The sequence below is a fragment of the Aquarana catesbeiana genome, linkage group LG11 (genome assembly GCF_042186555.1).
Source record: "Aquarana catesbeiana isolate 2022-GZ linkage group LG11, ASM4218655v1, whole genome shotgun sequence".
Lineage (NCBI taxonomy): Eukaryota > Metazoa > Chordata > Amphibia > Anura > Ranidae > Aquarana > Aquarana catesbeiana.
Window position 1 is genome coordinate 25,045,992 of NC_133334.1, and position 144,179 is coordinate 25,190,170.

The window sequence follows — 144,179 nt, forward strand, 5'->3', positions numbered from 1 at the left end:
TTTTCTTTTCTTCCCTTCCTTTCTCTTCTCTTTCTGTTTGTCTATCCTTCTCCCCCCCCCCACCCCCTCGCTCTTTTTCAATCTTTCAAACCAGATCCCACCCATTCTCTTTCTCTCCTCTCCTCTCTCTCTCTCATTCTCTCTCTCATTCTCTCTCTCTCTCTCTCTCTCTCATTCTCGCTCTCTCCCTCTCCTCTCCTCTCCTCTTTCTCTCTCTCTCCCTCACTCTCTCTCTCTCTCACTCTCTCACTCTCTCACTCTCTCTCTCACTCTCTCTCTAGTTTACGCTTTCTTTCTCTCTTCCCTTCTCTCTCCCTCTCCTTCTCTTTTTCCTTCTTCCCTTTTCTTCTCTCTTTCTTTCTTTTTATCCTCTTTCTGCCCCCTCGCCCTACCCTTCTTCCCTTCCCTCCCTTCCCTTTCCCTCCCTTCCTTTCCCTTCTCTTTTACTCTGTCTATCTTTCTCCTCTCTCTTTCTCAGTCTCTTTCACACCATCTCCCACCCTTTCTGCCCCCTTCTCCTTTCCTTTTCTCTCTCACCTTCACCTTTCTTCGCTCTTTCTTTCTCTCTCTCTCTCTATCCTTTTTCCCCCTTCCCTTCTCTTCTCTTCACTTCTCTTCCTTTCTCTTCCCTTTTCTCACTCTCGCTCTCTCCTTTCCTTCTCCCTCTTTCCTTCTACCCTTTTCATCTTTTTCTTCCTATCTCTCTTTCTAACCCCTCCTTCCCTTCCCTTTTCTTCCCTTCCTTTCTCTTCTCTTTTGCTCTGTCTATCTTTCTCTCCCTCTCTTTCTCAATTTCTTTCACACCATCTCCCAACCTTTCAATTTCCCTCTTATTTTTTTATGCTCAAAGTTTTATACTGTAGTAATTAGAAAGACACCCTTGCATTTATAAGTAAATAGTTTTAATTAAATTTGAGGATAACCTCCATTTGATGAACCCAAATAGACAACTGGATAAACCTCGGTTCAGCATAGTTTTTTTTTTAACCTGAATTCCAGCAACTGGTTAAAAAAAAAAAAAAAAAAGCCCACATGGCTAGAGATAGTACAGGTTCAGTGTAGAGAACCCTTCCATATGGGTTGTCCATTGTGTGCCCATGGTATCCTATGTAAGGTTATAAATATATACAGTACATACATTTATATCCTTATTTACAGTATAGTTAATTCTTAAATGTTAACTTGTCAAGATCTCTTCATAATGGTGGTCCTCAATACTCCTTATACATGTTGTATTATTATTATTATGCACACTTATGTTATATGTTTATTTGATGGCATTATTTGCAATGGACAAATATATCCCCTGAAGAAGCCCAATGGGGGGAAACATGTCGGGACTCTGCCAACCATGTCAAATAGGAACTATATGAGATGACTTTCCAAATGTTTTTATATTGACCAATTATGTATATCATTTTTTTCTTTTTCTTTTTTTTGTTATATACTTTTTTTAATCATGTTTACAAATAAATAACGGATTTTAATACAATTGTGTATATTATATATTAGCACCTTTAAAAATTCTTGCATTTTCCTTATACAAGTAGTTGTTTTTATACTCTCAGTACTCGAATCTCAGTGTATACTTTCAGTGAAAGAAGCAGCTCCAATTCTTGTTTAAAAGTTGTCCTGTTTTCTGCTTTTTCAGTTTCCTCTTCTTTCTTTTGGCTCTTTCATTATTATCTCCGTTTTCCAGACAGCTAGGGATTTTTTACGTCACTGGTTTCCACCCATTGTTGTCCTGTATGAGGAACACGGAGACTTTATGAATCGATGCCCTCCTTCCCAGGTTTCATTGTTGAAGTGTGGAACGACAGACGTTCACACATAGTTCATCCACCCACCAGAGAGGATTACAGGATCAGCCAGCTGAAAACTATAAACCAAACATGGATTCTCACCTTGGTTTTACGTTCATACTCTTGTCGCTCTTCCTAAGGATAAACCTAAACTTCAGTTCTATAGATATAAAAGGTATGTAATATGTAACTTCATTTTTTTGTTCATATATTTTGGAAATGAAGAGTGGCCCCACGTTCTACTCACAGACAAAGACAGATGGTTTTCTACTAACAAACCTTGAAGATGGAAAAATAATGTTGTTTAAAAAAAATACCAGCTACTGGAAATTGGAATTCATGAGTTATGTAAGAAGATGCCATGGGTATCTTTTCTAAAATCTGAAATTCTGAAATTCTCAACCAAAAATTGGGGAATAGAAATTAAATGGATGTTTAGCCCACCATGTGTGGTTTAAAGGAAAAACAGCAAATGCTACTTATTCTTCACCAAGAGTTCGGTGTCCAATGGAGTATCTGACCTGACTATCACAAATTGTAAAAAATGTAAAATTGCTGTTATTGAAATTGTTGATGAAGTCCAGTGGAGGGTCATGTTGAAGTTGTTGTGTCCTATGTATAAAGTATAATAGATTTGCATTATCATCATGTCCAGTGGTTGGTCATGTTGGGGGTGTAGTGTTCTATGTATAGAATGTAATAGATTTGTATGATGGTCATGTCCAGTGGTGGGTCATGTTGGGGGTGTAGTGTTCTTTGTATAGAGTGTAATAGAATTGTATATTGATCATGTCTAGTGGTGGGTCATGTTGGAGGTGTAGTGTTCTTTGTATAGAGTGTAATAGAATTGTATTATGATCATGTCCAGTGGAGGGTCATGTTGGAGTTGTAGTGTTCTATGTATAGAGTATAATAGAATTGTATTATGATCATGTCCAGTGGTTGGTCATGTTGGGGGTGTAGTGTTCTATGTATAGAGTGTAATAGAATTGTATTATGATCATGTCCAGTGATGGGTCATGTTGGAGGTGTAGTGTTCTATGTATAGAGTATAATAGAATTGTATTATGATCATGTCCAGTGGTCGGTCATGTTGGAGGTGTAGTGTTTTATGTATAGGGGGTAATAGAATTGTATTATCACCATGTCCAGTGGTGGGTCATGTTGGAGGTGTAGTGCACTTTGTATAGAGTGTATAAGGATTGTTTTATGAACATGTCCAGTGGTGGGTCATGTTGAGGGTGTAGTGTTCTATGTATAGAGTATAATAGAATTGTATTATGATCATGTCCAGTGGTAGATCATGTTGGGGGTGTAGTGTTCTATGTATAGAATGAAATAGAATTGTATTATGGTCATGTCCAGCTGGTGGTCATGTTGGAGGGTCAGGTTACTTTTCAAGGGTTTAATTTTTTGTGTTTTTTGTAGACTGAAATATCATCTTCCATATTAGTATAGTCTTCTATATTAGAATGTAAATTATATATTTCCCAGCAATCATTTTGAAATGAAAGGTTGCTATGTCAGATTATACAGCTCAGAGTTATTATCTTTAAATCACACATTTGAGAAGTTCATGTGAGCAGACATCATGTTTTAATACTTTAGAAGATCTGCTAAGGCTGGGTTCACACCATTGGATGAGGGTTCTCCGCATCCAATTTGCAATAGCAGGAGATTTTGACCGGCTCTCTATGGAGCCGATTCACATATCTCTGCAGCAGGTCCAGTGCGTTTTGTATCTTTTGGTCCGTTTCAGGCCCACAATTCAGGCTGAAATCGGACCTGAAACAGTTAACCAGCATGCACCGGACCCCTGCTGTAAACCGAATGCGGCTCATATGGGAACTCAGCCTAAAAGAATTTAGTGTTTCCATTTTGGTGTGTATGGACTACATGCACATTTCCATTACATAACCACCTTTTTGATATTTACTGTGCTTTTCCTGTTACTGCTAGGCTTTATGATTAGACATTTAACACCTTTTATGATACATACAGAGATTGATTTACTAAAACTGGAGAGTGCAAAATCTGGTGCAGCTGGGCATGGTAGCCAATCAGCTTCTAACTTCAGTTTGTTCAATCTTTTTTTTTTTTTTTTTTTTTTTTTAAATCAGGAAAATGTTTATTGTATTAAACAGGTAAGATAGCAGTCCAAAACAATGCAGTACGATAAAGGTTGCATCCGCTTACATAGCCAAAGGCAGTAATTACAAAGACATTTTCAAACATATACCAGCACAATACAACCATGACTCCGTCCCACCAAAAGTGCAGTCACAAAGAGACATCTAATGGAAGTAAACTTAAGACCTTTATGTTCTATTTGGGCACAGAAACAATCTCTGATATACAAGTTCCCGTGGGCTGAGACCAGGGGTGTCCAACCACAGGCCGTCCAACCACAGGCCCCACAACCACAGGTGTCCAACCACAGGCCCCACAACCACAGGTGTCCAACCACAGGCCCCACCACAACAGGTGTCCAACCACAGGAACCACAACCACAGGTGTCCAACCACAGGCCCCACAACCACAGGTGTCCAACCACAGGCCCCACAACCACAGGTGTCCAACCACAGGCCCCACAATCACAGGTGTCCAACCACAGGCCCCACAATCACAGGTGTCCAACCACAGGCCCCACAACCACAGGTGTCCAACCACAGGCCCCACAACCACAGGTGTCCAACCACAGGCCCCACCACCACAGGTGTCCAACCACAGGAACCACAACCACAGGTGTCCAACCACAGGCCCCACAACCACAGGTGTCCAACCACAGGCCCCACAACCACAGGTGTCCAACCACAGGCCCCACAACGACAGGTATCCAACCACAGGCCCCACAACGACAGGTGTCCAACCACAGGCCCCACAACGACAGGTGTCCAACCACAGGCCCCACAACGACAGGAGTCCAACCACAGGCCCCACAACGACAGGAGTCCAACCACAGGCCCCACAACGACAGGAGTCCAACCACAGGCCCCACAACGACAGGAGTCCAACCACAGGCCCCACAACGACAGGAGTCCAACCACAGGCCCCACAACGACAGGAGTCCAACCACAGGCCCCACAACGACAGGAGTCCAACCACAGGCCCCACAACGACAGGAGTCCAACCACAGGCCCCACAACGACAGGAGTCCAACCACAGGCCCCACAACGACAGGAGTCCAACCACAGGCCCCACAACGACAGGTGTCCAACCACAGGCCCCACAACGCTTCAAATTTGCCCGGGCAACCACGTTGTGTAAAAATATGTTTTTCTAGGAGTAAAATGTTGCCTACAGAGCACACCCATTAGTTATGTGTAGGGGGATCCGGGAACTTACACGTTACTAGGATTAACCTACGGGTATGGAAGAGAGTTTGTTCAATCTGTAGTTAAAAAACTAACAAAAAAAAACTGGAAGCTGATTGGTTTCTATGCACAACTGCACCAGATTTTGCACTTTCCAGTTTTATTAAATCAACCCCATAGTATACATATAGTAGTGCAATACCTGCCTGAAATTTTCTTGCCTAAGGCTAAAACCTTTGTTGCCTCTGACAGATCCAGGCCCATCAATGACTCTGCAGTTTTTGTCAGAGTAAATATTTTCTCAGTCCCTTAATGACCTGCGGGAGCCTGCTTGTCTTTGGTGTGTTTCCTGTTAAAGGTAGTTACTCCCTCCGTGGCCTGACCCTATAGGAAAAGCAAGTTGGAGCCGATGGCTACCAGCCAATAGCATGCCTTGCAGTGCAATCTGGGTCCTCTGTACTTAGACAGCTGTCCCTGGTCCTGAAAATGCTTCCCTAGACATGTTTATATGGTATCTTGAAATCTTGAAATGTCTTCACCTAGCACATCAGACCAAGGATACTAAAATATCCTACTTTCTTATGCACGGCACATTCAATTCTTATTCTTTAAGAATTCAGGGTATGGCATTTTTACATTGGATTACATTGGATCAGCTTGCACCAATGTAACTATGTATATATCATACCTGTGGGACCCCTCTTGGAAGCTGAAAATCTGTAGTAGACATCACTACTCCAGCGATCTCCTCCGGCTTCCGGGTCCTGTGCTGAGTGGCTGCCCTGCTACATTCTGAACACAGGAGGTCGGCCCCATGGAACAGGCGCCGTTTAGAGATTGCTTTGCATTTCCTCAATGAATGCAAAGCATTCTCTGATTGGACAAGGCTGAGTTGCGGGGTGGTGAGGTCATGATCTCCACGTTGTCCACTGAGAAAATGCACCTGTGCCCAGCAGGCAACCTCCTGTGTTCAGAATGCAGAAGGGCAGCTGCTTGGCACGGGAACCCGGAGCAAGTGGAGATCACTGAAGTAGCTTTGTCTACTACTGTAATTTCCAGCGGAGCTCCAGGCTCCTTCATAAAAAAATAAAAGTCAGCAGCTACAAATGCTGTAGCTGCTGACTTTTAATATTAGGACACTTACCTCTGCACAAATTCAGCGGTGTCTTCATCTCAACCATTTTTTTCCAGTTGTCTGCATTCCCGCCTCCATCGCCACTAAGGGAAACCAGCAGTGAAGCCTTGCAGCTTCACAGCGGGTTCCATACTGTGCATGCGTGAAGCATGCTGTGCTTTGTGAATGGCCTGGTGGCGGGGGAAGGAGGAGGGGGGCCAAAATTCCTGCTGACTTCACTGCAGCGAGCTCAGCCGGAAGTGGGAGCGGGTACCTGTCAAAACCAGGTACCCACTCCCCCGTCCCCTGCCCCCCAAAAGGTGCTAAATGCAACAGAAGCGGGGGGGGTGGAGGCAAATAAGCGGAGCTTCCCCCTTTGGGCTCCTACGGATATAGTATGTGCATAGTTACATTGGTCCAAGCTATGTAAAAAATATGCCAAGTCCACAGCCACCCCCTCTGTCCAAGATTGTGCTCACCTCCTCATAAAAAGAAATCAGATTTGTCTGACATCTTCTGTCTTTCATGAATCCATGCTGTCTGTTACTTAGAATATTTCTTTACCAGCAAGAACCCATCTATGTGGTCTTTTATTAAACTCTCCAGTACCTTCCTGACTATAGAAGTTAAACTAACAGGTCTATAGTTACTTGGTAAAGACTTTGATCTCTTTTTAGATATAGGCACCACATTGGCCCTACGCCAATCCAGAGGTACCATTCCTGTAATTAATGAGTCCCTAAAAATTCGAAACAACGGCTTTGAAATGACAGAGCTCAATTCTCTTAGGATCCGTGGGTGGATGCCATCTGGACAAGGTGCTTTATCCACCTTTATTCTGTCTAAATATTTGTGGACCATATCACTTTTGAGCTGAGGTGGTCTTAAAGAGGAACTTCACCCTATCTATCCAAAATGAAATTTAAAATCACTAACACAGTGTTGTGTTCATGGACAACCCCTTTCTCTGCTCCTGTGCTGTCACTTTGCAGCAAGATGACAGCAGCCTAGCAGCCTGCCCCATACAGCAAATGTTTCAGTTATGAATGAACACAGTAAGTGATCAGTACCGTTCACTCATTGTGTTTATTCAGGAAAGGAAGGGCCTAGTAAATATGACATTCCTGGACCCTTCTCCCGCTCTCAATTTTGAAGGATCCTATTGTGTGCTTGCAGCTACCAGCAGGAAGGAGAGGAGGGAAGCATAATTTAATACATCTTGATGACAGTGCACCACCACATAGATATGCGCTTACCAGAGGCAAGCTATAAGAGAGCCTGCGGCTAATACCCAGCCAGGGCCTTTTCCACAAGGAAGTTTATGTCACACCACCAGCAGAGGTCCCCGAGACGACGTCTTTTGATGACGAAACGCACGTAGGGAGGTAGACATACTGACGTCATCGCGCTTCTCAGTGACAGGTGTTCGCTTGCTGGCCGGCCGTTTTTACATGTTTGTTTTTATCCTTCACAATGTAAGTGTACTACCTTTATTATATTAAATCTTATTGTGGTACAGTCTGCACTATGGAGTTCTCTCCCTTATTTTTTGGGTGATATCTTTATTAACCCATTGTGGCTGACGTTCAATCTTTGAGCCATTTGATCCAGGTTTCCCTCTGCTGGTGGTGTGACATCAACTTCCTTGTGGAAAAGGCCCTGGCTGGGTATTAGCCGCAGGCTCTCTTATAGCTTGCCTCTGGTAAGCGCATATCTATGTGGTGGTGCACTGTCGTCAAGAGGTGTTTTGGTCAGCACTCACATATGTGCCCTTTTGGATTGTGTCTTCAATATTCATCCTAGTCACATTCAACTGTTCATTTCAGACACATCGAGTTGTTTTGGACTTACTCAATAATTTTTTTCATATTAGCGCTGCTACATTGTTTTATTGTATTTGTTCTATGTGTATCTCATAGTTTTAGCAGCTGCTCTTTTATTATTCTTCTATGCACTTTAGCGCAGCATTTTTTCCTTTTTTCATAATTTAATACATATGTGCATTCATTGCGGGGGACATACCTCAGCATCCTTGATACTCCTATGCCGACCCAAGGAGCTTTCTACATGTTGGTACTTTGATGCTGAGGTATGTCCCACACAATGAGTGGGCATATATATTGAATTATGATTTATACTGTTACTTGTGTAAGTGTTATTCCCTGTACACACCATAGGATTTTCCCACAACAAAACCGTGGGTTTTTTTTTCCGAAGGATGTTGGCTCAAACTTGTCTTGCATACACAGGGGATCCCACAAATCTTGTCGGAAATTCCAAACGTCAAGAACGCGGTGACGTACTACACGTACTACAAGCCGAGAAAAATGAAGTTCAATAGCCAGTGCGGCTCTTCTGCTTGATTCTGAGCATGCGTGGACTTTTGTGCGTCGGACTTATGTACACACGCTCGGAATGTCCGACAACAAGTTTTGTTGTCGGAAAATTTGAGAACCTGCTCTCAAACATTTTGTTGATGGAAATTCCAACAACAAACGTTCTATGGAGCGTACACACGGTCGGACTTTCCGACAACAAGCTCACATCCAACGTTTGTTCTATCGTGTGTACAGGGCAGTACTGTCTCTCTAGATGACAGCAGTAATGTTTTCATGCGTCCTGATGAAGCTATCCTTGGCAAAACGCGTCGACACATGAGCACTGCTAACCAGCATTGAAACTTATAAAGCATGTCAACATGTAATGCTCTATGAACTTATACGGCTGATTCAGCCCATAAGTACAAATTTGTAACTGTTTTTTAACTACAAATATGCATACATGTTGTATGACTTTTTTCAGATATGGTGTACAATAAAATTTTATCATTTTACATTTGGTTCCTATACTCAGTGTTTGGCCTATATAGTCTAATTTTTCTCTTTTAATCATATAGGAAGAGGGAGGATGAGCAGTGTTAGTCAGCAGTTGTGGAACAAGCATTGTAAAAGGGCTGACGTATGCCTCCCATAAGCTGTGAAGACCTTCACTAGTGCAGGTTGCAGGTCCTGCCTTATTTGCATCCCCTTCTGCTGAAGCCCCCAAGTCGGCCACCTCTACGGCCTACCCCTCAGGCCAGCCCTGTCAGCCAGTCAGGGCTCAAAATGCTGAGCTCTGTGTTGTCAGTCTGCAGGAGGGGGAGAGCATAGAGGAGCATAGTCTGGGGGTGAAGAGGTGACACTGCTACCTTTACTGTAGTATAAAAGACGGCAATACACTTCTATCTAGGCAATGTGACAACGGTGTGTGAACCCCAAAAGTGGCTTAACAGAGTCAAAACAATCTTGACAAGCAAAACATTTTATATTGGTGTATTTTTTCTGTGTGTTTGCTTGGTTGGAGCATGAATAAATACCGCAAATTCCCTTTTCTTACTCTTGTTTGTACTTTGCAGACCTGCTGCCGTTAAAATGCAGAACAGCTGGAGTATTTCTCGTAGAGAAGAAGTTTAATTACACAATGGCAGAGACTGCATGTGAGATTCTTGGGTTACAACTCGCCAGCAGGGCCAACGTTCAGAAAGCTTGGAGCTTCGGCTTCGAGACGTGCAGGTAGGTGGGCAAAAGATGGTCGCCATCTGGGTTTCTTGCTGGACTTTTACCTGGGGAGATATTCCTGGTGATCAGTAGGTGAGGCCCATATAGCCATCACTAAAGGTGCTTTTTAACTGCCCCTAACCAGAAGCAGTACTGGCGCCTCTTCTGCTTTCCAAAAGGGAATTTGTGCATTCGTTTTAGAATATAATTCTATGATACAGTGGGGGAAAATAATTATTTGATCTCTGCAGATTTTGTAGATTTGCTCACTTACAAAGAAATGAAGGGTCTATAATTTTTATCATAGGTGTATTTTAAATGATAAAGACAGAATATCAACCAGAAAAAAACACACGATACAAATGTTATAAATTGAGTTGCAGTTCAGTGAGTAAAATAAGGTATTTGATCCCCTACCAACCAACAATAATTCTGGCTCCCACAGACTGGCTACAGTAGGTGCTCATGTGGTACACAGATCAGTCCTGTCAATTTAAGAAGGTGCTCCAAAGATAACTTGTTATGTGTATAAAAGACACCTGTCCACAGAATCACTTTCTTCCATTCAAACCTCACCATCATGGGCAAGAACAAAGAGCTGTCAAAGGACGTCAGGGAGAAGATTGTAGACCTGCACAAGACTGGAATGGGCTACAAGACCATCAGAAAGAAGCTTGGTGAGAAGGAGACAACTGTTGGAGCGATTATTCGCATATGGAAGAAAGACAAAATAACCATCAATCATTGCCCTCGGTCTGGAGCTCCATGCAAGCTTTCTCCTCATGGGGTAAGGATATTCATGAGAAAAGTGAGAAAAGGCACATGTACAGGCCCATCTAAAGTTTGCCGATGAAGATCTAAATGATTCGGAGAAGGATTGGGAGAAAGTGCTGTGGTCAAATGAGACCAAAATTGAGCTCTTTGGCATTAACTCGACTCGCTGTGTTTGGAGGAATAATAAATGCTGACTATGACCCTAAGAACACCATCCCTACAGTCAAGCACGGAGGTGGAAACATGATGCTTTGGGGCTGTTTCTCTGCTAAAGATACAAGCCGACTTTGCAGCATTGAGGAGCCAATGAACGGGGGGGAGTATTGTAAAATCTTGGATGAGAACCTTCTTCCCTCAGCCAGAACACTGAAGATGGGTCGTGGATGGGTCTTCCAGCATTACAATGACCCAAAGCATACCACCAAGGCAACAAAGGAGTGTCTCAAGAAGAGACACATTAAGGTCATGGAGCGGCCTAGCCAGTCTCCAGACCTTGATCCTATATAATTTATGGAGGGAGTTGAAATTTCAAGTTGTCAAGTGATGGCCAAGAAACCTTAAGGATTTAGAGAAGATCTGTAAAGAAGAGTGGACCAAAATCCCTCCTGAGATGTGTGCAAACCTGGTCACCGACTACAAGAAACGTCTGACCTCTGTGCTTTGCAACAAGGGTTTCTCCACCAAGTACTAAGTCATGTTTTGCTTGGGGATCAAATACTTATTTTACTCAATTTTTTACATAAGTTTTATGTGTTTTTTTTCTGGATGTTTGGTTGATATTCTGTCTCTATCATTTAAAATACACCTATGATAAAAATGATAGACCCTTCATTTCTTTGTAAATAGCCAAACTTACAAAATCAGCAAGGGATCAAATTTTTCATTTCTGCCTAAAAAAAATAAATGGATTTTACTAGATCACACCCCCACTCCTACTTGCTTAACCACTTGCCGACCACACCGTACGTATACGTAGTGGTTTACCAGGATTCAGAGCGGCCCGTCCATTAGAAGCGCATGTGCGCTGCCCCCCCTATCCATGCGTCCGGCTCCCATGCGGGACACCGAAAAAATGGATTTCAATGGGGGGCTGTTTTTTTGAAGCACGTGATTAGAGCCAGAGGCTCTAATAGGCTTCAATATAGGGTAGTCTCGGGACGCAGAGCACTGCGAACCGAGCCCACCCAGTTGTGTGATAATAGCGATTTAATATTTGCTATTTTCACACTGATTCTCCTTCCCGGCCAATCAGGAAGGGGGTCTGAGACCCGTTTCCTGATTGGCAGAAAGAAGCATCCTGACTGGCTGTGAGGAGGAGGGAGAAGACGGGAGCTGCCGTGATGCCCGTGGGGGAGAGAAGTGCTTTGTGCACTGGTGCGCAGTCATGTTGGAACAGGAAGGGGCCATCCCCAAACTGTTACCACAAAGTTGTGAGCATGAAATTGTCCAAAATGTCTTGGTATGCTGATGCCGTATAAGTTCCCTTCACTGGAACTAAGGGGCCAAGCCCAACCCCTGAAAAACATCCCCACACCATAATCCCCCCTCCATCAAATGATTTGGACCAGTGCACAAAGCAAGGTCCATAAAGACATGGATGAGCGAGTATGGGTTGGAGGAACTTGGCTGGCCTCAACCCAATAGAACACCTTTGGGATGAATTAGAGAGGAGACTGCGAGCCAGGCCTTCTCGTCCAACACAAATGCGCTTCTGGAAGAATGGTCAAACATTCCCATAGAGACACTCCTAAACCTTGTGGACAACCTTCCCAGAAGAGCTGAAGCTGTTATATCTGCAAAGGGCAGGCCAACTCAATATTGAACCCTACGGACTGGGATGCCATTAAAGTTCATGTGTGTGTAAAGGCAGGCGTCCCAATACTTATGGTAATATAGTGTATATGCACACCCTATACTTCGGATAACCAAATATCTGAATCAAGATGAATGAAAAATAACCATACAGGAGTAACTTTACATAAACTTTTGGTAAACATCATCGACTTTAAATATACTGTGACATCATCGCCTTTATATTTGTGATACAATGGCTATTCCTCTCCTCTACAGCTATGGGTGGGTGAAGGAGAAATTTGGAGTTATTTCACGAATTCAAAACAATGAAAAATGTGGAAGGAACCTAACCGGGGTTCTCACCTGGACTGTACCGCTGTCCCATAACTTCAGCTCCTATTGTTTCAACGCTTCTGGTGAGTATGCTTTTTTTTCTGAAAATGCTGGTTGTCTGGCTGTTTTTAGTTATCTGGCTTCAATACCTTGAGTCGCTGATCTCATACAAAGACAGCAAAACACAAGGCTGTACGGGCCCCCGGTGATTTCTAATGCCGTGTACACACAAGCGGACTTCTCGTCGGACTGAACCTCTGAAGGACTTTTCGACGGAGTTCCGATGAAACGGACTTGCTTACACATGAGCACACCAAAGTCCAATAGTTTCAAATGTGATGACGTACGACCGGACTAAAAAAGGAAGTTCAATAGCCAGTAGCCAATAGCTGCCCTTGCGTCGTTTTCGGTCTGTCGGACTAGCATACAGACTAACGTTTTTTTCAATAGGAATCGAGACCGTCGGAAAGATTTGAAACATGTTCTATTTCTTAAGGTCCGTCAGATTTTTTGACAGAAAAGGTCAGATGAAGCCCACACACGATCGGAATGTCCGACGGATTTGTTCAGTCGGACCTTTTCTGACGGAAAGTCCGGTCGTGTGTACGCGGCATAACAGCAGCTCTGGGTGTGCTGCAATTGCAAGGAACCATGCTGATAGGTGGAGAAACCAGTGTGACAGAGGTGAACTCATCAATGTGCTGCTTCTCCTTTCACTGTCCAGTCACAGTGTGGGGTGGGATTTATTAAAAAAAAAAAAAAAAAGAGTGGAACGTGGTATTTAGGTATAGGAGATAGATTGCAAGAATGTTGGCTCTTCTCGTCCCAGGTCAAATCCATATATTTCCTCTTTGCTCTACTTCCATTGGACTGACAGCTGTATTAGCCAATCAGAAGGTGGAGCAGCCTGGGGGAAGGCTGTAACCGCAACCTCTCTGTTTCCTGCTCCCATGCTGCTCCTATGCTGCTGGCTGTATATAGATTGAGTCTATACGTCTGGTGGACTTCCTAAAAAAAAATACCTTTGACACGTGTTGGTAAAACTGTACATATCATCACAGCTACTTTGTAGCTCCTGGTGCGTTTTTTTTTCGGGACAAATTGGGCTTTTATTTGGTAGTTAATATTTCTATATATCTCCTCCTAATTTTTTTTTCTATTAAAGGAAAACTGGCCCAAATTAGTAAAAAAAAAAAAAAAGGGCTTAGAAGGAAAATTAGGGAATAGGAAGCATGCTAGACTCCCCTCCCCCACCTCAAACCCCTTTTTTCCAAGGGAACAGTGGGCACAGGATGAGGTATTACCCTCAGACGATCACGGGGGGAAAAACAAGCCGAATTTTCCTCTGTGGAGGAAACAACGGTTGATGAACCTTCTGCAACCTCGCAATCTGACAGATTGATGGTACAAACTCTAATGCCGTGTACACACGACCGGACTTTTCGACCGAACTGGTCCGACGGAACGAATCCGTCGGACAATTCGATCGTGCGTGGGCTTCATCGGACCTTTTCTGTCGAAAAATCTGTCAGACTTTAGAAATAGAACATGTTTCAAATCTTTCTGATGGACTCGAGTCTGATCGAAAAAAGCTGTTTGTATGCTAGTCCGACGGAAAAAAAAAGGACGCAAGGGGCAGCTATTGGCTACTGGCTATGAACTTCCTTATTCTAGTGCGGTCGTACGTCATCACGTTCGAACTGATCGGACTTTGGTGTGATCGTGTGTAGACAAGTCGGTTTCGTTGGAACTACGTCGAAAAGTCCTAAGGGGGTTAGTCCAACGAAAAGTCCGGTCGTGTGTACACGGCATTACGAAGATGGTTCATTCCACTTTTTATGCTACTCCTAATCAGCTGAAAGTTCGGTCCTTTTCCTTGGGTTTTATAAAAACAAAAAAAAACCTTTACAGCCTTTTTCATGCATTTCTAGAAGGGCTTATTTATGCTGAATGGGATCATCCAGATAAGCATTTTCTCGCTCCAAAGAGTTTCTCAGTTCTCTATCATGGAGGAAAAATTCACAAAGGATGGAAAGTACCAGCAGTAGACGCTGCGATTTCCAGCATCAGTAAAGATGCACAAATGCTTAAGGATCCAACAGATAAGAAGTTGGAATTTTTTTTTAAATCCTCCTACCAAAGGCGCTATGTTTTGCCATAGTCTCCATTAAAAGACTCTATCCACCAAGCGTCCCGCCTCGCTCTTGTGCTAAAAGCACATGCGTAGGACCCTGTGGTTAAAAAGTTGGTCAGCCGAAGCATCTTGCAAAAATGCTTCTGACTAGTTTCCCTTTTCATTGGGGAAGATTTGGTCAAATCCATCCAAATGATTTCCAGCAGGAAAGGTACTCTTTTGTCCAAAAGAAGGTATAAACGTCCTTTTATTAAAACTGACTCCTTCCCCCTGCGCCAGGGGCAGCTGCCTCTAGGCAGTGGTGACGACCTCCACCGTCAGACTCTAAGAGGAGAAAACATTCAGCCCCTGTATGCATGATTGAAAATGCGTTTTTTTTTCCTCCGTCCTGCAGGGCCTAGAAGGAAAATTAGCGACTTTAATCGCATCCGCTATCCAAGTATAGGAAGCATGTTAGACCCCCCCTTAGACCCCTTATCAAGGGGACAGTGGGTAGAGGATGAGGGGTTACCGTCGGGTGATCAGGAAAGAAAGGCAAACCGATTACTCCTCTGCGGAAGAGAGAACTGGAGTTGAACCTTTTTTTCAGCCTCGCAATCTGAGAGATTGCTGGCACAAATCTCTTACAGAGATGGTTCGTGCTTTTTTCAAGCTACCTCCTAGTAGAGTCAGCTGATGGTCCTGTTTCTTCTTAGGTTCCTTAAAACCTTCACTGCCTTTTTCATGCATTTCCTGTACATGTACAGATCCACGCAGAAATTCAACAGATCCATTCTAGATCTAAAGAATCTAAATCAGTTCCTGAGGATCCGCTCCTTTCTATGGAGTCGATCAGGTCAGTAGTTTCTATCCTACAAGGAAGAAAACTTCTGGCGTCTATCGGCATCAGTGATGCATATCTGCATGTCCATATATTTCCCGCTCTCCAAAGGTTTCTGTGGTTTGAAGTAGAACAACAGCGTTTCAGTTTGTAGCCTTGCCCTTCAGGCCAGCTACAGCACTCCAGTGTTCACAAAAGTGCTAGCCCCACCTCTAGTCAGGTTAAGGGCACAAGGCATAAACAGTCTTGGCATACCTAGACGATCTATTGCTAATAGACCAATCGGTGTTTGGAGTAAGGTGTACTCATTACAACAACTCCATAAGAGAGTTGGTGCGGATGGTCAGGTCAAAAGGAGATCCCTCCATTCGCCTTTGCATGAGGTTGTCAGACAGGATGGTGGCTTCATTCGAAGCAGTCCCCTATGCTCCGTTCAATTCAAGACTCTTTCAAAACAGTATTCTATTTGCTTGGAACAAAAAAATCCAAGCTTTGGACTTGCCAATACGGCTGTCCCCAAGGGTGTCCCAAAGCCTCAATTGGTGGTTACTAAAGAATCTGCTAAAAGCTAAATCCTTCAGACCCACTTATCTGGAAAGTGGTAATGACAGAGAAGACAACTGTCCAAGGACAGTGTTCAAGAACCGAAAGAGCCTTGCCCATCAACATCCTAGAGATTCGGGCAGTGCGTCTGGCTCTGAAAGCCTGGACTTCCAGGTTAAGGGATTGTCCTGACAGGATCCAATCCATTAATGCCACGGCTGTGGCCTATAATAATCACCAAAGGGGGCACCAAGAATATCTTGGCGCAGAGAGAGGTGAACCATATTCTAACTTGGGCAGAAAGAAATATTCTGTGCCGGCAGTCTTCATTCCGGGAATAGCAAATTGGCATGCGGACTACTTAAGTCGCCAGCAGATTATTCCCAGGGGAATGGTTTCTTCTCCCTGACATATGTTCGGGCTGTTTGCCAAAGATGGGGGACTCCTGAAGTAGATCTTCTAGCATCCAGTTCAGCATAAAGTGAGTCAACTTTGTGTCCAGAACAAAGGATCCTTTCGCATGCAGAACAGATTCATTGGTGATACCGTGGGATCAGTTCTCACTGATCTATGCATTTCCCCCTATTCAATTGCTGCCTTGACTTTTTTGCAGGATCAGGCTGGAAAGAAAACCGGTAATTCTGGCAGCACCAGCATGGCCCAGAAGGTCATGGTATGCAGAAATCGTAAAGATGGCAGTGGAGGACCCATGGTCCCTTCCACTAAGGCCAGACCTGTTCTCAAAGGGGCCAATATTCATCCTACTTTACAAACGCTAAATTTAAGGGCCTGGCTATTGAAACCCACACTCTGAAAAAACTTGGGCTTTCCGGGTCAGTTATGTCTACTTTGATTAATGCAAGAAAACCAGCTTCCAGAACTATATATTAGAGAGTCTGGAGGGCTTATGTTTCCTGGTGTGAATCCAAGGGTTGGCACCCTCGGAGATCTATCATAGGCAGAATTCTTGCCTTTCTACAAATAGGCGTAGAGATGAAATTGGCCCTGAGTACTATTAAGGGCCAAGTCTCAGCCTTATCGATTTTATTTCAAAGACCGCTTGCTACGCATTCTTTAATCTGGGGGTTTTATGCAAGTGGTGATGCGGATTAATCCACCAGTTAAATCACCCTTCAGCCCTTGGGACTTGCATTTAGTTTTGTCAGTGTTACAAAAACAGCCATTTGAACCAATACAGCATATTCCCTTAGTCCTTCTGACAAGGAAGCTGGTATTTTTGGTTGCTATATGCTCAGCAAGGAGGGTTTCAGAATTGGCTGCTCTTTCTTGTAAAGAGCCATATTTGATTATTCATGAGGACAGAGTGGTGTTACGCCCTCGTCCAGACTTTTTGCCAAAAGTAGCTTCAGGTTTTCACCTGAACCAAGATATTGTTCTGCCATTGTTTTTTTCCAAAACCATGTTCCAGGGAAGAAAAGTCACTACATTGTCTTGATGTGGTGAGAGCAGTAAGAATCTATTTAAAGACAACTTCTCAGATTCTTAAGACTGATGTCTTATTTATTTTGCTAGTGCATCCTAAGAAAGGACAGGCAGCGTCGAAATCCACTGTAGCTAAGTGGATTCGGCAAGTTATAATTTAAACTTATAATTTAAGGGCTAAGATTCCCCTTTTCAAGGAAGGATGCACTCTACCAGGTCGGTTAGTGCTTCTTGGGCAGTGAGTCACCAGGCCTCCATGGCTCAGATCTATAATCCCGCAACTTGGTCTTCAGTACTTACATTCCCAAAAATGTTATCAGATGGAGGTAAGGAGGTATGAGGATATCACCTTTGGGCGCAGTGTGCTGCAGGCAGCAGTATAGGTCCTCAAGTCTGGGGGTACCCTGCGGGTGGTTTCTCCCTCCCCTCAAGTAGCATTGCTATGGGACATCCCATTAAGTAATTACTTAAGGCTCTGTGTCCCATGATGTACTATAAAGAAAATAGGATTTTTATTACAGCTTACCTGTAAAAATCCTTTTCTTGGAGTACATCATGGGACACAGAGGTCCCGCCCCTCTTTTGGGATTTAAGTATATTGCTTTGCTACAAAAACTGATGTGCTCCTGGAAGGAGGAGGGGTTATATAGGGAGTGAACTTCCTTGATTGGGTATACCAGTGTCAACACCTGAAGGTGGTCCATAACCCATTAAGTAATTACTTAAGGCTCTGTGTCCCGTGATGTACTCCAAGAAAAGGATTTTTACAGGTAAGCTGTAATAAAAATCCTATTTTAAGCTTTAACATTCCAAAAGACACCTGATGATCCTGCCATGAAGTCCTTGATTAGGCACCTCTTGTTATAGCATTCCATTTGTACTCCTAGTGGGGGGGGGGGCGTGTTGCTAGGGGGATTGTTTCAAGTTGTCAAGGCCATTTAAATAATCCATCCAGTGGGTTTGGAGGTTTAGGAGGCAGCGGTTGAAATCCGGGAGTGAGTGGTGTTGGATCCATGGGGACCGCACCTTCTCAAACAAGTCCTCTCCATCTTCCAATATTGCAGTAATTTTATCATTGATTCTCATCCGTGACACTCCTGTGGGTTTATGGTAGGCAATTTCAATGCTTTTGCTATAACTTGTTTAAAGAGAGGCCCGGAGTAGAACCCCAAGGCAATAAATGGAGGGCCGGCATGACAGGGGTTAAAGGGGCTTCAGGCACAGGGAGTTAATAGTAAGGGGCATTTCAGGGGCATTACTCAGGGCTGTTCAAAGTTGTATGGGGGCTGGGTGGAGCTTTGGGGGGAAGTGATTAGGGGATGGAACAAGGGGGTGGTCTCCAGCCGGAAGGAAGAAGAGTGTGGAACAACTTCCCACCCTCCCGCCCTACATCTGGTGGGTATTTTGAGTTATGTGAATTGAGTGTCCTAGGGAAGCCGGTTGTCACAATTGATGGGGTGCAAGGTCTTTTTAGGTCATATGGGCACAAAAAGGTATGGTGTAGGGACCCGTCTGAGGTACAACTCCCAGTTGGTGTATAGGTACCTGCGAGTTGTCTCTGAGTCGGTGGTTTTTGCGACTGGAGGCCTTAGAAGTGACTAGCAGGTACGGTTTGGTTTTATGCCTATTGGGACCTTGGGCTCCTTTCTTTAATAAACTGGATGTTATGTTTTGATATGTTATGATATGTTAATTATTGGATATTTATATTTTGGCTAATAAAAATGTCTGCTATGGCCAATTTACTCCAATTCTGCGTGGTGTGGTCATTAGATGGAAGGGTGGGGTTATTGGCATAGCAGATAACAAGCCATATTTAATAGCATAGTCATGGCAGATGAGTGTCATTAGCTTAAATTGATAGTATGTGGTGATCTAAGAAGAAACGCTTCCATAGGGTGTTTGATATAGCGTATTTAATATTTAATATGTGTTTGCCTATAGGCATGTTCCCATCACTGGACATGTCCACCATACTCACAAATACATTTTACTGGCTTGGTCATCAGCTGGCCTGGTCATTTGCAAATAGCAATTGATGGAGACCAACAAGGGAGAAGTTCTTGGAGTTGTAGTCTAGAAAGCTAGCATATATTGACCTGATTACATCCAATTGTCACTGCTTTCATTTCAGATCTGCGGATCAATTCCTGTAAACCAGAGCTCATGGTACCTCTACCCCCAAGCACTGTGGAGCCAACCACTGCACCCCCGCTACTGCCAACCACCCACCAACAGATCCCGGAACCACAAGAGAGATCAACAGCCTGGCCAATCTTACCAACCACATTAGAAGAGTCAACATGCTGTCCATTGCATACCACGCTGATAACAGCAAAAAGATTGCCACCAAAAGTGGCTCCGCCAGCTACAACACCAGAACAGGTTCCACCAGCTAGAACACCAAAACAGGTTCCATCAGCTACAACACCAAAACAGGTTCCACGAGCTACACCACCAAGGATGACAACTCAACCACCAACAGAAGAACCGACTAACTCATGGGAAAACCAAGCAGCACGACAGAGCGAAAAAATCGTATTTGGAAGTAAAGTCATTTTTTTTTTAGACATTTTCTTTTGTTACAAAATGTAGTTTTAATGTATTGCCCCCATGAACTGCTGATCTGTAGCGGCTGCATTTCCTGGAGACAAAAACAATGCTATTCTTTCATTGAAACAAAAATAATTGTATTGTTACATGAATGGCCAGTATAAGTGATCGCAGGGCAAAGCATCCAACTACAAGACAGTTATAGGCAGAGAGACATTGCTATAGGCTGGGTACACACCTATGCGACTGCGGTTTCAGTGCGGCAGTCTGTTGCGTTTCTGTTCACCGGTTCAGGTGCACATTTTTACCTGTAATTGAACCTGAAACAGACCCAAAAATACACAGGACCCTATTTAAAACCGCACCGCGGCCGCCATAACACATGTGTGAACTAGGGTTGCCACCTCATCCCTTTAAACCCGAACACATGTGAACTACACAGGTTCTGAGGCTAATTTTATGCAGACAAGGTACCAAATGAGTTTAATTACCACCTTAATCAGCCACAGAACCTGTGTAATTCATATGTGTTCGGTTTTAACCACTTCAGTACAGGGCACTTATACACCTTCCTGCCCAGACCAATGTTCAGCTTTTAGTGCTATCACATTTTGAATGACAATTGCGCGGTCATGTACCCAAACTAAATTTTTAGCATTTTTTCCCCCACAAATAGAGCTTTCTTTTGGTGGTATTTGATCACCTCTGCGATTTTAATTTTTAATTTTTTAATAAAAAAAGACCGAAAATTTTGAAAAAATACGTTTTTCTTAATTTCTGTTACAAATCCTTTGTAAATAAGTAGGTTTTCTCCTTCACTGACGGGCACTGATGAGGCAGTACTGATTTGCACTGATGAGGTGGCATTGATGATGAGGCACGTATATGCAGCACTGATAGGCGGCACTGATAGATGGCTCTGATGGGCACTCATATGTGGCACTGATGGGCACTCATAGCTGGCACTGATAGGTGGCACTGAAGGTCACTTATAGGCGACACTGATGTGCACTGATAGGCAGCACTGATCAGGAGGCACTGGCAGATATTACTGATGGGCACAGAGTGCCATCCCTAATGGGCACTGATTGGTATCCCTGGTGGGCCCTAGTTGGCTTACCTGGTGGTCATGGGTGGGCATCCCGTCTGCTCTGATAATCAATGCGCTGATTATCAGCACTGCCCCCCCCTCCCCCATCAGGAGAGAAGCCGATCGGCTGTCCTCTACTCGCGCCTGATCTCGTCACTCCTCCTGGGTGCACCTGAGCCCCAGCTCAGGGTCACCCCCCCTCAGACTGGGGAGCTCCCCGTGGGCCCCGACAGCCTCCACACACTCTCACTCCAGCTCTTCCACCCAACAACTCCTCCCCAGCTGGGCTGACCCCAGGTATTTAAGGAGGCCTGCCCCCTTCCAATCCAGATTGGGGATTGGTCAGGGCTCCCCAAACCACCCCAGGCAGCTCCTCCTCTCCTCTCCTCCTCTCTTTCCAGATCTTTCCAGCAAGCTCTAGAAAGAAGAGGGAAGTCTCAGTGATGCTGCCTGTAAGTCACCAGCTGCTATCCTGAGCCACTCCCAGCCCAGGATGAAAACAAACAGGCTAGGCCTGCCTAAATGTTCCTACTCTGCCAGAAAAACCCGCCCTAACTAGAGGGTGCTACATTTTTATGGCTGTAAACCCCTGAAATGAAAAATGAACAGAGCGTTTCCCTATATATTGTGTTCTAGCCTTGAGCCCAAAGCACCTAACATAATTTCTGACTCCTCTCTCATTCCTCTGCTATATGAGTAACTTCTAACAGTCAATGCAACATAAGACAATCCCAGGAGATGCCCCCTCCCCCCCTCCATCACACAGCAGGCGATTGACAGCCTCAGCTATGCATGTTTCCCTAGGAGACTATGTAGAACAATGGTCTCCAAACTGCGGCCCTTTGCCTTTCCTGGCCCTTGGCGCACTATTCATCCCACTGACATTAACAATGGGACATTATTCCGCCCACTGACACCAACGATGGGGCATTATTCCGCCCACTGACACCAACGATGGGGCATTATTCCGCCCACTGACACCAACGATGGGGCATTATTCTGCCCACTGACACCAACGATGGGGCATTATTCCGCCCACTGACACCAACGATGGGGCATTATTCCGCCCACTGACACCAACGATGGGGCATTATTCCGCCCACTGACACCAACGATGGGGCATTATTCCGCCCACTGACACCAACGATGGGGCATTATTCCGCCCACTGACACCAACGATGGGGCATTATTCCGCCCACTGACACCAACGATGGGGGGCTATTGCTTTGACTGACACCAACGATGGGGGGCTATTGCTCCGACTGACACCAATGATGAGGGACTTTTCCACCCACTGTCACCAATGATGGGGGACTATTTCTCCCACTGTCACCAATGATGGGGACTATTTCTCCCACTGTCACCAATGATGGGGACTATTTCTCCCACTGTCACCAATGGTGGGGGAATATTCCTCCCACTGACACCAATGATGGGGGACTATTTCACCCACTGTAACCAAAGATGGGACACTAGAATAATGGGGCTTTGTTACTGATGCCAGGACATTTTCTACTGGCCACAGTCCGTCCTTTTAACAGGAATTGTGTTGTGTTTGTGTGCACTAATAATGATTTTACTGAATTTTTAGCAAAAATATTTAATATTTTCGGGGGGGGGGGGGGACTGTACGTGGCCCCATGATTTCTAACAAGAGCCCTGCCTCCATCATAAAGAAATTACACACCCATTGTGTGCTTATAGATAAAACACTCACCAGACCAATAATATGACCTCTTTAGACAAAAGAAGGTCAATAGGCGCTTTTTCTATAAGATCCTTTGCAGCCCACACGAGGATAAGATGTCCGACAGACAACTTCTTCACTCTACCATACCACCATAGAAACCAAGAAAAAATGTAAAAAGAAGAAAAAGTGTAGTATTTTATTTGACATAGCACTGCTAAAAACCACGTACAAACTGCTTACATTAAAAAATTTCACAAACCGGCACGGAAACTTTTTGAATTTCCAGGATTTTTTTCCAAATATTTGGAAATTCAAAAAATTTGAAAATTCGAAATTTTGAAAATGAAAAATTTAGAAAATTTGAAAATTCGGAAATTAGAAAATCCGAAAATTCGGAATTCAAAAATTTGGAAATGTGAAAATCCGAAAAAATTCTAAAGAATGAAAATCCAAAAATTCTAAAGAATGAAAATCCAAAAATAATAAGAACAAAAATCCCAAAATTCGAAAATCTGAAATAATTTGGCTGTTACTGAACGTAACGAATACAAAATCTGAAAATTCCAAATAACTAAGACCCCTTTCACACCGGGCCGCCCATAGCGGCGGCGGTAAAATGCCGCGGCATTTTACCGTCGGATTAGCGGGGCATTTCGGCCGCTAGCGGGGCGCTTTTACCCCCCGCTAGCGGCCGAGAAAGGGTTAAAACCGCCCGCAATGCGCCACAATAGCGGCGTTTTGCCGGCGGTATCCCAGCGCTGCCCCATTGATTTCAATGGGGAGCAACAGTGGAGGAGCGGTAAACACACCGCTCCAAAGAAGCTGCTGGGAGGACCTTTTTCCCCGTCTTGCCAGCGCAGCGCTCCGGTGTGAAAGCCCTCGGGCTTTCACACTGCAGACAATGCTGCAGCTGTTTGAGGGCGGATTGCAGGTGCTATTTTTAACACTATAGCGCCTGCAAAATGCCCTCGGTGTGAAAGGGGTCTTACTAATAATAAATAACTATTAAATTATAGGTATTGGAATTTCCTTTCAAATTTGGCTGTTGGTGAATATGACAAATACGAATTTATCCGAAGTTACGAATGATCCGAAATAACGAATGCCGTATCTAAACGAATGGAATGTAACAAATTAATAATAATAACAATAGTAATAATAAAAAATATTTATTTATTTGTTCCGTTCCATTTGTTTAGAGACGGCATTCGTTATTTCACATAATTCGTAACTTCAGATAAATTCGTTATGTTCACCAACAGCCAAACTTAAAAGGAAATCCCAATACCTATAATGTAATAGTTATTATTAGTTAGTTATTTGGAATTTTCAGATTTTTGGATTTTATTTCCTATTTTCGGATTTTTTTTTTAATTTCTGGATTTTTTAATTTCTGGATTTTTTAATTTCTGGATTTTCAAATTTCCAAATTTTCGAATTTCCGAATTTTTGAATTTACTCATTTACAAATTTTCGAGTGTAAAAAATTTGCGAAAAAAATAAAAAAACGAATGAAGCGAAAACTAACAAATTATTTGGCAGTGCATGTCTACTGAAAAGGTTACATGATTTCTTTACACCAGCTTAGTGTTTTAAAAATATATTTAATGATTTTCTTTTACAAAATGCACCTCAAAACACAGAACTATAAACTTATTTATTCATTCATTCAAAATATTTCCTATGTAATAATTTCGTTTTCTTACACAGAATTGCCGACCGCACTGCTCATCCTGGCTCTAGTATTTTTCGTAGCCGCTGTGGTACTCGCCATCTGCTATATTAGGAAGTAAGTAATGCCAAATACTAACTAGTTTCTAAAACAAACAAACAAACAATATATATTGTAGCGAGGTGCCTGTGAAACACGTTAAAATGGCAGGAAAAGTTATTGATGGATTTATGTTCCTCCATGGAATCTTAGATTTGCAATCTAAGGAAATATCAGAAGTTTATTTTCGTTTGATGACAAGAACCCTTTTTCTCCTGTTTGTGAATATCCTGTAAATGAAATATGATGTTTTTCCTAAAGAAACTGTGAGTTTGTACCTAAATTGAGTCTGACCCCCTACAATATATATATATACACAGTGGTGTAGTGTGGGTTGTCAGCACCTGGGGCAAATCAAGTAATTTGTGCCCCCTAACCTGCAGACTTTTAGCACTCCCTTCCCTTCCTACAATAGTACTGACCAGCCTGATTCCTACACTGACCTACCTGACCACTACACTGACCTACCTGATTCCTGTACTGACCTACCTGACCACTAAACTGATTCCTACACTGACCACAACACTGACCTACCTGTCCACTACAATGTCTACAATGTCCACCACTACACACTACACTACCCTGACCACTACACTAACTTACCTGATTCCTATACTGACCTACCTGACCACTAAACTAACCTACATGATTCCTACACTGACCTACCTGACTACTAAACTAACCTACCTGACCACTAAACGAACCTACCTTATTCCTACACTGACCACTACAGTGACCTACCTGTCCACTACAATGACCACTACACTACACTACCCACTACACTAAACTGACCTCTACCCACTACACTACACTGACCACTACACTACACTGACCACTACACTAAACTGACCACTACGCTACACTACCCACTACACTAAGGATGAGCTCCGGCGGGTTCGCATGCTGCACATGCAGAGCCCGCCAGAAAGTCGGCACGGTGCAACACTAATCACAAGCAGTGAGACATTTTGCGATCTCTGCAGCCGCACATCGGGAAAATGTCTCACTGCCTGTGATTAGCGCAGCGCCGTACCGACTTCCTGGCGGTCTCTGCATGTGCAGCATGCAAACACGCCGGAGCTCATCCTTACACTACACTGACCACTACCCTACACTGACCACTACCCTACACTGACCACTACCCTACACTGACCACTACCCTACACTGACCACTACCCACTACACTGACCACTACCCACTACACTGACCACTACACACTACACTACACTGTACTGACCACTACACACTACACTGACCACTACATTACCCACTACACTACACTGACAACTACACTAACCACTACACTTCACTGACCACTACATGACACTACCCACTACACTGCACTACCCACTACACTGCACTGACCACTACACTGCACTGACCACTACCCACTACACTGCACTGCCCACTGCACTGACCACTACACTACACTGATCACTACCCACTACACTGTGCTGACCACTACACTGACCACTACACTGTACTGTGCTGCACTACACTGACCACTATACTGTGCTGACCACTACACTGACCACTACACTACACTGATAACTACCCTGCACTGACCACTACCAGGCCACATAAAGGCGGAGGTGGGACTCCAGGAGCAACCTTTGCGCATGTGCCACCCGACATTGCGGACAGGCCATCCCCGCCATTGCACATGACCCCATTCGCCCAATCACAGGGCGCCGGAGATTGAACATGGTGGCCGGAGTGCGGGGACACAGTATATCAGAATTCGGACAGAATGACACACACTGGCTTTGGATTTCGCCAGTGTTACACGCACATGAACTTTAAAGTGATTGTAAAGTCTTGTTTTGATTTGTTTTTTTAGTTAAAAATAAACATTTTATACTCACCTGCCCTGTGCAGTGGATTTGCACAGATCCTCCTCTTCTCAGGTCCCTCTTAGGCCCCTTTCACACTGGGGCGGTGGGGGCGTCGGCGGTAAAACGGCGCTATTTTTAGCGCCGCTTTACCGTCGTTCTTGCGGCGGTATTCGTCCACTAGTGCTGCGGTTTTAACCCCCGCTGGCGGCCGAAAAAGGGTTAAAACCGCTCGCATAGCGCCGCTACAGCGGCGGTATTGCCGCGCTGCCCTATTGATTTCAATGGGCAGGAGCGGTTTAGGAGCGGTGAATACACTGCTCCTTCACTGCTCCAAAGATGCTCTTTGCAGGCGTTTTTTTTCTCTCCTGCCAGCGCACCGCTTCAGTGTGAAAGCCCTCGGGCTTTCACACTGGAGAAACAGCAGCGGCAGTTTTAGGTCGGTTTGCAGGCGCGATTTTTAGCGCAATAACACCTGCAAACCGCCCCAGTGTGAAAGGGGCCTTAGACTCTTCTGGCCCCTCCCTCATGACGAGTGCCCCCCACAGCAAGCCGCTTGCTATGGGGGCACCCAAGCAGAGACACAGCTCCCTGTGTCCATTGAGACATGGAGCTGCAGCCAGGCCCCGCCCCCTTTCTCTCCTTATTTGCTGACTGACTTGGACAGCAGTGGGAGCCAATGGCGCCACGCTGCTGTCTCAGCCAATGAGGAGGGGAGTCCCAGGCTGCCAAGACAATCCTACAACATTACGGGATCTAGATGGGGCTTAGGTAAGTATTAGGGGGTCTGCTGCACACAGAAGGCTATTTATCTTAATGCATAGAATGTATTAAGGTAAAAAACCTTCTGCCTTTACAATCACGTTAAATGACATCCCAGTTTAAGTCCATAGGGTTCAATATTGGGTTGGCCCACCATTTGCAGCTATAACAGCTTCAACTCTTCTGGGAAGGCCGTCCACAAGGTTTAGGAGTGTGTCTATGGGAATGTTTGACCATTCTTCCAGAAGCAAATTTGTGAGGTCCGGCACTGATGTTGGACGAGAAGGCCTGGCTCGCAGTCTCCACTCTAATTCATCCCAAAGGTGTTCTATGGGGTTGAGGTGCAGGCCAGTCAAGTTCCTCCACCCCAAACTCGCTCATCCATAGACCTTGCTTTGTGCACTGGTGCGCAGTCATCTTGGAACAGGAAGGGGCCGTCCCCAAACTGTTCCCACAAAGTTGGGAGCATGAAATTGTCCAAAATGTCTTGGTATGCTGACGCCTTAAGAGTTTCCTTCACTGGAAATAAGGGGCCAAACCCAACCCCTGAAAAACAACCCCCCACCATAATCCCCCCTCCACCAAATGATTTGGACCAGTGCACAAGCAAGGTCCATAAAGACATGGATGAGCTGACCTACTGCAGCTTCTAATGCACATTGTGAGAAGCCCACAGTGTGCAGTGAATTCAGAGGAAGCCATTTCAGTCCAAGACAGGAGCCGATACAACTGTGCAAGACTGAAAGGGAAGGCCAGAGATCAGCATTAAAGGTTTGTTGGGTATTTTGCGCCACGTGCCGTAATGAACTTCAGAGGAAAGGTGGGAGGAAGAATTAAAAATTGAGAGAGCTAACAATACAGACATTGTAGAAAACAAATTTTTATTGTATGTCTTCTGCTGCAGGTACAAAACCAATGTCTTCTTCAGAAAGATAAAAGAGGAGAAGGAATCTGTGGAAACGAAAGTGTTCAAGGAAACCGCCACCGCCGAGAACACGAAAGAGGAAGAAGTATTCTCCAATGGGAGGGAGGAGAGGCCACCAACTTCCGAGGCCAACACAGGGGGCAGCATGGAGGCAGAGGTGTAGCCGGGGACACGGGGCTCAGAGATGAACTGCCAATGGAGGAACCCGACCCACCGGACAGCCAATGGACAAAACCAGACAGAGCCGTGGCCTTGGGAAATCTCCCAAAAAAGAGTAAAAGTCACAGCTGGAGACTTTTGGACTTTACCGATGTGCCCAATAAAAAGGGTAAAAAAAAAAAAAAATTAACTTTATGAGCAATGGGATTTGTCTTGCAAATGAAACAATCTCAGACGTCTCGTCACCTGCCTGCAGCTGTTCTCGAACCCCCTTAATCCAGACAGAGATCTGCTGCAGTCGGCCAGCTTGGCACGGGTTGCAATAATTCTTCATGCGAATCACTGTTTGTTCATTTTTACTTGCCTCATCGCTACAAAATTGGGTGTCTAAGAAATCTAAGAATCTTATTTATACAAATTAGCTTCTATTTTGACCACCTTGTTACTGCTGTAAGGAGAAAAAAAATGTCAGGTAGGCGGACGTATATTTCTGGAGCGCCGTCACTTTAGCTCCGGAAGGGTTCGTGACCAGGCCATTTTTTGCTATGCGGCCCTGCCCTACTTAAACTGGCAATTGCAGTCATGCAACACTGTACCCAAACGAAATGTATATCAATTTGTTTACACAAATAGAGATTTCTTTTGGTGGTATTTGATCACCACTGTTTTTTTTTTATTATATAAACAAAAACATTAAAAAAAAAAAAACAATATTTTTTACTTTCTGCTATAAAATATATGCAAAAAAAATCAAAAATCAAATCTCTTAATAAATTTTGGCCAAAATGTATTCTGCTATACTTTTTTTTTTTTTTACAGAAGAGTTTTTATTTATCTCCAAAAGGAGAGATAGTTTGCATAGAAATACAGTACAATTCTACAAAATATAATGTAACATTAAACAGTACATCATGTATTAAGTGCAACAAATTACAAAATATGTAACATAACACATAATACTCTTATACCAAATTGTAAAGAGATTCTACAACTTTAGAGGATGGTATTATTTTATTTACTTAGTGGTTTCAGATAATTTCTCATGTCTGGAAGGAATTATCTGCTATACAGCTTTGGTAAAAAAAATGAACAATAAGTGTGTATTGATTGGTTTGCGTAAAAGCTATAACATTTACAAACAATAAAATATATACTGGAATTTATTTTTTTTATAGTGGTAATGGTGATCAGCGACTTATAGCGGGATGGCGGGCAATCTAACATTAACTGACTCTTTGTGGGAACTAATTAACTGCCACTGACATCACCAGTGACATTATTACAGTTAGTGCTAAAATATGCACTGTCACTGTACTAATGACACTGTTTAATGTATCTAGTGCAATATTACAAGCTTCATTTTACAAGCTTCACCCCCTTAATGCCAGCACGTTTCTTCTTTTCCCAAAAAAAAGTGAGATCACCCTGGGTTGTTTGGGTGGGGGTGTTTTGTACTGCCCTGCCATTTGTATTTGCTATTTTTTATAATAGAAAGTTAGGGGAACAAAAAAAAATGTTTTTGGTCTTTTTTCTAGTCTTTTTTAAGCAAAAAAAAATCTCTAATATCACTTTGCCTCAAAAAGAAAGCTCTATCTGTCTCCAAAAGTTGTTATAAGATTAATTTGTGTACAGTGTTGCATAAAGGAATATTTGTCAGTCAAACTATCACAGCACTGAACAATGGCCTGGACAGGAAGCGTATATACAGGCTAGTACCGGAGTGGTTATAAGAGTTTTTTAGTGTAACACTGCAAAACTACAAGTCCCATGAGGCATTGCAAGGCTGACTGTTACAAGTATGACTCCCACAGGCTGAGGCATGATGGGACTTGTAGTTTCGCAACAGCTGGAGGGCTGCCAGTTTGAGACCCCCCTGATGTAGGGAGACACAACTGTTTTTCTTGCATGCCAGGGATGGCTCCATAGGATGCTGCAAGAGAAAGGATCCACCCTGAAACAGGAAGCCTGGGGCAATGACCATGACGCCAGCCTAAAACAGAACATATCACTTTACAGAGAGGAGGGCCCTTGAGATCCCGACCTTGAGAACCAAGGAACATTTGCTCCTCATTTCATCCAACAGTGGAAAAGCCAGTAATCAGATCTCCCTCTGAAAATACTAGTTGCCTGGCAGTCGTGCTCATCCTCGGATTTTTGGATTTTTTTTTTTTTTTTGAGTCGCTGAGCCAAGGCAAGCCTACAGAGAAGGAGAGGCAGAGTAAAGTCAGAGCCTCTGATATGCATGGCTTGTTTCCTGGTCGCTGAGAAAGCCGCTCAGGACAGCCAGGAAACCAAAGTGTTCAGTAATAGGAAATGTATTATGCCATCACAGCCTGGAATAAACGTCAGCAAACATGGGCGATGTGATATTTTGTAGGCGTTAAAAAAACAAGCGTACATTTAAATATTTGAAGCGCTGGCCCCCAATCTGAATCGCTAATGTATCCGACCATGGGGCCTTTGATAACTTTGATAGTTAACTTTTATTTTTGCTTTTTTTTTTTTTTTTTTTTTTTTTTACTTTATAGTAAAAATAGAATACAATTGTTTTTTAAATAAACGTTTTGTGCCTTTCCTGTTCAATTTTTTTTATATTTGTTTTGAAAAGATGCTTTATTGGTCAACATACAAATAGATGCACTGTGTAACTATCCATGCCCAGTGCCATCTTAAGAGCATTATAGGCCCCCGGGCAATACAGTGCACTGGGGCCCTGTCTACACAATCACGCATGATTGCCCATCAAATGCAGCTTTACTGTGCCCATGAATGCAGCCTCACTGTGCACTGTGCCCGTGAATGCAGCCTCACTGTGCCCATCAAATGCAGCCTCACTGTGCCCGTGAATGCAGCCTCACTGTGCCCGTGAATGCAGCCTCACTGTACCCACCATTGCAGCCTCATTGTGCCCGTGAATGCAGCCTCATTGTGCCCGTGAATGCAGCCTCACTGTGCCCTTGAATGAAGCCTCACTGTGCCCACCATTGCAGCTTCGCTGTGCCCACCATTGCACCCTCACTGTGCACCACCATTACAGCCTCACTGTGCCCGTGAATGCAGCTTCACTGTGCCCACCATTGCTGCCTCACTGTGCCCGTGAATGCAGCCTCACTGTGCCCACCATTACAGCTTCGCTGTGCCAACCATTGCACCCTCACTGTGCCCACCATTACAGCCTCACTGTGCCCATGAATGCAGTCTCACTGTGCCCACAATTGCACCCTCACTGTGCCCATGAAAGCAGCATCATGGTGCCAATTAATACAGACTCACCATCGCCTGGTAACACACACAGTGGGCATCTCCTCCTGTGTATCACGGAGCTGGCTGGGTCTGTGTCTGGCGGACGCGCTGTTACAAGGTCCCGCCCCCCTAGACCAGCTCGTGTGATAGGTGGAACACTGATACAATCTACTATTACACGAGCCGGTCTAGGGGGGCGGGACCTTGTTCCAGCGTGGCTGCCGGACACAGACCCAGCTAGCTCAGCGATACACAGGAGGAGAGAGGGAAAGAGCGGAGCGCTGCAGCCGCAACTCAAAGCGGCCCCAGGGCAGGCGGCCTACCGGTAAATTTCCTGGTAGGCCAGTCCGGCCCTGGCTGGGGTTGCTGGGCAGGTGGGGCCCCCCAGGCAAGTGGGGCCCCCGGGCAACTGCCCAGAGTGCCCATGCGAAAAGAAAAGTCTGTGCCCACTTCCTGTCTTTGATACATTGAGAGCCCAGCACCAGCCAAAACCCCCAGGGGTCTGTTTAAAAAAACATGAATTGCACAAATGTCACAGGCATTCGTCCAGGCGGCACAAACGTTTCCTTGTATGTTCTCTTATACTTTGCCTTCCTATGACCTTCAGCTCCATCTAGTGGCCAAAATGCAGCATATTTTTTTCTGAAATACCTCAATCAGAAAATATACCTCTGCTAGATGGAGATGACAATTATCAGAGAAATAATGAGTACAATCAAATGTTTTATAAATAGACCCCTTATGTCTGGGCAAAATAAAAAAACATATTCCGTACACCTGTGCAATACAGACACAGTTCCCCCGTATAAACAGAAAAGTCAATGCTACTACCCATACACCACATAGATAGCAGAGCTCGCAGGTGCTCGATCCACAGTCACTGGTTGAGTAGCGTAATGTAGAAAAAAATGATCCGCACTCTGGTTCTTGCTCTTAAAATGTCTTCATTTTATTGAATAGCCACAGTGAACAAACACAGATTAAGTCAGTTGACGTGTTTCAGCCTATAAGGCCTTAGTCAGGCCTTATGACTAAGGCCTTATAGGCTGAAATGCGTCAACTGACTTAATCTGCCCCTTGTAATATAAATAGACCCCTTATGTCTGGGCACAATAAAAAAAATATATTCAGTACACCTGTGCAATACAGGCACAGTTCTCCTGTATAAACAGAAAAGTCAGTGCTACTACCCATACACCACATGGATAGCAGAGCTCCCAGGTGCTCGATCCACAGTCGCTGGCTGAGTAGAGTAATGTAGAAAAAAATGATCCGCACTCCGGTTGTTGCTTTTAAAATTTCTTCATTTTATTGACTAGCCACAGTGAACAAACACAGATTAAGTCAGTTGACGTGTTTCAGCCTATAAGGCCTTAGTCATGCCTTATGACTAAGGCCTTATAGGCTGAAACGTGTCAACTGACTTAATCTATGTTTGTTCACTGTGGCTATTCAACAAAATTAAGAAATTTTAAGAGCAACAACCGGAGTGCGGATCATTTTTTTTCTACAGTTCTCCCTTGTTTTGTCTTTATAAAAATATTGCATGCATAAAAAAAGTACCTGTTGATCCTGCCAAAAATTCGGTGAGCTCCTAACTTCCTTTTTGAGATGACAACGCGTCTCTGCTGGACTGAAATGTCAAGCAGTGTTGTCATTGCTGCCCAGTTTCCCCCCTGCAGAACACCCACCACCTCCTATCTCCATAACATAAAAGGGAGGGGTTATATAGTACCGCTGTGGTGAACTGGGCAGGCCTGACAACACTTCTTGGGATTTCGGTGTAGCAGAGGAAGTGTTGTCAGCTCTCCCATACATACACTTTAGTTACACCACTGATAAAGGGTCCAGGTATGACTTTATTCCAGTAGAAGTCAGGGGGGCAATTAAAAGAGAAACCAAAGCATTTTCAAGGGTCCAAAACCTCCGCCTTTATCAGGCCTAGAAGTTTTTATTGCTGCCCCTATTGGAGAGATTTCCCCAAACTACCTGTTAGTAGAGGAAAGAATGAAAAACAGGACACAGAAAAACACATTTTTAGTAGAACTAGTTAGGCTTCCATTTTTTTTATGTCCCAGGGACAGGAAGTGAGCAGTAATCTCACCAATGAGGGGCACCGACAGAAGGAAAGTTTTGACAGATCTTGGCTTTTAATCACTCGAGAAGGAAAGGAAAGGGAGAGGAAGAAGGAAAAGGAGAAGGAAAGAAAAGAGGGCAGAGAAAGTAGAGAGGGAAGGGAAAGGAAAGGAGAATGGGAAGGGGAAGGAAAGGGGAAAGAAAAAAGGAAAGGAGAAAGGAAAAGAAAATGGAGAGGGAAAGGAAAGTGAAAAGGAGAAGGAAAGCAAAGAAAAGAGGGAAGGGAAAGTAAATGAGAAATGGACGGGAAAGGAAAGGAATGGTGATGGGAAAGGAAAGAGGGGAAAAGAAGGGGAAAGTAAAGGAGAAAGGGAAGGGAAACTAAGGGAAGGAAATAGAAAGGAAAGAAAAGGAGAAAGGAAAGGGCAAAGGGAAGGGAAAGGGGAAAGGAAGGGGAAGGAAAGGGGAAAGGAGAAAGGAAAAGGAAAAAAAAGGAAAGGAAAAAGGAGAGGGAAAGGAAAGTGAAAAGGAGAAGGAAAGCAAAGGAAAGAGGGAAGGAAAAGAAATGAAAATAGGAAAGGAAGGGGGAAGGGGGAAGGGGAAAGGAAAGGGAAAGGGAAGGGAAAGGAAATGAGAAAGGGAAGGGAAAGGAAACGAAGGGAACAGAAAGGAAAGGAAATAGGAAAGGGCAAAGGCAAAAGGAAAGTAGAAAAGAAAGAAGAAAAGGGAAAGGAGAAAGGGAAGGGATAAGGGGAAAGGAAAGGAGAAAGTGAAGAGAATGGAAAGGGGAAAGGAAAGAAAAGAGGGAAAGGAAAGGGGAAAGGAAAAAGGAAAGGGGAATAGGAAAGAAAAGGGGGAAAGGGGGGAAGGAAAGTCAGGGGGGCAATTGAAGGAGAATCCAAAGCATTTTGGGGGTTAAAAACCACCCCCTTTATCAAGCCTAGGTGTTTTTATTGATGTCTGAACCCCTATTGGAGAGATTTCCCCACACTTCCTGTCAATAGAGGAAAGAATGAAAAACAGGACACAGAAAAACACATTTTCCTAGAACTGGGTAGGCTGCCATTTTTTGTATGTCCCAGTGGCAGGAAGTGAGAGATAATCTCACCAATGGGGGGCACAGACAGAAGAAAGGGAATAGGAAAAGAAAAGGAATGCATCCCCTTAATAAAGCCTTTCAGCTTCTATTCCTGCTGTTGTGTTTCTCAGCCAAAGTCTGTATCATCCTCAGAGCTGAGCACTACTACTCTCATCGTGACACACGGAGACGGCACAGAAAAGAAGCTGCAATGTCCTCACGCTTCTTACAGCCGCCTATATGTCTGTAGCTACCATTGCTGGCCGAGGCAGAGGTATACAGGGGTGACCGGAGGAAATACTAGGAGCAGGCCACACCTGCAGAAAAAGAAGCGGGACATGTGGAAGGTCCTCGGGGGTGGGGCACTTGTCATTTTTCTTCCAGGACAGAGAACTCCAACCTCTGCTAAACTCTTCCTATCATTAGGGAATGTGCAGAGTGTTAGTGAGGAACAGACATCGTATAAAAGAAGAAATGGTGGGGAGCCTCATCATAATATGATAGATAGATAAGATAAATAGGGCAGCACAGTGGTGTAGTGGGTGGCACAGTGGTGTAGTGGGTAGCACTCTCGCCTAGCAGTAAGAAGGGTCGCTGGTTCGAATCCCAACCATGACACTACCTGCCTGGAGTTTGCATGTTCTCCCTGTGCCTGTGTGGGTTTCCTCCGGGTACTCCGGTTTCCTCCCACACTCCAAAGACATGCTGGTAGGTTAATTGGATCCTGTCTAAAATTGTCCCTAGTATATGAATGTGAGTTAGGGGACCTTAGATTGTGAGCTCCTTGAGGGTAGGGACTGATGTGAATGTACAATGTATATGTAAAGCGCCGCATAAATTGACGGCGCTATATATATGTACCTGAAATAAATTAAATAAATAAATAGATAGATAAGATCAATAGACAGATAGATAAGATAAGATAAATAGATAGATAAAATAAATAGATAAGATAGACAGATAAGACAAATAGATAGGATAAGATAAATAGATAAATAAGATAAATAGATAGATTAGATAAGATATGATAGATAAAAAGAAAAGAATGTCTCTGTGATATAGTAAGTTACACACCCAGCACTCTGTACTTCTCGTGCTCCGGTGACAGATGGGGTTATGGTGATCCTGTAGTCAGCGGGGACACGGACACGTCGGGGGTCACAGATGTTTGCTGACCTCACAGATTACATACAGAGGACTATGACTATGTACACAGCACTGACACCACAACCCATCCATAGCACCAGCATTTCTCTATACTGAGTATTTAAAGGAGCCTTCCACATTCACCAAGAGTGGGGGAGAAGTTGGTCTTGATCTGCTTTATGACATCATTATTCAAAGCTGCCATAGACTCAACACACAGACTTCCTATTCTACAGTGCAAAGGAAAAGTTCTCGGTAACATTCACCGTGGCTTTAATACAGCTGCCACCCCCCAATAATGTAAGGACAAAGAATAAGCCAATAGAATAATAGGGGGACACATGATGAGCCAATAGAATAATAGTGCTACACAGTGTGGTTAGCCGATAGGATAATAAGGGGACACAGAGTGAGACAATAGGTTAATAGTGTGACACATGATGAACCAATAGGATTATAAGGGGGGGTCACAGAGTGAGCCGATAGGATAATGGGACAAAAAATGCCCCAATAAAATAAAAGGGAGACACGTGATGAGCCAATAGGATAATAGGAGAGAAAGAGTAATGCTACCCATACACTATACGAAAAATCTGCCGAAATTCAGTCATTTGGCCAGTTCGTTCGTTTTTCGGCCAGTTTATGGGCACAAAATGGAAAATCATGGGGGCGTTTTTGAGGCGAAAAAACGAAGGACAGGTTTGAAAATTTTCTGCAGAACGAACGATAAATTGAAAGGTTAATGTGCTTCCCGTCCGAACTGTCTGCACTGGGTGTATGTAAAAAGAAACAAACATAAAATGAATTCAATTATGTCCACTGAGCGATTTATCGGTCATTACATGATGGCACTATCGTTTGCTCTCACGGCCGAATGTTCGTTTTTCGAAAATGGGTTCGGCCGATTTTTTTGTATAGTGTATGGCCAGCATAAGCCAATAGGATAATAGGAGAGAAAGCGTGAGCCAATAGGATAACAGGGGGACGCAGACCGAGCCAATGGGATAATAAGGAGAGAAAGAGTAAGCCAATAGGATAATAGTTGAACACAGAGTGAGTGAATAGGATAATAGTGTGACATGTGATGAGCAAATAGGATACTATGGGGGCACAGAGGCAAACAGATGATAGTGGTACACAGAGTGAGTAAATAGGATAACAGGGTACTATGAGTGAGCCAACAGAATAAAAGGGGGACACGCTCTTAGCCAATAGGGTAATGGGGGAACAGACTGAACCAATGGGATATCTGTGGGAGCTCGGTGCTGCCCCCAGCGGCGGCAATTGGCAAAAAAATAATCACATGAAAACCAGTAATGGGCAGTGGGGGCGAGAACTGCCCACATCAAACATGGCGGCCGAGTTGTTTACGTTCCGGGCAGGCGCCGCGCTGGGCGATGACGTTGCTCGTACAGTGACAGCGGAGAGTGTCCAACACTGCGGGATCTGTGTGTGTCTATGGAGACCCCTCTGAGTGTCATCACACGGCCTGCCAGAGGTAAGTACACAGAGAGGGGATGTACACACCTACCGGGGACTCCACACATAGAGACAGACGTAGTTAACTTCTACACACACACAGGTGTACATAGGGGGGGGGCAGAGGTAGGTACACAGGAGGCTGCAGAGGTAGGTATACAGGTGGAGGAGGGGGCAGAGGTAGGTATACAGGTGGAGGAGGGGGCAGAGGTAGGTATACAGGTGGAGGAGGGGGCAGAGGTAGGTATACAGGTGGAGGAGGGGGCAGAGGTAGGTATACAGGTGGAGGAGGGGGGTAGAGGTAGGTATACAGGTGGAGGAGGGGGGTAGAGGTAGGTGCACAGGTGGAGGAGGGGGGTAGAGGTAGGTGCACAGGTGGAGGAGGGGGTAGAGGTAGGTACACAGGTGGAGGAGGGGGGTAGAGGTAGGTATACAGGTGGAGGAGGGGGGTAGAGGTAGGTATACAGGTGGAGGAGGGGGTAGAGGTAGGTATACAGGTGGAGGAGGGGGGTAGAGGTAGGTATACAGGTGGAGGAGGGAGGTGAAGAAGGGGGGTAGAGGTAGGTATACAGGTGGAGGAGGGGGGTAGAGGTAGGTATACAGGTGGAGGAGGGGGTAGAGGTAGGTATACAGGTGGAGGAGGGGGTAGAGGTAGGTATACAGGTGGAGGAGGGAGGTGAAGAAGGGGGGTAGAGGTAGGTATACAGGTGGAGGAGGGGGGTAGAGGTAGGTATACAGGTGGAGGAGGGGGGTAGAGGTAGGTATACAGGTGGAGGAGGGGGGTAGAGGTAGGTATACAGGTGGAGGAGGGGGTAGAGGTAGGTATACAGGTGGAGGAGGGAGGTGAAGAAGGGGGGTAGAGGTAGGTATACAGGTGGAGGAGGGGATAGAGGTAGGTATACAGGTGGAGGAGGGAGGTGAAGAAGGGGGGTAGAGGTAGGTATACAGGTGGAGGAGGGGGGTAGAGGTAGGTATACAGGTGGAGGAGGGGGTAGAGGTAGGTATACAGGTGGAGGAGGGAGGTGAAGAAGGGGGGTAGAGGTAGGTATACAGGTGGAGGATGGAGGTAGAGGTAGGTATACAGGTGGAGGAGGGGGGTAGAGGTAGGTATACAGGTGGTGGAGGGGGGTAGAGGTAGGTATACAGGTGGAGGAGGGGGGGTAGAGGTAGGTATACAGGTGGTGGAGGAGGGGGTAGAGGTAGGTATACAGGTGGGGCAGAGGTAGGTACACATTTGGTGGGGGAGGGGGTAGAGGGAACATGTTTCGCCCCGCTCAATGGGAATTGGTCATAGTGGGTGATCGGGGTGAAACATGTTGGTTGGGGGTTGGTAAGCACCGCCTTTTTCTTTTATTTAATTTTTACACTTTTTTTTTTATTCTTATTTTTTTCACATGGCTTTAGTTTTGCTATATAAAGGACCAGAAGACCCCCCTGTGGTGGACTTTTGTCGGGTTGGGCAGTTATCAGACCTCTGATGTCTCTTCTGCCTTCCAATGTTTATAAACAGCTCTGCAGAGACAGAAATCCACCAATCCCTGTCCAGGAAATGGAAGGAAGTGTCTCTGCAGTCACATTGTATCCATTTGTTCTACTTGAGTGCTGACAGATTGTATGGAATTATATCAGGACTGTCATTATTATTATATCAGGACTGTCATTATTATTATAGAAGGACGGTCATTATTATAGGAAGACTGATCATTAAAAGTTATCGGTTTAGCGCTCTCTAGTGATCTCCCAACAACAAGGTCACCTCCCCGATCCCTATTATTACACCGTGTACAGCGAGGGGGAGGAGTCTCATCCTCTCTGCCGGTGTCCCCATCAGGGAAATCCCATCACCAGGACACAGAGCTGAGCTAAATCTGCTCAGATAACATTTGGGCCAGAGTTGGGCTTTAAAAATAATAATAAAAAAAATATATTCCCTTTTAAATAATTCACCTTAACCTCTTCAACACCGGGCACTGTGACCCCCTTCTTGCCCAGGCCAATTTCCAGCTTTCAGCGCTGTCACACTTTGAATGACAATGGTGCGGTCATACAACACTGTAACCATGTGACATTTTTATCATTTTTTTTTCTCACAAATAGAGCTTTCTTTTAGTGGTATTTAATCACTACTGTTTTTTTTTTTTTTTTTTTTTTTTTTTATAATTGAAAAAAGACCAAAATACGTTTTTACTTCCTTTCTGTAAAATTCTGCAAATCCTATAATTTTTCTTCATGAATTTAGGCCAAAATGTATTCTGCTCCATTTCTTTGCTAAAAATAACCCAAATCAGTGTTTATTATTTAGTCTGTAGGAATGTTATGGAGTCCACAAACTGTGGGATATATATATATATCTGAAAATCCATCAATCCCGATGTATCGACAACCGATCTTATTTCTTGAGGCCCCAAAAATGCCAGGACAGTACAAATACCCCCCCCCCCAATTACTTTTTTTTTTTTTTGGAAAGTAGACAGTCTGAGGTATTTAGTAAGAGGCACGTCGTTTTTTTTTTTTGTTTGTTTGTTTTTTGAAATTGTAGTTTTTTTTGTCCTTTTTTTTTTTTTTTTGGCAAATGAAATAAATAAAATTTAATAAAAAAAAATTCACAATTTAATTTTTTTACATATTGTCACCAGTGCAGTACAGCATCATATAACTGGTGTGGTGGTGATCAGAGACATTGACTGGTGACAGTACGGAAAAAAAATTTTTTCAATTTGGTTCAAGGTTTTTTTTTTTTTTATTACATTTTTTTTAAATTTATTTATTTTCAATTTTTTTTTTTTAACACGCTGTGACCAGAGCAATATAATGTTACCACAGTAACACTGCACTACTCTGGGGAAGAGATCAGGAATTTTTTTTTTACACATTGTAAAATTTCATTGCTATAAGCAATCATTTTACTGAATGAATCGATTAATTTACTTGGTTTTGTTGTGATTGGCTGTAATTGGCCCTGTCTGCATCACGTGATCACTGTGACCTATCACAGCTAGCAACACAATTCTACACAATGGAAATGGATGGCATGGATGGAAGCCATCCATTATTTACAACTGTCATGTGATCTGCTGTGATTGGTCACAGCGATCACATGGTAACGGCAGCGGGCCGGTACACTGATAAGTCATTGGCTGGTGACAGATCGCGCCTGCAGTGCGGCCCGTTCGTCATACAGCCATCATACTGCTATAGGCTGGGCAGGAACGGGTTAAATACACAGATATCATACATATACAGGGACTGTTTTACCTGACAAAGGATTTACATTTTTTTGTCCATCCAGTCCTGAGATTTACACAGCTCTGCCTCATAACACAGTCCTGTCTGGAGGAAGAAAAAATAGTAATCTGCTGCAGTTCAGTAACGCTTACAGGTCATGCCCCTCCCCCCCAGCGTGTGATTGGACAGAGAATAAAGAAGAAGCAGCAGCAGGCTGACAATGTTAATTTCTCTGTCACTCTGTTCTCTCATCCTATCAGCACGTTTCTTCTTAGCACATGGGTACTGACTGCACTTTCCTGGTTGGCGGGCATCCAGTGTTATCTAGTCCTTTCCTCCCCAGCCTGACTGTTCCTGTCTGGCCCACCCCTTTCATTCATACAGTTTTAATTCTTTAAATCATTTAAATCAGTGGTTTCCAAACTGTGGCCCTTGGCTTGCCTTTATCTGGCCCTTGGAGAACTGTTTCTTTCACTGATATGAGGTACTATTCCTCCACTGACACCAACAATGGGGCACTATTCCTCCACTGACACCAACAATGGGGCACTATTCCTCCACTGACACCAACAATGGGGTACTATTCCTCCACTGACACCAACAATGGGGCACTATTCCTCCACTGACACCAACAATGGGGCACTATTCCTCCACTGACACCAACAATGGGGTACTATTCCTCCACTGACACCAACAATGGGGCACTATTCCTCCACTGACACCAACAATGGGGCACTATTCCTCCACTGACACCAACAATGGGGTACTATTCCTCCACTGACACCAACAATGGGGTACTATTCCTCCACTGACACCAACAATGGGGTACTATTCCTCCACTGACACCAACAATGGGGTACTATTCCTCCACTGACACCAACAATGGGGCACTATTCCTCCACTGACACCAACAATGGGGCACTATTCCTCCACTGACACCAACAATGGGGTACTATTCCTCCACTGACACCAACAATGGGGTACTATTCCTCCACTGACACCAACAATGGGGTACTATTCCTCCACTGACACCAACAATGGGGTACTATTCCTCCACTGACACCAACAATGGGGCACTATCCCCCCCCCCCCCCCATTGCCCCCAATGATGTAATTTTTTTTTTTACTTCCACTAACCGCCAAGCCTATGGCATTGTTTTCTGCCACCAATGGGAATTTTCTACCCCCCACTGGTAACAATCCGGCCCCCCTAAACTTTGAAGGGCAGTAAAGTGGCCCTTTGTTTCAGAAGTTTGGAGACCCTGATTTAAATCATGGAGGTTCAGCATGTGGGCGTTACCCAGGGCAGCTTGGTTAGGAACGCCCACTTCTCCAGACTGACATGTAGTGTACAGCACCCTGCTGGCCCCTCCCACCAGCCATGATCTGCCTGAATTGCATAGAGAATCGCAGAAATCCATTGATGACATCACTGTGTCTAAAATAAGATTTGTCATGAAAACCGGTTTCATTTAATAATTTCACTAGTTGATTGAGGGGGCGGGGGGGGGGGGGGGGGGCACCAGGGAAGTCCAAAATATAAGCAGATTAAACTTCCTTTTCAATGTTTTGTTCTTTTCCAGGACCCCTCGTAAACGAGACCTGAATTGTGCGGAAAAGTATTTCAGCCTCGCCCCAGCGATGGGCCACCAGCTGTCCAGCCAGGGGGCGATCAACAAACTTCCCGAGAAGGTTGCCAAGCATGTGACCCTGGTGCGTGAGAGCGGCTTCCTGACGTACGAGGAGTTCCTGGGGCGAGTCGCTGAGCTCAACGATGTGTAAGAGAGCGCCATATATCCGTCATCGCCTGTGCTACATACATGAATCTGACACGGGGGCAACAGCCCCCCCCCCCTCCACCACTAGGAAAGCTTCCTACCTAGAATCGCTGTGTCAGCCGTTCCGTCATTTCATCACTTTTCCAGATCAGTCGGCCATCCTCTATAGCAGGGATAGGCAATTAGCGGACCTCCAGCTGTTGCAAAACTACAAATCCCATCATGCCTCTGCCTCTGGGTGTCATGCTTGTGGCTGTCAGAGTCTTGCTATGCCTCATGGGACTTGTAGTTCTGCAACAGCTGGAGGTCCGCTAATTGCATATCCCTGCTCTATAGCTTCCTGAGAAGTTCCAATGTCTGCCTAGCAACCATGGCAACAGTATACATGCTCGTGAACAATAATTATCCTCATTTTCATCCTATTTTTGACCACGTGACATATCACACCCCCTTTCCTGTCCAGACTATTTTCTGGTGCTGTAATACTTTGGCTGACAATTACTCTGTCATGCAACAAATTATTTTTATACAATTTGCTTGAGACATATGTATTTTTCTTTATCGTACATCACGGGACACAGAGCACCATAATAATGACTATGTGGGTTATACGCTTACTTTTAGGTGATTGTACACTGGCAACCAATAGTAAGACAGTTCCTCCCATATAACCCCTCCTACACAGGAAGTGCCTCAGTTTTTTCGCCAGTGTCTTGAAGGTGATGGTCATGGCTGTTGAAGCTCTTCAGTTTCTTCAAAGAAATGTCCCACTGAAGACGTTCTAATCGGATCCATTCGGATGGCTCACTAAGCTAAAGTGGATGGTACCCGAACCTCGGTTCAAGAACGAGGTGTTGCTTGTAATGTGTCCTTTAGGCTATGTTTCCACTAGTGCGACTTTTCATGCGACTTGGGACTGAAAAGTCGCATGACAAATTGTATCCCATGATTTCCAATGAGTACCGTTCATATCTGTGCGACTTCAAGTCGCAGCGACTTCAAAGTAGTCCCTGCACTACTTTGGTCCCACTTTGATGCGACTTGAGGTCCATAGATACAGGCATTGCTTCAAATCGCGGTAAAAAATCGCGGCAAAATCGCGCGACTTTGGGGACGCAATAGTGGAAACATAGCCTTATAGGCGCTGGACCCTTGGTAAAATTGGTATTCCTGGTCAATCTTGCCCAAGGAAACCATAAAGGGTTCTTTACAGGTCCAGGGGTGTGGACCCCAATATGGGGGACCCGGTCCCCGAAGGTCCTTAGAGGCGCTACCCGCCATCATGGGGGAAGATTGGGCCTGGCAAGAAAGGCCCTGCTGCTTCCTGCTGCTTGGGACGGTGAGTACTCCCTTTGGGGAGTACATCCTTATGTGGATTCCCCTTTTTCAGACTGCTAGTGTAAGCCTTGAGCCTGTGCCAGGATTACAGAGGCCAGTTTGGCACGCATTTTTAAAATTCTTGAGTGCGCATGCGCGTGCACACTGCGTGCGCGTCACCGGCGTGCGAGTGCGCCGCCGCTATCCGCGCCACAGGTGCGCCACGAGCGTCAGGACGGCGCATGCGGTAGGCGGGTCGCCGATCGCTGATGCACGCGCTCGCTCTCATGCTAGTACTTATAAGCATGGAGCTCCTGGCGTGCGCATGGAGGTAGCAGAGCGAATGGTGGGCACGTGAGACTGGCGGTCTTGGACACAGCGGTGACAGGTTTAAATCTAGTTGTAGTTTGTGGGGAGTACTCCTGTTTAGTTTCCTCCTGTGTAAGCAATGTCTTCCAAAAAACGAGGAACAGGGAACAAGGCAAGCACAGGGGTTAAAGTCCCTCCACAAAAGACAGGAGACCAACCCCATGGTGATGCAGCCTCAGTTTCTCCTGAAGGACCTGCGGCTTCTGACCTGGCTGAGCCATTGCACTTATCAGGCATAGTAGCCACTACTAATGTACCTGCCTCAGCTTATGTTACAAAGGATGATTTGGCATCTGCCTTAGCGGGTCTTGAAAGCAAAATAGCTGGCATGATTGTCTCTGTAACACAGGGGGGAAGGAAGCGTAATAGATCTCCCTCCCCCGTACCTGGGCCAAGTAGTCACTAGAGCCCCAGGGCTCTTATAGCCAGATGGGTCCAGGTAACCTGGATCCAGAATGGGCAGAGGATCCAGAGGAGGTGGTCATGAAGGACCAGGAGGTAGGAGAGGCTGAAGATTCCTTGGCTGAGGACTCTGACTCTGGGGAGCCAATTTCAGCCTCCCATTGCCAGAAATTGTTTATCCAATCTCTAATGGAGATGGTACGAATTGGGTTTAAGTTTCCCCCGGTTCAGGAGTCTGCACTCTCTTGTTCCACTCTGGAATCTTTGCGACATAAACAAATTTCCCAAGCCTTTCCCTTGCATCTGTTACTGGAGCAGGTGATTTATGCGGACTGGGAGCATCCTGACAGGATATACTTACCTCCCAAAAAAGTTTTCTATTTTATACCCTATGGAGGAGAAGTTTAGGAAGAAATGGAGCACACCTTTGGTAGACTCTGCCATATCTTCTGTGCATAAAAACGTAACCTGTCCAGTGGATAATGCCCAGGTTTTCAAGGATCCGGCTGATAAAAAGCTAGAGTCCTTATTGAAGGCCTCCTTCTCGGTTGCCAGTGCAGCAGTTCAACCTGCTATTGCAGCCATTGGGATATGTCAATCCCTAAAGGATCGCTTTAAGAGGATAGTAAAGAACATACCTGGCCTGGAGGAATCTGCTGAGGAACTATCAGAGATCCCTCATGCCTTGTGTTTTGTGGTAGACGCTTCAAAAGACTCTATCCAACAGATGTCTCGTTTTGCGTTACTATCAGTTCATATGCGCCGAGTATTGTGGCTAAAGAACTGGTCTGCTGAGACGCATTGTAAAAGGCTACTTGCTGCTTTTCCATTTCATGGAGAGCGCCTGTTTGGCGAAGATCTGGATAAATATATCCAAAAGATCTCAGGAGGTAAGAGCGCTCTGCTTCCTATTAAAAAGAAGGGGAAGCAGCCCTCTTATAAAATTCCTAATCCTCCAGGTCCTGGTGCCTCTTCCCCTAAGCGGTATCGACGGCCTCAGCCGTCTGGGTTTAAAAGACCACAGGGTCAGAAAAAACCCTGGTCCCAAAAGCCACCCAAGCCCAACTCCAAGTCTACCTTGTAAAGGGGCGCCCCCGCTCTCATGGGTGGGGGGCAGGCTTCAGCTGTTTGGGGGAGGCCTGGGAAGAACTAGTTCAAGACAGATGGGTCATTTCCACTGTAAAATACGGTTACAGAATGGAGGTCCCCCCGAACCGGTTTCTGTACTCAAGGGTCCCGGCGGATCCAGAGAAGAGAAAAGGCCTATTTCTAGCTTTACACCATCTGCTGACACAGGGAGTAATTGTAAAGGTTCCGCATGAGGAAAGATTCAAGGGGTTTTACTCAAACCTATTCACCGTGCCGAAACCAAATGGGGAAGTAAGTCCCATTCTGGACCTCAAGGCTCTCAACTTCTTTGTAGACGTCCGATCTTTCCGCATGGAGTTGGTTCGTTCAGTAATAAGGTCCCTGAGAAAGGGAGACTATTTGGCATCCATAGATATCAAGGATGCGTACCTTCATGTGCCGATCTTCGGTCCACACCAAAGGATCTTACGCTTCGCTGTAGAGGGCAGTCATTTCCAGTTTGTGGCACTGCCTTTCGGTCTAGCCACGGCCCCCAGGGTCTTCACTAAGGTTCTGGCCCCAGTATTGGCTTCCCTAAGATCTCAAGGAGTCTCCATAATAGGATACCTGGACGATCTACTTCTAAGGGAATGCTCTCACCCTACACTAGTTCTAAACGTGTCAAGTACAGTGCGGGTCTTACAACGCCTAGGTTGGGTACTAAATTTGGACAAGTCAGCTCTTTGTCCGACCCAAACCTTGGTGTATCTGGGTCTGGTCTTGGACACCGCCCAAGAAAAAGTGTTTCTTCCGCCCTTAAAGGTCGCCTCCATAGTGGAACTTGTACATAAGGTGAGAAAAGAACCAACACCTTCTGTTCGGCTGTGCATGAGGTTATTGGGCAAGATGGTGTCATCTTTCAGCGCAGTACCATATGCACAGTTCCACTCCAGAGTGTTCCAGAAAAGTATCCTGAAAGCCTGGGACAAGTCTGCTTGAACCTTGGATCAACCAATGGTTCTATCTCCACAGGTTCTATGGAACCTCTCTTGGTGGTTAAGAACCAGCAACTTAAAAAGTGGGAAGTCTTTCCCACCAGTAGCCTGGAGAGTGGTGACCACAGACGCCAGTCTTCTCGGCTGGGGAGCAGTCCTAGAGGAAGCGTCTGTCCAGGGAATATGGTCCCAGACAGAAAAGACTCTACCCATCAATCTACTGGAGATTCGGGCAGCCCGTCTGGCCCTGCGATTCTGGATGTCCAGATTGCGGGGTTTTCCGGTGAGAGTTCAGTACGACAGTTCCACAGTAGTGGCGTATATCAACCACGAGGGAGGTACCAGGAGTCGGGCAGCCCAAAGGAAAGTAAATCATATACTAACCTGGGCAGAAAAACATGTGCCGTTTCTGTCGGCAGTGTTTATCCCGGGGGTGGACATTTGGCAGGCGGATTTCCTGAGTCGCCAGAAATTGTTACCAGGGGAATGGTCCCTGCATCCTGAGGTTTTTCTACATATCTGCCAATACTGGGGGACCCCAGATGTGGATCTGCTGGCATCCAGATTCAATGCCAAGCTGGACAGGTTTGTGTCCAGGACCAAGGATCCGCTTGCTGTCGGGATAGACGCATTAGTGGTCCCTTGGGATCAGTATTCTCTGATATATGCCTTCCCTCCGATCCAAATTCTGCCGCACTTACTACGCAGAATACGGGAGGAACAGAAGCCGGTGATCTTAGTGGCCCCACTGTGGCCCAGGAGATCATGGTACTCTGAGATTGTGAAGTTGGCAGTAGGAGATCCGTTGGTTCTTCCTTGCCGCCCAGACCTGTTGTCTCAAGGGCCCATATTCCATCCTTCTTTATGGTTGCTGAATTTGATAGCCTGGCTATTGAGATCAGACTATTGAAAGACCGTGGTATTATGGGTTCAGTCTTGTCCACTTTGATAAACGCTAGAAAGTCAGTTTCTAGAGCTATCTATTATAGAGTCTGGAAGTCATACATTTCTTGGTGTGAGAAAAGGAAATGGAACCCTCGTAGGTATACGATTTGAAGGGTGCTCGCCTTTCTCCAAACAGGAGTAGACTTGCAGCTCGCTTTAGGGACAATCAAGGGACAGATTTCGGCCTTATCGTTTTTTTTCCAAAGACCAATTGCATCCCATTCTTTGGTGCGAACCTTTGTCAAGGGAGTAACACACCTGAGGCCACCGCTTAAACCACCTTGGGACCTAAATTTGGTACTATCAGCCTTACAGAGTCAGCCCTTTGAACCTATTAGGCATGTCCCTTTTGTCCTATTGACCAGGAAATTAGTTTTCCTAGTGGCTATAACATCGGCTAGAAGGGTGTCAGAATTGGCCGCCCTTTCGTGCAAAGAACCTTTTATGGTTCTTCATCAGGACAGAGTGGTCATGCGCCCTCATCTGGATTTTCTACCGAAGGTAAGTAGTTTCCAAATTTCATTTGATATAGGATATCATTTTACCTTCCTTTTTTCCAAACCCTAAAACTAGGGAGGAAAGGTCGCTTCACTCACTGGATGTGGCAAGAGCGATAAAGGTTTACTTGGAAATGTCAGCTCCCTTTCAGAAAACTGACTGTCTTTTTGTCTTGCCTGAGGGTCTTAAAAGAGGACAGCCGGTGTCTTGCCGAGAAAGTTCCCCCGGCGGATAAGGACCCCCCATGTACTGCGTAGGCGCAGCACGAACTACTATGAGCCGCCGAAGATAGCCGAAGCTGAAAATCTTCAATCAGCTGTACACGGCGCCTGTGCCCTAGGTCCAGGTTCAAGCCCCACCATCCAAGTGGACCTAGAGGGAGAATAAAAAAGAGCCGAGCGAAGCGAGGCCGTGCCCGAAGCGTGGCGAGCGAAGCGAGCCCTCGAGGGGCCCTCTTACAGGCGCCGTGTACAGCTTATTTCCAACTATTCGGCTTCGGCTATTTCCGCCGGCTCCGAGGGGGGTCCTTATCCGCCGAGGGGAACTTTCTCAGCAGAACACCGGCAACAAGTTCATCTATATCCAGGTGGATTCGCCAGACTATTGTCCAGGCGTATGAAATAAAGCGCAGGGTTCCACCCCGAGATTTAAGAGCACACTCCACTAGAGGGGTTAGTGCATCATGGGCAGTACGCCAGCAGGTGTCTATGGCTTAGGTTTGCAAAGCAGCCGTTTGGTCTTCAGTTCATACGTTCACCAGGTTTTACCAGATGGATGTGAGATCTCAAAATGAGACTGTTTTTGGCCACAGCGTGTTGCAGGCTGCTGTATAATCTCAGATCCATTGGGTCTAGGGATGATGTGTGTGTCCCGTCCCCCCCCCCCCTCAGATGCATTGCTTTAGGACAGGGGTCTCAAACTGGCGGCCTTCCAGCTGTTTGGAAACTACAAGTCCCATGAGGCATTGCAAGGCTGACAGTTACAAGCATGATTCCCACAGGCAGAGGCATGATGGGACTTGTAGTTTCGCAACAGCTGGAGGGCCGCCAGTTTGAGATCCCTGCTTTAGGACATCCCACATAGTCACTATTATGGTGCTCTGTGTCCCATGATGTACGATAAAGAAAAATGGATTTTTAAAAAAGCTTACCTGTAAAATCCTTTTCTTGGAGTACATCACGGGACACAGAGGTCCCTCCCCTCTTTTTCTGGGATCGTCATTGCTTGCTACAAAACTGAGGCACTTCCCGTGTAGGAGGGGTTATATGGGAGGAACCATCTTACTATTGGTTGCCAGTGTCCAATCACCTAAAGGTAAGCGTATAACCCACATAGTCATTATTATGGTGCTCTGTGTCCCGTGATGTACTCCAAGAAAAGGATTTTACAGGTAAGCTGTTCTAAAAATCCATTTTTTTTTACCCTTAATGACCAGGCCATTTTATGTGATACGGCACTGCATCGCTTTAACTAACAATTGGGCGGATGTGCGACGTTGTACCCAAACAAAATTGATGTCCTGCTTTTTTTCCCCCCCCCAGAAATAGAGCTTTCTTTTGGTGGTATTTGATCATCTCTGCGTGTGGGTTTTTTTTTTTTTTTTTTTTTTTTTTTTGCGCTATAAACAAAAAAAGGCTGACAATTTTGGAAAAAAAAACAACTATTTTTGACTTTTTGCTATAATAAATATCCCCCAAAAAATGTAAAAAAAACGAATTTCTTCATCTATTTAGGCTGATATATATTCTTCTACATATTTTTGGTAAAAAAAAAAAAAAAATCTCTAAGCGTATATTGATTGGTTTGTACAAAAGTTATAGCGTCTACAAAATAGGGGATAGATTTATGGCATTTTAATTATTATTTTTTTCTACTAGTAATGGTGGTGATTTTATATATGTGTGTGTGTATATATGTATGTATGTGTGTGTGTGTGTGTGTGTGTGTGTATATATATATATATATATATATATATATATATATATATATATATATATATATATATATGTATGTATGTATGTATGTATGTATGTATGTGTGTTCCCTGGGAGTGATTGCTAACTGTATGGGGGAAGGTGTGACTGGGAAAACACACAGATCCATCTTCCTGCATAGCAGAAAGACAAGATCTCTGTGATCTCCCCGGGGGCTGAACTTCCGAGTCATTCATAGCAGCTGAGATATATATATATATATATATATATATATATATATATATATATATATATATATATATATATATATATATATATATATATATATATATATATATATATAATTTGTATTCATTTTTTTAAACAAAGATGTAAAAAAAATGTATTATATAATAAATGTACATATTATAAATTTTTTTTTTTTTTTTTTTAAATCTTTGTTTATATAAAAATAAAATACTGTCCCCAGTCAGTGTCCCTGATCACCGCCACACCAGTTATGATTGCACTGGTGACCAGTATGTAAAAAAATAAATTATTTTTATTTAATTTCTTCATTTTCCAAAAAAAATTAAAATTTTAACCACTTGCCGACCGCCTAACGTAGATATACTTCGGCAGAATGGCACGGGCAGGCAGAATCACGTACCTGCACGTGATCTGCCTCCCGCGGGCGGGGGGTCCTATCGGATCCCCCCCGGTGCCAGCGGCGGTCGGCATTTGACTGGGAGCGTTGGGAGGCGAGGGGGAGACCATCCGATCGTGGCCCCCCCCCTCGCGATCGCTCCCAGCCAATCGGAATCCTCCCCTGCCTGTGTGTAGTTTCACACAGGCAGAGGATGTGATGTCATCTCTCCTCGGCTCGGCAGTTTCCGTTCCAGCGCCGAGGAGAGAAGACATGTAAGTGCACAACACTACACACAACACAGTAGAACATGCCAGGCATACTTTACACCCCCGATCCCCCCCCGATCGCCCCCCGATCCCCCCCCCTGTCACAAACTGACACCAAGCAGTATTTTTTTTTTTTTTTCTGATTACTGCATGGTGTCAGTTTGTGACAGTTACAGTGTTAGGGCAGTGAGTGGTAGCCCCCTTTAGGTCTAGGGTACCCCCCTAATAAAGTTTTAACCCCTTGATCACCCCCTGTCACCAGTGTCACTAAGCGATCATTTTTCTGATCGCTGTATTAGTGTCGCTGGTGACGCTAGTTAGGGAGGTAAATATTTAGGTTCGCCGTCAGCGTTTTATAGCGTCAGGGACCCCCATATACTATCTAATAAATGTTTTAACCCCTTGATTGCCCCCTAGTCAACCCTTTCACCACTGATCACCGTATAACCGTTACGGGTGACGCTGGTTAGTTCGTTTATTTTTTATAGTGTCAGGGCACCCGCCGTTTATTACCGAATAAAGTTTTAGCCCCCTGATCGCCCGGCGGTGATATGCGTCGCCCCAGGCAGCGTCAGATTAGCGCCAGTACCGCTAACACCCACGCACGCAGCATACGCCTCCCTTAGTGGTATAGTATCTGATCGGATCAATATCTGATCCGATCAGATCTATACTAGCGTCCCCAGCAGTTTAGGGTTCCCAAAAACGCAGTGTTAGCGGGATCAGCCCAGATACCTGCTAGCATCTGCGTTTTTCCCCTCTGCCCGGCCCAGCCCACCCAAGTGCAGTATCGATCGATCACTGTCACTTACAAAACACTAAACGCATAACTGCAGCGTTCGCAGAGTCAGGCCTGATCCCTGCGATCGCTAACAGTTTTCTTGGTAGCGTTTTGGTGAACTGGCAAGCACCAGCCCCAGGCAGCGTCAGGTTAGCGCCAGTACCGCTAACACCCACGCACGCACCGTACACCTCCCTTAGTGGTATAGTATCTGAACGGATCAATATCTGATCCGATCAGATCTATACTAGCGTCCCCAGCAGTTTAGGGTTCCCACAAACGCAGTGTTAGCGGGATCAGCCCAGATACCTGCTAGCACCTGCGTTTTGCCCCTCCACCCGGCCCAGCCCAGCCCAGCCCACCCAAGTGCAGTATCGATCGATCACTGACACTTACAAAACACTAAACGCATAACTGCAGCGTTCGCAGAGTCAGGCCTGATCCCTGCGATCGCTAACAGTTTTTTTGGTAGCGTTTTGGTGAACTGGCAAGCACCAGCGGCCTAGTAGACCCCGGTCGTAGTCAAACCAGCACTGCAGTAACACTTGGTGACGTGGCGAGTCCCATAAGTGCAGTTCAAGCTGGTGAGGTGGCAAGCACAAGTAGTGTCCCGCTGCCACCAAGAAGACAAACACAGGCCCGTCGTGCCCATAATGCCCTTCCTGCTGCATTCGCCAATCCTAATTGGGAACCCACCACTTCTGCAGCGCCCGTACTTCCCCCATTCACATCCCCAACCAAATGCAGTCGGCTGCATGAGAGGCATTTTTATGTCCTCCCGAGTACCCCTACCCAACGAACCCCCCCCAAAAAAGATGTTGTGTCTGCAGCAAGCGCGGATATAGGCATGACACCCGCTATTATTGTCCCTCCTGTCCTGACAATCCTGGTCTTTGCATTGGTGAATGTTTTGAACGCTACCATTCACTAGTTGAGTATTAGCGTAGGGTACAGCATTGCACAGACTAGGCACACTTTCACAGGGTCTCCCAAGATGCCATCGCATTTTGAGAGACCCGAACCTGGAACCGGTTACAGTTATAAAAGTTAGTTACAAAAAAAGTGTAAAAAAAAAAAAAAAAACACAAACAAAAATATAAAATAAAAAAAAATAGTTGTCGTTTTATTGTTCTTTTTCTCTCTATTCTCTCTCTATTGTTCTGCTCTTTTTTACTGTATTCTATTCTGCAATGTTTTATTGTTATTATGTTTTATCATGTTTGCTTTTCAGGTATGCAATTTTTTATACTTTACCGTTTACTGTGCTTTATTGTTAACCATTTTTTTGTCTTCAGGTACGCCATTCACGACTTTGAGTGGTTATACCAGAATGATGCCTGCAGGTTTAGGTATCATCTTGGTATCATTCTTTTCAGCCAGCGGTCGGCTTTCATGTAAAAGCAATCCTAGCGGCTAATTAGCCTCTAGACTGCTTTTACAAGCAGTGGGAGGGAATGCCCCCCCCCCCCCAACGTCTTCCGTGTTTTTCTCTGGCTCTCCTGTCTCAACAGGGAACCTGAGAATGCAGCCGGTGATTCAGCCAGCTGACCATAGAGCTGATCAGAGACCAGAGTGGCTCCAATCATCTCTATGGCCTAAGAAACCGGAAGCTACGAGCATTTTATGACTTAGATTTCGCCGGATGTAAACAGCGCCATTGGGAAATTGGGAAAGCATTTTATCACACCGATCTTGGTGTGGTCAGATGCTTTGAGGGCAGAGGAGAAATCTAGGGTCTAATAGACCCCAATTTTTTCAAAAAAGAGTACCTGTCACTACCTATTGCTATGATAGGGGATATTTACATTCCCTGAGATAACAATAAAAATGATTTAAAAAAAAAAAATGAAAGGAACAGTTTTAAAATAAGATAAAAAAAAAATAATAATAAAGAAAAAAAAAAAAAAAAAAAAAAAAAAAGCACCCCTGTCCCCCCTGCTCTCGCACTAAGGCGAACGCAAGCGTCGGTCTGGCGTCAAATGTAAACAGCAATTGCACCATGCATGTGAGGTATCACCGCAAACGTCAGATCGAGGGCAGTAATTTTAGCAGTAGACCTCCTCTGTAAATCTAAAGTGGTAACCTGTAAAGGCTTTTAAAGGCTTTTAAAAATGTATTTAGTTTGTCGCCACTGCACGTTTGTGCGCAATTTTAAAGCATGTCATGTTTGGTATCCATGTACTCGGCCTAAGATCATCTTTTTTATTTCATCAAACATTTGGGCAATATAGTGTGTTTTAGTGCATTAAAATTTAAAAAAGTGTGTTTTTTCCCCAAAAAATGCGTTTGAAAAATCGCTGCGCAAATACTGTGTGAAAAAAAAAAATGAAACACCCACCATTTTAATCTGTAGGGCATTTGCTTTAAAAAAATATATAATGTTTGGGGGTTCAAAGTAATTTTCTTGCAAAAAAAAATTATTTTTTTATGTAATCAAAAAGTGTCAGAAAGGGCTTTGTCTTCAAGTGGTTAGAAGAGTGGGTGATGTGTGACATAAGCTTCTAAATGTTGTGCATAAAATGCCAGGACAGTTCAAAACCCCCCCAAATGACCTCATTTTGGAAAGTAGATACCCCAAGCTATTTGCTGAGAGGCATGTCGAGTCCATGGAATATTTTATATTGTGACACAAGTTGCGGGAAAGAGACAATTTTTTATTTTTTTTATTTTTTTTTGCGCAAAGTTGTCACTAAATGATATATTGCTCAAACATGCCATGGGAATATGTGAAATTACACCCCAAAATACATTCTGCTGCTTCTCCTGAGTACGAGAATACCACATGTGTGGGACTTTTTGGGAGCCTAGCCGCGTACGGGACCCCGAAAACCAAGCACCGCCTTCAGGCTTTCTAAGGGCGTAAATTTTTGATTTCACTCTTCACTGCCTATCACAGTTTCGGAGGCCATGGAATGCCCAGGTGGCAAAAAACCCCCCAAATGACCCCATTTTGGAAAGTAGACACCCCAAGCTATTTGATGAGAGGTATAGTGAGTATTTTGCAGACCTCACTTTTTGTCACAAAGTTTTGAAAATTGAAAAAAGAAAAAAAAAATGTTTTTTCTTGTCTTTCTTTATTTTCAAAAACAAATGAGAGCTGCAAAATACTCACCATGCCTCTCAGCAAATAGCTTGGGGTGTCTACTTTCCAAAATGGGGTCATTTGGGGGGGGTTTGTGCCACCTGGGCATTCCATGGCCTCCGAAACTGTGATAGGCAGTGAAGAGTGAAATCAAAAATTTACACCTTTAGAAATACTGAAGGCGGTGATTGGATTTCGGGGCCCTGTACGCAGCTAGGCTCCCAAAAAGTCCCACACGTGGTATCCCCATACTCAGGAGAAGCAGCTAAATGTATTTTGGGGTGCAATTCCACATATGCCCATGGCCTGTGTTAGCAATATATCATTTAGTGACAACTTTGTGCAAAAAGAAAAAAAATTTGTCACTTTCCCGCAACTTGTGTCAAAATATAAAACATTCCATGAACTCAACATGCCTCAAAGCAAATAGCTTGGGGTGTCTACTTTCCAAAATGGGGTCATTTGGAGGGGTTTATGCCATCTGGGCATTTTATGGCCTTCAAAACTGTGATAGGTAGTGAGGAGTAAAATCAAAAATGTACGCCCTTAGAAATCCTGAAGGCAGTGATTGGTTTTCCGGGCCCCGTACGCGGCTAGGCTCCCAAAAAGTCCCACACATGTGGTATCCCCATACTCAGGAGAAGCAGCTAAATGTATTTTGGGGTGCAATTCCACATATGCCCATGGCCTGTGTGAGCAATATATCATTTAGTGACAACTTTTTGTAATTTTTTTTTTTTTTTGTCATTATTCAATCACTTGGGACAAAAAAAATGAATATTCAATGGGCTCAACATGCCTCTCAGCAATTTCCTTGGGGTGTCTACTTTCCAAAATGGGGTCATTTGTGGGGGTTTTGTACTGCCCTGCCATTTTAGCACCTCAAGAAACGACATAGACAGTCATAAATTAAAGGCTGTGTAAATTCCAGAAAATGTACCCTAGTTTGTAGGCGCTATAACTTTTGCGCAAACCAATAAATATACACTTATTGACATTTTTTTTACCAAAGACATGTGGCCGAATACATTTTGGCCTAAATGTATGACTAAAATTGAGTTTATTGGATTTTTTTTAGAACAAAAAGTAGAAAATATCATTTTTTTTCAAAATTTTCAGTCTTTTTCCGTGTATAGCGCAAAAAATAAAAACCGCAGAGGTGATCAAATACCATCAAAAGAAAGCTCTATTTGTGGGAAGAAAAGGATGCAAATTTCGTTTGGGTACAGCATTGCATGACCGCGCAATTAGCAGTTAAAGCGACGCAGTGCCGAATTGTAAAAAGTGCTCTGGTCAGGAAGGGGGTAAAACCTTCCGGGGCTGAAGTGGTTAAGAAACCCACCATGTCTCTTCCTAAATACTTCAGACTGTCTGATAAGGATATGTAGTAAAGTCTCCTGAGCTCTCACACTCGGCTGACCTCGGAGTTGTGTGTTTTTGGTTCCAGAGTCCACTCCATACATCCTCTGATTCTTTGATGAGATGATTGCCGCTGTCTGGGAAGAGGTGTCCTCCTCCTCCTCCGAGTCATGCGGTGTGATGTCACACCTTCTCTGTATACACATCAAACACCAGCTGTCTGGGCGAATGAGCGCTGGACCGTCTAATCCGTGAACACAGCGGATCATTCACACTGAGAGGAAACCAGAAATTCAGGTTCAGTCCGCTGTCCGAGTGTCTTCAAACTGGAGAATTGTATTCCAGCTCATGGAGCACAATCCTTCATCACCTCGTCTGTCACACTGCAAAGGGCAGAAGATTTACTAATAGACCGGATGTTTTGCATGATAAAAAATTTAATTTTTTGATAACCAGTTCAGCTCTCCCTCTGTACTTCACCCTATAGACCAGAGACCTTTTATTTATTTATTTATTTTTTTCCATTTCTCAGTGATACATTTATCATTACTTAAGTTAAGAAAGAAATACATACACTGTATATGTGTGTATTTATATTATATTTTTTATGAAGAGGACAGCGTGTGGCCAGTATGATGGGGAGGACAACATATGGCGGGGAGGACAGCGTATGGCCAGTGTGGCGGGGAGGACAGCGTATGACCAGTGTGGCGGGGAGGACAGCGTATGACCAGTGTGGCGGGGAGGACAGCGTATGACCAGTGTGGCGGGGAGGACGGCGTATGACCAGTGTGGCGGGGAGGACGGCGTATGACCAGTGTGGCGGGGAGGACGGCGTATGACCAGTGTGGCGGGGAGGACGGCGTATGACCAGTGTGGCGGGGAGGACGGCGTATGACCAGTGTGGCGGGGAGGACGGCGTATGACCAGTGTGGCGGGGAGGACGGCGTATGACCAGTGTGGCGGGGAGGACGGCGTATGACCAGTGTGGCGGGGAGGACGGCGTATGACCAGTGTGGCGGGGAGGACGGCGTATGACCAGTGTGGCGGGGAGGACGGCGTATGACCAGTGTGGCGGGGAGGACGGCGTATGACCAGTGTGGCGGGGAGGACGGCGTATGACCAGTGTGGCGGGGAGGACGGCGTATGACCAGTGTGGCGGGGAGGACGGCGTATGACCAGTGTGGCGGGGAGGAGGGCGTGTGGCCAATATGGCGGGGAGGAGGGCGTGTGGCCAGTATGGGGGAGAGGGCAGAAGTGTGGCCCAGTATGGTGAGGACAGTGTGTGTGTGATCGGTATGGTGAGGACAGTGTGTGTGTGATCGGTATGGTGAGGACAGTGTGTGTGTGATCGGTATGGTGAGGACAGTGTGTGTGATCGGTATGGTGAGGACAGTGTGTGTGATCGGTATGGTGAGGACAGTGTGTGTGATCGGTATGGTGAGGACAGTGTGTGTGATCGGTATGGTGAGGACAGTGTGTGTGATCGGTATGGTGAGGAGTGTGTGTGATCGGTATAGTGAGGACAGTGTGTGTGTGATCGGTATAGTGAGGACAGTGTGTGTGTGATCGGTATAGTGAGGACAGTGTGTGTGTGATCGGTATAGTGAGGACAGTGTGTGTGTGATCGGTATAGTGAGGACAGTGTGTGTGTGATCGGTATAGTGAGGACAGTGTGTGTGTGATCGGTATAGTGAGGACAGTGTGTGTGTGATCGGTATGGTGAGGACAGTGTGTGTGATCGGAATGGTGAGGACAGTGTGTGTGTGATCGGTATGGTGAGGACAGTGTGTGTGTGATCGGTATGGTGAGGACAGTGTGTGTGATCGGTATGGTGAGGAGTGTGTGTGATCGGTATGGTGAGGACAGTGTGTGTGTGTGATCGGTATGGTGAGGACAGTGTGTGTGATCGGTATGGTGAGGAGTATGTGTGATCGGTATGGTGAGGACAGTGTGTGTGATCGGTATGGTGAGGAGTATGTGTGATCGGTATGGTGAGGAGTATGTGTGATCGGTATGGTGAGGACAGTGTGTGTGATTGGTATGGTGAGGACAGTGTGTGTGTGATCGGTATAGTGAGGACAGTGTGTGTGTGATCGGTATAGTGAGGACAGTGTGTGTGTGATCGGTATAGTGAGGACAGTGTGTGTGTGATCGGTATGGTGAGGACAGTGTGTGTGATCGGAATGGTGAGGACAGTGTGTGTGTGATCGGTATGGTGAGGACAGTGTGTGTGATCGGTATGGTGAGGACAGTGTGTGTGATCGGTATGGTGAGGAGTGTGTGTGATCGGTATGGTGAGGACAGTGTGTGTGTGTGATCGGTATGGTGAGGACAGTGTGTGTGATCGGTATGGTGAGGAGTATGTGTGATCGGTATGGTGAGGACAGTGTGTGTGATCGGTATGGTGAGGAGTATGTGTGATCGGTATGGTGAGGAGTATGTGTGATCGGTATGGTGAGGACAGTGTGTGTGTGATTGGTATGGTGAGGACAGTGTGTGTGTGATCGGTATGGTGAGGACAGTGTGTGTGTGATCGGTATGGTGAGGACAGTGTGTGTGATCGGTATGGTGAGGAGTGTGTGTGATCGGTATGGTGAGGACAGTGTGTGTGTGTGATCGGTATGGTGAGGACAGTGTGTGTGATCGGTATGGTGAGGAGTATGTGTGATCGGTATGGTGAGGACAGTGTGTGTGATCGGTATGGTGAGGAGTATGTGTGATCGGTATGGTGAGGAGTATGTGTGATCGGTATGGTGAGGAGTATGTGTGATCGGTATGGTGAGGACAGTGTGTGTGATTGGTATGGTGAGGAGTGTGTGTGATCGGTATGGTGAAGAGTGTGTGTGATCGGTATGGTGAGGACAGTGTTTGTGATCGGTATGGTGAGGACAGTGTGTGTGTGATCGGTATGGTGAGGACAGTGTGTGTGATCGGAATGGTGAGGACAGTGTGTGTGATCAGTATGGTGAGGACAGTGTGTGTGATCGGTATGGTGAGGAGTATGTGTGATCGGTATGGTGAGGAGTATGTGTGATCGGTATGGTGAGGACAGTGTGTGTGATTGGTATGGTGAGGAGTGTGTGTGATCAGTATGGTGAGGACAGTGTGTGTGATCGGTATGGTGAGGAGTGTGTGTGATCGGTATGGTGAGGACAGTGTGTGTGATCGGTATGGTGAGGACAGTGTGTGTGTGATCGGTATGGTGAGGACAGTGTGTGTGTGATCGGTATGGTAAGGACAGTGTGTGTGTGATCGGTATGGTGAGGACAGTGTGTGTGATCGGTATGGTGAGGACAGTGTGTGTGATCGGTATGGTGAGGACAGTGTGTGTGATCGGTATGGTGAGGACAGTGTGTGATCGGTATGGTGAGGACAGTGTGTGTGTGATCGGTATGGTGAGGACAGTGTGTGTGTGATCGGTATGGTGAGGACAGTGTGTGTGATCGGTATGGTGAGGACAGTGTGTGTGATCGGTATGGTGAGGACAGTGTGTGTGATCGGTATGGTGAGGAGTATGTGTGATCGGTATGGTGAGGACAGTGTGTGTGATCGGTATGGTGAGGAGTATGTGTGATCGGTATGGTGAGGAGTGTGTGTGATCGGTATGGTGAGGACAGTGTGTGTGTGATCGGTATGGTGAGGACAGTGTGTGTGATCGGTATGGTGAGGACAGTGTGTGTGATCGGTATGGTGAGGACAGTGTGTGTGATCGGTATGGTGAGGACAGTGTGTGTGTGATCGGTATGGTGAGGACAGTGTGTGTGATCGGTATGGTGAGGACAGTGTGTGTGATCGGTATGGTGAGGACAGTGTGTGTGATCGGTATGGTGAGGACAGTGTGTGTGATCGGTATGGTGAGGAGTATGTGTGATCGGTATGGTGAGGACAGTGTGTGTGATCGGTATGGTGAGGACAGTGTGTGTGATCGGTATGGTGAGGACAGTGTGTGTGATCGGTATGGTGAGGACAGTGTGTGTGATCGGTATGGTGAGGACAGTGTGTGTGATCGGTATGGTGAGGACAGTGTTCTAAGGACATTGTGTAAACCTGAGGAATTCCTCTTTGATGACTCCATTATTTCCTTTCCTTTGTCTCAGGACTGCGAGGTTGGCATCAGGACAGGACAAACATCTCCTGTTTGAAGTACAGCCAGGATCGGACACGTCTGCTCTGTGGAAAGTAGTTGTTCGTGTTTTGTGTACGAAGGTGAGTGCTGCTCTGCGTCATTCAACTCCAGAAAACTGATGTTATACGGTATCCCGGTACTTGTCAATCCAATTCTACTAAATCTGACCTTCAGCCTTCCCTCTAGTCTTTGCAATGTTGTAGCGGCTCCTCTCCTGGACTGGAACGGCTTCCTCTGATTTCACTGCACACTGTGAGCTCCTCACAACGTGCAATACAGCTAGAGCCCGCCTCATTTCCTGGCTGGAGGATGTACAGCATCCCTATCCCTGGCTCATTCCTTTCATTCATTGCATTTGAATTCTTTCTGTGATGTTTTGATGTAGACTTTTTTTTTTTTTTCTGAAACCATCCACAAGCAAAAAGGAGGGAAAAAAATAACTTTTTTTTTCTCTACTTTTGCTTTGATCATTTATTAGTTTAAAAAAATGTTCTTGTTTTTAGATGGAAAAAAAAGTGTGATTGTTGTTCTGTAATTTTGTTTTATTTAAAATTATACTAAAATTTATGATTCTGGTAGAAATGAGCAGGAAAATATTCGCTAAGGGGAAGAAGGAATCAATTAAGGCTGATGGGGTAAACTAAGAGTTAATAAAGGAACACATTTTATTGAAAAAAAAAAAAAAAAAGGCTTTTTTATTTATTTTTTGACTTGTCCAGTTGACATCATATGCAGATAGAAGCTCACCCTTTTGATCTGCAGATAAATGAAACAGATCAGATACAAAAGTAACAATAATACTTTCAATTACACTGTCTACGATCGCTCTTCGAAGAGCATCTGACATCTACGGTTGCAGCACAGCTCCATTCACTTGAAGGGATTGGGTTTTGGTGGGTGGTAGTACAGCCCCACGACTGGGTTTTACCACCCCCCCCACCACCACCAACTGCTAGTGTAAATGATACCTTAATCTATTTTTTTAACGGCGGCAACTCCCGGCTGTCTTTTTGACAGCTGGCAATTGCCGGCATGTAGGAGAGAAGGACAAGACAATACTGTACATGTTCTGTGCTGTACTTCACAAAGTCCGCAACCCGCCGCGTGTCCAGTGTCCACAACCCACAGCATGGCCCAGTGTCCACAACCCCGCCGCGTGGCCAGTGTCCACAACCCCGCCGCGTGGCCAGTGTCCACAACCCCGCCGCGTGCCCACAACCCCGCCGCGTGCCCACAACCCCGCCGCGTGCCCACAACCCCGCCGCGTGGCCGGCCCAGTGTGGACAACCCCGCCGCGTGGCCGGCCCAGTGTGGACAACCCCGCCGCGTGGCCGGCCCAGTGTGGACAACCCCGCCGCGTGGCCGGCCCAGTGTGGACAACCCCGCCGCGTGGCCGGCCCAGTGTGGACAACCCCCACATAACAGAGCTTTAGGCTCAGTTCACACTAGTGCGATGCGGGAACTCTGCGATTTTCAGTGCGGGTTCCCACATCGCACCTGACACAAAGGCACTTCACACTGCTATATGCGAACTGCTGGGAGTGTCAATAGAAAGTTAATGACCCCACCAAATCAGTTCTTATATCGCAGTGCGAACTGTCAGTTTGGACATGAATCGGATCGCATGGATGTGAACGATGCAATCTGATTTTGCAAACCATTTTCAGGATATTGTTAGCTTAACATACACTCCACAATCGGTTTGCATTGACTGGTTGCGTTTTGGTTGCTGGGCGGAATCGGCAGTGAATTCGCACTGCATCTAGTGTGAACCCAGGCTCTCTTTAGAGGTAATGGAATGTTATGAATCTGTGACTCAAAGGCTCCTTTCACACTTGTGAGATGACAAAGTCGTGTGACAGTGCCACTTTGATGCGGCTTCTGGTGCGACTTTGATCTGACTTTACAGTCTCTGGACCCAAGTCGCGTCAAACGTAAAACCAAAGTAGTGCAGGCACCTTTTCTGAAGTTGCAGTGACGTCCGGCTCCCACAGACCTACATTGAATTTGTCCTGCGACTTGGGGTCTTACAAGTCGGATCCCAAGTCGCAGAAGGGAGCCTTAGGCTCCATATACACTTTTGTGACTTGTCATGCAACTTTGGACACAAAATCGCAATGAAAAGTCGCAACTCATTGTTTGTTTTTCAATGGCAGCCGTTCGGATCTGTGCGACTTTGAAAAGGTTTCCTGCAGTACTTTGATGCGACGTAGTGCCAGAGAGTCTAAAGTTAGATCAAAATTGCGCTCTAACGTTGCACTGGAAATCGTGCGACTTTGGAGTCGCACAAGTGTGAAAGGAGCCTTTGTCTCTAAACACACGGAAAATGGTTCATGTTGTTATATCTATTCCAGATTAATAAAACCAGCGGCATTGTGGAAGTGTCCCGGATTATGAACCTCTACCAGTTCATCCAGCTCTACAAGGACATCACCAGTCACGCGGACAACGTCTACGCTCAGAGCAGCGCCGGCGCCCAGGAGGAAGCTGAAAACCTCTCTTCTGTGTCTTCCTGCCAAGCCAGCATCCTGATGGGGAAGTATGTAGACTAGCGCCCCCCCCCCCCCCCCCAATTGTATAAGGGACACCATACACACACCAATCTGAAAATGATCTCGAGGTGCCAGCCATCGCCAAACAAACCGCTCATAATCTATATTAAAAAAAAAATCGACCAACGCAACACACCTAGTACCGTCCAACACAAGTGAAATTATTGATTAAAAGTATGATTGTCCAGTCATGAATATTTCCGATCGTATAATCAATCTGCGTTGTGATTGATTCTGTAGCACATACAGTGCCTTGCAAAAGTATTCACCCCCCTTGGCATTTTTCGTGTTTTGTTGCCTCACAACCTGGAATTAACATGGATTTGAGGATTTGCACCATTTAATTTACAGAACATGCCCACAACTTTTGAAGATGATTTTTTTTTTTTTTTTTATTGTGAAGCAAACAATAAATCGGACAAAATAACAGAAAAAGTCAATGTGCATAACTACTAAAGTCAATACTTTGTAGAGCCACCTTTTGCGGCTATCACAGCTCCAAGTCGCTTTGGATAAGTCTCTATGATCTTGCCACATCTTACCACTGGGATTTGTGCCCATTCCTCCTTGCAAAACTGCTCCAGCTCCTTCAAGTTGGATGGTTTGCTCTTGTGAACAGCAATCTTTAAGTCTGACCACAGATTTTCTATGGGATTGAGGTCTGGGCTTTGACTAGGCCATTCCAACACATTTACATGTTTCCCCTTAAACCACTCAAGTGTTGCTTTAGCAGTGTGTTTGGGGTCATTGTCCTGCTGGAAGGTGAACCTCCGTCCTAGCCTCAAATCACACACAGAGGGGTACAGGATTTGCTCAAGAATATCCCTGTATTTAGCACCATCCATCTTTCCCTCAACTCTGACCAGTTTCCCAGTCCCGACTGCTGAAAAACATCCCCACAGCATGATGCTGTCACCACCATGTTTCACAGTGGGGATGGTGTCTTTGGGTGATGTGATGTGTTGGGTTTGCGCCAGACATAGCGTTTTCTTTGATGGCCAAAAAGTAAAATTTTAGTCTCATCAGACCAGAGCACCTTCCTCCATACATTTTGGGAGTCTCCCACATGCCTTTTCGCAAACTCAATAGGTGCCATTTTGTTTTTTGCTGAAAGTAATGTCTTTCTTCTGGCCACTCTGCCATAAAGCCCAACTCTATGGAGCGTACGGCTTATTGTCGTCCTATGTACAGATACTCCAGTCTCTGCTGTGGAACTCTGCAGCTCCTCCAGGGTTACCTTAGGTCTCTGTGCTCCTCTCTGATTAATGCCCTCCTTGCCCGGTCCGTGAGTTTTGGTGTGCGGCCATCTCTTGGCAGGTTTGCTGTTGTGCCATGTTCTTTCCATTTGGTTATGATAGATTTGATGGTGCTCCTAGGGATCATCAAAGATTTGGATATTTTTTTATAACGTAACCCTGACTTGTACTTCTCAACAACATTGTCCCTTACTTGTTTGGAGAGTTCCTTGCTCTTCATGGCAGTGTTTGGTTAGTGGTGCCTCTTGCTTAGGTGTTGCAGCCTCTGGGGCCTTTCAAAAAGGTGTGTATATGTAATGACAGATCATGTGACACTTAGATTGCACACAGGTGGACATCATTTCACTAATTATGTGACTTCTGAAGGTAATTGGTTGCACCAGAGCTTTTTATGGGCTTCATAACAAAGGGGGTGAATACATACGCACATGACAATTATCAGTTTTTTATTTCTGAAAAATAGTTTTATGTTTATTTTTCTAATTTTACTCCACCAACTTGTGTTCTGATCCATCACATATAATTCAGATTAAACAAAAAAACATTTAACTAAAGGCTGTAATGTAACAAAATAGGTAAAAAGAAAAGGGGGGTGAATACTTTTGCAAGGCACTGTACATATAGTGGATATAAAAAGTCTACACCCCGCTGATAATGTCAGCTTTCTGTGATGTAAAAAAAAAAATGAGACAAAGATAAATAATTTCAGAACGTTTTCCACCTTTTTAATGTGACCTCTAAACTGTACAACTCAGTTGAACAACAAACTGAAATCATTTAGGGGGGAAGTAAAAATAAAAAGCTAAAATAATGTGGTTGCATAAGTGTGCACATCCTCTTATACAGTTGTGCTCATAAGTTTACATACCCTGGCAGATTTTATTATTATTTTATTTTATTATTAGATTATAAAATTATTAGATTTTATGATTTCTTGGCCATTTTTCAGTGAATATGAATGATAACACAAAAACTTTTCTTTCACTCATGGTTAGTGTTTGGCTGAAGCCATTTATTATCAATCAACTGTGTTTACTCTTTTTAAATCATAATCACAACAGAAACTACCCAAATGACCCTGATCAAAAGTTTACATACCCCAGTTCTTAATACCGTGTATTGCCCCCTTTTACCATCAATGACAGCTTGAAGTCTTTTGTGGTATTTGTGGACGAGGCTCGTTATCTTCTCAGATGGTCGCAAAAAGTAGTACAGAAACTACTTTTGGGAACGGCGCCATTGCCGGCAATTCGCTGCAATGTGAACCAGGGCTCAAACATGTTAAATAGGAGTCAGTACACACCTGTCATTTAAAGTACCTCTGATTAAACCCCAAATAAAGTTCAGCTGTTCTAGTAGGTCTTTCCTGACATTTTCTTAGTCGCATCCTACAGCAAAAGCCAAAGTCTGCAGAGGGCTTCCAAAAGCATCAGAGGGATCTTATTGTTAAAAGGTATCAGTCAGGAGAAGGGTACAAAAGAATTTCCAAGGCATTAGATCAGGGATCTCAAACTGACGGCCCTCCAGCTGTTGCGAAACTACAAGTCCCATCATGCCTATGCTTGTAACTGTCAGCCTTGCTATGCCTCATGGGACTTGTAGTTTCGCAACAGCTCGAGGACCGCCAGTTTGAGACCTCTGCATTAGATAGACCATGGAACACAGTGAAGACATTCACAGTCTTGTGGTCCATGTGTGGTGTGGTGATAGGAAGGGGCTTCCTGTTGTCCGTATAGAATGCAGTGGTAGGAGGGGCCGCCTGTGGTTAAGGTGGGAGGGGCCCCCTGTGGTCACATCCTTTATTCCCTTAATCTCCCCATAGAGCATCCATGACTTTTACTGACAACTAATTATTCTGGTTGTCAAGTTTGCGGGAGGGGGGGCTGGGGGGGGGGGGGGGGGGCTCACTTGCATATTAAGGTTGATACAAACCTTGTTCACTGCAATATTTTTTTTCACACCTTTTCAGCGTTCTTGTACAGATTGTAGTTGATGATTTCCTGCCCTATGTCCATGCTGCTGTTATGTTGACATCCATTTGGTAGAGTTGGATAGAATCTAATGACCTGACTTTGCTCTTCCTGTGTGGTAGGGTGAAGCAAGTTACAGACGAGGAGGAGTGCTGCATCTGCATGGACGGCCGCGCTGACCTCATCCTGCCTTGCGCTCACAGCTTCTGCCAGAAATGTATTGACAAATGGTGAGGCGCCCTGTCATGTGACCCGCTGTAATGGGTGAAATTCTTATCATATTTTACTCATCAGAGAGATTCGGGATTCCTTTTTTGGCTCAGCAAAGATGAGTTTGTTTCCTGACTTGGTTACTTCAGCTTTAGTGAGTTTATAATAATCCAGACCAGAGAAATGTTTTAATTCTGTAGGGGCCTAATGATTTGGCAATACCTTTTTTTATTTATTAAAAGGGAACTCTGCTCACCTTGGCTCCAGCGATGCGGCTTCCTGGAGCTCCCCGCCAACATCTTCAAACGGCTGGCTTCCGGGTATTGGTTGCCGACTACTTTCATTGGCCGGGCCCATATGACGTAACTCGTGTGCGGGGGTTCGGTTGGCTTCGGCATTGCCAAATTGCTACGGTGAGCTAATGGAGAAGAGCCAAAGTATGTCTCTTCTGCATTAAAAATCCTGCCTGCCCCCCCTTTTTGTAAAAACTAAAACTTAAAAAAAAAAAAAAAAGTTCCACTTTCAGATAAAGTAATACAAATATATAATTTTTTTAAAGTTTTTTAAGAACAAACAATGCCATTCTTTTATCTCTCCCAAGCTGAAGGCGTATAACCAACGCAGTTATGCACACCCTTGTAGCAGATGACTATAAACATTAATACTACATTAACCTCCTGCTTACTGGGCACTTAACCCCCCCCCCGCTCAGGCCAATTTTCAGCTTTCAGCGCTGTCACTCTTTGAATGACAATTGCGCGGTCATGCTACACTGTACCCAAATTACATTTTTATCATTTTTTTTTCACACAAATAGAGCTTTCTTTTGGTGGTATTTAATCACAGCTGGGGTTTTTATTTTTTGCTAAATAAACAAAAAAAGATGGAAAATTTTGAAAAAAAAAAACCTCATGTTTCATAGTTTGTTATAAAATTTTGCAAACAGGTAATTTTTCTCCTTCATTGATATGCGCTGATGAGGCTGCACAGGTGGGCACTGATGGGCTGCACTGATGGATGGGTTGCACTGGTCGGCTGCACTGATGGGCTGCACTGGTCGGCTGCGCCGATGGGCTGCACTGGTCGGCTGCGCCGATGGGCTGCACTGGTCGGCTGCGCCGATGGGCTGCACTGGTCGGCTGCGCCGATGGGCTGCACTGGTCGGCTGCGCCGATGGGCTGCACTGGTGGGCTGCACTGGTGGGCACTGATAAGGCGGCACGGTTAGCTACTGATAAGGCGGCACGGATGGCCGACATGGATGGGCACTGGTGGGTGACACGGATGGGCACTGGTGGGTGACACGGATGGGCACTGGTGGGTGACACGGATTGGCAGCACTGTTGATGTGGCACTGGTAGGTGGCACTGACAGGTGGGCACAGATGAGCTCTCCTTGATCGGGACCGATGTCCCTCTGAGAGCTGTTAGTGATCGTCCTTTTTTTTTTTTTCGGCTCTGTTTACATCACATGATAAGCTGTCATTGACTGACAGCTGATCACGTGATGTAAACAGAGCCGGGATCGACTCCTTACTCCGATCTCTGATCAGCCGAGTCTCATAGACTCGGTTGATCACAGGGGGGCGCGCAGGCCACTCGGGCACAGGAGGATGACAATAGACGTACTCCCAGCAAAGTAGGTCCGCGCTGTAGCCGCCATTCGGTTATAGCGCGGATCTGAACAAGTTAATACTATAATGTATTAGGGGACTATAAACCAAAAATATGACAATCCTTTTGTCCTAATGCAAATATATTTTGCTTAATCTTTCTCAACAGGAGCGATCGGAACCGCAACTGTCCAATCTGCCGCCTGCAGGTTACCGCAATGAACGACTCCTGGGTGGTGTCTGACGCCCCGACTAAAGAGGACGTGGCCAGCTACATACTGAACCTGGCGGATGAGGTCGGGCAGCCCAATGACACTTTGTTCTGACCGGCGGCGGACTTTTACAGCTACTGCCGAGATGAGTATTGCGCACTCCTGCCGCTCGGCCTTTCCTGCGCGAATGATGTTCATCTCCGGGTGAATGGAGCTCTCATTCAGACACAGCGTGGACATTAATGGTCTAAAAAGAAAAAAAAACGAATTCCTTGCCGTTTCCAAAAGCATCTCCATTCATTTCATGCCGCGGGGCAAGAGACTTCTGACTTTGGTTACAAGACACTACTGCTATACTAGGACTTTGTGTGTTGGTGTGCGATTGTTCCGACTGACATAGAGGACACAACCTCACCTTCATGATGAATAATTCATTTATGTCATTTAAAGATCAACTCCACTGGGAACTGGCATGGCGATGTTTGAGGCGGGCAGGGATTGACTGAATCTATATAGCTCTCCGGTGTTGAGACTTCTGCGCAGTCCTTTGTGTCTCCACCCCTTCTCATTGGTCCTTAAAGTGGTTGTAAACCTCAGACATGAAATATGAACAAAGCACATCCCTCTATAGTGTGTACTTATCTCAATCCAGAGCACTAAGTGTCATTTCTACATGCTGCTTCGTCCCTTTATCAGCATAAGTCACTTCTGACAAGTTTTTCTGACACCATGAGGAAAAAGGTGACAGGGGAGGGAGCTCCCAGCTGATTGACAGCCTCAGCTCTATTCCTGTGTGGAAGGGGTGGAGGGGGGGGTCCCCTCTCCTCTCCTCTCTTCTCCTCCCTACTGAGCTCTGCATCTCTCTGCCCTTTTTCCTCTGCCCGCTTTTACCCAACGGCTCAGACAAGCTAAATTCTAGACTTTGAACGAATGTATAGAAGAGAGGAATGCAAACCAAACAGGTACAACTTATGTAGGAGGATTTGTTTTATCTCTTTGTATCGCCTGAGGACCATCACTTCACTGGGTGTATGTAAGGGTTTACAACCACTTTAATGAAGGCGTCACCCTTTTATTGCTTGTCATATGTGTGTGTGTGTGTGTGTGTGTGTATATATATAGTATTGTATATAATAGGAAAGCGCAACACCATCCTTTGATTTTGCAATGCCTGGGAAAGTGGAGTTGGGAGATCTAGGAAGCAAATGCTTGACTTGCTGATCAGTTTTTGGATGGAGATGGCTTTGCGTAGTTCTTTTTTTTTACCCATAAATATACATTTAGTATTGCTGCCAGGAATTGTGGATGTCTCATATCACAGCACATGTGATGCCCCATAAATCACCGCATTGCCCACAAGCGAATGCAGATGGAAGAGAGTGATCTGGTATTGTAGTTTTGCCTGGTTGTCAGAGATTCTGCAGCTTTATTGGCTGATATCTTGGCCTGCACACTGATATTGGCTGACCTTTGGCATAATGCCAATCCTGCATGGGTTGGTACACCGGAAGTTGACTCTCCTCTGGCATACTGCTTTCCCATCGGGCACATTGTCATTGGCTGACCATTGGCACCCCACCTTCCTGGCTTGACATCTGGCATGCTACCTCCCTGGCTGGCACTGGCAACCACCACACTGCTTTCCTGGGCAGCACAGTGCAGTCGTCAGATGTTTTTCGCACCACATTCCTGGCTATAAAAGCAATTGGCTGGTCTCTGGCCAGTATGGTGCAATTGGCTAGTCTCTGGCCAGTATGGTGCAGTTGGCTGGTCTCTGGCCAGTATGGTGCAATTGGCTGGTCTCTGGCCAGTATGGTGCAATTGGCTGGTCTCTGGCCAGTATGGTGCAATTGGCTGGTCTCTGGCCAGTATGGTGCAATTGGCTGGTCTCTGGCCAGTATGGTGCATTTGGCTGGTCTCTGGCCAGTATGGTGCATTTGGCTGGTTTCTGTCCAGTACGGTGCGTTTGGCTGGTTTCTGGCCAGTATGGTGCAATTGGCTGGTTTCTGGCCAGTGTGATGCGATTGGTTGGACTCTGGCCAGTATGGTGCGATTGGCTGGTTTCTGTCCAATAAGGTGTGTTTGGCTGGTTTCTGTCCAGTACGGTGCGATTGACTGATCTCTGGCCAGAATGGTGCGATTGGCTGGTTTCTGGCCAGTATGGTGCGATCGGCTGATCTCTGGCCAGAATGGTGCGATTGGCTGGTTTCTGTCCAATAAGGTGTGTTTGGCTGGTTTCTGTCCAGTACGGTGCGATTGGCTGATCTCTGGCCAATACGGTGCGATTGGCTGGTTTCTGGCCAATGCGGTGCGATTGGCTGGTTTCTGGCCAATGCGGTGCGATTGGCTGGTTTCTGGCCAATAAGGTGTGTTTGGCTGGTTTCTGTCCAGTACGGTGCGTTTGGCTGGTTTCTGGCCAATAAGGTGTGTTTGGCTGGTTTCTGTCCAGTACGGTGCGATTGGCTGATCTCTGGCCAGAATGGTGCGATTGGCTGGTTTCTGGCCAGTATGGTGCAATTGGCTGGTTTCTGGCCAGTGTGGTGCAATTGGCTGGTTTCTGGCCAGTGTGGTGCAATTGGCTGGTTTCTGGCCAGTGTGGTGCAATTGGCTGGTTTCTGGCCAGTATGGTGCGATCGGCTGATCTCTGGCCAGAATGGTGCGATTGGCTGGTTTCTGTCCAATAAGGTGTGTTTGGCTGGTTTCTGTCCAATAAGGTGTGTTTGGCTGGTTTCTGTCCAGTACGGTGCGAATGGCTGGTTTCTGGCCAATACGGTGCGATTGGCTGGTTTCTGGCCAATACGGTGTGATTGGCTGGTCTCTGGCCAGTACGGTGCGATTGGTTGATGGTGCCATCCTGGCTGGCCCAGTGCCATTGGCTGACAGCTGCCAGAACGATATCCCTACCCGGCACAATAAAAGTGCTGACTGGTCCCTGGCACCACGCCTTCCTGGCTGACCACCACCTCTGTGGCTGGCACAATGTCACTGGATAACCTTTCATACACCCCTTTCTAAGTACCAGTGTTGAGACGTGCCCCGCTGTTGATGGTCCAGCCTGTGGAACTGTGCAGGAGCATCTGCAATTAGTTCTGTTTGGCGATTATAACTTGCCACATAGTGTTTGGGCATCATACATTAATATAGAATAGGTTTGTTTTGGATCAGGACATTTTTTAGGGAAAAGGTAATATCAGCTAAGCACAGTACTCCCCCTAACGATGCCTTTTTTATCAGCCTTCCTCCTGAAGATAGGAGCCATTTTATGTTAAGGCATCATTCAAGGTCAGCATTTACTTCCTGGACTGAGATGCCTGTTCAGGCATGACACAATCATGTAAATCTTAAAGCTGGAACAGTCCTCTTTTTGTGTGTACACATGTTGTCTAACACAGATCAGCCCCAGCTGCTTCCCATGACGATAATATAAGTCCCATTGAGTCATCAGGAGGAGAGGAGAGAGACGGCTTCCTCCTGCCTGCAGCATCATTCTCCCAAGATGCATTTCTCAGCCTAGGCATTGGCTGGAGCTCAAAGACTCCATTAAAAAAAAAAAAATCAAAGGGTCATCTTTAGTTTTAATGTTGCCCTTCATTGTGACATATCATATGTTTATTCATCCAGACTTCTGATTGGTTCTCTGATGTTTCGGGTGAGGATCGGTTACTTTTCCCTATGGTTACTCTATGGAAGGAAAAGCCAGTTACTGGCATTGGGATCATGTGGGTACAGACAAGGACGTGCTGTCGCGATACATTTTACTGTAGCTGAAAACAAACTTGCTCCACTGCTGCCGCCATGCAAGCTCCACCTTTCAGGGGCCAATTGTTGGACAGCAGAGCTTTAGACGACCATCTTGACTTCAGATTCACGTTCTTGCCATGGGGTGGAGCTCCACCTTTCAGGGGCTGATTGTCAGGCAGCAGAGTCCTAGATGACCACCTTGACTTCAGATTCAGGTTCATGCCATAGGGTGGATCTCCACCTTTTTAAGGGCCGATTGTTGGACAGCAGAGCCCTAGTTGACCATCTTGACTTCAGATTCATGTTCTTGTCATGGGGTGGAGCTACACCTTTCAGGGGCTGATTGTCAGGCAGCAGAGTCCTAGATGACCACCTTGACTTCAGATTCACGTTCTTGCCATGGGGTGGAGCTCCACCTTTCAGGGGCTGATTGTCAGGCAGCAGAGTCCTAGATGACCACCTTGACTTCAGATTCAGGTTCATGCCATAGGGTGGATCTCCACCTTTTTAAGGGCCGATTGTTGGACAGCAGAGCCCTAGTTGACCATCTTGACTTCAGATTCATGTTCTTGTCATGGGGTGGAGCTACACCTTTCAGGGGCTGATTGTCAGACAGTAGAGCCCTAGTTGACCACCTTGACTTCAGGTTCATGTTCTTGCCATAGGGTGGAACTCCACCTTTCAGGGGCTGATTGTCAGACAGCAGAGTCCTAGATGACCATCTTGACTTCAGATTCATGTTCTTGTCATAGGGTGCAGCTCTGTCTTCCAGGACCCGATTGTCTGACAGTAGAGTCCTGGACGACCAGATTTATGACCTTCTGAGTGTAGGTCACCAGTGAGTTCTCAGGGGGATAGTAGTGCCCATGCCAAGTGACAGGACCGGGTCCTTTAGAACCCAGGGAGGAACTAGGCCAAAGTCACCCCCCCCCCCCCCCAACTAAAACAAATTCAGCAGCACAGGTTGCAGGTTCTGCTTCTTTTGTGCCCCCTCCTGCTGAAGAACCCAAGGTGCCTACCCTCCAGCTAGGGTTGACACCTCATCCCTTTAAACCCAAACACATATGAATTACACAGGTTCTGAGGCTAATTTAATGCAGATAAGGCACCAAGTGAGTTTAATTACCACCTTAATTAGCCACAGAACCTGTGTAATTAACATGTGTTTGGTTTTAAAGGGATGAGGTGGCAACCCTACCTCCTGCCCAGCCCTAGCCTCATACTGCCATAAACATTGGGAGAACTTCATTTGTTGTCACTCTTAATATTTAGTATATAAGCTTCTGTTTGCACTCTGTGAATACTGTAAATAGCTTTAAAACTTGAGAGGTTTTTAATAATGGACTTATGCAAAGAAACACAAATGTTTGGTTTGTTCGGTGTCGGTACTTAAAGCTGAACTCCCAGCAAACAGCTGAATTCATTGAAGATAGACATATCTTTATCTTATCTGCTTTACTTGGTAAAGGATTTGATGCGTTTTAAGTCCCCACCAGTAGAGGGCGAAGCACATCGGCAAGAGGTGCTGGTGTGGAATGTTCTCTGATGTGCTGGAACAAAGAAGTTTGATTTTTAACTTTTTTTTACCACTCGCTGGAATCTCTTTTTAGAATTTCCGGCAGTGAGATCTCCCAAACTCTGTAGCTTTGTCTGGCCTCGTTGTGTAGTCCCATTGCTCCTGGAAGCAGCGGGATCCCTCCCTTTGTCATTGCAGAACCGGGTGGGCGGAGTCGGGAACTCAAGTCCTCACCCACAGGAGTCACAGAAGTCTAAAGCCGGACATAGATGGATCGAATCTCGGCCAGTTCAGCAGCGAACAGCTGGGATTCGATCCATCTACGGGCAGGCCGGTTGGATTTTTTTTTTTCATGCAATCCCTACCACTGGTTATAGCTGTCAGCAGTGGTCATTGTATTCTGCCAGCTGGGAAGGCTCCTCATCGGCAGAACACAATAGCCCTGCAGGGGGGAAGATTTCCCCATTAACATTGACTGTGTTGATGGGGAAATCAAGCAAATTAATTTCTATCCACCCATAGTGGAAGGAAAGAAAATTGCATAATCTAAAGCGGAGCTCCAGCCCCCCCGACAAAAACATTAAGTCAGTAGCTACAAATACTGTAGCTAATGACTTTTAATATTAGGACACTTACCTGTCAGATGTCGGCACCCCAGATGATTTTTCAATCGGCTCTCGGGTGCCGCCGCCGCCGCCATTCCTTGCAAGGGAAACCAGCAGTAAAGCCTTGCGACTTCACAGCCGTTTCCCTACTGTGCGAAGCGGGCTGTGCTTTGTGAATGGCCCGACGGCAGGGAAATGAGGAGGGGGGGGGCTAAACTTCCGGGGGGACCTCTTTGTGGCGTGATCACCCACGATTTGGGTCGGGTACCTGTCAAAAACATGTAGCCGCTCCCCCCGAAAGGTGGGAAATGTGGCAGCAGGGGGGGGGGGGGGGGGTTGAAAGCAAGCAAACAAGCAGAGCTTCTCCTTTTTGGGTATAGCTCCGCTTTAAGGCTACTATTAAGAAGTGTGCAATTTTGGGACCATTCACCTCGTCAGATTCTGACTTTGGGACTTGGCGAGATTTAAATTTGACATCGAGTCACCCCTTCAGTCTTGCACAGTTGTACCGGCTCCTCTCCTGGACTGAAATGGCTTCCTCTGATTTCACTGCACACTGTGAGCTTCTCACAATGTGCATTAGAAGCTGCAGCAAGTCAGAGCCCAGCCTGACTGTCTCTGGCCCCGCCCCCTTTCATTTATTGTATTCAAGTCATGGAGGCTCAGCATCACATGTGGGTGTTACCTAGGGTGGTCTTCATGCAAATACAACCTGCTTGGGAATTCCCACTTCTCCAGACTGACCCCCACCCACAAGGCCTTTTGACATTTTCAGAACTCCTCCCAAGAGTCCGCCCACTGCCCCAGACTGACACCTGCCCATCAAGGCATTTTAATATTTGCACAACTCCTCCCTAAGGCACATCCACTCCTCCAGACTGACACCCGCCCATCAAGGCCTTTTGATATTTGATAACTCTTCCCAAGAGTCCGCCCACTGCCCTAGACTGACACCCGCCCATCAAGGCATTTTAATATTTGCATAACTCCTCCCAAGAGCCCGCCCACTCCTCCAGACTGACTCCCGCCCATCAAGGCATTCTAATTGCATAACTCCTCCCAAGAGTCCGCCCACTGCCCTAGACTGACACCCGCCCATCAAGGCCTTTTGATATTTGCATAAGTCCTCCCAAGAGTACACCCACTGCTTGCATCAGGGCTGAGGGCTCTGGAGAGGAGTACTGAGGCACCCTGCAGGCCCCTCCTACCAGCCATGATCTGCCTGCATTGCATAGAGAACCACAGAGGCCCAATGATGACATCACTGGGTCTAAAATATGGAATGTAATGAACATTTTTTTTTTTTTTTTTTTGATGAAGGGGAGGGAGGAACCAGAAATGCAAAAGATAATCACAATAAGCTTCAGCTTTAAATATGCTTTTCTGTATCTGTTTGAGGTGTTACTTTTGTTTTTAAGGTTGATGTGTCACATGACTGCCGTACAACCAGCCGCGCCTCCGGCGTTGGGTTTGGCAAGATGGCGATGATGGAGTGTGTATTAGCTACTGATTTTTAAAGGCTGAGCCGGCTCATTAGTGACATTTCCTTTTGTGCGTATAGGGCCGGATTCTTCTACTTCTTCGCATTATCGGTTAAGTGAGATCTCCCCTCCATCTCTGCCTCAGGCCCACCCCCGTTAACCAGCAGGGAAGTCTCACTCCTTCTGCATCATTCTCAGTTTATGTCCCGAAGGACTTCACACTCTCCTTTTTGCAGTGGCTGCAAGAAGTGGGCGGAGCTGGGAACCCCATCACCTTCTGCCTTTTTGGAAGCTCAGAGAGATTCCCGCATACATCCACCCAGAACTGAAATCCCACTTTTGGGGGGGTGGGGGGGGGACTCTTGAACTGGTCTGATGGACACAATTTCTTTTATTGGATGTCACTGGATCGTAGCATAGGGGGAATTCTCATTAGCAATAAGTTAAATGTTTAATGATTTTTTTATGCAGTGTATTTTTTTTATGTTCTCTGACGGCATTATGTAGCACACAAGTAAAGTATTTGTGACCACACTACTAGAAAAGCACATTTTAATTCCACCCTGATTGTTGACCTATAATCACATTTTCTTTTGTTATAAATGTCATTTTTTGGGGGGGGGGGGGGGGTTCAGTGGTCACGTGACTGTACAGCCTTCCCTCCCACCCCTCTTCCACATGGGGGAGGGGGGGGGGGGTATTGCATAGTAGATGTGCCTGCTGTAGTTTTGACAGCAAGGCTCCAGGTGGGAGCTGCTGTCAATCAATCCAGCGGGGGTTTGGGGGGGGTTGTTTGCGAAACTGACTACAGGAGATACAGGTACGCCATGCATCAGCCTGCCCCCTGACCATGCCAGCACAGGTCTACTTCTGTGCTTGGCACGACCTGTTTCAAGCAGGAACTGGGGGGAGCTGGCAGGATCACCGGGTATTTCTGTAGGGCTACCATTACCAGCCTAAAAAAATAGATGCCTATATGTGAATTTTTGGGGTAACATACATTTTAAGACCAGACGCTATGATGGTGATGGCAAACCTTGGCACCCCCAGATGTTTTGGCACTACATTTCCCATGATGCTCATGCACGCTGCAGTGTAGTTGAGCATCATGGGAAATGTAGTTCCAAAACATCTGGGGGTGCCAAGGTTCACCATCACTGATCTATAAGATGTTCAACCATAGCAGCTCCGGAGAGCACTTTAGGTTTCTGATAGAGTAGGGCAGAGTTTTGGTGGGTAGACTGCACTCTCCGGAGCTGCTATGGCTGAACATCTCATAGGGCAGTGATGGTGAACCTTGACACCCCAGATGTTTTGGAACTACATTTCCCATGATGCTCATGCACTCTGCAGTGTAGTTGAGCATCATGGGAAATGTACTTCCAAAACATCTGGGGTGTCAAGGTTCGCTACCACCGTCATAGACACTTTACCACATTCGTGCCATTTCTTTTAGTCTTTTATTTTTATTTTATTTTTTTATGTTTTTTACATCTGCAGCTTTCATTTAAAAAATAATCCCTGGTGATCCTGCCAGGATGGGCCTTGTTCAGGCACTTCCTGTTACGAGGGGACAACACTGTCCCTGTCTCTCCTATGTAGTCACCCCCGTCATAGGCTATCAGAGCAATGATGTGCAGCCAGTACTGGAGCGAGGGCATGTAGACAGGAAGTGGCAGAAAGAGGCTGGAGCAGATGAGCAGCACTGAGATATAACAAAGTATGGAAATAGGCAGCACATTGGCTGAGTGCCCTGCTCTATATCGCTGCTCCGGGGGGGGGGGGGGGGTCACATCTGATAAATCTCCATACACCTCCTCTGGGGTGCCAGCCCAGCTCGCATTGTGCACCATATGAAACGAGAAAAATCCAGATGGCTGCACACCACATGATCCACTTTTATTGAACGTTTAAGACCAAAATGACAGGTGGTGCTGGTACAATAGAGAACACTGACCGTTAAACGCGTTTCACTTTCATAAGTGTTACGTAGTAGGTGAGGTCGAAAAAAGACACAAGTCCAACCTATGTGTGTGATTATATGTCAGTATTACATCGTATATCCCTGTATGTTGCGGTCATTCAGGTGATTATCTAATAGTTTCTTGAAACTATTGGTGCCCCCCGCTGAGACCACCGCCTGTGGAAGGGAATTCCACATCCTTGCCGCTCGTACAGTAAAGAACCCTCTACATAGTTTAAGGTGTTGTCTTTAGCCCAAAACGCGTTTACCTGTCAGTCTTATAATGTTCCTGCACCACCTGTCATTGACAGGTTAAACGCGGTTCTCACTAAAGACAGCGCTTATTTAGGCGAAACGCGTTTAACTGTCAGTGCTCTCTGTACCTGCACCACCTGTCATTTTGGTCTTTCATTTTCAATAAACGTGGATCATTTGGTGTGCAGCCATCTGGATTTTTCTTGTTTCACAGTGCCTAAGTGGCCAGCACTAGGGGAGTCAGTTTGAATCCCAACCACGGCAGCCCCTCCCTGGAGTTTGCATGCTCTCCCTCTGCCTGCGTGGGTTTCCTCCCTCCGGGTACCCCAGTTTCCTCCCACACTCCAAAGACATGCTGGGAGGTTAATTGGCTCCTGTCTAAGTTGGCCCTAGTATGTGTATGTATGCATGTGAGTTAGGGGCCTTAGATTGTAAGCTCCTTGGGGGCAGGGACAGATGTGAATGTACAATATATGTGTAAATTGACAGCGATATACGAGTACCTGAATTAAACAGTGAAAATAGCACTGGAGTGGCCCGGGAATTCTTAGACTGTTGAGTTATACTGCCCCCTGCAGGAGGCAATATAACCCAACAGTCTTAGAATTTCTGTGTCCCTCGGTGGACTCCAAATACGATATTACAGTAAGTACAATCATCCTACTTTTTTTTTAATTTTTTTTTTTTTTTTTAAAAGGCCATTTTTCTACCCCGTGAATTCAAAATCGAATCAGCGTTACACCCATAGCTGGGAGGGATGGCGGAGTTTAGAAAGAAGGGTGACACTGAGCGGAAGAAATTATACTGAATAGTACAATACCAACTCAGGAGTAAGTTGGTGTCTCTGGGAAAATGGCTGTTTTTTGTAGTGTGTGAGAAAGTTGCAATTTTTTTTTTTCTTTAGAACTACTAGATATGTACATGATGAAAAAATTTGTTTTGATTCGTTAATCTAGTTATTTCGTTTAGGTAAATTCGGTTGATTCATTCAATTCGTATTCGGGAATTCATTTCATGTCTTTTTCTAATTTTCTTCCAATTTTTTTTTTTTTTTTTTTTTTTTTTTTTAAGATTCGAAACAATACATTTTGAATTGGTCAAATTTGAAAATATTTGATTTAAAAAAAATAAAACAAAAAAAAAATTAAAGTTTTTCAAATTCGACCGATTTTCAAAATAAAATTTGAATCTTAAAAAAGAAAAAAAGGTTCTAATGTGGCAGAGTGAACAAACAAAATAAAAATCTTCATCAAATGATTACAATGACTCTTAAAAAAAAAAAAAAAAAAAAAAAATCACTTTTGGCCTAACAAAAAAAAAATAATAATTTTGAAATGGTACTCCTAATAAACGCACACAGTCTTTGATTTCAGAAATATGTTTACAGTTAGAATTTCGACTGAAGTTTGATGTAAAATTTGTTTCCGTTTTTCCTTATTTGGAGCATTCAGTAAACTGTAATTCGGGTATTCGGATATAACCAAATCACGAAAAATGTGTCCAATTTTATATTCGGAGCGAAACGCAAATGTCTAAGAACTACGCAGACACTACTGACCTGTACAATATTCTTCTTTCATGTATACAATTTGGAGTCTGTACACTGATCTTCCTACCAATAGCACTTTAATGTTCAATAAAGTTTTGCTTTTCAGTACTTTAAACAAGCGTTTTGTATACGTGTGATGGGCGACCACACATAGATGTCTAACCCATATACTTATCAACACGATGTTTAGTATTAATAAAAGGCTTTTTTCCTTCTGATAGCAGTATTCCTGCTTGCTGAACTAACCAAGTAGTGTTTGTTTGTTTTTTTGTAATTTTTTTTTTCTTTTTTCTTTTTTTTTTTAATTGTAAAAGAGGACAACAAAACTAGTGCTGACACTATTTTTGGTTATCTAACACAGTGAGTGGTTCTCAACCTCAGTCCTCAAGTACCCCCAGATAAAATAGCTCTGATCAATACCATGTCATTGATATTGATTTAACCACTTCAGCCCCAGAAGAATTGGCTGCTCAATGACCAGGCCATTTTTTGCGATACAGCACTGCGTCGCTTTAACTGACAATTGTGCGATCGTGCGACGCTGTACCCAAACAAAATTGACGTCCCTTTTTTTTTTTCCCCCACAAAAATAGAGCTTTCTTTTGGTGCTATTTGATCATCTCTGCGGTTTTTATTTTTTTTGCGCTATAAACAACAAAAAGGGACAAAAGAGAGACAATTTTGAAAAAAAAACAAAAAAAAAAAAAAACACTATTTTGTACTTTTTGCTGTAATAAATAGCCCCAATTTAAAAATAAAAAAAAAACAGTTTTTTTTTTCCCCTCAGTTTACGCCAATATGCATTCTTCTACATATCTTTGGTAATAAAAATCGCAGTAAGCGTATATTGATTGGTTTGCACAAAAGTTATAGCGTCTACAAAATAGGGGATAGATTTATGGCATTTTTATATATATATATATATATATATATATATATATATATATATATATATATATATATATATAAATTTTTTAATAATAATTTTCTAATAATTTTTTTTTTTCTACCATAGTAATGGTGGCGGCCTGCAATTTTTTTTTTTTTTTTTTATATCGAGACTGCAACATTACGGCGGACACATATCGGACATTTTTTACACATTTTTGGGTCAATTGACAATTATACAGCGATCAGCGCTATAAAAATGCACTAATTACTGTACAAATGTCACTGGCAGGGAAGGGGTTAACAGTGTTTTCTATGTGTGTGTTCTAACTGTGGGGGATGGGACTGACTATAGGAGATGAGAGATCGTGGTTCCCAGCTCATAGGAACTCAAGATCTCTTTCTCCTCTCAGAACTGGGATGTGTGTGTTTACACACCCCACACACACACTTCCCTGTTCTGCCTCTCGTGCCCGCGATCGCTTGTGGCCAGCGGTCATCGCGACTGCCGGTCACGAGCATCAGCACGCCCGCCTGCTATTCCACTTAAAGGGACCGACGTATAGCTACGCGGGATCGTGCCGACCTGCCGCAGTATGATGGCGGTTGGTAGGCAGGTGGTTAAAGCAGCTGTGCAAAGTAAAGGAAAACCTGAAAACATGGACCCATTGGGGGTACTTGAGGACGGAGGCTGAGAACCACTGATCTGAATGGAGGGAGTTGTAATTCTCAAGATCTCATCAGATCTTTCGGTTCTAATGTTGCCCTTGCTGGAACATAGTTGCTCATAAATATACAGTGGGGGAAAATAATGATTTGATCCCATGCAGATTTTGTAAGTTTGCCCACTTACAAAGAAATGATCAGTATAATTTTTTTATCATAGGTGTATTTTAAATGATGGAGACAGAATATCAACCAGAAAAAAAATACGATACAAATGTTATAAATTGAGTTGCAGTTCAGTGAGTAAAATAAGTATTTTATCACCTACCAACCAACAATAATTCTGGCTCCTACAGACTGGCTACAGTAGGTGCTCATGTGGTACACAGATTAGTCCTGTCAATGTAAGAAGGTGCTCCTAACGACAACTCGTTATGTGTATAAAAGACACCTGTCCACAGAATCTCTTTCTTCCATTCAAACCTCACCATCATGGGGAAGACCAAAGAGCTGTCTAAGGAAGTCAGAGACAAGATTGTAGACCTACACAAGGCTGGAATGAGCTACAAGGCCATCAGCAAGAAGCTTGGTGAGGAGACAACTGTTGGAGTGATTATTCGCAAATGGAAGAAATACAAAATGACCATCAATTGCCCTCGGTCTGGGGCTCCATGCAAGATTTCGTCTCATGGGGTAAGGATGCTCATGACAAAAGTGAGGGATCAGTCCAGAACTACACGGGAGGAACTTGTGAATGATCTCAAGGCAGTTGGGACCACAGTCACCAAACAAACCATTGGTAACACAATAGGCCGCCATGGATTGAAATCCTGCAGCGCCCCCAAGGTCCCCCTCCTCAAGGCGGCACATGTACAGGCCCCTCTGAAGTTTGCCAATGAACATCTAAATGATTCAGAGAAGGATTGGGAGAAAGTGCTGTGCTCAGATGAGACCAAAATTGAGCTCTTTGGCATTAACTTGACTCACTGTGTTTGGAGGAAGAAAAATGCTGACTATGACCCTAAGAACACCATCCCTACAGTCAAGCACGGAGGTGGAAACATGATGCTTTGCTTTGTTTCTCTGCTAAAGATACGGACCGACTTTGCCGCATTGAGGGGCCAATGGACGGGGGGCCATGTATTGTAAAATCTTGGACAAGAACCTTATTCCCTCAGCCAGAACACGGAAGATGGGTCATGGATGGGTCTTCCAGCATGACAATGACCGAAAACATACTGCCAAGGCACAAAGGAGTGGCTCAAGAAGGACATAAAGGTCATAGAGTGGCCTAGCCAGTCCCCAGACCTTAAACCTATAGAAAATTTATGGAGGGAGCTGAAACTTTAAATTTCCAAGCGACTGCCAAGAAATCTTAAGGATTTAGAGAAGATCTGTAAAGAAGAGTGGACCAAAATCCCTCCTGAGATGTGTGCAAACCTGGTCACCAACTACAAGAAACGTCTGACCTCTGTGCTTGCCAACAAGGGTTTCTCCACCAAGTACAGAGTCATGTTTTGCTTTGGGATCAAATACTTATTTTACTCACTGAACTGCAACTTTTGTTATAAATTAGGTTTTATGTGTTTTTTTTTTTTTCTGGATTTTTGGTTGATTTGGTTGTCTCTATCATTTAAAACACACTTATGATAATAATTATAGACCCTTCATTTCTTTGTAAGTGGGCAAACTTACAAAATCTGCAGGGGATCAAATAATTATTTTCTCCAGTGGGGGTGCTGTTGAAAACTGAAGACATGAAGGAGGGGTGATTGTGAAGAGTGGGAGATGTTTCTTTGGGAAGATAAAATGTATAAGTGTCCAGTAAAGCGTCACACTCAAATTTTTCTTTGGCTGCATGTGTATGCTAAGCATAAATGCATTTAAAAAGAAGAGAAAAAAAAAAACTTTTAGGTAAGTTTATGATTTTGTGTTGGGCTGCATTCATAGCTTTGTTGGGTCACATGCACCCTTGGGCAGCAGGTTGGGCACCCCAGTTTTACAACTTTCCGAGCCACAGGTCTAGGTTCCATAAAGCTGGCCATACACATACAGACATTGTTTTTATTCATCCTATAGATTTAATAAAAGAAAGCCGATTCCTCCATCCATGTTAGATAGCTTGGATGGACAAGTCTTGCCTGCTGGACTATTGTATTCTGACAGCCGGCATCAGTGGCTATCGGAATACCTTAACAGTGCATGGATGTAAGTGCTGTTTTGCTGATAATTTTCCACTTGCCACCTTTGACAAAAGTTGGTTGTTCAGTTGACTTTTTGTTGAGCCAGGTGGTGCCAGCAGCTCAAATTTTGCCCAAAACCTTCTAAATTTGAGGCAGCCATTTAACCAATGGCCAGATGGAAACGGGACAAAAGGTAAGGAGTTTTATGACCTCCAGTGGACTAAAGCAGTGATCTCCAAGCTATTTCTCTTCAGCTGTTGGGGGATTACACATCCCATGAGGCATTGAAACACTGACATTGGCAGACATGACTAGGCATGATGGGAATTTGTAGTTCCTTAACAACTGGAGGGCCATAGTTTGGAGACCCCTGGACTAAAGCTTTGAAAGGCACATTTCAAACGTCACATTTTTCCAACTATTGGAATCTTCTTCAAAGAGTTCTACATCAATTGTATAATAATCCATATATGCCAGCCTTTCTCAACCTTCTAACCCCAGAGAAACCCTTGAAATAATTTTTCTAGAATCCCTTCTATAGTCAAATCAATTGGGATCAATGGCAAAAAATACCCCTTCTATTGGTAGTCAGTGAGAAGAATGTCCCCCTTACAGCAGTGATCAGAGTGGCACCCTTACCATTAACAAGACCCTTGATGCTGGTTCTGCAAAGTGGCATTGGCTCTGGAACTATGCAGTTACCATCAGATGGGAGGTTGATTGGTGACAGCTCAAGGAACCCTTAGCCACCTCTGGAGGAACTTTGGTGGAGAAAGATCAATGGGGCCATGCCGCTTGTTCTAACGAATGGTGTTGTCATGGTGCCTGCATGGTTTTGGAGCCAACACCATTTGTCGGAACAAGCGGCATGGCCCCAACATGTCTTTTGACATGTTGGGGCCAAGGTTCCTCAAGAGGTTGCTAGGGGTTCCCTCAACTGTGGCTAATTGACCACTCATGTCATGGTGCCTGCATGGTTTCGGAGCCATGAGTGGTCAAATTAGCCAGTTGAAGGAACCGCTAGCAATCTCTGGAGGAACCTTGGTGGAGAATGGCTGATCAAAAGACATGTTGGGGCCATGCCGCTTGTTCTGGCAAATGGTGTTGTCTCTGAAACCATGCAAGGCACCATGAGATGAGTGGTTAATTAATGCACAATTCTTTAACCCCTTGAAACCTCTGGGGGAACCTGAGGGTTACACATAACCCAAATTGAGAATTGCTTAAAAAGGGTATCCAGATCTTTCTAATACTCCCCTATGTGTTAGAGACCTCCATATACTGTACTGTAAATCTCTTAAATCCCTTAGCAGCCTCTCAACCATTTTTCCCCACAGGAGCCCTTAAAATCATTTCCAGGTTCTACAGAACCCCTGATAAAATTGTAATAAAAAAAAAATTAAAGTTAAAAGTAATAAACGCCTCCACCCCTTCTGGCTGTCAATGCTGAAAGACCAGGAGGATACTTACAAGGAATGGCAATTCTACTTTAACATCAACAGTAATACAGCCCCGGTGGGACAGGTTTGGGAGGCATTCAAACTCCATGTCCGCACTATTCTATCCTCCCAAATACGCAGAATTAAAACCTCCTCTAACCTAATTCTCCACCAGGCCTCTGCTAAAGCAGACTTACTGGCAAGGGAATTTCAGCATGAGCCCTCCCGAGACAAAGCAGCTGCAATCAAACTTCACACCCGCCTATTAGACCAACTTCATTACGAGAAAGCCAAACAGAAACTTTTCTTTATGAAACAACGTCTGTTTGAGCAAGGGGAGCGAGCAGGGAAACTATTAGCATACTTAGCCCGCCAAGAGTCCAACCCCCCAATAACAGTAACTCTCGTTGACCCACATAATGAAACTTTCTCGGACCCCCAGGCGGTCGCAGACGCATTCCAGAATTATTATACTGATTTATACTCCAAGGTTGAGGTCACTTCACAAGAAACTAGGGCCTTCCTCCAAAACATCCCCTTCCCACAGCTTTCGGAATCCCAAGTGCAAGACTTAGAAGCTCCTCTCACGGCAGATGAAATTGCCCTTGCTATAGCATCCCTTGCGCCAGCTAAGGCGGCGACGGCATCCCCCTAGACTTCTATGCAGTTTACTCAGAGATTTTGACCCCTGAATTATTGAAACTATATAAACATATATTCGAAACCGAGACCCTCCCTGAAACCCTCCGCCAAGCAGTAATTATAGTAATCCCTAAGTCAGGCAAAGACCCCCAACTACCTGAATCCTATCGCCCAATCTCGCTTCTCCAAGCTGACATCAAAATATTAGCCAAAATATTAGCTATGCTCCTCAATAACAGTATCCTTTCCTTCATCCACTCTGACCAGACAGGATTCATGCCTGGGAAAAACACAGCCATGAATCTAAGACGTCTTCACATGAACATTCAGGCGGATCATGAACACATGGGAGATAGAGCGATAGTGACCCTAGACGCCGCAAAGGCGTTCGATTCGGTTGAATGGAGTTACCTTTGGGAATGCCTACGAGGCTTCGGATTCGGCCCAAACTTCATAAAATGGGTACAATTACTGTACTATTCCCCAATGGCCAGAGTGGTGGTAAACGGATGGACATCTGACCCATTTCCATTGAAACGGGGAACTCGCCAGGGGTGCCCATTGTCCCCACTACTATATGCCTTGGCAGTGGAGCCCCTTGCCATCTCCCTTAGGATGAACCCGGATATACGCGGACTACGTATAGGATCCCTGACTGAGACGTTAAGTTTATATGCTGACGATATGCTTCTTTATCTGGAGGACACGGGCCTTTCCCTCCAAACAGCCCTAACGACCATTGAAAAATTCGGGAAACACTCGGGCCTTAACATGAACTGGTCCAAATCACAGATTCTCCCTCTAGATCTGTCACCCCCATCACAAATTGCAGCCTCACTCCCCCTACAACGAGTTGCCCGCATTAAGTACTTAGGAGTAGAGATTACTAAAGACCCGCTAGATTATATCAGCAACAATATCGAACCACTCTTTCTACACTTAAAATCCCGCACACAAACCTGGGCAAGACTCCCCTTGGGAATATCGGGCAGGATTAACCTATTTAAGATGATATTACTTACAAAATTCCTATATATACTCTGGAACTCTCCTGTACGTATCCCCCTTAACATTTTTAAAACACTTGACAAAATAATCAACTCCTTTATATGGGGGCCCAACAGGCATAAGTTAGCTTGGAACACGCTCAAAAACCCAACCTCCTCGGGAGGAGTGGCCCTACCGGATCTATACGCATACTACATTGCGGCACAACTTTCGCACCTATACTATATCCACAAAACAGATGAGACCAGATACCAAACCCTAGTATGTAAAAAACCAAATAGTGACATGCACTCCCCACTACAGGTTATATTCAGGAAAAGCAGTAAACAAGACAAAAATAAGGACCGAGACTTATTACTTTCCCAACATAGATATGTGTGGGAGAAGGCGATCAAGTTGATTGGAGCCGACTCCTTTCACTCACACACACCCCTATGGCACAACCCCCAGTTGACGGAACTGACCTCTCTACCGGGAGCCACTAGATGGGCAGCCAAGGGAATAGTATTTCTATTCCAGATCACCACCATATTCGGAATTAGAAGCTTCCAGACACTTTGCGAGGAGTTTGATCTCCCCCTACAAATTCAATTTAGTTACATGCAGCTAAGGCACGCGCTCCAAACCCAATTCGGGTGCGGACTTCCTAACCCACAAATACTGCCACTGGTAGATATAATTACAGGGTCAAACCCAGAAAAACTTATATCCACCCTCTACACTACACTTCGCACCAAATCGGTAGCAAGGATCATAGACATGGCAAGAATTAGATGGGAGGACGATGTGGGACCCATAGATCACTCTGACTGGGAAGACATACTGGCAAACGTTAAAACCACATCACCCAAAATCTCCGAGCGCTTGACCCAGCTGTATATAATACACAAGTCATACCTCACACCATCCAGAATTGCAAAATTCTCTCCACACCAGAACCTAAACTGCCCAAGATGCTCTAGCAACCCATGCTCATTCTTTCACCTACTCTGGTCATGCCCAGTGATACAAAGTTACTGGGCACAAATCATAAAGTTCCTCCACGACCACATGGGATCACCAGTGCAACTCGACCCCAAGCCATGCCTTCTTGGGCTACTCCCAGATGCTGACAAAGATAGACCCCTGACTACAATCCTTAGCGAATCACTCTTTAGTGCCAGAAAATTAATAGCCAAACACTGGATGAGAACAGAACCTCCCACTATACAAGCCTGGATTAGGGAAGTAAACATGGTACTACCATATAAAAAAGTAATGTACAAACACAGGGGCTGTCCGAATAAGTATCACAAAATATGGGATAAATGGTTGGAGAAGACTAGCACTTACACGGACTAACTAACTATGTACGTTAGGCCAACGAATTGAAATGTTAGGGGTGGCCAACTTACCTGATGGAAAATATAACTAATGCTGCTGAGGCCATATATGGCTATCTGTATCACTGTATTTTCTATGACAACACACACATTCATAAGTAATGCATGTAACCTCACTCTTTTGTCTACCCTTTGGAAAGACGCTATGTAATGCATCTGTATATTATCCTTACTTCATCAATAAACATGTTCTTTTTTCATAAAAAAAAAAAAGTAATAACCGCCAAAAAAGAATTACTGTAACAAATATGACATCGGTCAGTGGAGAAGTCCCTCTCTACATTTGGAGTGATTGAGAAGAATGCCACCCTGAGACTGCATTCACATGGGAGGCAGGATTTGAACCTCCCAATGCTGCAAGATGGACATGCTAACCACTAAGCTATTGTGCTGTCCTAATGTGCTTGTTAATGTTTAATAAAACCTGAACAGTTTGCAGTTGATTTCCTCACTGCTGCTGATTGCAAGCTTGGCAGATCTCCATACCAATCTGTTAAGAATACCCAGAGATTTCGATCACCAAAAGCAGGCAGTTTGCCCATCCTTCCAAGGGCTTCCCTAAGTCATCTGAGTGGGTCTCGAGTCCCATGAGACTTCAAAGATGAAGGACACAAGCACTCTGTCTACAGGCTGAGGCTACTTAAAAATGGCAGCTCCAGAATACACCAATCTTCAGGAAATGTTAGAAATAGACAATGGAGCCGATTTAGAGAAACTAAAATATTTGTCCACAGGAACCAATCAGGTTTAAAAGTCACTCTTCAGGACTTGTTTATGAGGGTGTGAGTTCCACAGCTTATCCCACTGCTTCTATCCGGTGAAACAATTACATGATTATATGAGATGTGCCAGCACCTTCCTGTCTGCATGCTTCTACCAGAAAGGATGGAGATGACCCTCCCCCTGCCCCCCTATAGATTGTACCTGAAAAATTAGTCAGCACGGGCAATGTCTATTTTTTTTATAATCGCAACAACTTCCCCATATTACATTTATATCAGACAAGGTCTGATTTGCGGTTTATTTTATCAAAACACCATGAAAGTTTTCAGATCCAGCATCCTTCATATTCTGTGTTCTTAATACTGGACTGTAGTGGTCCCATTTTTTCATTTTTATTTATTTAATTTTTTCGAAATACACTTTGGGGTTATTAAAAAAAAAAAATTGCATAGCCATTCATCCAGTGGATTTGCATGTACAGTATATCCATTCTTTGTCAATTTGTGTGTATATCCATTCTGTGCCAATTGGACAAAAACAAATGTTATCAGGCTAATTTCTCTTCTGAACAAACGTTCTTTTATTTTTTTGCAGTAGTAAAATACCGCATTACAGCCACTAGATGCTACCGAGGAGAGTAGAAAAATACATGTGCCTTTGTAGCAAGAGATACAATGTAACAATTCTAATAAACACTAGAGGAAAATAGTTAAAATGACCAATTCCCCAATAACCAATGGTACCATTTATGTTTCCCTCTAGTGTTTATTAGAAATGTTACAAGTGGGCAAAAATTACTGTTTTTTTTTTTTTGCTAATGATTGCAGTGAATTCCCTCTAGCATTGTTACATTGTATCTCGTTACATTGTATCTCTTGTTACAGAGATGTATTTCCTATGCCCCTGAGCTCCATCTAGTGGCCATAATAAAACATCTTTTTCACAAATATCCTAAAAAAAAAAAAAAAAAAACACACAGTAATTTTTGCCCAATTTGCACAGAATGGATGTACATGCAGATTCATTGGAGGAATGGCTGCACAAAGATTTTATAAATAGACTCAAAAGTAATACAGGAGTCCCTCCCCACAAAAACTTTTCAAACTGACACAATGTCACACAATGGTACTTTTATTCTACAGAATACATACAAAAAAAAAAAAAAAAAGGACATTAACTTAAGAAGCTGAATAGCAAAACGATAGCACCCATAAAGTGGAATTTCAGTTTTGAGACCTTGTCTGTAGACCTGGGCTCTGAGATTGCTCACCTAGGTGTGTCACCAATATCCTTCGGATTCTTCATAAAAGGTAAGATTTAGCAGAGAGTGTGGTAAACCCCTCATAAGGGAACAGCAGGTGTGCAAACCCAGGAACCCAGCGCAGGGATGTTGGAAGACCCTCATAATAGGTACAGCAGGTGTGCAGACCCTGCAACTCCGTGTAGGGATGGTCAGAGACCCTCATAATGGACACAGCAGACGTGCAGACCCGGAAACCCAGTGCATGGCTGGTAGGAACCCCTCATAACGGGTAAAGCAGGTGTCCAGACCCATGAACTCAGACCAGGGATGGTGGGAACTCCTACTAGTGGGCACAGCAACTGTACAGACCCAGGAAATCGGGCCAGGGATGGAGGGAGTCCCTCACAATGAGACCCAGGAACTCAGCGCATGGATGGCGAGAACCTCTCATAATGGGCACAGCAGGCATGCAGACCCAGGAACTCATCACAGGGATGGTGGGTACCCCTCATAAGGGGCACAGCAGATTTCCAGACCTGGGAACTCATCACAGGGATGGTGGAAACCCCTCATAATGGGACTGATGAGAGCTTTTGGTCAGAAAATGCGACTGTGTGTATGCTCCATCGGACTTTTGCTGGCGGAATTCCGGCCAGCAAAAGACTGAGAGCAGGCTCTATTTTTTCATTCGGAAAAAGTTCCTATCCGAAAACGCGATCGTCTGTATGCAATTCGGACGCGCAAAACAATCACGCATGCTCGGAAACAATTTGACGCATGCTCAGAAGCATTGAACTTCATTTTCTCGGCTCGTCGTCGTGTTGTACATCACCGCGTTCTTGACGGTGGAAAGTTCAGAGAACTTGTGTGACCGTGTGTATGAAAGGCAAGCTTGAGCGGAATCCCGTCGGAAAAACCATCCAAGTTTTTTCTGACGGAAATTCCGCTGGTGTGTACGGGGCATTAGGCAGTGTTACTTTCCATCACCTACCAAACATTAAACCATCTCCTGCAGTGGACTGACCCATTAAAAGGTAAACTTGATAAAGTTTCAAGAAATTAGCACCTTCATAATAATACACAACGTCAAAGCACTGAAATGGAAAAACATGAATCCAACAAAGTAAAGAAAGTTCCCAGTGTGATGAAGAGCGTGGGCAAGTGTAGTATATGGTGGCATGCCCTCGTATACATTGAGGGGGGGGGGGGGGGGGGTATAAAGTGCTCACATTGTGGCAGTGTCTATTAAACCCAATTCTCAATAGTCTATTGATGTGTTTAGAAGATTGATCAGGTATTGATACCCCTCTATCAATGTCTAGCGTTCAGCCTGAAATTAGGCATTCCCAGTGCTGGCTCAGTACACACCGGCATCCAGCACTGGAGCAGCAGGAAGGATTGATGGACAATACTTCTTGGTTTGGACAATTGGGAGATTTGTGCAGCCCATAGATTATGCACTTTTCTTTTCTTCTTTTCCATGGTGGAATGCTTTGTCATAGGAGAATGCTCCTTCAGCACCAAGGGGGGTTAATCAATATCAGATCATTGACTGATCGGCATCTATGTCCTAAAAAGTCATGTGTTTTGTGAGCATTAAAAAAACCTGGTCGCCATAGTAAAAACTGCAGGTAAAAGCATGGAAAACTCAGCAATTTTAAATGCCTATTTACAGTGTTATTCTCATAAATGAGTTCTGCATTCACTTGCAATAGGTCTATGAACGTGCAAGAAAGTATGACTACACCAGAAGAGACCATTACTTGGCACAGCCCCCTCCATACATATCATAGCCCTCTCCTCTTCTGGTGTAGCTAATATCAGCTTGTGCTGGCCCAGCTCCTCCAACCCCCACCCCACCCCACCACATTAACCTTTATATAGCAGCTGGAAGAATATAAAGCACCCGTTCTCAACCAGGTTCCTTGAGCTGTGGCTGATTGGCTATCCATCTGGTGCCACCAGCATAATTCTGTGTCCATCACCACTTGGCAGTGAAAGCAGCACAACGCCACAGATAACTTAAGCTGTCTGTAAGGGGACATTCTTCTGCCTGACCACCAATGTAAGGAGCATTCTTCTCACTGACCACCAATGTAAGGAACATTCTTCTCACTGACCACCCATGAAAGGAACATTCTTCTCACTGACCACCCATGAAAGGAACATTCTTCTCACTGATCACCAATGTAAGGAACATTCTTCTCACTGATCACCAATGTAAGGAACATTCTTCCCACTGATCACCAATGTAAGGAACATTCTTCTCACTGATCACCAATGTAAGGTACATTCTTCCCACTGATCACCAATGTAAGGAACATTCTTCTCACTGATCACCAATGTAAGGAACATTCTTCTCACTGATCACCAATGTAAGGAACATTCTTCTCACTGATCACCAATGTAAGGAACATTCTTCTCACTGATCACCAATGTAAGGAACATTCTTCTCACTGATCACCAATGTAAGGAACATTCTTCCCACTGATCACCAATGTAAGGAACATTCTTCCCACTGATCACCAATGTAAGGAACATTCTTCCCACTGATCACCAATGTAAGGAACATTTATCCCACTGATCACCAATGTAAGGGACATTCTTCTCACTGATCACCAATGTAAGGAACATTTATCCCACTGATCACCAATGTAAGGAACATTCTTCCCACTGATCACCAATGTAAGGGGCATTTTTCCCCACTGACCATCAATGTACAGTAAGGGGACATTTTTCCAACTGACCATAAGGGGGCATTTTTCTAACTGACACCCATTTTATTTATTTTTTTTAGCAAGGGTTCCTGGAGACCTGGAAGTGATGTTAAGGTTGAGAAAGGCTGCTACAGAGTGATACTTTAGTCTGCTGGGGTTGCCAATGTCACATCCAAGATGTGACGGCCCCCAACAGCAGTCTGAGGGGATATCTACACAAGGGAGGATTTTACAGGTAAATAACGTGTAGAATACATAACATATCTATGTTTAAATTGTTTGCTGTCTGAAATACCTCAATCATACAAAAAAAAAAAAAAAAGTACTATGACCACTAGATTCCCCCCCCCATTACATCAAAGACTCCCCCTTCCACATCAGAGGGCCCCCTATACATTGAGTCCCCCTCACCTCACTGAGCACCCTTAACACATCAGAGCCCCCCTTCATTTTGCTCCAGCATGCTGGCAGAGGGCGAGAGGTGGAGGAGGTCTGGAGGAGATGGACTTCTATCTTCTCCTGAATGCTGGGAGTGGCCCTGCATGCTACCTGCCCTGGATCAGAGTCTTGCATTATGGTGTGGACAAGCTGGCCGCCATCACCATACCAACAAATGATGCCGTGCATCCTGGTCCTAGAATGTCATTGGTTGTAATGGGGCTGGTGGACGTCCGAACCATGGTGCTGATCCAGGACCAACTGGGTCCCATGTTTGCGGCACCATTGAGGAACCCAAATGGCACCCTGGTTGAGAAACACTGGGCTGGAGGTTGAAATGCAAAAAAAAAAAAAAACGAATATTTTATTAACATTATATTGCAAAATGGCATGCACAGAAACGACACATTTTCTTGATATTCCTGTATTAAGTCCTGAGTGACTTAGCAGTGGTTACCTTTCCATACGTGATAAATGTAATAAATATTTCAACACTGATACATTCTACACTACGAGAGCGGATAAGCGTTTGTGCGGTGCAGAGGTAAACGTCAGACGTCCATCCTTTTCACAGTTTAATAGTCACATGGGCTCAATAGCCAGGGGGAGGTGGTGTGCCGTGTTCATAGCGTCCGTTAAGAAGCTGAGCTCATTACATAATGTCTCATATCGGAAAGCCATACGGATCTGGGCGACGTTGGTGCGGCTGATGCTGTTCCCTTCCGGACCCTCCTTCAGGTAATTGGCTCCCAGGAAATGCTTCTTCTCCTGTGGGTGAATTAGAGGACACAATTGGAGCCTCGTTTATTAAAGTATCTTTACAAATGAAATCCAGCTAAGCACACCTGTAAAATCCATACAAGGGAGCCGTTGTGTGTGTATACCTGCTGTGCCCATAATGAGGTGTTCCCAACATCCCTGTGCTGAGTTCCCGAGTCTGTACATCTGCTGTGCCCATTATGAAGGGTTCTCACCATCCCTGTGCTGAGTTCCCAGGTCTGTACTCTTGTGCCCAATTTGAGGGATTCCCACTATCCCTGTGCTGAGTTCCTGAGGTGTGTGTACACCTGCTGTGCCCATAATGAGGTGTTCCCACCATCCCTGTGCTGAGTTCCCGGGTCTGTATATCTGCTGTGTCCATTATGAGGGCTTTCCACCGTTCCTGCAACAAGTTCCTGAGGTGTGTGCACACGTGCTGTGCCCATTATGAAGGGTTCCCAGCATCCATATGCTGAGTTACTGAGTCTGCAGACCTGCTGTGCCCATTAGGAAGGGTTCCCACCATCCCTATGCTGAGTTCCTGAGTCTGCAGACCTGCTGTGCCCATTAGGAAGGGTTCCCACCATCCCTATGCTGAGTTCCCGGGTCTGCACACCTGCTGTGCCCATTATGAGGGGTTCCCACCATCTCTACACTGAGTTCCTGAGGTGTGTGCACACCGGCTGGGCCCAAAGCAAGGAAAAAAAAATGGAGGCCCGAAATCCATAGTAAAACATGTGTCAATGTGGTTAACCTTGTGTGTCTTCACAGTATTCTGAACAATCCAAAGGATGACCACCACAAGGTCAAAAGAGAGCCAACACATTTTCGGGGGTCAGAAATTCCCTCAATCTGTTCTGAAGACAACATAAAAGGGCAGTGAAATAAGACCGTGTTGTGTGGTTCCTCAGCCCTGATGAGGGGATTTCTGACCCCTGAAATGTGTTGACTCCGTTCTGCTCTTTTATCACCTGTAATAGAAACGTAATAGACTTTGATCAGATTTGAGGAGCTCTCATCCTCCTTTACATTTTTTCTTCAAGATGAAGCTGGACCGTGGACCACTGTTGGTGTGTTGGGTCAAAGCTACCCAGCCACTCTCTCATCACTTTCATCAAAAAAAGGTGATAAGTGTACATGGCCTTCCCCCAACCGCCACACATCTCCAGCTGCTGAAATTTGCAAGCAGGGGAAGGATCCTCGGTGACGAGGATTATACAGAGCGCTCCATTACGTCTAACCCATTCATCCACTGACCTTGTCGGAGAGGCCGCTCTGCAGGACGCTGTTCCTGGCAAGTTCACACAAATCGCAGGTGCTCAGCTTCCATACCTGGGCAGCAATGGCGTATTCCTCCATCAGCGCTTCCTACACAAAAAAAAAAAACCACACAATATTTATCAGCGTATTGAACTAACTGCACAGATATATGACCGTTGACCACACTCAACAAGGGGCATTGCCTCCTGATAAAAAAATTTTGTTTCGAAAACCAGTTTATGTAAAAGTATGTATGTCACCGCCCTGGGCAATACAGACTCATACAATGAACCACATCCCTATTTTTATTTATTTACACGTTTTATTTATTTATTTTTTTGTTACCCACCTTGGTGTAGTGGAACTGCATCGGGTCATCTGTGGACAAAGACACCACGAGGCCTTTATGGAGGAATTCTCGCAGCGGGTTTTTGGAATATTCCAGAAACAGGCTGTTGTTGCTGAGCGGAGACATGGCGATGGGGATCTGTGCCAGATAATACAGGTACTGCAGCACAGGGCTCTGCAAGAGGAACACACATTCTGGTTACTTATCACAGGTTTGTACACTGCTGCTCAATGGTGACACCTTGTGGTCATTCTGCAAAATGCAGAAAATGTTTAATTGCTTTTAGTTATGTTTTCATTGTAATAAGGGTTCCTCAATAAAACACGTCAATGATCAAATTGCAAAGTGTGGTAAAAAAATAAATAAATAATTTATTTATATATATATATATATCTCATACAATTGGGTATGCTCCAAATATGCTGCCAGAAATGCCTCTAATCTAGAGTTTTGTTTTTGTTTGCATTCATGCGCATATTTGCTAATGTTTATAAGCATAAAACGCACTCTAATGGCTAAAATAAATTTATGTGCATACACGCATTAACACACGCATAAATTATGCCTCTCTAAATGCAGCTTTGGGGCATTTTTTCCATGGCCCTGGGCACAAATATGTGCATAAATGCCTGCATGTGTACGGCCACATTAAAACAACATGCAGCTACGTTCACAGGCTCTAAAAAAAAAAAAAAAAAAAAAAAGGCTCATGTCGTGTGGATGAGCCCTTAACATACATGCAAACCGGTGAGCAGCATGTCTTACAGATGCATGAGCACATCATTTGTTCATCTTTATTCTTCCAATTGCCTTCAATCGATGAATTCTGAACCAAAGGGATGCAACACCAGTATCTTTTTTTTAATCTATTTATTTATTGCATTATATAAACATTGTGAAATAATAGGACCGTTTCCTGGCTCCTCCACCCTTTCTCAAGTTCACAAGTCAAAAGCAATCTGTGAATTTGAGGAAGGGCGTATACGCCCAAAAACCATCACTATTTCACAATGCGTATAGAATACAATAAAAGAAAGAGGAAAAAGAAAGATACTGGTGTTCCGTCCCTTTGGTTTGGTGTATATTATACAAGCAGTTATAAATATAAATATATATATATATATATATATATATATATATATATATATATATATATATATATATATATATATATATATATATATAGCCAGTTATCTATGCAAGTAATCAGGTGGATCCCAAAATAACCATCCAAATCTATTTACAGCGTTTTCTTGTGAAAAAAAAAAAATCTATTTACAGCGGGTAAAAGTAGTATTGAACATTTTTCTAGGTAAATATACACTATATTACCAATAGTATTGGGACGCCTGCCTTTACACACACTTTAATGGCACCCCAGTCTTAATCCGTAGGGTTCAATATTGAGTTGGCCCCGCCCTTTGCAGCTATAACAGCTTCAACTCTTCTGGGAAGGCCGTCCACAAGGTTTAGGAGCGTGTCTATGGGAATGTTTGCCCTTACCCAGGACCAGTGCTTGAGTATTTGGCGCCCAAAACTATCACTAGTATCGTGGGTGGGGGGGGGGGTCTTGCATAGAGCGCGGGTGCCGATTGTCAGAGCAGACTCACAGGGGCAGCAGAACTTCTCCTCCATCCTGAGACATGGTTCCCACCTCCTCTGCCCCCCCCCCCCCCCCCCCCCCCCCCCGCTGTCCTCCAACTCCCGAGAGCTGACTCAGGATCGCCCTCCTCACAGGCTGAGCTGCTGCTGACCTCCTCTACAGCCGTGATGGTTGTCCTCCACGGTGTAGGGTGGTGGCCTTCAGACCCTCAGGCCAGGCTAGTAGGGAAGTCAGCGGCCGTGGCTGCGCCCACTAGGCAGCAGCGCGCCCTTGGCGTCTGCCTAGTTCACCTAGCGTCAGCGCCGGCCCTACCCTTAGCACAAATCAACACAAAGGAAAGGCGAAGACGTAGGTTGAAATGCTTTTTGCATTAAGAAACTCAACTTTTGCAAAGCTGAAATGTCGTTTTTTTCCAGGCAAGGCAAAACTATCATTCCTTGAACTGCTGAATCTTCAAGGTCAAATTATTTCACTATTAGATGTTGCTTTCTTACCTTCTTGAGATTCAGTCCATGGGAAATGTTGTCCGCTGTTAAAAATGCAGACACCAGATGGGTGATGGAGCCAGCTTCACCACAATGTGGTCGAAAGAGAAAAGTGCTCATCCCTCTCTCTCTGCATAGGAAAGAAGATATGAATTTTAAGACTATGAGACCAGATCTACTACATGCCAAACTAGTACCTGAAGTTAGTGACTACACAGATTGCAGTAAAACATTAGAGGTGACACATACAGAGTAGTAACTCATATCATGTCAACCATGAACTTCCAGTAAATCATGCCATTGAAAGAGGATTTTTCGATGGAGGATAAGTAAAAATGCTCAGCAATAGGGATTGTACATTACATTTTTTTTTTCAATGCAGAAACGATACTATATTACCAAAAGTATTGGGACGCCTGACTTTACACGCACATGAAATTTAAATGGCATCCCAGTCTTAGTCCGTAGGGTTCAATATTGAGTTGGCCCACCCTTTGCGGCTATAACAGCTTCAACTCTTCTGGGGCTATTACATTATCCATCTGAGCATTTAGAAGTCAATCCTAATATCCTTAAATTCCCCATGATCAGTGATATAAGGGGAACTGGCACTCACTTGCGCAGGTTGTTGAGGATCATAATGTTGGCATACATATAATACAAGTAGTAGCTGTATGGTGGGTTTTGCTCAAGTGTCCACTGGTCAGGGGTGGGGCTCTTGTAAGAGAACATATGTTCATTGTATTTGGATTCATCATCCACACTGTCAAATCCCGTCACCTAGAACAGAAGCATTTTATTAGGTTACAGTTTGTGTCCTTTCTATAGTAGTCTGTATTGAGAAGCAGCTTTGGTTACAATATAAACTCCTTTGTTAGAACCTCCTGATATATTGTCATAAGTATAACTCAGCAAATGAGGAAGAGGTAGGATAAGTTAGTTTTCTTCTCTTACTTACAGTTAAGACATAGGGTTCACATTTTTTTACTCATGCAACTGTGGACAGTGTAGAGTTACCCTATCGTTTTGGTTGAAGAGTAATGCGGTCGGGATTTTGGTCGGAAAAAGATATGGCTTTTCTGACGGGATTCCGCTGAAGCTTGCCTTGTATACACAAGGTCACACAAAAGTTCTCTGAACTTTCGACCGCCAAGAACATGATGACGTACAACACTACGACGAGCCCAGAAAATGTTCAATGCTTCCGAGCATGCATCTAATCGTTTCCGAGCATGCATGATTTTTTGCGCGTCCGAATTGCATACAAACGATCGCTTTTTTCGCATAGGAACTTTTTCCGACCAAAAAAGAGAACCTGCTCTCAATCTTTTGCTGGCTGGAATTCTGCCAGCAAAAGTCCGATGTAGCATACACACGGTCGCATTTTACGACCAAAAGTTCACATTGGTCTTTTGCTGGTGGCTTTTCCGATAGTGTGTACGGGGCATTAGAGTTTATCCTTTTCTGACATTGCTGTAGATGCAGTACATTTCACCCCTTACTGAAACAGTTAAAGAAGAAAGAGAGATCTTTTACTAATGCTGCTGTGAAAGAGGTAGTGGTCCTCTTTAATTAGAGTTGAAGAGACAGAGTCCCCTTTCACCAATTCAGCTGCAGATTTAGCAGTTTCCCCTAATGACACAGTTTAGGAAGAAGTAGGGTTCTCTCTTGGGAGATTCCCCCATTATAGAATAGAGTTCAACCTTGGAAATCCCCCACCTCCATAGAAGTAGAGTTCTCTTAGAAGTTCAAACCTCAGTATAAATAGAGATCTCCTCTTAGAAGTTCTTCCTCTCCATAGAAGAAGAGTTCCCATCTTTGAAGTCCCCACTCCATAGAAGTAGAGTTCTCCCCTTAGAAGTTCCCACCTCAGTAGAAGTAGAGCTATGCGCTTAGAAATTCCCTTCTCCATAGAAGTAGAGTCCCCATCTTAGAAGTTCCTCCTCCAAAGAAGTAAAGTTCTCTCCTTAGACGTTCCCACCTCAGTAGAAGTAGAGATCTCCTCTTAGAAGCACCCCCCACAATAGAAAAAAGTTCACCTCTTAGAAATCCCACCTCCAAAGAAGTAAAGTTCTCACCTTAGAAGTTCCCACCTCAGCAGAAGTAGAAATCTCTTCTTAGAAATTCCCTCAGTAGCAGAGTTCTCACCTTAGAAGTTCCCACCTTAGTAGAAGTAGAGTTCTCCCTTTAGATGTTTCCACCTCAGTAGAAGCAGAGATCTCCTCTTAGAAGTTCCCACCTCAGTAGAAGTAGAGTTCCCATCTTAGAAGTTCCTCCTCCAATGAAGTAAAGTCCTCCCCTTAGACGGTCCCACCTCAGTAGAAATAGGGATACACTCTTAGAAGTACCCCCCACAGTAGAATAGGGTTCACCTCTTAGACGTTCACTCCTCCATAAAAGTAGAGCTCTCACCTTAGAAGTTCCCACCTCAGCAGAAACAGAGTTCTCACCTTAGAAGTTCCCACCTCAGTAGAAGTAGAAATCCCCTCTTAGAAATTCCTCCTATAGCAGAATAGAGTTCACCCTTTAAAAGATGCAGTCCACTTTCTCTACTGCAGGTGGCACTCAACCACAGCGGCATTGCAGAGGGAGAGGAAGTCTATGGTTTCCTGGGTCACTGGCACTGGGGAAGCTATCCGATTGGATGCTGGCACCACATGTGACACATGTGTTACTGCCGCTGCACCTTCCCACAAGCTACCTCCCTCCCAAGTAGAAGTAGGGTTCCCCCCTTACAAGTTTCCCTCATTGTAGAATAGAGGCTACCCCTTAAAATTTACCCCCTCAGTAGAAGTAGACTTCCCCCCTCAATAGGAAAGCTGTGGATGTGTTAGGGTTTCCCCCTTACTTACATAATTTAGGAAGAGGTAAAGCTCCTTGTGGTCGGAGGGATTGATTGTGGCCTCAAACAACGGGAGGAAAATATTTTCTAACATTTTAGCAAAGTTGGGAAGGATTTTCTTCGAACTGAAGATATCACTGCAAGACACAAAGGAGATACAAGGTCATACCATCTATACAAGGTCAATCCATATAGTCAGTCACAGATCAATCCATATACAGTCATACATCCATATACAGTCATCTATCCATACAAGGACATACAGTACATTCATCCATATACGGTCATACATGCTCATACCTGCCATGCAAGGTTATACAGTACATCCATCCATGTACGGTCATATGTTCATCCATACAAGGTCATACCATTCAAGCAAGGTTATACAGTACATACATACATGGTCCTACCGTCCAGTGGCAGCTGGTGTTCAATTTTCTTGGGGTGGCACTACGCAGCCAGCCATCCGCCCCCCTCCCAGCCAGCTAGACAAGCCCCACCTTACCCCCCCGGCGCTAACTCGAGCACCACTTCCTCTCCTCCCTCCCGTAACTTGATCGTCACATCGCTCCCCCATCAGCCCCGCACTTATCCCATCCAGGTCATGACTTTGGCAGCTCCCCCCCCCACGTCTCCTCCCGAGTCCAGGCAGTTGCTTCTCCTCCCGGCCAATCAGGACTGAGGACTCACGGCCATTCGGCTTTTAGGACTCGCTTCCTGATTGGCTGGGAAGAGAAAAAGGAAGACAAACTGGGTGGACTCCGGGCGCAGTGCTCTGCGCCCCAAGCCCACCCTTTTTTTAAGCCAATTAGAGCCTCAGGCTCTAATCATATGCTTTGAAAAAAAAAAAAAAAAAACCCATTGGAATCCATGTGTCCGGCGCCCTACATGTAGATTAGGGGCTGGGCGCATGGTTTAGGGGGGCGTCGCCCCTGCGCCCCTAATAGAGCGGCCACCACTGATACCATCCATACAAGGTCATACCTCCCTAATCATCACATATACTTCTGAGCTCCAGTCTGTGACTTTGCCTAAGCTGAGATGATGTCATCAGTCTACTAGAGCCATGAGAAAGCATTTCCTCAGTCTCCTCTCCCCCAGTGTTCAGACAGCAACATTATGTCAGACATTTGTGAACGCTGTCAAGAACTGCACAAACACCAGGGATGTTTGTGTTATCTCCGATCCAGCATCTCGGCCCAGGAAGTAGATGGTGACCCTGGATGATGCCATGATGATACCACAATGCCTGGTGTAGGCATTGTCAGAAAGTACTGTGATCTCTAATAAGTAATAAACACTTGGAAAAGGTTCCAGTTGCACAAAAACAAGTGTTAATGGCATTCTCTCTCACACACCAGCAATACAATGGTAAATCTAGTTGTGAGTTTACTGATAAATACTATGGGTCATTTGTACCTTCTAAATATAAGCTGTCAAGTTTCTGGTCTGATGAGACTTATTTCCAGTAAATTTTCAGAGGAAGGGAGACATCGTTCTGATGTCCTATGTCAGGGTAATGGACAGTATGACAAAACTTTTGGCTCTGACAGCCCTCAGCTGCTGGATAATGACCCCCTGAAGCTACGCTATGAGAACAGAGCAGCAGCTGTTGGAATCAGGAAAGCCATTACATTTTGCTATTATATTTCATGATTACTTGCAACTTCCTGAACAGGGAAGGTTGGGGTGGTTTGAGGGTTTTTCTTTGGGGATTGGGGGGGGGGGGGGCATTGGGTGTAAAGGGTGGATGCATAGAAGGGGCATGGAGTAAGATAAGACATCATGCACAGGTGCAGTGGTAGAAGAGGGAGTTTGGGGATGGTGGGTGTAAAGAGAAGGAGAAGTGCAGACACAATGAGTGCTGAAAGAAAGTGCTGGCATTGCTGGAGGGGGCAGGGGTTGGAAAGCTCTGGAGCAAGCCATTGCTGGCATTGCTGGAGGGGGCAGGGGTTGGAAAGCTCTGGAGCAGGCCAGTGCTGGCATTGAAGGAGGGGGCAGGGGTTGGAAAGCTCTGGAGCAAGCCGGTGTGGCGGGGCGCAGGAGCAAGCCGGTGTGGCGGCGGGGCGCAGGAGCAAGCCGGTGTGGCGGCGGGGCTCGAATTTTGAATACCGATTCGATAATTTTTTTTTCTGAATTCGTTTCCTATGCAGTGAGATTTTTTTTTTAAATCCGGTTGAATTTTTCGAATTTGAATACGAAACAAAATTGATTCCGAAAACCAATTAAATGAATGTAATGAATTTAACGAACCAATTTATTTAAATAACGAATCAAAACAAATTTTTCATCCTGCACATGTCTGCTTTAAATGTTACTTTTGTTTTATAAAAGACTAAAAAAAAAAAAAAAAAAACTTGTATTCAAAAATTAAGTAAATTTATGTTTTTTTTATTATAATAATATTATATATAATTATAATAAAATATCATGTATATAAAAGATGCTAAAAGACGACTTCTGGATGAACGATATGATTGTATAGGAGGGCCCTTTAGGAAGCTCATAGGAGAGGCACGCAGAAAGTTCCCAGATGGACTTACAAGATGCGGGGCACCTGGATCATCCATCGCATGTGGGGCGAGTACACTTTGTGTTTGATGAACCAGCGGGCCAGGGAGTTCCATTCATCCGGGGAGCGGCCGTAGATGGATAAGCGTGGCTCTGTATACTGGTACTTGCTTTCCTCCAACTCCTGGCCCACTTCCTGCAGGCAAAAAAAAAAAAATAAATTAAACCCACTCATGTTTTTTTTTTTTTGCATTACTTTTCCTTCATACTGGTGTTTCAAAACAAATAATGCAATCATTAAGAGGCTGGAAGAACATTCCATGTTCTGCATGGTCACTGCTATTTTCTTTCCAGGTCAAAAGTTTTTCATTCATACAGAACAGAGTATAATCTGAAAAACACTGCACTATGGCCACTAGATGGCGCTGCTGATTGTAGGAAATACTCATAATCCTCAGCTCCATCTAGTGGCCATAATGCGCTAGTTTCACTCTATTTGGGATAAATGTAAAACATTCGACCCGGAGGCTGCATTTACACCTGAGCGTCGTGTTTTTTCTGGCATTTTTTTTTTGCGCATTTTGAATGCATGTTTAGTATTTTTGTGTTTTGGCTTTTTTTTTCCCCATTAGCCAATAGAGAAACATATCATATGTTTTATCATTTGTTGCTAGACGTTTCAGCTTTTTCATTTGCTTTCTCTTCTTCTTCCTGGTGTTCTTCTTCGCTGTATTGTGTGGTGCTTCATGCTCTGCAAATATGCGTGCAAGTGATGGCGTGTTTTGTGGCAGAGATAGAGATGATAGAGATGATAGAGATGATAGAGATGATAGAGAGATGATAGAGAGATGATAGAGAGATGATAGAGAGATGATAGAGAGATGATAGAGAGATGATAGAGAGATGATAGAGATCTATCTATCTATATACACACATACATATGCACATAAAACGGCCAAAGAGTAGAGCACTGAGATACTGGATCCATCTGTTTTTCTCTGATTAAGAAAAGAGGCCAATTCTGGGTCATGTACAATGATCTACATGCACAAGATGATTTTTTTTTTTTTTTTTTTAAATACACCAGGTTGTCCATAAAAGATTAGTCCGACTTCTAGTTTAATTTTTCTTTTCAAATATTTTATTGGTAATTAACAGGCAACTGTTACATACAATTCAGTACAAGGTATAGAATAAATACTAAACAGTGCATATCACAGTCGAACAGTATAACGTTGGTATAAAGAAGGATAGGAAGTATTACAAAAGATGGATACTCAGTCAGATAACACATTGACTCGCTTTAACCAAAAATGCGAACAGTAAGAGGGAACAGGGTCCCTAAATTAGATGCATTAGGGTGCCAGCGGCTCCCTATGAATTCGGGCACGAGAGCAGCCGGGACCATCTTATGAGACAGAGTACACTACCAATAGTTATTAAAGGAAGACAAGAGGGGAGAGAAAAAAAGGGGGGAAAGAGAGGTAGCTGAGAGGAGAAGATCTGAAAGAAGGGATTAAGGATTAGTGGAGTGGGGGGAGTAGGTCGGTCGGACCGCACGGGCACGAGTTCAAAAGTCCTAGATTGACGCTAGGACCATCTCAGAGTTCCAAGAGATGTTCGTCTATCAGTGGGCAAAAAGTGCTCAATCCATGGTTGCCAGGTTTTGGAGTGCTGGGGGACCTTATCTAGGATTTTCGCTTCAATTTGTGTGTCTTCCAAGCCTTAGCAATCGTTTGCTTGGCTGTGGTAAATAAGTGAAGGAGGCGGAGTTGTGCTCTGGTGTAATCTTGCGGAATCAAGTTGAGTAGGGCTACAGCAGGGTTAGGATCTAGGGTGATTTGGTGGAGGGTAGATGCCATTTGGAATGCTGTTGCCCAAAAACGTTGCACCAGTAGGCATGTCCACCAGATGTGCAAGTGTGTTCCTCTGTCCCCACACCCCCTGAAGAAATTCGGGGGAAATTCGGGTAGAAATTTAGCGATTCTAGCTGGGACTAGATACCAGCGCATTAGCTCTTAGTAATTTGCCTTTGAGGCAACAACATTTTGGGATGAGTTTTTTGTGTTGGTCCAAATGGTCATCCAATAGTCCGCCTCAAGGTTTATATTTAAGTCCCTCAACTATCGCTGCGCGTAGGTGGGAAGGCTTGAGGATGACGATGTGAGGTGGGCATAAAGACGAGAGATAGCACCTGGGGCATGCGGGTCCGAGTCACACATTTTCGTATTCAGTTAGAGTATCCAGCCCAGAGTTAGATTTTATGGTTGTTTGAGCAAAATGTGCAATTTGAAGATAGCGGAAGCACTCTCTGCTGGGGAGCTGTGCCTGTGCCTGCATATCTGGAAACGATTTTATGGTGTTACCATTAATTAGGTCACATATGCGGGTCAGACCCGCCTGGACCCAGGCTTGAAATGAGGCTGGTTCTGTGTAAGCTGGATAGAATTGGGGGTGGCCTAGAAAGGATAGAAGTGGGGAGTGTGGGGCAATCAAGTTGAAGGGGGTCTTCAACCTATCCCAGAGTTTAAGTGTATGCTGCGGTAATGGATTGGTTATAGAGCCCCGTGCTGTTGGGGGGAGCCATAACAAATTGGTTACACTAATCGGGTGAAGGTCAATGGCCTCAAGGCTAACCCAGAGTGAGATTTCAGATTTAGAATGGTATAGAGTAGACTGGGCTAGTCGGGCCGCGTGATAATAGTGTAAAAAGTTGGGTATACCAAGGCCGCCGCTGAGCTTGTTATGGAGTAGAACCGGTCTCGCAACTCTGGGCCATATGGGGCCCCAGATGTATTTAAAAACGTTGTTTTGTATGATCCTATGGTAGTAAGGGGGGGACCGCGATAGGGAGTACTCTGTATAAGTACAATAATTTTGGTAACAAGGACATTTTCACAGCAGCAATACGTCCGAGCCAGGAATTAAGTAGAGAAGATAGTTGGGTTAGCATTGGGAGATAATTGGATTGGAACAGATTTAATGGATCATTGGACAATTTAATCCCTATGTAGGGAATACATGTGGAGGACCAGTGAAAAGGAAAATTTTGGCGCAGCATTTCAAGATCAGCTTATGGTAGAGACACATTGAGAACTTTTGATTTTGTTTGGTTGACTTCTAACCCGGAGACCTGAGCAAACTTATCTAAGATGTTCATTAGGTTTGGTAGAGTAGCATGAGGCGACGTAATAAACATTAGTGCATCATCAGCAAAGAGACACAGTTTGTGCGAGGTTGAAGCTACCTCTAAACCTCGGATGTCAGGGTTAACTCTGATCAGGGCCGCTAAAGGTTCGATCACGAGCGCAAATAACAGGGGGGATAGGGGGCAGCCCTGCCTAGTTCCTCGTGAAATAGGGAAGGGTTCTGAACGGAATCCTGAATAGTGCACGTAAGTCTGTGGGTGGTTGTATAGAGCATTGATCCAGCCAAGAAAATGCGGGCCGAAGCCCCAGCGTTGGAGGATATAAAATAGATAGGGCCAAGAGACTGTCAAAAGCCTTCCGTATGTCTAGGAAGAGGAGGTGCATCGGAATTTTACGAGAGCGAGCCAAGTGCTGTAGGAGGATCACACGTCGAATGTTATCGCTCGCTTGCCGTTTAGTTATAAAACCTACTTGATCCTTATGTATCAGTCCTCCAATAATAGGATTAAGGCGTAGGGCTAAAATTTTGGCCAAGATATTTATGTCCACATTTAAGAGTGAAATTGGTCTATAATTAGACCACAATGTATTTTTTTCGTGTTTGGCTTCGGGATCATAGATATGAGCGCCGTCAATGTATCTCTACCAAAGGAATGCTGCCCGAGTATGGTGTTAAAAATATTGGTGAGGAGGGGGGCTAGTTCTGTAGCAAATTTTTTATAATAGGGACTAGGGAGGCCGTCCGGGCCCGGACGCTTATGGGGTTTGAGTGTCTTGATGACCGCTAAGACTTCCTCGGTTGTGATTGTACTTTCTATTAACTCCCGATTGGCATCTGATAGTGTAGAAATAGGCAAATTATAGAAAAGCTTCTCTGCCTGACGCAAAGGAAACGCTGCTTTAGCCTCAAAGATTTGCCAACTGCTTACGGAACTCTGAAAGAACCTTGATCGGATTGCTAGTAATCGTGTCTTTAGCCAATCTGAGCCTAATGGGAACACGAACGCGATCTGGCCTACGAAGGCGTAAAGGTATAGGTATCTGGTTTATTCGCTTTGGTGTAGGTCGTGTGGTTGGATCTGCGAATAGCCTTATCGGCCGCATCAGCTAGAAGTAGGTCTAATTCAAGTTTAGTTTTTTCTAAAATTATTTTATGCGCTTCAGTTGGACTGGATTGGAATTGTAGAAAGCCATCGTGGTAATCTGACTCAAGTTGCTGTAGTTTGAGAATTTTATCTCTATTGAGATGTGACGCAACTGAGATACATGTGCCTCGTATTACTGGTTTATGCGCCTCCCAGAGCAGTATGGGGGAGATGTCCGGGGTGGCGCTGTGTGTAAGATAGTCCTTAAGGGCGACCTGGATATCCAGACAGTATGATTGATTGGTTAGGAGAGAATCATTCATGCACCATGATCTGATGGTAGCTTGCGGTACCAAAGATGATACTGAGGCGATGACAGCACAGTGGTCTGTCCATGTGATTGGCTGGATATGTGAGTGAAGCAGGAGTGGAGCGGATGCTATAGAAATAAAAATGTGGTCAGTCCTGGAGAAGGATTTATGGGGGTGAGTAGAATGTATAGTTTTTCTTTGTGGGGTTGGATTCTCTCCATGTGTCTAAGAGGGAGGCCTTTTGTATTAGTCTACGGAATTGCGTAGAGGGGGTGTAGTGCTCAGGGGCATAGGGTGATTTATCTATGTGTGGTTGCAGTACAGAGTTGGAATCGCCACATAGGAACAAAGTTCCTTTGCAGTGTGTTCTCACAACCTGTAACAAATGTGAGAAAAAAGAGTTTGGGTTTGTATTGGGAGCATAATAGGAAACAAAAGTTGTTATGTCTTGCAACAGTCACACAAGAATTAGATAGCGACCTTCCGGGTCTTTAATTTCAGACAAAGGGCTGAATGGCATGGTGTGATGGAAGGCCAGCAGGACCCCTCTATGCTTGGTGCCTTCTGAGGCAGTGAATACCTGTGGATATTTAGAACTAAAAAAGCTCGGGGTTTGGCGTATAGAGAAGTGGATTTCCTGGAGAGCTACTACACTGGCTTTTAGAGATGGAAACGTTTGAAAGGCTTTCACCCGCTTATGTGGAGAGTTAAGTCCCTTAACATTCAAGGTGAGTATATTAAGCGGAGCCATTAATGAGTACATGGGAAGCTATTATCAGGGGTTACAGGGCCCCGTGCGAGCCAACCGACAAAGGGGAAAAGAAAAAGTAATAGTGTGGTATAGGAGAGATAGGAGAGAGGGGGGGGGGGGGGGGGGAGAGAGAAGGGAGAACATGAGGTGTAGGGCAAAATACTGAGATATCCTCCTGGTCGGGAGGCAATAGATCAGTAATGCCAGACTAAAGAGTGCACCAACCCTACAACCAGGTAACCCGTCAGAGAGCGGGTGCACCGTAGAGGGGGAGAGCAATGACTGCTCCCCGCCGCAAACGGGGATAATAGAATCAATTTAAAACCTAAAACTTCAGTACTGCAGATAACAATAGAGTATCAACAAAAGAAGAGGGTAAAAAACAAAAGGAGTATTGTGGTTAATTAACTGAAAGGTGCATATGTGAATGTTCCGTTGGCGCCATTCCGATAAAAAATAAATGTAAAGGGGCTATGAGGGAACAGGGAGAGGGGAAGGAGGGGGTGGGAAAAAAAAAAAAAAGAGGGGGTAGTCATGGGGGAAAGGGACGAGGGGAGGGAAAAAGGGAGGGAGGAAGGGGAGAAGGGGGAGGGGTGATGGGAGGAGGAGGGTAGGGGGAAATGAGGGAGGGGGATATGGGGAAGGGTCTAGTGGGTTATACCAGGCGTGAACAATATACTAGTCAAAATATAAAAAGAGAATATAACTGCTACATTGCTGAAGCTCTAGAGTGGGAATGGCAAGGTAGCGGCGTTAATCTGGCTCACTAAATGTGGGCCCGATTAAGCGTTATTAAACGTATACAGCATACAATTGCATTAAGGTAAGTAACAGAACAGTACTAAAATAGAACAATAAAGCAATAAAACAACTGAACCTGAACAGGCCCTAGGGGGCCTGGGAGCCCCGAAGAAAAAACCGTTCAGGACGTGGAGTGAACATAACCGACGGTTGTCGTCCAGCAGGTCTCGGTTGCAGAGAAGTCCTCTGGCTGCAGTTTGAGATCAGATTCTGCGAATGCAACCGAGAGCCTGTACGCAAAAAAGAGGAAAAAAAAAAAACAAAAAAAAACAGCGAAGGGCTTGAGATTTCGGACTAGGGTAATAATTTCCAGATGATCGGGCTGGGGTTCCTTTCCGGATAGATGGTGGATCAGAATTACTCCGCTTTGGGTCGTGGTGTACGGCTGGGAGGCTGACCTAGCTGGTGTGCGTGGAAGTGATGTTTCCGACTGGCGTGTCTGGGGCGTCAGGTGAAGCGACTCCAACAGCCGTTGTAGCGAATCTGGAGTCGTGCAGGTGTGTTGCTGTCCTTGGAAGGAGAACTGCAGAGCGAATGGAAACCGCCATGTGTATTTAAGCTGGTGCTGTAGTAATATCTGGAGCTGAGGTTTCATAGCACGGCCTTTAGCAATGGTAAGGGGTGCTAAATCGGAGAACAATTGATACGTGTGGCTCTGGAACTGAAGGGAGTTCTTATTGCGGGCTGCTGTTAGTTGTTATTCTTTCGTGCGGAAAAAATGCAGCTTGACAATAATGTCCCGTGGTGGTCCATCAGTCTGGCGATGGGTGAGCGCCCTGTGGATTCTATCAAACTCAAGGCGTTCAATAGGTATGGAAGGCGCCAGCTCCTGGAATAACGCTGTGGTAAAGGATTGTAAATCATCAATCGTCTCCGGTATACCTCGGAGGCGCAGGTTGGACCTGCGAGAGCGATTTTCTGCTTCCTCTAAGCAAGATAAAAGCATGGAGTTTTCCTCTCGGAGGGCAATTTGTTCCTGGGCTTGCTCTTGTAAAGTTAGCTCCATGTCATCGACCCTAGTTTCCAGATCTGCTGTACGTTGGCCTATCTCACGAATTTCTCGTGTCAGGCTATTAGTGATTTGGTCTGATGTTGTCTTAAGGGCCTTATGGAGCATTGATTCCATTAGTCTTATAAGAGCAGATTGAGACATACCTGTCTGCGGGATAGAAGGGGAACCTCCTGGGTTAGACTGCATGTCAGTCTCTTCCTTGCTGTCTAGCATATCAGACCGTGCAGGCGAGGACGCCGATTGTTCAGCCAGGGCCCGAGCCTTCGCCGCCATCTTGGAGGAAGCACGGGTCAGCGCTTCTTTAATGGGTTTTGGCTTAGTCTTGCCACGATACCCCATTAAAACCATACCGGAGGAGGCACTGGTGTGTGGAAAGGTGATCCCTGGAAAAAGGAAGCTGAAATGCCGGTTCAGTGGAGCGTAGGAGTCCCGAGTATGCGGTGGGGAGTACGGAGGTTTACAGAGAAGCGTCTGCCATGTAAAGCCGCGCGCATGCGCCCTTAATTTTTTAATTATAATTTTCTTTTGTTATAATTGCTGCTGTTTTCTTATCATGTCCACTTATCTCCCACCCCCCATTATTTGTTTTATTAATGTATGTATTTATTTGTATTAATGTATTTATGAATTATTAATGTATTTATGTATTATTTAATTTATGTATTGATCGTTTATTATTAATATTTATTTACCTGTTAAAAGAAAAAAATATTGATTATTCTTTACTATTTCATTTGAATTATTTACTGCATTTGAGTAGCAAACACACACCTAAACGTGCATCAAAACATGCAAAAGTGCTTATAAATGTTTCAATGCATGTCTAAAATGCACGTTATTGCACGTTTCAATGCATGTCTATGGTAAAAAAAAAAATGCTTAAAAATGCACTAATCTGCCTAAATCAAGCTTGTCCACTAATCACCACACCCCCCTATTTTATTATTATTGTGCACAGTTGCATTTATTATTTATTTACTAATAATATATTATTGATATTTATTTGCCTGTTTAAAAAAAATATTTATTATTATTTAATACGTGCAAATCACATGTTTCAATGCATGGTGAAAAAATGCCTAAAAATGCACCAATGTGCCTAAATTGAGCTACAAAAGTAGCTTGTCCACTAATAACCCCCCCCACATTTTTTTTTACTGTGCACAGTTTTATTACGTACTATTATTTATTATTATTATATGTGCCCGTTTAAAAAAATATTTATGATTATTCAATTTTATTTATTGCATTTGAGCAGAAAAACACATCTAAACGCACATCAAGACATGCAAAAGCACTTGTAAAATGTGCAAATTGCGAGTTTTAATACATTTATATGGAGGGAGAAGCACCAATCTGCCCGAATTGAGCTACAAGTGTTGCTCCAAAACTTTTATGAGCTTCAGGTGTTTGGCTTCAGGTGACTTGGAGTGGAGAGGTGAACCAACTCCATAGAGATGCATTGAGTGTCTCTTTTTGGAGCTTCAAGCTACTAATCGCTCAGGTGTGAATGGGGCTGGAGATAAAAGAGTTGAACGTTTGCTCCGGTCCCCATTCACACAAAATTACTGTACCGGGGATGGATAACGTTACCGCAAAAGCATGTTGGTTCAACACAAATATAATCTTGACCAATTATATAGTATATTTAATAATTACCAATACCAGACAAGTTGCATTCAAGTCCAAATGGGGATTCTCTGAAGAAGCAGATAATATATCATAAAACGCGTCAGTACATAGGAGGACCATCTGAATACCGCTAACTCAATACGGACATATACTGTACGTGACTATCTGTGTCCCAATTGACCATGTCATAGAACGAAAGGTAATTTCAAGCTATAGTGATGGTGACAAGCGCATTGGTTCTACATTTATCGGCTACTTCAAGACCATACACTGCTCAACCATAACTTTAGGACCACTGCCAAGTAGAGTGAATGACATTGATTATCTGGTTACAATGGCATCTGAAAGTGGGATATATTGGGCAGCAAGTGAACATGTTGTCCCTGAAGCTAATGTGTTGAAAGCAGAAGAAGCTGAAGGATTTGAGCGACTTTGATACGGACTAAATTGTAATGGCTGCATGACTGGGTCAGAGCAACTCCAAAACTGCAGCTCTTGTGGGAGGTTCCCAGTCTGCAGTGGTCAGGAGGACCAACCAAAAGTGGTCCAAGAAAGGAAAACTGGAGACAGGGTCATGGGCAGGCAAGGCTCACTGACGGAGGTGGGGAGAGGGCAAGGCTCACTGACGGAGGTGGGGAGAGGGCAAGGCTCACTGACGGAGGTGGGGAGAGGGCAAGGCTCACTGACGGAGGTGGGGAGAGGGCAAGGCTCACTGACGGAGGTGGGGAGAGGGCAAGGCTCACTGACGGAGGTGGGGAGAGGGCAAGGCTCACTGACGGAGGTGGGGAGAGGGCAAGGCTCACTGACGGAGGTGGGGAGAGGGCAAGGCTCACTGACGGAGGTGGGGAGAGGGCAAGGCTCACTGACGGAGGTGGGGAGAGGGCAAGGCTCACTGACGGAGGTGGGGAGAGGGCAAGGCTCACTGACGGAGGTGGGGAGAGGGCAAGGCTCACTGACGGAGGTGGGGAGAGGGCAAGGCTCATTGACGGAGGTTGGGAGAGGGAAGGCTCATTGATAGAGGTGGAGAGCAAACTTTGGACCGTGTTGTCCAATCCAATAGAAGAGTTACTGGAGCTCAAATTGCTGAAAAAGTGAATGCTTCTAGTGGAAAGGTGTCAGAACACACAGAGCATTGCAGTTTGATGTGTATGGGGCTGCGTAGCTGCAGACTGGTCAGGGTGTACACAGCCAAAAGCTCCTACAATGGGAACGTGAGCATCAGAAATGGAGCAATGGAAGAAGGTGGCCTGGTCTGATGAATTCAAGAATGGTTTGAGGAGCTCAACGAGTTCAAGGTATTGACTTGGCCTCCAGATCTCAATCCAATTGAGCATCTGTGGGATGTGCTGGAAAAACAAGTCCAATCCATGGAGGCCCCTTCTCGCAATTTACAGGACTTAAAGGATCTGCTACTGACGGCTTGGTGCCAGATACCACAGCGTACCTTCAGAGGTCTGGTGGAGTTCAATGCTCTGATGGGATATGGTGGGGGCATAATGTTATGGCTGATCAATGTATGTATTTTTTATATTCAAAATGCCTCACCTGAAAATGAAAATTTTCTTTAACCTAAATCTAAAGTAAAAAGATGGTTATAATGTGTTGGTATATGATTTTTTTGAAAGATGTATGACCTTCAAATTGTATATAATATATTACAAACATACAAGACCTCATTATTTTTGGGCAGTGACTTCCTCGGGTATTCTTACCTTGATGATACGGGCAAAATACTCCCCCTCAATGTAGTTCTCTGTCTTCAGATACAAATCACGCAGCTCGCTGGCCCCAACAGGGTTGTATTTGGCGTTGAACTTGTCAAAACGATGAAATGTCTGACGTCCCTGCAAAGCAAAAACACAAATTTGTGGTCTTTTAAAATTATGTCTTAAAAAGGGCAAGATGCTTAGAATTATACCAACGTAATATATTCGCACACTGCACTGTTGATACCAAAAAGTCTGAAACAGCTGTATGCAGTTTGGAATAAATGGCTCTATAACATTGGGCTATATTAGCGCTATACACCAGCAGATCTGGATATACATTTGTAGTGTTGGGCGAACGGTTTGGGCTGAGCAAAAGTTGGGCCCGAACTTCACCCATTCGGGTATCCTTAATTTTCTGTGCATTTGGCAGGCCACCACGTCCTTAACAGATGAGTCATCAGCCATCAGCGGGCTTCCCTGCTGACAGCTAAAAGAAAAAAAAATGGCGGTAAAAAAAAAATAAAACGCCGTGGGGTACCCCCCCCAAAATCCATACCAGGACCTTACCCAAGCACGCAGCCTGACAGGTCAGGAAAGAGGGGAAAGCATCCCCCGTCTTAACCATACCAGGCCACATGCCCTCAACATGGGGGGGGATGCTTTGGGGCAGGGGGGGCTCGGATAAGCATCTGGTATAGATTCTGGGGGGGACCCCACGCCGTTATTTTCTTTATTTTTTTTAAATAGGTGCCGACAATTGCAACCACAAGTTAATTTAAATGTGATTTGGCTGTTGGGTCTTTCCGTAAACACCTTTTCCCAGAGAGTGGAGCTTAATTTTAAAGGGGTGGGATTAATCTGGCCTGGAGAAGTCAAGGCCCTGTGTAGAGCCTGGGCCTATTAACCAGTAGACTCCAGAGAGATACCGACTCAGCACTGTAGTTACCCTACAGTATGTACTTTTTTAGGCTCACTTTAAGCCAATCATATTAGCATATACATAGATCTAAAAAGAAGTTTAAACAAGACTATAGAACTTCCTTTAAATAACACAAGTCCTCCTCTACGTTTGGTGTACCGATCCTGTAAAAGACCAGGTTATGCCATCACATGAAGTTCTATGGTTGGCGGGTTTAGCATTCAGCTTTGTCTAAAAGGTACCTATATGCCATAAATTATGACTGTGCACAAATGCCAGACAACATAAGCTATGATACGAGAGCCGGAGCGGAACTTCAAAAAGTCAATACACTGTTCACAGGAAATTGTCAGTAGAGAGAATGTTAACTGTAGAAGGATAAGAAACAGACGCCTCTATAAATACAAATCCTACTTGGGACACGACTTGTTCCCACACTTCAGGGCTAGACCACAAGAACTTAAGACTACATGCAGTTAGGGTCAAATGACTTGCTCTTTTATGGCTGTTGCCTTGCCTATAAGACAGTAAAAATATATATGTCTTACCGCATGCACATCCAGAGAGTCAACAGTGAGGTCATATGGGTCCATGTGAAGGCTCTCAAATAGCTCCTTCAGGGTCATCTTCTGCCCATTCTTCTCAGCCACTACCCGCTCGGGTTCTGTGCGATATGTGTGTTTGATGAAGCGCAAGAGATGCTTCTGGTTCATACAGGCTGCAGCGTGGATATGAGTGTCTACCTGTGTTAGACAAAACTAGGGGGTCATTGAAGGCGACTACATACCGTACATTGAAGAACATTGAAGGTGACTACTTACAGTACATTGGAAAACATTGAAGGTGACTGCATACAGTACATTGGAGAACATTGAAGGTGACTGCATACAGTACATTGGAGAACATTGAAGCTGACTAATTACAGTCCATTGAAAACATTAAAAGGTGGCTACATACAGTATATATTGGAGAATATTTTCCATTTATGTTTGGATTAGGTAACATTTGCATGTTTGTAGGCTCTTCCATGACCTGGCTGATGTTCCAGGACCAGGCCAACATGGGGAAAGGTCTGGCATTCAACCAATAACTATTGTTTCATCAGCAACAGATCTGTAGCTATCATATCCCCCCCCCCTCCAAAGGTGAAAACACGCAAGTCCATCCAATGCAAACAGAAATGTTTGAATGAAGACCTTTTTATGAAGAGGTAATGTAGGCAGCTGCAGTCTTTTCTCCACTGTGGGTGGCGCTCGTCCCGAGTGGTACTGTAGCTGGAGGTGAAGTCAAAGGAAACGTAGTTTCTCTAGAGCTCCCTTGATTCCCTGGAGCCATGTTCCAGTTGGCTAAGCTGCATCTAGGTGGCCATCTTGGGTCATGCAGAGTCTTTTTTAAGTCCCTGCCCCCAGGTTTTGATGCGCATTTGCAAAGTGGCTAGTGTAGGGAGCGCATACCTGTCTGCCAGGAACAGCACTAGCGGGAATCAGAGGTTCTATAGGAGTAGAGAAAGCCCAGGGCCTACGTCTACACGTCAGCAAGTTCCCTCCTGGGTTGGACCGGCCAGGTTGCATTCCACCCCCCTGGCAATCGCTGTCTTCTGTTTTGGGCCTACCATCACTGACTCTTCACTACAAAAACTATAAGTTCATGGTCTGGTGAGCTCCCCTGCCGGGCTGTTGTACTGTTTTACCAGTTCTTCAATACATATTTTACTGCATCCCGGGCCTTTGTGTGTTTACTGCCACTGCACCACGCTGTAGCTACCCAACCTCTAGGTCATCCATGCATAGCTAGCCCCATCTATTATTTTTAGACAGCTTTACTTACTAGTTCTAGCCAAGATTTGAAGAACAAGAGCCATAGTCGGGAACTTTCTATGTAAGACAATGATCCTCCATAACACCCATCTGCTTATCCACAGCAACTATTCTGGCTGCACACACTTCTTCATACACTAAGGCACTATTTATGAGGATTAAATCATTGATTTGCTTAAAGTGACCCCTTAAAAGACGCTGGCTTGGACCCATGGAATTTAGTTAAGCCCCTGCACAGGGTACAAACCTTCCTGACATTATAAAAATCACGATGGGGCACACTTTTCAGCTCCTTTAGTTCTGACATTTCGTTCAACATCTCATGGAGTTTAAACTTGGAGCCCAGGAAGTTCAACCTTCGGTGACAGTAGGTCTTTCTGTGGGGGAGACAATTTCATAAACATCAGATAAAAGTGCATTTGTGTACAGTGTTGACTTGGGTTGGACCAAGTTATCAGAATAAAGTTATTACAACAATCAGAACTGGTTTGAAGCATCTCACACACAGAAGAACTCATTCTTTCTCAGGTTCTCTTTTAAATGTCTAGGTCCCTCCTTGACACCTAAGGCAGGGCAAGCAGCACATTCAGCACAGGCTTGCTCCATGACGAGGAGAGGGACATCACCCAAGGAGTAGGGTCAGAAAGACCTGTCTTTTGTTCCCACCCCTCATATCTTACAATAGCAAGAGTTATTGGATCAGCCAAATCAAATATCACAAGGAGACCATCAAAAAAAAAAAAACCTCTGGAGTAGAAAAAATTTTCTCGTAAGATTAGAAACTGCTCATTGGGGAAACCATTTTAGTTATGAGGCAGTTTCTGCTCTTTTAGAATTGATGACAAATGCATATTTTAGCCATCAGTTGAGCCTTATATTGCCCACAGACATTAGATTAAAGTCTTCCAACCTGGCTTTCATGGCTAGATTGGTAGACATCCTTATGTGTAGGTTTTTCTAGCAGATACTGGAGGGGAAGTGATTGAACAGGTTGGAAAAACTTGTCCGATGGCAACGATTTTCCTCTGGCATTAGATGTGTTTCTAGCTTTCCTTTCTAACTTCTCCATAGTCCAAACTACCAGTAGTTTGTGATTAGGGACTTAGTAGTCAACATTGATGCCTGAGGGAGGTTGGATCGTTAGGTGTACCCAGGCGAGGAAATTTCATGCAAATTCTCAGTTTTTAAAAAAAATAACCAAGCACTGCGAACTGCCATAACTAAAGAAAATTTGATTGTTGGTTTGTTGAAATTTGCCATTGAAATTTTAATATCCAATTTCCAGATAAGTTGAAATGAACTGTTGAAATTGGCATTTGGATATTATGATTTATAAAGAGATATAATAATTTAATCATATTTGATATGTTGGAATGATTTGTTTTCAGGATTTATTTCGTATATTCGGATTAGTTTCATATATTCGGATTCGGTTCGTATATTTGTTATTTTCAAATTGATTGGCTATATTTGTTCTATTTTATTCTAATCTATTTTCTTCTATAGCATGGTATGACACAGAGAGTCTGAGAGGCTGCACACCCCGGATAGCAATTCTTAAAACAGAAGGAAAAGTTCCCCGTGGGGTTTTTACAGCAGCTATAGAGAGTCAAAAAAGTTTTTGTAAAAAATAGGTACTTTTATTATGAAAAAAAACTAGAACAATACTATACAAAAGGTTAAAAACATGAGCTCTGGTATACATTGTGCGAGACTATAGGAATGGAAAAAGGGGAGGTGATAGACACTACCAAATATAGTAAAGATTGCAAAATTTTTTTCAGCTTGCAGTAAGTAATTGGAGGTTGTGCTGTCCGATGTACGGAGAAAAGCTCCTTAACCTTTGTATAGTATTGTTCTAGTGTTTTTTCATAATAAAAGGACCTATTTTTTACAAAACCTTTTTTGACTCTATAGCTGCTAAAAAAAACCCACGGGGAATTTTTCCTTCTTTAAGAAATCTATTTTCTTCTATTCTATTAGCTTATTTTATTTTCTATTCTATTCTTTTTTTCTATTCTGTTCTATTCTATTTTATGCTTTCCTATTCTATTGTTTTACTTTATTTTCTATGCTGTTTTATTCTATTCCGTTATATTTTTTTCTACTCTATTCAATCTCGTTATTCTGTTTTTATATTTTATTCTATAAAGCAGCCCAAGTATAAACCATCATCTTATTTCGCCTTTGTAGCTTACTGTATTTATTGTAATATGTTTCCATTTCAAATTCAGATAATTTGTTGTGTTATTTCGCTTCGTTATAATTTTTTGGGGAATTTAGTGAAATTTGTTACAATCATGATTTGGAAATGCAGATACATCCGAATCTCTGAACAAAAATTTCACCGGAATTTCGATTCATAATTAACCAATTGCACCTGTCTATTCTCCATATGGGGTATGGGTATGATAAATGACTGAGGTGTCCATCTGTAAAAGTGAGACTTTCATTCTGGCCTTATAGGAGGAGTAGAAACACAGAAAAATCTCATAAAATATAAAAAAACCTGGTGGTGCCCATCCAAACCTGAAGTCTGATGGGAGTAGAGCCAGCCTTTTTCGAGAACTCAAATTGTACTCAGGTGCTCTTAATTTGGTTTATATAATATAACATTTTTGTTTCACAAAATATACTGTTACCTAGAGTCCCCACATGTTCCTTTGCTATTTAACTTCCATCCCTGATAATATGCTGTGAAGTCATGATTGTTTAGATACGAGGCCCAGGATTGCAGAAGAAAATGAGGTCACCTGACCTTCCTCCATTTTGTTCCAGACCGAACCAGACAAACTGGTTGAACTTTTACAACTGTGAAAACTACAGAAGCAGCTGAGGCTGGATCCATGATAAGTAAAAAAAAGTTACCCAAACCCATCGTAATAATGTGCTAGGGGGTGGATCAAGAGTTCCAGGCTCCCAGCCAGCTGCCTTGCCAAGAGCAAGCCATTCTCCTCCCAAACAAAAAAAGCTTTATGAGAAACTTGTCAAGACAGTCTGCTCTTTGTCTATGTCATTATACAAGTTACGATGTCCGTCAGCGAAGAACTCAGATATAGGAAAACACCATGATGAATGATTTCCTAATCATCCTGGGCACATTGAGGATAATTGGTTGGTATGGTAGTCCTCCAACGCTAAGGGCTTGGTTGGTGTCCACCAAGAATAGAAGGAGTGTTTCATGTAGCTAGGAATCCATGTGGGACATTTCCTTATTAAAACATTCTGGCAGATTATTCGGCATCTGACCAAACTGGCCTAGAGCATGTATGCAATGACCGTATTCCCCTTCAGGAACAGAGACTTATCTATATAATGTGCAAAAAAAAAAAAAAGTCTATAAATGATATATAGATGTGATGAAAAACAAATGTCTTGTAAAATGGATGGTTTTCTGCTTGCCCATGGTGCCCTTTTTGAAGGTGAATTAGCAAGCTATAGGGTGGTTGCTATTTTAGAATATATGAAAATTTCTGGGACCAGAAAGAGTGCAAACATCAGTATCTAGATTTATGTCCCGTACACACGATCGGATTTTCCGACAACAAATGTTGGATGTGAGCTTGTTGGCGGAAAGTCCGACCGTGTGTATGCTCCATCAAACATTTGTTGTCGGACTTTCCGCCAGCAAATGTTGGCTAGCAGGTTCTCAAATTTTCCGCCAACAAATGTTTGTTGACAGCATTTCCGATCGTGTGTACACAAGTCCGTCGCACAAAAGTCCACGCATGCTCGGAATCAAGTACAAGCCGGAAGCGCTTGGTAAAACTAGCGTTCGTAATGGAGATATCACATACGTCTTGTACGTAACCACATTCGTAATTGTAAGCCAACATTTGTGTGACCGTGTTTATGCAAAGACAAGTTGGAGCCAGCAACCTTCGAACAAAAATCCACTGTTTTGTTGTCGGAAAGTCCGATCGTGTGCACGGGGCATAAGGGTTATGTTGGACCACAGCTACTGACCTGGATTTATTCAGGCAAAGCCCAAGCGTGGACAAAAGACCACCAGAAAATTAAAAAAAAAAAAAAAAAAAAACTCTTCATAGCTTGCAGTTGCTAAACTCTCCTAATCTCTGATGTGGTCTCCTGCTGACCACACTTGCACTAACCAATACAGTTGTTTGGGTTAAAGTACGTCCAGAGTACCATGGCTCCACCACCCTGAACTCAAAGGAAACTACTGCAGCGGCAGCGCTCTCTGCGGCATTTGGGATCTCTCCTCCAATGACGAAAAAAGAGGACTTGTGAGGTCACTGGACAAGACCGACAAAGAAAAAAATTTTAGTTCTGGCTACACTTTTACTCAAGAGAGGAGTCTGCCAAGTCTGTCCTGCTGTGTTGCTTCCAAGAAGTTTATTAGCTACTGCTTGGCCCGCTCTCCCTGAGCTGTGCAGTAAAAGCTTGTAAACAACCCAACAAGCCTGCGTCCTTCTGAATGTTGCTTGTCATCTCCTCCTGGGCTCATTACTTTCACTCTTTTTCAATCACTTTCTATTCACCAGGAATATCCAATACCATCACATGCAGGGCTTTTTTTCAGCGGGAACGAGGGGGAACGCAGTTCCTGGCACCTCCACTACTAAATGTATGTAATGGCAAGGGGTGCTGGGGTATGCTGGAGGGTCTGTTGGTGCTGGCTGCTGGGGGACCTATTGCCATTGGGGGGAGATCTACTGTTGGGGGGGGGGGGGGGAGAGGTCAATTGTTGCTGGGGAGGTCTATTCTTGCTGGCGTGGGATCTATTGTTGCTGAAAGGGGGTCAATTGTTGCTGGGCTGATCTACTTTGGAGGGAGGGGTCCATTGTTGCCGGTGGCTGGAGGGTCTGTTGACGGCTGCGGAGGGACATATTGCAATTAGGGGGGGGGTCAATTGTTGCATGGGAAGTCTATTGTTGCTGGTATGGATCTATTGTTGCTGAGGGTCATTTATTGCTACTGGCAATGTATTTTGTTGTGGGGGGGGGGTCCGTTGTTGCTGGGGTGGATCTATAGTTGCCTTTTGTTGCTGGGTCCATTGTTGATCACTGCAGGGGATCTATTTTACTGCTTTTCTTGATATAATTTACAAATTCCATCCAAATTACTTAGTGCCACAAAATAATCAAAAAAGGGGGAGGTGGGTAGGTGGCGTAGAAAAGGGGTGGTATGCGAGGGAGGAGTACCTGCACCTATTCTGAGAACAAAAGCCCTGATCACAAGTAGACATTAGCAACTTAAAAAAAAAAAAAAAAAAAAAAAAAAAAAAACACCTTCTAAACTTTTTAAACTTTAAAGGTTTTAAAAAAACGACTTTACAATTGCCCAATCAATTGACAGCTTCAATCCAGTTTGATAGTTCAAATTTAAAAAAAAATAAAGCTGAAAAAAAAAAAATAAATAAAAAACAGCAAATTTTGTTGAAAGTGATTGCATTTCTCCACATAGGAAATTTCTATCCCCATATTTTTGCAGGGGACAGAAACAACTTATTTTTTTAAATTTTATTTTATTTTTTTCATTTGTTTAATCGAAAGCAATGCACGTTTTGATTGCTCTATTATAATTTCCATACGTGAGGCCAGCTTTCAATTTGCACCTACACTAAAGGCTTAATTTATGAAGCTTTTTTTTACGTATAATTCTTTATTCAAAGATTTTTTCAAATATAAACAATCATATAAAAAAAAAGACAAAATTAGTTTTTTTTTGTTATATGATTGGTTATAATTGAATTTATGAAGCTTTATATAAGGTTACGGATATTTTTAGCCATGTGACTCATTCTTCAAATTTCAGCTGAAAATAACTCACTTTTTGAGAATATTTGTATCCTGGTGTGTTAGCTTTGTATTGAGCCTTATGCACCCAGATGTAACTTAAAGTGATTGTAAACGATCAGCTTGTAAAACAACCCATTCATTTTAAAATAGAAATGAAAGGCAAAACATTTTTGTATAGATATAAAGAAAAGAAAAACAATTATAAAGATCTTTTTTCCCCCTTTTTTAATACAGTGGGGCAAAAAAGTATTTAGTCAGCCACCAATTGTGAAAGTTCTCCCACTTAAAAAGATGAGAGGCCTGTAATTGTCATCATAGGTATACCTCAACTATGAGAGACAAAATGTGGAAACAAATCCAGACAATCACATTGTCTGATTTTTGAAAGAATTTATTTGCAAATTATGGTGGAAAATAAGTATTTGGTCAATATCAAAAGTTCATCTCAATACTTTGTTATATATCCTTTGTTGGTAATGACAGAGGTCAAACGTTTTCTGTAAGTCTTCACAAGGTTGTCACACACTGTTGCTGGTATGTTGGCCCATTCCTCCATGCAGATCTTCTCTAGAGCAGTGATGTTTTGGGGCTGTCGCTGGGCAACACGGACTTTCAACTCCCTCCAAAGGTTTTCTATGGGGTTGAGATCTGGAGACTGGCTAGGCCACTCCAGGACCTTGAAATGCTTCTTACGAAGCCACACCTTCATTGCCCGGGTGGTGTGTTTGGGATCATTGTCATGCTGAAAGACCCAGCCACGTTTCATCTTCAATGCCCTTGCTGATGGGAGGAGGTTTGCATTCAAAATCTCACGATACATGGCCCCATTCATTCTTTCATTTACACGGATCAGTCGTCCTGTTCCCTTTGCAGAGAAACAGCCCCAAAGCATGATGTTGCCACCCCCATGCTTCACAGTAGGTATGGTGTTCTTTGGTTGCAGCTCAGCATTCTCTCTCCTCCAAACACGACGAGTTGTGTTTCTACCAAACAGTTCTACTTTGGTTTCATCTGACCATATGACATTCTCCCAATCCTCTTCTGGATCATCCAAATGCTCTCTAGCAAAGCTCAGACGGTCCCAGACATGTACTGGCTTAAGCAGGGGGACACGTCTGGCACTGCAGGATCTGAGTCCCTGGCGGTGTAGTGTGTTACTGATGGTAGCCTTTGTTACGTTGGTCCCAGCTCTCTGCAGGTCATTCACTAGGTCCCCCCCCCCCCCCGGGGTGGTTCTGGGATTTTTGCTCACCATTTTTGTGATCATTTTGACCCCACGGGGTGAGATCTTGCGTGGAGCCCCAGATCGAGGGAGATTATCAGTGGTCTTGTATGTCTTCCATTTTCTAATTATTGCTCCCACAGTTGACTTCTTCACACCAAGCTGCTTGCCTATTGCAGATTCAGTCTTCCCAGCCTGGTGCAGGTCTACAATTTTTGTTTCTGGTGTCCTTCGACAGCTCTTTGGTCTTCACCATAGTGGAGTTTGGAGTGTGACTGTTTGAGGTTGTGGACAGGTGTCTTTTATACTGATAACAAGTTCAAACAGGTGCCATTAATACAGGTAATGAGTGGAGGACAGAGGAGCCTCTTAAAGAAGAAGATAAAGGTCTGTGAGAGCCAGAAATCCTGCTTGTTTGTAGGAGACCAAATACTTATTTTCCACCATAATTTGCAAATAAATTCTTTCAAAAATCAGACAATGTGATTGTCTGGATTTATTTCCACACTTTGTCTCTCATAGTTGAGGTATACCTATGATGACAATTACAGGCCTCTCATCTTTTTAAGTGGGAGAACTTGCACAATTGGTGGCTGACTAAATACTTTTTTGCCCCACTGTAAGTGATCACATCCCCTCTATTCTCAGCTGAATAAAAGCAGGGGAGAGGAGGAGAAGCAGCAGCACACTGAGCTTCCCAGTGAATGGCAGTGTAGTAGGGGCAATACAGGACAAGTCTGATCATTGGAGGAGAGTACACTGAGATCCCAGCACAGCTAGAGAACTGACCACACTGTGCTCTCCTGCTTAGTGTGGTCAGTTTTCTTTATAAGGAAGCAGAGGAACTGGCAGGAACACCAGGGATTTCACAAAAAGGAAGCGATACAAAGAGAACAGGAGACACTCTCATACAAGCACATGGTACAGCAGACACATATCAGGAATATGAAGCATTGGGGTAACAAACGCTTTAACACAACTTACGTGGGACCGTCAGCGATGAGCGTCAAGACGTGGCTGAGGTCCAGCGTGTAGGTCTCCAGGTCGGGGTATGGCAGACTGCGGGGCTCATTGGCTTCAGCCATCTCCTTGTTGTCGTAGATGTAGAGGATCCCGCACTTCATTCTCACCTCGTAGTTAAGATTTGGTGGGACGTTCTCTAGGCTGTATGGATCCTCTTCCACAGGGGGAGGGTTGAACTCTGCAAAAAAAATACGTAAAATGTAACAATAGAGATTAAGATTAACCTCCAGCATGACGTTGACATGTACTTTGTTTCACTTAGGACCACCATAGTTAGCGATCTACATCACAGCCTCCACAGCCTCCTTCGTACCTCTCTCTAGTCTGTTAAACCAATTGGATATGAAGGATTTTGTGACTGCATGACAGCCGACAGATGTGGACATAAGAGGGCTTTCATTTTCTTTAACTTTTTTCTCTCCAAGTACATTATGTTACCAAAAGTATTGGGACGACTGCCTTTACACACACACATTAACTTTAATGGTATCCCAGTCTTAGTCCGTAGGGTTCAATATTGAGTTGGCCCACCCTTTGCAGCTATAACAGCAGAGGTTGTGGACACAATACAGGATATGGTCAGAGACTTTAGACATGGCACAAAAGAAGGCCAGAGATTGCAAACATGATACAAGAGACGGTCAGAGACTGCGGACACGATACAAGAGAAGGCCAGAGACTGCGGACATGATACAAGAGAAGGTCAGAGACTGCGGACATGATACAAGAGAAGGTCCGAGACTGCAACTGATACAAGAGAAGGTCCGAGCCTGCAGACATAATACAAGAGCAGTTGCTGGAGACTAGGGACATGATTTAAAAAACAGTCAGACCGAAAACATATTACGTGACTGCTAGAGATCACTGCTATAACAGGGCAATAAGAAAACACAGATTAGTGTCTGGAGGGTCTTCGGGGGCTACAGGCTGGTCACTAAGGCCTTATGGCTTCCTTACCTGCATCATACACTACAAGTATAGAACAAAGTCTCTACCTGGGTACACCTCGTCTTCCTCCTTCCACATTTCATTGGTTGCCGTACACAAATACTGAGCGGTGGTCCTGGGGAATCGATGGTACGCCAGCCGGCAGTATTTTTCTCGTATGAGCAGGGCTTTGGCAAGCTTGATCGCAGCTTGCTCGTAATCATCAACAGTCACCTGTGAAAAGGATTCAATGCAATTTTAAAAAACTTCAACTTCCCTTGGAATATTTTAATGTTAAATTGTAATCCCCCCCGTCTGCAAAATGGTGCTGTTATTTGTGGTACAGGAACCCTGGCATAGGAATATAGCTGCAAAAAAAACCTTTTTTTGGCACCATTAAACCGCGTTCATGTTTTACCTGCTTGGAGATGCACAGGTGTTGCATGCATCCCCCGTATTGGCAGTCCCATTGTTGTCTAATGGGATGGGTCAGAACCTAGATCACCTGCTGTTGGCACTGTGCTTCCTAGAGGGTAAATTTGTAGTTCGAGTGTCCACCAGCAGGTATCTCCCGGCAGCCAGCAAATCCCAGTGATCAGCTCCACCTAGTGCTGTCTGCTGGGAGGGTATTTAGTCCCTCTTCTTGCTGTTACACCTTGCTAGGAGGATGAGAGCTGAGGTAGAGGGGAAGGAAGGGGAGGGATGGGTAGGTGAACAGGCCGGGGGGGGGGGGGGGGGGAGAAATGGTTGACTACCTGGTCGCCAAGAGAGGTTTAGAGCATTAGAAGGCACCTATCAAAGCTCTGGGTGGTGAAACATAGCGCCCAAAGTTCACATAATTTGTATAGGGTCACTTGAAGTGATGTAATAGAAATATAGGCCAATGCAGTAAGCCAATATGTCGGAGGATGAGGGCAGAGATAAAGGGGGAGGGATGGGTAGGCAACCATGAATGGGAAAGGTAAAATGTTTGACTACCTGGTTGCTCAGACAGGTTCAGAGTATCAGAAGGCACCTATTGAAGTTCTGGGGAGAAATATAGCACCCAAAAGTTCCCAAAATGTTTTGTATAGGACCATTTTATCAGTAAGTTTGGTTGTCAATTTTTTCAAAGACCGAGGTTTGTGATAGCCTGGCTTTTACTTCAGAGAGTCTCAGGTTTTTTTTTTACTAAAAATGTGCGCTTTTGTTTGCTTAGCAGCAGTAAACAGATGGTTTAGATCAGTGGTCTCCAAAGTGCGGCCCGGGGGACTGGAAGCGGCCCTTTGCTTGCCTTTATCTGGCCCTTGGGACACTTGCTTTTCTAATGGATACAAGGCACAATTCATTCCACTTGCACCAGCAGTGGGGCAGAATTTCTGCCACTGACACTAAAAATGGGCCACCATTCCCCTTAATGACACCATGTGGCACCATTTCTCCCACTGACAATAGGGCATCATTTCTCTCACTGACACCAACGATGGGGCACTATTCCTTCCCCTGATACCAACAATGGGACACCTTTCTACCCACTAATACTAATGACGAGGTTTTGCTTACTCCCACTGATGTCAGGACATTTACTCACACTGGCCCGTTTGGCACCCTCAAAGTCACCAGCAGTGGGGCATAATTCTTGCCATGGACACCAAAAATGTGGTACCATTACTTCCCCTGACAAAAATGGTGGGCCACCATTCCTTTCACGGTCACCAAAAACGGGGCACGATACTTCCACAGATATAAACAATGGACCACCATTCCTCCCACTAACACAAACAATGGGCCACCATTCTTCCCACTGACACAATGGGGGACCATTCCTCCTAATGGCAACAATTATGGGCCACCTTTCTTCCCATTGACACCAAAAATAAGGCACCATTCCTCACACTGGCACCAACAATGGGGCACCATTCCTCTCACTGACACCAACAGTGGGGAACTATTTCTCCAACTGACACCAATGATGGGGTGCTATTCCTTCTCCTGATACCAGCAATGGGGCACTATTCCTGCTAATACCAATGATGAGGTATTGCTTACTCCCATTGACGCCAGTGCATTGTTTACTCACACTGGCCACAGTTCGGCCCCTCAAAGTGAAGGACAGTAAACTGGCTCTTTGTTTAGAACGTTTAGCCATCCCTGGTTTAGAAGATCAAATGTATATTTCTCAGTACTTTCCAGTTTATGGTAATAGGACTTTCTTGGGTTTTTTTTATATGGTAACCATATGGCATAGATAATGTGGTATACTTTGGTCTGGATTTCCATGCAATGGGGCATATATTTGAATGGCTTTGTAGGGGTTTTCACATTATATCTATCTAGATATAGATATAGATATAGATATAGATATAGATATATAGATATATCTAGCTGTAAAGTCTGGTCCAGGATTTCCTCCCAATAGGGCAAATAAAGAAAGGTAACCGATTCCATGCTCCCCTGTAAGCAGATAGCTGGGTGGTCGGGCATGAAGTTGTATAGAATCAGGTGCCGTTTCGTCTCTATTGTCCTTTTGTTTGTTTGTTTTTTTGAGTAGGGAAAACTTTGGATTTCTGGCTTTTGTTTTATAGTAAAAATAGGATTTGTTTTTGAAAGAGTGCCTGTCCCCCCCAAACGAGTGACAGATGGGAGCTATGCAGATTGTTGAGGCTTTCATGCCTTAGAGATGAACATTGATGAGTGTCCTTCCTTACCCCAGCACAATAATCTCCACTAATGGACACTCGCTGGAAGTCCAGAACTTCATAGGGAACCTGGACAGCATGTGTCGGACCTTGCGAGATGGGCAGAGCCGGTTGGACGGGAACTACTGGTGATGGCAGGGGTGAGATGGTGGCAGGAGCCTTCCAGTCAACCGTTGGCATCTGGAGGTGGAGGGACTGAGATCTGATGATTTTGAAGCTCTTCTTTCTAAATCCCAGAAAAAAATAAAATAGAATAAAAAAATTCAGAGTAGAATTATCCCTAAGACACAATAAAACAACACAACTAAAATAAAAAACGAAATTATAAAAAAAAAAAAAAAAAGAAAAGAAAATAAAAAAAGGAATACCAACTAATTCAATAGCTTTTAGAACCAAGTAGGCTAGAACAACTTGAGTATCTTTTGTTAATAAAATAATTAAACTAAATATAAATAAATATAAATAAAATCCTAAATTCAAAAAAAAAAAAAAAAAAAAGAAAAAAAAAATAGAAAGAAAAAAAAATTATATCAATACAATAGCTTGTAGAACCAAGCAGGTTATAACAACTGGATCATCTTTTCATAAAAAAAAAAAAAAACACAAAAAAACTAAATTAAAATAAAAACTAAAATACAATATCAATTAATGAAATAGCTTGTAGACCCAAGCAGGTTAGCAGAACTTCCAATATCTTTTTCGTTCTTAATTTCCTACAGTCCTCTTCTTGCCAGAAGCCAGGCTGAGAATGGAAGTGCCTTCACCCTGAACGGATCACTGAATATCCCAACACTGTCATTCTAATGATTTTCAGGAACTGGGGGCTAAGAGCAGGCACAGCTGCAGAGTTGCAGGCTGTAAAAATTGTGGCTATATAAAGTGGCAGAGGTGTAGGAGTCACAAGAGTGGTCGATAAACAGAGTTTAAAATATCTGGCAGGCAATGTGTATGCAAACCCCAACCATTTAAATCCCTATAAAAACATACTCGGTTAAACATTTAAAATAATAGCTATAGCCAAAACCTTTTTTCCTAGTTTTGGATGGAGTGGAAAAGGTTAGAACTGCTGTCAGGTCTCTCTGCTATCTGGGACTCCATCAGAGAGATTTCCCATCACTTCCTGTCCTGGTGACTCCTTTTTTTTTTTTTCCCTCCATCAGGCAGGAAATGGTGGAAAATCTGTAAACGGGGAAACAGACAATAAAAAGCTGGCAGAGGCTCTGGCTTTTCTCTCCTTAAAAAAAGCATTTACATATGTGTCTGTGTTGCTGGAGGGCTTCCCCAACTTCCTGCCCAGGTAAAACAGTCACCAGAACAGGAAATGTGGTGAAATCTCTGCAAAAGAGCCCCGGAAAGCAAGAAAACCGAGACAACGTGACGAAACGCGCATCGGGAGGTTTGACGTGCTGACATCATTGCCCTGTAACACAGTGGACGGGTGCAAGGCGGCCTGCTCTTTTCTTGACCATTTTTATCAGCATTTCTGTAAGTGAAATCTTTTAACCCGAATAAACCTATATGGTACATTCTTGACACTACACTATGGTGAGTCTCTTTACATTTTTTGGGTAACGCTCGACCTATTCCCCTGGCGGTTTAACGTTTGAGTCTCCCTGGTCGTCTGGTGCCTAGTTCAAGATTCTTCCCAATCGATACTTTTGGATATTCAATACTCTTCCGGACAGAGGCCCTGGCTGGGTATTTAGCCGCAGGCTCATAAGAGCTTGCCTTTTGGTAAGCACGCACTCTATGTGGTGGAGGTGTACTGTCTTTGTCTTCAGTGTGCCCTATGGATTTAATTTATTTTTATTAACACATAGGTTGCTGTGTGTGGGGCTCACACACATTCATTGCGTGTGTCTGTTCTGGACTTTACTTACAACACCATTTTATTATTCTTTTTTATTTTTCTTAGCGCTGCTTTGTTGAACTTTATATTTGTATATCTCACGTTTTTAGCAGCTGCTTTTTATTTTCAGTTTTTTTTCTTTGTTATCTAGGGCGGTATTTTCCATTTATAGAATAATAAAACCTAGCAGAGGTTCTAATCCTTCCCAATACTATCCAAAACTAAGACAGCCAATGGATTTTTTTTTTTTTTTAGTGTAACCCAGTTGTTGGTGGGGGAGAAAAAAAAAAAAAAAAAAAAGGAATAAACTTTATTCCCCCAATCACATATTTGAGGTGGATGGGGGAATAATTCCCACTGAGCTATTGTGTTCTTATAGTGGGGAGATTGATCAGTGCTGCCCTCTATAGCCAACGCTGCTGATTGACCAGGAAAAACCCAACAGGGTGGCTGTACAGAAGTGGACTGGTAGATCCACCACTGTCCCCAACAATTATCATTTAAAAACATTTTTAATTTTTTTTAGGGCTGTCATACATGGATCGAAGTTAAGCCAGTCTCTATTCAATCCATGTATGATGGTCCTAAAGAAAAGAAAAAAATATAATGTTAACAAGGTGCAACAATGTACATTCTATATTGATTAAACAATTTGTAAATCGATGCACTCCAATGGGACTCGGCAACAGAGATAACATTCAAAAGTGCTGAATGTTATCTCCGTTGCCGAGTCACGCGGAGTGCATCCATTTGCATTTATTATAGATGTGCATGGACCGCACCTGCACTCTATAGAGATTACATTGTCACAATACACCTTCACACCCACAGCAAACATTATCCCCGTTTTCCTGGAAGCAGTGAAAGTTTCAGCCTTGGATCACATACACTATATAGTCAAAAGTATTAGGACACCGGCCTTTGCACGCACATGAACTTTAATGGCATCCCAGTCTTAGTCCGTAGGGTTCAATACTGAGTTGGTCCACCCTTTGCAGCTATAACAGCTTCAACTCTACTGGGAAGGCCGTCCACAAGGTTGAGGAGTGTGTCTATGGGAATGTTTGACCATTCTTCCAGAAGCGCATTTGTGAGGTCAGGCACTGATGTTGGACGAGAAGGCCTGGCTCGCAGTCTCCGCTCGAATTCATCCCAAAGGTGTTCTATCAGGTTGAGGTCAGGACTCTGTGCAGGCCAGTCAAGTTTCTCCACCCCAAACTCGCTCATCCATGTCTTTATGGACCTTCCAAGACCAAACTTATTTGCTTCAGATGGTGTTAGATGTGGGTGGCAGCAACCAGGCGAGGAGTACAAAGAAAAGTGTGTCTTGCCTACAGTCAAGCATGGTAGTGGGAGTGTCATGGTCTGAGTGCTGGCGGCACTGGGGAGCTACAGTTCATTGAGGGAACCATGAATGCCAACATGTATTGTGACATACTGAAGCAGAACATGATCCCCTCCCTTCAGAGACTGGGCCGCAGGTAAGTATTTCAACATGATAACGACCCCAAACACACCTCCAAGATGACCACTGCCTTGCTAAAGAAGCTGAGGGTAAAGGTGATGGACTTGGCAAGCATGTCTCCAGACCTAAACCCTATTGATCATCTGTGGGGCATCCTCAAATGGAAGGTGGAGGAGCTCAAGGTCTCTAACATCCACCAACTCCGTGATGTCATCATGGACGAAGAGGACTCCAGTGGTGACCTGTGAAGCTCTGGTGAACTCCATGTCCAAGAGGGTTAAGGCAGTGCTGGAAAATAATGGTGGCCACACAAAATATTGAAACTTTGGGCCCAATTTGTACATTTTTACTTAAGGGTGTACTCACTTTTGTTGTCAATTTAGACATTAATGGCTGTGTGTTGAGTTATTTTGAGGGGACAGCAAATTTACACTGTTATACAAGCTGTACACTCACTACTTTACATTGTAGCAAAGTGTCATTTCTTCAGTGTTGTCACATGAAAAGATAGAAGAAAATATTTACAAAAATGTGAGCGGTGTACTCACTTTTGTGAGATACTGTACTTACCTCCATTGGTGATGAGCTTTCATTGTCCTTGCAGCTGAGATTTGAAATCCCCACTCTTCTCCATGCAGCACATCAGGACAGATCCGAGCAATTCACTTTGATGGAGCTGACCAATTAGAATCTCTCTGATCTGTCCCAGAAGTGCTGCATGGAGAAGAAAGAAGAGCAGGGATTTCAAATGCCTGGAAAGTTGGACCAGCTGCAAGGACACTGACAGCTCAGCATCACCAGAGGCAAGTACAGTGGGGGCCGGGGGGGGGGGGGGGCGCGAGTATGGTGCTCGTTCATTTTTTTTGTTTGTTTTGTAAAAGGTGAACTCTTTCAATTTAAAGAGTGAAGCAGACATTCCCAGGGACACATCATTGGGACCAATGTCTAAGTTGCGGGACTGTCCCAAATCTGAACACTTTAAATAAGGGTGAAACTGCAATCCAGGGAAACTCCCGGGACACAGCATCGTCGGGACCGAGGTCCAAGGTGTGGGAATGTCCTGAATCTGAACGCTTTAAATAAGGGTGAAATTGTAATTCTGAGACATCTCCAGGGACACCGCATCATCGGGACCGAGGTCCAGGTTGTGGGACTTTCCCGGATTAAATAAAGGTTAAACTGTGATCCTGGGACACAACATCATCCGGATCAAGGTCCAATATGCGGGACTGTCCCGACAAATCTGGGATAGTTGGCATTTTTATGCAAATCCTGTCTCTATGCTCTCCAGTGAAGGCTGCATGGCATTACTCGAGGTGGGTTTCCTGATGGTGACAACAGTGGAGCATGTTCACACAATGTGTGTTGAAACAGTCACTTGTTGTCTCTATTGGAAGCATACAAGCAAGATGACAACATAGGAGCACCATTGGAAGACAAAGGCAGAGCATTGTCACCTTAGCCAAGGAAGGACCATCATGGCAGGATCACGGGAAAGCTGCAGACTGAAACAAAAAATTTAAAAGTATTCATTCTTAATGGCACCCCAGAGGTGGTAAGCAGGCGCACGTTTTGCTGCACGCAAAAACATGCAACAAGCAGGGAAAAACGTGCTGTTAAAAAGGTGTGTTTTTGGTGCATTTTTTTTTTTTTTAACTACTGACCAAACAAACTCCAAAAATGCGGCAAGCGGGATCTTACACACCGCAATGGAAACGCAAAGCCCCACTGTGAAGACATCCATAGAATTTAAAGGGAAGTGTAGCCCCCTGTTCCTAAAAATGGGTCTATATTGTAAATTTCGCTTTTGGCTGAGCTGTAAACAGCTCAGATTGATTGTACATAGTTTATTTGGCTCTGTCCTAAATCTGACTGTGTTGTGCATTTCCCAGTGTTGCCAGTAGGCGTCACTGGTACCACAGGACAGTGTGAGGATAACAAGTTAAGCTGTAATGAATATTCTTTTTCCAGAAACAGCTCAGTAGGAGGTTCCTGCCGCTGTGCATTCTGGGAAGGGGTATTTATTGGACAGATGCCATGTGCTTTAGTCAGTCCTCACCTCGTGGCCCTCCAGGCCTGAGGCTACGCTGCTGCAAGCTGTGCAAGTAGGCCCAGAAGCCTGTCTGGGGCCTACTAGTCCGGAGGTGGTCCTTAGGCTGTCCTTGCCTGTTTGGAAGAAGCTGAGCCAAGCTGAGGAGATCCAGGGGAGGACCCTTACTGGAGAGAGCCAGGATGAAGGCTGGTCTCTCAGAAGGGCCTGGTGACTTACTTGGGAGGACGTACCTACATCTAACCTATCCTTACAGTACCGCCGGACGGCTTAAAAGGTTCTGGTACTGTGAAGCTGTTCTACAATCTAATCAAGGTAATACATTCCTGGCTGCCAAGTTTGTGAGGAAGGCTTATCCAGACATCTTACTGGTTGCCAGGTGTGTGAGAGACCTACCCAGGTATTCAAGATCCGCTGAAAGAAAGCTGTGTTTTGTCCTTTGATTCAAGGAGTCTGTAAGTGATCCGCTAAAAAAGGTATCTGAAACCTCCTCTCGACCTCTTTTCTACAATCTTTCTCAAGTTTTAATTAAAGCATTGAAAAATACCTAAAGTGACCGGCGCCCGCATTTGTTCAAACTTCCCATTATAGCTATGGACTTAGCCCTGGGGTAAATGTAAGTCCGCTCCCTGTATCTGGAGGTACCCTCTTTGCTCCCAGTATACCCAGGGGGGTGCTACAGAAGCTTTTCTTGAGCTTTTCCGACGCTTTTTGTTTTCTTTTAACCCAAAACGCTTTAAAAACTCCTCAGTGTGAAAGCAGCCTTAATTGTGATTTCTGAAAACCCTGCTCATCCACCATCCCAGCCAACCAATTGCAGAATATAGAGTTGTATCTAGAGGCATTTCCCTCATTATTGTCCTCTGTCCTGGTCTGCAGACATTCTGATCTGTGTAGACTGCAGACAGCAACATGTAAACAAAGCAACGTTTGCTCTGTTCTAGGTGTATGACGACAACTCTCAAAGGGAAGAAAAGGGAGAGGTAAACAGTAATATTTTCAACATTGCTTGCTGTCCTGAAATGTAGTAAAAGAGTACTTTGTTACTTTGCTTCTCTGCAGCTTGACTTTATAGTATTCACTTTGTTACTAGCTTGATATAGTACGTCCAGAGAAGAAATTCAAACTTCCGATCCTGGAAGCTTTCCTTTTCAAACCACTCAACCAGGAAGTAAAAGTACAATTTCCTTGTCCTGCACATTGCACCATATTCCAGTTGGTGGTATGCAAATTATGTGCTGCACACTGAGCTCCCAACCCACAGTGTTCCCGAGTAGAAAATAGGAACATCTCTGCTTTGCATGCCATCAGGAATTCTTATGTGAGAACTAGCTTTCCATATCAAAATAACTGGGGGCTGGGTTGTTGCTCCTGGAGGCTGGGGGTTTTGTTGAGGGCGCCGTTAAAGACTGCAGGGCACTGCAAGGTCTGGGATGCACTGTAGGAGGTTGGGGGCACTAAGGGACACGCTGGGAGGTTGGGGGGTGCTATAAGAAGCTGTGGGAGGTTGGAGGGGGGGGGTGCTATGGAAGGTTGGAGGCTCTGCAGAAAGCTAGGGGGAGCCAAGGGGTCTCAGGGGGCTTAGTGGCACTATGGGAGGTTGAGGGGCCCTGTGAGTCACTGTTGGTGGTTGGGGGCACTATGGGAAGTTGAGAGGCCCTGCAAGTCATTATGGGAGCTTGGGGGGACACTTTTCGAAGTTGGGGCACCATGGAAGGCTGGAGGCCTTGGCTGAAATCTAGAAGGTTTTGAGGTCTCTAAGGGGGCTAGGAGCACTGTGGGACGTTGAGAGGCCCTGTGCATCATTATGGAAGCTTAGATGGCACTGTGGGACACTGTTGAAGGTTGGGGGCACTATGGAGGGCTGGAGGATCTGCAGCAAGCTAGGGGTGAACCAAGGGCTCTTAGGGGGCCTAGTGGCACTGTGAGAGGTTGAGGGGCACTGTAGGACACTATTGGAGGTACTATGGAAGGCTGGAGGCTCTGCAGCAAGCTAGGGGTGAACCAAGGGCTCTCGAGGGGCCTAGTGGCACTGTGGGAGGTTGAGGGGCACTGTTGGAAGTTAGGGGCATTATGGAAAACTAGACGGTCTGCAGCAAGGTAGGAGGGGTTGAGGTCTCTAAGGGGGCCTAGGGGCACTGTGGGAGGTTGAGGGGCACTATGGGACACTGCTGGAGTTTAGGGGCATTATGGAAGGCTAGAGGGTCTGCAGCAAGTTAGGGGGGCTGAGGTCTCTAAGGGGGCCTAGAGGCACTGTGGGAAGTTGAGAAGTCCTGTGCTTGGGTTGCACTACAGTACACTGTTGGAGGTTAGGGGCATTATGGAAGGCTAGAGGGTTTGCAACAAGCTAAGGGGGCCTAGGGTCACTTTCAGACCTCACAACTTTTTTGAGATGGGAACAAGGAACACCTGTTAGCAAAAGCATGTAAGCATAGGACACACCCTGCCACGCCCCCTTAAAGGAGAATTCAACAAAAAAAAAAAAAAAAAATTGTCAGTAAAACACACAAGTGCTTTTTTTAAACCACTGCTGTTCCTTTAAGTTGGCTTTTGAAGTTTACAGATGCAGCAATTTAGAAATTGGATGAATGGTTTAGCTCTGGGAAACACTTTTTGAAAGATAAAAAGTGCATTTTATATACTATATAGATATGGTTGCCACCTCATCCCTTTAAACCCGAACACATATTAATTACACAGGTTCTGTGGCTGATTAAGGTGGTAATTAAACTCACTTGGTGCCTTATCTGCATTTAATTAGCCTCAGAACCTGTGTAATTCAAAGGTGTTCAGGTTTAAAGGATGAGGTGGCAACTCTATATATAAATCAGACAGAAATGAGGAGGAAAGAGGGACAGAGGGACCTTGTTCCAAATCAGGGACAGTGCCTCAAAGTCAGGGACAGTTGAGAGCTATGCTGATTGTGGAAAGTTGAAAAGTCTTGTACACTGTTGAAAGTTGTGGTCACTATGGAGAGCTGGAGACTCTGTAGAAAGCTGGGGAAGGGGGGCTGAAGGCTCCTATGGGGCCTAAGGGCACTGTGGGAGTTTTGAAGGTCCCTTTGGATCAGTATGGGAGGTTGAGCGGCACTGTGGGAGTTTGAAGGTCCCTGTGGATCAGTATGGGAGGTTGAGCGGCACTGTGGGAGTTTTGAAGGTCCCTGTGGATCAGTATGGGAGGTGGAGTGGCACTGTGGAAGTTTGAAGGTCCCTGTGGATCAGTATGGGAGGTGGAGTGGCACTGTGGAAGTTTGAAGGTCCCTGTGGATCAGTATGGGAGGTGGAGTGGCACTGTGGAAGTTTGAAGGTCCCTGTGGATCAGTATGGGAGGTGGAGTGGCACTGTGGAAGTTTGAAGGTCCCTGTGGATCAGTATGGGAGGTTGAGTGGCACTGTGGGAGTTTGAAGGTCCCTGTGGATCAGTATGGGAGGTTGAGTGGCACTGTAGGAGGTTAGGGGAGCCTCTGCAGCTTAGTGAACCTCCGATTCCAAAAGCACTGGATGTACAACACCAGGGTGGGGGCGGGGTAATGTTACAAAAAAAACGATTGTGAGGAGTGATAGCAAAGCAAACCGTTCATGCATAAATGCAATTCAAGTGGAACCTGAGCAAAAACTCTATAAGTCACTCTTTAGTAAACTGTAAAGCAACAAATAATACTAATATATTATAGATTATTATATAACATAAATATAATATTAATAATAATAATTATAATAGATTAAAAAACCTATCCATACAGGTTATACCAGTTTGAGAGAAACCATATTTCTTGGCAGCTATTACAGCTGAACTCCGGGATAGGTTTAAATCCATTCATCATGTGTATTCTTGAATCTGATGTGCTTTTTGTATTTCTTCCAGATCTGTGCAGTAATCCAGTGTGAGACTTTTCCTTCCTGTAATAAAGACCGCTCACTGCTGCTCTCTCTCCTTGTGCAGGGGGACTTGGTCTGGTCTCCGCCCCCTCCTGTAGCTCTCCTACAGGAAACCTGTAATAGGTGGAGCCTTTTTGGCTCCTCCCACAGCTCTACCGTCTTGCACAGGCTATGTACAGCACAGTGATGATGTCACTGCTACTTATACAAGGTAGTTTCTGGGTTTGCAAAGGCATCTGGTGCACACAAAGTCGATTTTAATCCCTTGTCGCTATTGAGGAATATATTTGAAATGAAAGAGTTTGAGCCTGGAGTTCAGCTTTTAAATGCTATCTATACCCCAGGAGATATATATATTTATGGAAATAAACTGCAGCCTATCAGGTTTAAAGTGATTGTAAAGCTTTTTTTTTTTTTTTTTTTAAATAATCAAAGAAGAACATCATACATATCATACTTACCTCCACTGTGCAGCTCGTTTTGCACAGAGTGGCCCCGAACCTCCTCTTCTGGGGTCCCCCGGCAGCTCTCGCGGCTCCTCCCCACATCAGATAACCCCCTAGGTTACAACCAGATTGTGTGGCGAGCCTTAAACTGGCCATACAATACACAATCTGATTGTACAATCTCCATTAGATCACCATCAACTGTGTAATGCAAGGGGCCTGTCTGGATCGATACAAATTGAACAGATTGATCAGGTTTGTTGCATAGGTTATATTACAGTTTTGGTAAATCTAAAGAAGATTTTTTGCAAATTGTACAATCTGATTGCATAGTGTATTCCAGCTTTAGATGTGGTGGCTGCATTAGTTTCCATTTTCAGGCTATTTTTTTTTTTTTTTTTTTATAGCTTGCAAATAACACTTTCTGTCCTAGGAACACAACACTCATGATACTCTATCAATAGAGGGGCAGCGTTGTCACCTAAGGACAGGTCTACTGAGCACCTTTCCCCTCCTCTGGAAGTACATGATGATGTTTGTTTGGAAGAGACGATAAAAAAAAAAAAAAAAAAGGAAAGGATTTCTGGGTGGTTTCAATGCGCTCAGTGCCAAGTAAAAGAGGATATTAAATTAAAAACCATTATTAAGGAGTTATCTGGTGGAGGGGGGGGGGGGGTGCAGCCAGGGCAGGTAATGAAATAAGTCGGTACCTTTCCCAGCACAGCTCCTTGCCCCTCGAGGACAGATGACACAGCGTGTAGAGACCTAACATCTCCAGCCCATCGTCTGTGCTCATCACCGAGGGATCCGGGAACCCTGAGCCGGGATGGTTCCGTCCTTCTATAATCTCATTACAGGAGATTTCACAGCTATCTTTATATCCGTGACATTGTGTGGCAATTTATTGATCAGGACAGTTATGCATCAAAAACACTATATTGTCAAAAGTATTGGGATGCCTGCCTTTACACGCACATGAACTTTAATGGCGTCTTAGTCCGTAGGGTTCAATATTGAGTTGGCCTACCCTTTGTAGCTATAAGAGCTTCAACTCTTCTGGGAAGGCCGTCCACAAGGTTTAGGAGTGTGTCTATGGGAATGTTTGACCATGCTTCCAGAAGTGCATTTGTGAGGTCAGGTACTGATGTTGGACAAGAAGGTCTAGCTCGCAGTCTCCGCTCTAATTCATTCCAAAGGTATTATATCGAGTTGAGGTCAGGACTCCACCCCAAACTCGCTCATCCATGTCTTTATGGACCTTGCTTTGTACACTGTTGGGCAGTCATGTTGGAACATGAAGGGGCCGTCCCCAAACTGTTCCCACAAAGTTGGGAGCATGAAATTGTCCAAAATGTCTTGGTATGCTGACGCCTTAAGAGTTCCCTTCACTGGAACTAAGGGGCCAAGCCCAACCCCGGAAAAACAGCCCCCCACACCATAATCCCCCCTCCACCAAATAATTTGGACCAGTGCACAAAGCAAGGTCCATAAAGACATGGATGAGCGAGTTTGGGGTGGAGGAACTTGATAGAACATCTTTGGGAGCTTCTGGAAGAATGGTGAAGCATAGACACACTCCTAAACCTTGTGGACAGCCTTCCCAGAAGAGCTGAAGCTGTTATAGCTGAAAAGGTTGGGCCAACTCAATACTGAATAGGGTTGCCACCTTTTCGTCAAGCCAAACCCGAACACTTTAGTGGCACAGGGCAAATATATATTTTTTCATAATAAACATAGGATTATAAAAGACCTGGGACACCTTTGGGGGCCCCAAGAAGAGTAGTAATGTGATGCTCATATCGTGCCGAGGTGAACAGTGGGTGTAGCCCAATTGCCCTTGCTGACAGCATTAGCCCCGCCTTTCGGTGATGTGGAACTTGGCCCCAGACAGCCACAGATTTGTGTGCAACCATCTTGGTTGCTTGTGAATCCACAGCCCCATCTGAATAATGTATATGGGTTTTAGGCGGATTGAAACCCTGACACGATTCAAAAACCCCGGACTGTCCAGATGAATGCTGGACAGGTGGCAACCCTACGGACCAAGACTGGGATGCCCTTGGCAATTCCCGGGAGATCCGAAGGAGCGTTTGGGCCTTACGCATGCCCACAAACCACCGGAGAGACCTCCATCTACACCAGATACAAACAAGTGATTTGGAGGGACAGACGGAGGGGATTCTCTGGGTCATCGGCAAGCGGAACTTCGGCTTCACACTAGTGCAGTGGCAGAGGTGGTTATCGGGAGAGTGGAGAGCGGTGGGCTGTAATGTTTCCTACCCCCCGGCTGGGGGGAGTTTACACACACACACACACACACACACACTCACCTGCCCCCTAGAGATATACTAACCTGCCTGCATGTGTTGCATAGTAGCCTGATTAGCCGCTAGATACATGATCCCAGTAAAGGAATTTTGAATAATTACCTCCTATCTACTATCTAAGTTATACCTCCAGTGACTTTTTTCCCATTTCATTACTCATTAACTTTCCATATCTTTCCATTCAACGCCATTGGAATCAAATCTATCATACCATGGTATACTGCAATGGTTTTTAGACCTCTGGATTGGATCCCCAAGTTATGTTTGGTATTCATCTGATTCAAGTCCAATACCTTGACATTATTTCTTGAACCAACATAGTTATTGCTAGTGAATTCACTAGCAATAAGTATTTAGTGATACTTATGAGGGGTGTGTGTCTGAATGTGGTGGCCACCAACGTTGTCTAATTTTAGGTATTTTGGTGGAGGTATGTTCTATTTTTGGATTAGTGTAAAGTGAATTTTGTAATAAATACTTTAGAACCTTTGTACTCAATTGTCGGTTCCTTTTTGAAGAACTGCTTTGGGACCCTTCTGGTTTCCATTTTTTTTTTCTGTATGCCTAGTCAATTCGACACTACCTGCCTGGAGTTTGCATGTTCTCCCTTTGCCCGCGTGGGTTTCCTCCGGGTACTCCGGTTTCCTCCCACATTCCAAAGACATGCTGAGAGGTTAATTGGCTTCTGCAGGGACGATCCTGGACGGGGTGCACGGGGTGCAGTGCACCCAGGCGCCACAGAGGTGGGGGCGCTGAAGCGCCAGAGTGCTCCCCTCCCTCCTCCTCCTGCTCTTCCTTGTTCGCTCTCTCTGCTGGTCGCCGCCTCGACCTGCCGAGTGCCGAAGCCCGCGCCCCCTCCCTCCTCCTGTCAGAGGAGGAGAGCAAAATGAGATCGGAGCGGCCGTCTCTGCCGCGCGGTGAGGTCACGGGGGGGAGGCCCATGCCCGTGCCCAAGCCCAACGTGTTCCAGTACTCCTCCTTTCACCTCCTGTGTCTCGATCCCGCCTGCTGCCCAAGCCTGACACGCCCCCCCCCGGGCGGCGCGGCTGCACACGGTTCTCTCCTCTCCAGCTGCCGCCCGGGTGTTTTAAATTAACGTAATGGGGGGGATGTTTATCCTGGGGGGTATATACTAATGTAGGGGGAGGGGTTTCTCCAGGGGGCGTCTATACTAATGTAGGGGGAGGGGTTTCTCCTGGGGGGGTCTATACTAATGTAGGGGGGTGGTTTGTCCTGGGGGGTCTATAGTAATGTGGGGGGTGGTTTGATCTGGGGGGTCTATACTAATGTAGGGGGGGTGGTTTGTCCTGGGGGGTCTATACTAAAGTAGTGGGAGGGATTTCTCCTGGGGGGTCTATAGTAATGTGGGGGGATGGTTTGTCCTGGGGGGTCTATACTAATGAAGGGGGGGTGGTTTGACCTGGGTGGGCCTATACTAATGTAGGGGGAGGGGTTTCTCCTGGGGGGTCTGTACTAATGTGGGGGGGTGGTTTCGTCCTGGGGGGGTCTATACTAATGTACGGGAGTGGTTTCGTCTCGGGGGGGTCTGTACTAATGTGGGGGTGTGGTTTGTCCTGGGGGGGTCTGTACTAATGAAGGGGGTGGTTTGTCCTGGGGGGGTCTGTACTAATGTAGGGGAGGTAGTTTGGCCAGAGGGGTCTGTACTAATGGAGGGGGGTGGTTTGTTCTGGGGGGGTCTGTACTAATAGAGGGGGGTGGATTGTCCAGGGGGTCTGTACTAATGGAGGGGGGTTTGTCCTAGGGGTCTGTACTAATAGAGGGGGGGGTGGTTTGTTCTGGGGGGGTCTGTATTAATGGAAGAGGGGTGGTTTGTACTAATGTAGGGGGGGTCTGTACTAATGGAGGAGGGGTGGTTTGTACTAATGTAGGGGGGTTGTCCTGGGGGGGTCTATACTAATGTAGGGGGGGTGGTTTGTCCTGGGGGGGTCTGTACTAATTGAGGGGGGTGGCTTGTTCTGGGGGGTCTGTACTAATGGAGGAGGGGTGGTTCTGTACTAATAGAGGGGGGTGGTTTGTCCTGAGGGGGGTCTATACTGATGGGAGGTCTGTACTAGTGAGCGGCGCACTATGTTTCTTCCCCCACCTTCATATTAGCCAGGGAAGAAAAAAAAAAAAAGGAGCAAAGAAGAGGATTGTGGGACATGTAGTCCCGAGGACTGGCAGCCCCACTGTAACACGGAAACTGCAGCCCACACAGCATGATCAGCTGAATGGGAGAGAGAGAACCAGAAGCCTGGGAAAGCTTTCAGGGAAGTACACCCAGGACTCCAGAGGGAGAGGGCAGTGCTGAGGGAACACCACTGACCTGCGCCACATGAGGGAAAGCCACACAGCCTGGTGCCATGCCTGGCAGAGAAAGGAATGGAGTCATTGCCAGAATATAGATCTGGGTTCTACCAAGAGGAATCACCACGGGCAATTCAGAGTGAGCTGACTCCTGATCAGAGGAACCGTTGCTGTATCGCTGGGTCAGGTGAGAGGGCCGATCGGTCATTATCTACCAACGTTCATAAGAACTGCAGTCTCTGATCATCTCCTGTACTATGTCTGCAGTCTCTGATCATCTCCTGTACTATGTCTGCAGTCTCTGATCATCTCCTGTACTATGTCTGCAGTCTCTGATCATCTCCTGTACTATGTCTGCAGTCTCTGATCATCTCCTGTACTATGTCTGCAGTCTCTGATCATCTCCTGTACTATGTCTGCAGTCTCTGATCATCTCCTGTACTATTTCTGCAGTCTCTGATCGTCTCCTGTATTATGTCTGCAGTCTCTGATCGTCTCCTGTAATATGTCTGCAGTCTCTGATCATCTCCTGTATTATGTCTGCAGTCTCTGATCATCTCCTGTATTATGTCTGCAGTCTCTGATCATCTCCTGTATTATGTCTGCAGTCTCTGATCATCTCCTGTATTATGTCTGCAGTCTCTGATCATCTCCTGTATTATGTCTGCAGTCTCTGATCATCTCCTGTACTATGTCTGCAGTCTCTAATCATCTCCTGTACTATGTCTGCAGTCTCGCGATCATCTCCTGTACTATGTCTGCAGTCTCTAATCATCTCCTGTACTATGTCTGCAGTCTCTGATCATCTCCTGTATTAGGTCTGCAGTCTCTGATCATCTCCTGTATTATGTCTGCAGTCTCTGATCATCTCCTGTATTATGTCTGCAGTCTCTAATCATCTCCTGTACTATGTCTGCAGTCTCTGATCATCTCCTGTACTATGTCTGGGGGTTTTTCTAACAGACTCTCTAACAGAAGCCCTCTCTGTGTGCATCAGAGAGACTCCCCTCCAGGTCTCATTAGTGTAAGCTCTTCCTGTATTTTCTTTATTGTTAAGAGATCATGGGAGGATCCCAGGGTAATGAAGACTTCTTAGGGGAGCATCTCTGTGTTTGAATCATTGCCATAGAAACATTTGTAAAGGGGAGGAGTTGGTAAGATGACCACGCCCACGTGGGTGCGCCAGAAATATTTCTGCACCCAGGCGTCTGTGACCCTAGGATCGGCCCTGGGCTTCTGTCTAAATTGTCCCTAGTATATGAATGTGAGTTCGGGGACCTTAGATTGTAAGCTCCTTGAGGGCAGGGATTGATGTGAATTTACAACGTATATGTAAAGCGCTGCGTAAATTGACGGCGCTATATAAATACCTGAAATAAATAAAATAAAAATTCAGAAGAACACTCCTCAGACTTTCCATATAGGTCTGCTCGGTGGTGAAGGCATCTGGGAGGTGTTTTGAGGAATCACTACTGAAATTTGTCCTCCTGGCCCCAATTACTAATTAATAGAGGTTGAGCCTTTTGCCCCGTACACACGAGCGGAATCTCCGTCGGAAAAAATCTTGGATGGTTTTTCAGAAGGAATTCCGTTCAAGCTTGGCTTGCATACACACGGTCACACCAAAGTTCTCTGAACTTTCGACCATCAAGAACATGATGTACAACACTACGACGATCCGAGAAAATGAAGTTCAATGCTTCCGAGCATGCAACGAATTGTTTCTGAGCAAGAGTGTTTTTTTTGTTGTTTCCGTGCATGCGTGATTTTTGCGCATCCGAATTGCATACAGACGATCGCTTTTTCGGATAGGAACTTTTTCCAACCGAAAAATAGAGCACCTGCTCTCAATCTTTTGCTGGTGGGAATTCCGCCAGCAAAAGGCCGATGGAGCATACACAAGGTCGCATTTTCCGACAAAAAGCTCTCATTGGTCTTTTGCTGGCGGCATTTCCGAACGCGTGTACGGGGCATGTGTGTCATTTTTAATCCTCTTTTTTTCTAGTGGGATGCCATTAAAGTTCATGTGTGCGTGTAAAGGCAGGCGTCCCAATACTTTTGACAATATAGCGTACTACAAGTTGCTTCTGAGCCTAGGGAATTTTTGCTGCTGTTGTTGGGTATTCTGATCCCCCGAACCTTCTGTCGCATTGGCCAAAGGAGCCAACATAGCAAAAAGTATGCTGATGGGGAGGAAGTCTGTTGCTGGCGGTAGGCCAGTGAGTGGTTGCGGGAACATGGCAAGTCAACAGGAAGGCCAGGAGGTCCCGTTTAAAAACCCAGCAGCTCCTTCAGTGGTCATTGCTAAATAAAAACGCAGCTCACCAGCTGCCAGAACAGACATGGAGCCCACATCTACGAACACTGTCAACAGGATTATGGTCTGTTTATAGTTTAGAACTGGCAGCTAAACTGAACATGATGCCACAATTTATCACCGCATTGCGAAAACAATTAAAACAATCGTTTAACGACATGACGACATCAGCTAGAAATGATGTTGACATTTCTAATAACCTAATAAACCTAGGGGTGCAGTTCTTATTACCCTTAGAACTCAGGGGCGCAGATTTCTTGTGCACATTATTCTGCAGAGGTTTGAGAATCTTTTTTTTTTTTTTTTTTTTAAATAATCGCAGAATGCATTGAGGTATAAAAACAATGAGGGTTTAACAACCCCATTAACCACTTCAGCTCTGAAATGTTTTAACCCCTTCATGACCAGACCATTTTTTGCGATACGGCACTGCGTTTTTTTTGTGTAACTGGCAATTGCGCAGTCATTGTGACGCTGTACCCAAATAAAACGGATGT

At 44.7% G+C, this 144,179-nt stretch overlaps 3 protein-coding genes across 8 annotated transcripts in view; 2 read left to right on the forward strand and 1 right to left on the reverse strand.

The window, feature by feature from the left end:
- The first annotated feature begins 1,771 nt into the window (after positions 1 to 1,771).
- Positions 1,772 to 28,575, forward strand: LYVE1 (lymphatic vessel endothelial hyaluronan receptor 1). Its single transcript, XM_073604084.1, has 6 exons — positions 1,772 to 1,977; positions 9,625 to 9,781; positions 12,611 to 12,750; positions 19,742 to 20,155; positions 24,651 to 24,729; positions 28,210 to 28,575. Exons 1-6 carry the CDS (start codon positions 1,893 to 1,895, stop codon positions 28,391 to 28,393), a joined length of 1,059 nt encoding a protein of 352 aa, XP_073460185.1. The 5' UTR covers positions 1,772 to 1,892; the 3' UTR covers positions 28,394 to 28,575.
- An 8,697-nt stretch (positions 28,576 to 37,272) lies between these two features.
- RNF141 (ring finger protein 141) lies at positions 37,273 to 79,353 on the forward strand. The gene is made up of 6 exons (XM_073604086.1): positions 37,273 to 37,430; positions 42,220 to 42,414; positions 60,159 to 60,267; positions 62,542 to 62,726; positions 66,088 to 66,195; positions 67,956 to 79,353. The coding sequence occupies exons 2-6, from the start codon at positions 42,278 to 42,280 to the stop codon at positions 68,110 to 68,112; spliced, it is 696 nt and encodes a 231-aa protein (XP_073460187.1). The 5' UTR covers positions 37,273 to 37,430; positions 42,220 to 42,277; the 3' UTR covers positions 68,113 to 79,353.
- A 13,446-nt stretch (positions 79,354 to 92,799) lies between these two features.
- AMPD3 (adenosine monophosphate deaminase 3) overlaps positions 92,800 to 144,179 on the reverse strand; it is a 74,734-nt gene continuing 23,354 nt past the window's right edge. For 4 of the 6 annotated variants that reach the window (XM_073604089.1, XM_073604088.1, XM_073604090.1 and 1 more), the window contains 14 exons: positions 131,816 to 131,863; positions 127,054 to 127,270; positions 124,435 to 124,600; positions 123,401 to 123,617; positions 115,680 to 115,809; positions 114,164 to 114,358; positions 112,700 to 112,831; positions 102,279 to 102,442; positions 99,746 to 99,872; positions 97,510 to 97,673; positions 96,903 to 97,023; positions 94,806 to 94,979; positions 94,454 to 94,564; positions 92,800 to 93,205 (listed from right to left, as the gene is read on the reverse strand). In XM_073604089.1, the coding sequence (XP_073460190.1) occupies positions 93,020 to 93,205; positions 94,454 to 94,564; positions 94,806 to 94,979; positions 96,903 to 97,023; positions 97,510 to 97,673; positions 99,746 to 99,872; positions 102,279 to 102,442; positions 112,700 to 112,831; positions 114,164 to 114,358; positions 115,680 to 115,809; positions 123,401 to 123,617; positions 124,435 to 124,600; positions 127,054 to 127,270; positions 131,816 to 131,863 (2,152 nt within the window). In that variant the 3' untranslated portion in view covers positions 92,800 to 93,019. Of the gene's footprint in view, positions 93,206 to 94,453; positions 94,565 to 94,805; positions 94,980 to 96,902; positions 97,024 to 97,509; positions 97,674 to 99,745; positions 99,873 to 102,278; positions 102,443 to 112,699; positions 112,832 to 114,163; positions 114,359 to 115,679; positions 115,810 to 123,400; positions 123,618 to 124,434; positions 124,601 to 127,053; positions 127,271 to 131,815; positions 131,864 to 137,441; positions 137,543 to 144,179 lie in introns of those variants that run through there. The other 2 variants (XM_073604092.1, XM_073604091.1) reach the window with 2 other exon arrangements.

Coding starts and splice junctions, on each gene's coding strand:
- LYVE1 (XM_073604084.1), top strand. CDS start 1,893: ATGGATTCTCACCTTGGTTTTACGTTCATACTCTTGTCGCTCTTCCTA. Junction 9,782..12,610: donor TTCGGCTTCGAGACGTGCAG/GTAGGTGGGCAA, acceptor TCTCCTCTACAG/CTATGGGTGGGTGAAGGAGA. Junction 24,730..28,209: donor GCCATCTGCTATATTAGGAA/GTAAGTAATGCC, acceptor CTTCTGCTGCAG/GTACAAAACCAATGTCTTCT.
- RNF141 (XM_073604086.1), top strand. CDS start 42,278: ATGGGCCACCAGCTGTCCAGCCAGGGGGCGATCAACAAACTTCCCGAG. Junction 42,415..60,158: donor GTCGCTGAGCTCAACGATGT/GTAAGAGAGCGC, acceptor CCTTTGTCTCAG/GACTGCGAGGTTGGCATCAG. Junction 66,196..67,955: donor CAGAAATGTATTGACAAATG/GTGAGGCGCCCT, acceptor CTTTCTCAACAG/GAGCGATCGGAACCGCAACT.